Raw genomic sequence first — 119,886 nt, 5'->3', positions numbered from 1 at the left:
TTTCATCTCACCCCAATTAGAATGGCGATTATCAAGAATACAAGCAACAACAGGTGTTGGCGAGGATGTGGGGGAAAAAGGTACACTCATACATTGCTGGTGGGCTGCAAATTAGTGCAGCCACTCTGGAAAGCAGTGTGGAGATTCCTTAGAAAACTTGGAATGGAACCACCATTTGACCCAGCTATCCCACTCCTTGGCCTATACCCAAGGGACTTAAAATCAGCATACTACAGAGATGCAGCCACATCAATGTTCATAGCTGCTCAATTCACAATAGCCAGACAGCGGAACCAACATAGATGTCCTTCAATTGATGAATGGATAAAGAAACTGTGATATATATATACATATATATATACACACAATGGAATATTACTCAGCCAAAAAGAAGAATAAAAATTATGGCATTTGCAGGCAAATGGATGAAATTGGAGAATATCATGCTAAGTGAGATAAGCCAAACTCAAAAATCCAAAGGATGAATGATCTCCCTGATCAGTGGATGATGACACAGTGGGGGCAGGGGAGGTAAGAATAGAGGAAGAAGGGATTGCATAGAGAGAAAAGAGGGTTGGAGGGGTGGGGGTGAAGGAAAAAAATAACAGAATGAAGCAAACACTATTATCCTATGTAAAAGTATGACTACACAAATGGTAGGACTTTACTTCATGTACAAACAGAGAAACAGTATGTATCCCATTTGTGTACAATAAAAACAAATTTAAAAAAAGTAAACATATATTTTGATCCAGAAATTCCACCTGTGGGTACACAACCTAATGATGCTTAAGCAGTTTCTGAAGGAAACATGCAGAGGGATATTTATGCTCATGTTCCCTGCAGCCGCCTCACCTGTGCTCACTGGGAGTTGAGGATGACCTGGATGCCCACTGCTGGGAAAGTCATCAGCTAAAACTGTAGTGGAGGCAAATCTTCATATATTAAAAGTAATCATTTAGAAACAGGAGATTAAAACATGCCAAAAAATTCCTGAATTCAAGTTCTTCTCTTCCTACCTACCAACAATAATGCTTGGTCTAGACACAGGGATACTTAAAGGAAGAAACAAGGATATAATACTATGTCATTATTAGCTTTCTTAAGTACAAAAAAAGGAAATATAACCTATATCCATCCAAGAGCTGTTATGCCTACTACAGGAGATTTTTGTGGACATGGTTGCAAATGATTACCTTCTCAGATACTGGCCGTGACTTGCCAAATGCAAAGACCTATGAAGAATTTCAGCCTCCATACATGAACTCATCATCAAAAGTCTTCACAGTCTACAGGTGCTTCACACAATGGCTGAATGGTTGGTTGGCACCCATCCAGCCCTGGTAAGTCAGAATCTGGAGTTGTATACATTCTCAGGGCATTTGAATAAACATCACAGCTTAGGTTCCAGATTAAGGACTACTTTATTGGTAACTTATAAGTTACTAACACACTTTCTTCTTCTAGGACTAGATGTCCCAGATCAACGATGTCAGCAAGGAAAGTCTACATATGAAAATTAGAATAAGAAACTATTTGCAGTTAATGTCCACCTTCCCTTGTGCACCAGAGCAGTGTCAGACAGGATACATATTTAGGAATATATGCAACTCACTGTGAGTACCAAGAAGAAACTTTTATTACAATAGGCAACCTAAACTCTGACTCCCTAACACCTTTCAAACTCTTGCTGTGATCACATCTAAAATGTACCTTGATGATAGCTCACACATGGCTCACAGGTGACACTACTCATTTTGATTCTCATTCTGGGAGCCCAGTGAAATTAAGCACATTTGATATTCACAGTTTAGACAGAAGCCCACTAGAGACACAGTGCTCAGACTCAGCCCTCCTACTTTCCCTTTCCTCAGGGGATTCTGATAGCCACATCCAGTCACACAGTCGGGCATTGCTCTGAGGACCCAGTAGTGGTTATGGTGGAACTAACCCCCACATAACACCTCAACACCACATCAAGCTGAGCTCCAGAGTCTCTAACCAGGGGTGTCTTGTGAGACATGAAAATCTCTCCCTGTCTCCTGACACCACATGACATGACTACTTCCGTGGTATATGGACATTTGTATTAAAGTCAGAAACACATAACAACCTTCCTTTGAGTCAGTCAAAGGGATCTCCCCCTTAGATGCAGAGCTGACCTAGATGTCCTGGCCAGAGCAGTACTTCTAGAAAGAGCGCTGGACACAATTTCATAGAGAAACATTCACCGGGCACTCTATAGGCAATGTCTGGTGAACATTTCAATCACCCTACCTGCTTAATGCTTACATACTAAGAAGAAAAGGTGCTTAGTTACTCCCAATTAGTAAAAACAAAATAGCATCCAGTGACATGTTAAAAATGAGGCACAAGTTCCACGTCAACCTCAAAAACTTAGCAAGTCTCTAAGTAATTTGAGACCCTGTCTCAAAAAAAAATGGGGGGGGGTGGGGCTGGAGATATGCTCAGTGGTAAAGGCCCCTCTGTTTACAATTCCCAGTGTCTAAAGAGAAATAGAAAGTTGACCATTTGTGAGATAAGTGCTCTGTTTTCCTAACTCATGATACATTACCAGTGATTGTCATTAATCCATTTCTATATTCTTTCCACACTCACCAATTTATATCATATCTTCACTTTTCTCTTGACTCTCATCATAGAGTGCAGAGAATGAAATTCAGAAGCTGGCAGAAATATGGCAGAACTGATTGGAAAGAAATTAGATGACAAGGTGCTAGAAAAAGGTATCCATTCCACCACATTGGATGTTGGGAAGCAGAATCCATGTTAAACTATGCATCATGTCCTACTGGAATCATGGTCTACTTTATTCCTCTATCACAGGAAAATGTTTTCTTATCTTCTTTTGTTCAAGAGCTTATCCACAGCCAGGCATGCTGACCCTCGCCTGTAATCCCAGTGGTTCAGAAGGCAGAGGCTGGAGGATTGCAAGTTTTAAGCCAGCCTCAGCAAAAGTGAAGAGCTGAGCAACTCAGTGAGAAACTATCTCTAAATAAAGTACAAACTAGGGCTGGAGATGTGGCTCACTGATTGAGTGCCTCTGAGTTCAATTCGTGGTATGCACCCCAGCCCCAAAAATAGATTACCCAGTTACACTAGTATAAAATACTACCATCTATTTCCTCTAGGTTAAATAAAAGAAAGTAAAAAAGAAAGAAATGCAAATGCAATAGAGAATCAACCAACTCAGGAAAATGTATACACTTCTGATTTCCAGGAATGGCATCCTTTTATTACTCTACTGCAGGACTCTAATGTCTTTGGGCATACCACTTTGTGTCTGTAACATTTCAACTCGACTCCGCTAGAGACAACACTTAAAACAATCTACAATCTATATGAAGGGGAGGAAATGCTTAATTTTACAAAAATTTTAAAATAGGAGATCCCCCTGATTTTATTGTCTCAACACATAAAGGTAACTGCAATTTAGACATATAAAATTTAAAACACACAGACACACAAAACAAAACAGAGGTAAACAGAATGTAAAGTAGTGAGATTCCACCACAGTGACCAAGATGCATCTGGAGTCACTGGAAAACAACAAAAAAAGAAGGACAATATAGTATTTTAAAGTACCTCATTTTTAACCAAGATGAATATTTTCAACACAATACCTGTACATTTCCATGGAGTTCTCTGCAATAGAATCACTGGCTTCTTGGCACACATTTGAGGTCTTCTTTGGGCAATGTATCCAGCTGAAAGATGTCACCAACTTCCTCTCACATTTCCACACTGGTGCAAAAAAAAAAAAAAAAAAGTCTGATATTCTACTGAATAAACCTTGAAGTGGACCAAACACCATACTTTGTTCCATATTTCAAAATTAGCAAATGCAATTTCAACTCAAAAAGTATTCATTATTAGGGAAAAAGCAAGCATAACCTCTTACACACACTGTTGTAATCTAGGACTGACATTTCCTAGATCCTCATTTCTTTAACACATGCTACTTCACATTCCTTAGAGCTGTCAAATTCATTCTCATCCAAGCTGAATACACATCCCTGCTCACATGGCAATGTGAGCATATTTCCACCCACACCATGCATCAGCAAACATTTAGGTTTTCAATAAAAACTTAGGCTTCGCCATTTTGGAAACTGCTTAACCCCTGTGGGCTCAGTTTTCTCATCTGTAAAACAAAAAGTGCAACAGGACTATCTCATGGTTTCCTGAAGTCTAATAAAGGAACCGAGTGCACAGGCAAGCCTGAAAGGTGGCTTGCAAACAATACATTTTAGCGACAAGGCCCAGGCACTGGGAATCAGTCCATGTCATATATCGCATGGGGCCAAAGGCGATCTGATCCAACTCTCTCCCAGGGTGGAACCTGGAGCCCACAGGACCGAGCGCCTTGCTGCCTCCCTAAGTCACTGCTCTCGCCGCTGCTCCACTAGAGACACCTTCCTATGTTGCACTGCTTCACTTAATGCTTGAAACACCGGAGGGTCTCCTGGCGCTCGCTGTCAGCCAGGAGCAGGAAGAAAGCAGCAGGGGTTTCGAGGCTGGAAGTTGAGGAAGAAAGAGAGAGAGACGCGCGAGAGAAACAAGGTGGCGGGTTGCCGGTGGCCGTGAGTGGACACCGAAGTACCTGGAGGCGGCTCCTCTCCACGCGGCCTCCCTCGCCCTGGCGGAGGCTCCTCCTCCGTCGCCCTCCACTCTGCAGGGCGCCTGCTGGCGGGCATCCTCTTCACCTGGAGTCCGGGTCCCAGGCGAGGCTGCTGCGGCCACGCCGCCCTGGACAGGACCCTGGAGCCGAGACCACACCCGGCTGTGAGCGGAGTCCCCGCGGAGGACCCGCCCTCGGGAGAACCGAGGACAGCGCGGGACCGGGCGGCCTTCGGTGGGGAGGCCACCAGGCGGGCCTGAGGGACAGGCAGCCGGGAGGGAGCCTGCGAAGGCGGCGGCAGCGCCCTCCCGGGTCCCACCCCGTTCCCAGGCCTGGCGCGGGGGTCTCGGCGCCGAGTCCGTGGCCGCTCCCGCCCGCTCACCTTCCACGCTGCCCGCCGGACCTGCGAGCCGCCCGCAGACCCACCGCCTGGGCGCGACCAGGTGCCACTGCGGGTCAAAGTTCGCGCCCTGGGCTAGGCCCCGCCCCTCCCGTCTCCGTGGCGACGGCTCCCCGCGCTTCCACTTCCGCCTCTGCCTTCGGGGGCGGTTCCCCAGGGCGCCCCGCCTGCCCAACCATCAGATCAGCCGGCCGACTCAGGGTGCGGCAGGGTCGGGCCTCCTGCCTGGACACAAACTCCGTCGGGGTGAGTCCTGCGGCTGCCTCATCGTGGCCACGACCGTGTGGACACCCCGACGCTCGGGTTCCCATCGGAGCAGCTTGTCAGTCAGGGTGGTGAGATGGCTGCACGCGACAGGTGCCTGGAAGGGCGCCTGCCAATCTGCTGGCTGTGCGGGGACCGCCTCCAAGGCCTGTGGCACAGCCAGGTGCTGGGAGGGCTTTCTTGGGCATATGTTGTCAGCTCAGCCCCAGCCTCAGGTCGGAAGTGGGACCTTCCCTCAAGCAGGCACGTCTCTCTGGGTAGCACTGCCCAGCGGTGGCCCTGTACTGACAAGGATGTGGTAGAAAACGGACACCGTGCCAGGGTGCTGGCACTAAGCACCTAGAGAACCTGCACCAAGACACAGCCAGGACCCTCACTCCCCAGGCACACCATGAGATTGGCCTTGGAGCGGTCAGAGCTGCTGCTGTGCCCTGGTGGGCCTCCAGTTCCCCAGAAGCCCGCCTGCTCTACTGCTCAAGGCTTGGCTGTCACCCTGACCTCCCACTGATGTTTCCCCTTACACTCCCATCAACTAAGGGAACCCTGGAAAGACAACTCAGTTCCCTGTAGTTTGAAATGGCCCAAAGGATGCAAAGAGGCAGCACAGAGTAGGGATCAAATAAATGGTAGCTGATTCCTTTTCCAGGAAAAGGAAGTGTCAACTAAGAGAAAGGATTATTCCTGCAGAGAGATATGATGGTGCCCTCCCTGATATCGTCTTTTGTCTTCTACAGTGTGTGTTTGGCTGTTGTTGGTTCAGGGATAACACATGCTGTAAGGTATACAGACAGTGAGGTGCAGGACTTCTTTTAATGTTTTGATTTAGACATAATGTTTTTTGTCCTTTGGGTATGGTTGAAGAAACACAGCAGCTCTGATTGCACTAGCATACATTTGCCACTACAGTAGAAGACAGACTGAAGACAAAATTTCTAAGAGAAATAAGGCAGGGTAAAGCCCACCACAGAGGCGTGAAGGTGCAGTCCATGTCCATCTATGATCAGTGAGTCAATAAATTCCTTTTGGTAAGTGAGTCAATTAGCAGTGGGATTTCCTGTTACTTGGTCAGTGTATAGAACGTTGTGGGAAGAAGAGTTTTCCAACTTGGAAAACAAAGATCTCTCAATAGTGAGACTGTTTGAAAAAATGTTCACAAAGCTGCACATTCTGCAGTGTGTGAACTTTCCTGTGGGATTAGAAAAATAATCTCAAATGATTATTTAGAAAACTAAGAGCCACCAAAATTTTTCATACTTTTACGATAGTAAATACTCTTAAAATGAGTGGATAAGTGGTTTGGCATTAAGTATCAACAGTCTTACAGGAAAAGAGGAATTTCTTCTGTCTCATGTCCACAAATACATTGTGTTTAATATGAGAGGACATAATTTATGTATACATGGACACTTAATGGAATCAACTAATTAATGTAAATAAGGATAATCAGAACAGAAGTCAAGATCACTAGTCAACATTTTCCAGGTTTTGAGAAAGGTTAGAACTGAAACGTCAGGGCTATATTTCTATCTGTTCATATAAAGGACATTATGTCATTGTTTCCCTTCACTGTGGGTTTTGCCCTTTGCATTAGTCATGTCTCTTCAGGCTCCTTTACCTGGACATTTCCACAGCCTTTCTTGATCTTTTATAAAATTAACATTTTTGAAAGCTGTTGTCCTCTTCACCTTTTTTTTTTTTCCCAGTTGACCTACTGTAGATGAACTTTCCTTTTGGCTTACAGTTCTTTGAATTCCAATGTACATTGAGATGCATGCAACGAGCAGCACAATAAGGTTATAGAAAAAGTTGTTATTGCCCAAACTCCACCACAATCCAGCATTTTAGCAGTACTGCCTGTTGCTTGCATAATCCCTGGCAAACATGATTTATTCTTCTTTACAATAGTTTTGAAGAGACATTAATAAAAACAGCATGTAAACTTTTGAGATTGTTTTCTTTCACTCAGCACAGTGCCTTTAGGATTTATTCAAGATGTTGCACTTATCAGTAATTTGTTCCTTTTTATTGCTGCCTGGTACTCATATGAATGTATCACCATTTGTTTTCCCATTCAACAGTTGAAGGACTTGGGAATTTGTTTCCATTTTGGGGTGATTACGAAGACAGCCATCTGAACATTCATGTGTAGGCTTTTGTGTGAGCCTAAGTTCTTATTTGTCTAGGATAATTAGCTAGGAGTGAGATTTGTTGGTTTCAATGATGGGTATATGTTTGGTTTTATTAAGAAATTGCCAAGTGATCATCCTGATCCTTCCTCAGGCTGCAGCTGAGAGGAGATGATCTCTTTGTGGGAGGCTGCTATTAGTGACCAGCTGCTTGAGCAAGGTGCACAGACCACGAGATGACAGAGGCAATCAATAGCCTATTTGAGTTGATTTTTGAACAACTCATCAGAGTGGAGAACATCACCACAGAAGGGTATGGAGGAGGGAGGCAGAGAGAGAGAGAGAGAGAGAGAGAGAGAGAGAGAGAGAGAGAGAGAGAACTCCCCTCACCAAGACAGAATATAAACCCTAAGGGCAAAGTCCGAGGGAGCCACCTCCTCCAGCCACACCCTACCTGCCTACAGTTGCCAGCCAGTTAATCCCTATCAGTGGATTGATGCACTAGTTAGGTTAAGGTTCTCATAACTTGCACTGTCTCACACATGAACTTGCTAGCTAAACCATAACACCTGGGAAGCCACAAACATTTTGTACCTTAACTATTTCTCATATGACATTTTCCTGAACTGTCAGCCTTCAGGTCTTTTTCTAGTTTCACAGATTGGAAATCTCACTTTTAAATGGTGCATCCAACTGAACACAGTACTCCATAGGGAAATTAGGTATTTATGTTCATATATGCATTGAACAGATATATTTTGATGTCCTACTAGGTGCCAGGTACTGTTCAATATTCTAGGATACAGCACAGGTCTGGGCCTTCCCTTCCCAGAGCCGCCTATTATCTAGCTTACTTTTTTATGTGTAGCCTAAATTAAATAAGCTTTGAGGCAGGGAGGTAGGGATATGTGTGTGTGTGTGTGTGTGTGTGTGTGTGTGTGTGTATAGTATGTATGTGAAGTGTTCACAGTTCACAGATTACCTTTAACTATTGTTGGGAGAGTGAAAGGTAAGTGAAACAAACTCTTCCTCAGGGAAAAGAGGGGAAATAGGGTACATACTCAAACCTTACTAATTTTATAGGATATTTCCTATATACTGCTGTGAGGTAATATTCCATGTGTCTCTTGGTTCTACACCTCATAAAAGAAATCTGCATTTGTTCTAGAGTTTTGTTTTTTTTTTTTTTAAGAATGTGTTATGGGCAACTTCAAAGGATAATGTCTCACTTAAGAAAACAGCAGGCATGCTTAATGACCAATATAAAAAGTTGTGGGCTGGAGTTGTGGCTCAGCGGTAGAGTGCTTGCCTAGCTTGCATGAGGCAGTGGGTATGATTCTCATCACCGCACATAAATACATAAAATAAAGGTCCATTGATGACTAAAAAATACTTTTTCAAAAAAGTTGGGGATTTTTAAGCTCAGCGTCCTGTTTGTACACACAGTACAACTAACAGTTAGATTTATACCAGGCATTGTGGTGCACAGCTTTATTCCCAGTGACTTGGGATGCTGAGGCAGGAGGATCATGAGTTCAAAGACAACCTTAGCAAGTTAGTGAGGCCCTGAGCAACTTAGTGAGCCTATATCTGTAAATGAAAAACAAAAAGGCCTAGGTGGTTAAGTACCCCTGGGTTCAATCACTGATACCAATTAAAAAGAAAAAAAAAAAAGAATTAAGCTTCACATTGTTCATGGAATTGGCTTTTAGGGATATACTCTTTTTTTCTGTGTGTGTGAATTCTGATTTGTTGTACATGACAGTAGAGAGCATTTATACATTTTGAGAGTTCATACATAAATGGAGCATACTCTCTCATTGGCACATTATAGTTACACATAATGAGGGCATTTGTTGTTGCATATTTGAACATGCACATAACGTAACAATGTGATTTGAACATCACTCCCCTTCTCTCTGCCCTTCCACTCTCCTTCCACGCCCTGATCTCTCTCCTCTGCTGATCTTCCTTTGCTTTTCATGAGTCCCCTCTGCTACACACACACTTTCTTTTCCTTTTTCCTCTTTAGCTTCCACATGTGAGAGAAAACATATGACCCTTGACCTTCTAAGTTTGGCTTATTTCTGTTTACATAATGGTCTCTAGATTCATCTATGACATTGTTTCATTTTTATTTTTGGCTGGATAAAACTTCATTGCTCTTACATGCCACATTTCTTTTTTTTCTTTTTTAATTTTTTATTATATAATTTATTTTTATTGTAAACAAATGGGATACATGTTTCTGTTTGTACATGGAGTAGCAGCATACCATTTGTGTAATCACACATTTACATAGGGTAATGTCGTTTGATTCATTCTTTTATTTTTTCCTTTGCCCTCACTCCTCCCACCCCTCCTTTCTCCTCTATACAGTCCCTTTTTCCTCCATTCTTGGCCCCTCCCAACCCCCATTATGTGTCATCATTCGCTTATCAGCGAAATCATTCATCCTTTGGTTTTTGGAGATTGGCTTATCTCACTTAGCATGATATTGTACAATTTCATCCATTTGCCTGCAAATGCCACATTTTTATTCTTCTTTATAGCTGAGTTATATTCCATTGTGTGTGTGTATATATATATATATATATATATATATATATATATATATATCCACAGTTTCTTTATCCATTAATCAATTGAAGGACATCTAGGTTGATTCCACAGTCTGGCTATTGTGAATTGAGCAACTATGAACATTGATGCAGCTGCATCTCTGTAGTATGCTGATTTTAAGTCCTTTGGGTATAGGCCGAGGAGTGGGATAGCTGGGTGAAATGGTGTGTCCATTCCAAGTTTTCTAAGGAATCTCCACACTGCTTTCCAGAGTGGCTGCACTAATTTGCAACCCCACCAGCAACGTATGCGTGTACCTTTTTCCCCACATTCTTTCCAACACCTATTGTTGCTTGTATTCTTGATAATCGCCATTCTAATTGTGGTGAGATGGAATCTTAGTGTAGTTTTGATTTGCATTTCTCTTATTACTAAAAATGGTGAACATTTTTTCATACGTTTGTTGATTGCTTGTAGATCTTCTTCTGTGAAGCATCTGTTCATTTCCTTAGCCCATTTTTTGATTGGGTTACTTGCATTCTTGGTGTAGAGTTTTTTTAGTTCTTTATATATTCTGGAAATTAGTGCTCTATCTGAAGTTTGAGTGGCAAAGATTTTCCTCCTACTCTTTAGGCTCTCTCTTTGCATTGCTGATAGTTTCCTTTGCTGAGAGAAAGCTATTTAGTTTGAATCGATCCCAGTTATTGATTCTTACTTTTATTTCTTGTGCTATGGGAGTCCTGTTAAGGAAGTCTGATCCTAAGCCAAGAAGTTGAAGATTTGGACCTACTTTTTCTTCTATAAGATGCAGGGTCTCTGGTCTGATTTCAAGGTCCTTGATCCATTGTCAATTGATTTTTATGCAGGGTGAGAGATAGGGGTTTAGTTTCATTCTGTTGCATATGAATTTCCAGTTTTCCCAGCACCATTTGTTCAAGAGGCACTCTTTTCTCCATTGCATATTTTTGGCACCTTTTTCCAGTATGAGAAAATTGTATTTATTTGGGTTTGTGTCGTGTCCTTATTCTGTACCATTGATCTTCCTGTCTATTTTGGTGCCAGTACCATGCTCTTTTTGTTACTATTGCTTTGTAGTATAGTTGAAGTTCTGGTATTGTGATACCCCCAGTTTGATTCTTCCTGCTAAGGATTGCTTTAGCTATTCTGGGTTTCTTATTCTTCCAGATGAATTTCATGATTGCTTGCTCTATTTCTGTAAGGTACATCATTGGGATTTTAATTGGAATTGCATTGAATCTGTATAGCACTTTTGGTAGTATGGCCATTTTGACAATATTAATTCTGCCTATCCAAGAACATGGGAGATCTTTCCATCTTCTAAGGTCTTCCTCAATTTCTTTCTTCAATGTTTTGAAGTTTTCATTGTAGAGATCTTTTACCTCTTTGGTTAGATTGATTCCCAAGTTTTTTTTTTTTTTTTTTTTGAGTCTATTGTAATTGGAGTTGTTGTCCTCATTTCCCTTTCAGCTGTTTTGTTGCTTGCATATAAAAATGCTTTAGATTTATGTGTGATGATTTTATAGCCTGCTATTTTGCTGAATTCATTGATGAGGTCTACATGTTTTTGGAGGAGTCTTTTGGATCCTCTAAATATAGAATCAAGTCATCACCAAATAGTGACAGATTGAGTTCCTCTTTTCCTATTTTTATCCCTTTAATTTCTTTAGTCTGCCTAATTGCTTTAGCTAGAGTTTCAAGGACAATGTTGAATAGAAGTGGTGAAACAGGACATCCCTGTTTTGTTCCTGTTTTAAAGGGAATGGTTTCAGTTTTTCTCCATTAAGAATGATGTTGGCAGACTGTGGATATAGCTCAGTTCATAGAGTGCTTGCCTCGCAAGCACAAGGCCCTGGGTTCAAATCCCCAGCACCATACACACACACAAAAGGAATGATGTTGGCCATGGGCTGACCATAAATAGCCTTTACAATGTTTATGTTCCTACTATCCCTATTTTTTCTAGTGTTTTGAGCATAAAGGGGTGTTGTATTTTGTCAAACACTTTTTCTGCATCATTGAAATAACCATATGATTCTTATTCTTAAGTCTATTGACATGATGGATTATGTTTATTGATTTACGGATGTTAAACCATCCTTGCATTCCAGGGATGAACCCCACTTGATCGTGGTGCATGATTTTCTTAATGTGTTTTTGGATATGGTTTCCCAATATTTTGTTAAGGATCTTTGCATCTGTATTCATCAAGGATATTGGTCTAAAATTTTCTTTCCTTGATGTGTCTTCCCCTAGTTTTGGTATGAGGGTGATATTAGCTTCATAGAATGAGTTTGGTAGGGTAACCTCCTTTTCTATTTCCTGGAATACTTTGAGAAGTATTGGAATGAGTTCTTCTTTGATGGTCCTGTAGAACTCGGCTGAGAATCCATCTGGTCCTGGGTTTTTCTTGGATGGTAGGTTTTTAATAGTTTCTTCTGTTTCATTGCATGATATTGATCTGTTTAAATTGTGTATGTCCTCTTGGTTCAGTTTAGGAGAAGCATATGTCTCTAGAAGGGAAATACTCTTACCCTGATTACTGCTATGTTTATGGGTTAAATAATTCTTTGTCTGAAAATCTGATGTCTTCTGCTAGCATCCAAGAGACGTTGGCAGTCTTGCTTAATTTGTGAGTAGGATAAAGTCTCAAACCCTGAACTCTTGTCAAATGCAACGCAAATCCTCTCTGTCTCAATTCCTCCCCTAAGGGAGCCCCAAAGTATTGGGCAGACTTTGGCTCTCTAGGCAGGAACAACCTGATACCATGTTGCTATGCCTGTGTTGTTGTACTTCTTTCTTCCTGACCTGGGACTTCTACAATATTCCCTTGCAGCCAGAATCTGCTCAATTTGCATGCATGCACAGCTAGTATTACAGAGGAGACCAGCAGGTGGAGGCAGAGTCAAGCAGACATGGATGTTCCTGGCCCAGAATCTTAGTTCTTGCTTGAGAGGATTCCAGGCAACAGGAGACTTAGTGAAAGAAAGAAGTGTTTTAGAAGGGATAGAGCAAGAGAAAATGGGGACACCCCCCAAGAGAAAGAGTGGATCCACTTAGGAAAAGAGGTACATAGGAAAGTTTCCAGCGAGTCCCACTAAGGTCCACCTCAACTTCGGACAGACAGTAGGATTGCATCAGACTTCCTAGTCCCCACTGGACGTGGTTTGGAGAGTCCACGAGTGAGAAATGAAAAGGCTACAAAGAGGCAGCAAGTTTCCCTCTGAAAACACAAGACAGTCATGGGCTCGACAGCATAAGTTTTAAAAAGTCTTAATAACTGAAAAGCAGGGGACATGGAGGAGTCTGTGCAACTTGATAGTTTCACAAAGTGGGCCTAGAAAATGATAAAGGAATGAGTGTCCAGCATGGCCATTGAGTCAGCTTTGTTGCTGAGGGTATTCTTGGTTTTGTTTTTGTCCTCGACTTTGTGAGTTTGGCTTCCCCTATTTTTATTGGTGAATTATAATTATAAATTTGAGTGGCATTCATTGTTACATACTCTGACATGCACATGATATAACAATGTAATTTGGTACAATATTGCCTCCCTGGTATTTCCCTTTTCCCTCCCCTATCCCTCCCCTGGGCCCTGACTTCTATTCGACTAGTCTTCCTTCCTCTCTCTTGAGATCCCCTGCCCCTGTATTTTTCATTTCCTTTTTTTTTCTCTCTCTCTCTAGCTTCTACATATGAGAGAAAACATATGATCCTTTATTCTCTGAGTCTGGTTTACTTAACAAGGCTTTCAACTTCTATTCATTTTCCTGCAAGTGACACAATTTCATTCTTCTTTACTGCTAAATAAAACTCCACTGTGTATATACACCACATTTTCTTTATCTACCTATCATCGATAGATACATCAGCTTATTCCATAATTTGCTTATCATGAACTGTGCTTCTATAAACTTGGCATGTGTGTAATGACACAGTATGCTGACTTTAATTTCTTAGAATAAATAACCAAGGGGTCCTTTACCTAGGTCACATAGTGGTTTCATTCTCAGTCTTTTGAGTAAATCCCACTGATTTCCACAGCAATTATACTAATTAACATTTGCATCAAAAGATAGAAGCGTTCCTTTCCCCCACATCCTCTCCAGGATTTATTTTTGTTGGTATTCTTGATGAAATCTCATTGTGGTTTTGATTTGCAAATGGCAAATCAAATCTAATCAAATTAATTGCTAAAGATATTGAGTTTTTATATATATATTGGCCATTTGTATTTCTAATTTTGAGAAGTAGTTGTTTAGTTCATTTGCACATTTTTTGATTGGTTTATTTAATTATTTCATGGTAAATTTTGGAGTTCTTTATATATTCTGAATACTCATCCTCTGTCATATATTTCTGGATATTTATATGATAAACCATCCTTACATCATCGGAATGAAACCAATTTGGTCATGATATTCAATCTTCTTTGTATGTCATTGAATATGTTTGCTACTATTTTATTGAGAATTTTGACATCTCATTCCATCAGGACATTGATCTATAGTTTTCATTCCTTGATGTGTCCTGGAAGAATTCAACAGAAAATCCATCTAGACCTGGGTTTTTCTTTGTTAGGCTTTTATTACTGCTTCTATCTCATTGCTAGTTACTGGTTTGTTTAGGTTTTTCTATGTCCTCTTCATTGAATTTTGGCAGGTTATATATGTCTACAAATGTATTTACATCTAAGTTTTCCAACTGACTAGACTATCAATTTTCAAAGTAGTCGCTAATGATTCTCTGGATTCCTGTGATGTCTGTGGTGATTTCTTCTTTTTCATCTCTTCTTTCTTGACTGTGGTTGCTCTCTCTCTCTATCTCTGTCTCTCTGTCTCTCTGTCTCTCTCCATCTTTCTCTTAATTTGGCTAAGGATTTATAGTTTTCTGTGCAGAGAAACAACTCTGTATTTCATTTATTTCTTTACAATTTTTAAAATTCTCTATTTCATTGATTTTGGGCTCTGATTTTAATTCCATCCTTCTACTGGGTTTTTAATTGGTTTGTTGTTGTTTTCCTCGAACCTTGAGATTCTTATTGGGATCTTCAGATTTTTTTTATGTTGGCACTCATAGATATAGATTTTCCTCTTAGAACCCCCTTCCTTGGGTCCTAGAAGTTCTGGAATGTTATATCACTATTACTGTTTGATTCTAATTTTAAAAATTTTCCACTGATTTCCTCTGTTTTCCATTCACTATTCAAAGTGTATTGTTCAATCTTCATGTGTTTTTATAGCTTCTGTAGTTTTTTGGGGTGTTGATCTCTAATTTCATTGCATTATCTGATGGAATGCTAGAAATTGTATCAGTTCTTCTGTATTTACTAAGAGTTACTTTGTAGCCTAAAATATGTCTGGTTTTGGAGAGGTTTCCATGAGCATCTGAAAAGAAAGTGAATTCAGTTGTTGTTGGATAAAATATTCCATAGATATCTGTTCAGTTCATTTGAGTTATAATTTTTGAGTCTGAGTGTTCTTTCCTGAGTTTCTGTCTGAATGACCTATCTATTGAAGCAGGGCTGTGTGAAATCACTGGATACTGTAATGAGGTCTGAGTCTTCTTTAGGTTGCATAGTGTCTGCTTTATGTGTTTAAATACACCAATATTTGGGCCATAAATATTTACTATTGTTATATCTTCTTGTTGGATTTTTCCCTTTATCTTCATGAAGTGACCTTCGTTGTCTCTTCTAATTAATTTTGGCTTGAAGTCCTCCCTTTTGGATATGAGAATCAGTATTCCTGCTTCTTTGGAGGCTCCATGAGTCCTCCAAAGACCTCCAAGCTATTCCTGCTTGTTGGGGGCTCCATTTGATTGGCCTATCAATTTCCATTCTTTCACTTTGAGCCTTATGATGTTTATGCCTGTGAGGTAATTTTGTGCAAACAAAATATAGTTGGCTCTTATTTTTTAATCCATTTTGTCAATCTATGTCTCTTCATTGAAGGATTGATAACATTTATATTTATTATTAAAGAGAGAAGTTTATTAATTTGTGCCATTTTGATTATGTTTAACTTGGTCCTGTTTCTCATTTGCTTAGCTACCCTTCAAATGAGATTTGTCCATTTGTGAGCTCTGGAGTTTGGTTTTGATTTCTTCTGTGTGTACTATTTCTTCAGTATCATTCATGAATTCTTTCGGTTTCTGCTTATCTTGTAAGGTTTTATTTCATGTTCAAATCTGAAGATAGCTTTGCTAAATGTAGCAATCTTGGTCAACAGCTATTTTCTTTCAGGGCTTGAAACACATCCTTCCAAGTCCTACTGGATTTTAGAGTTTGAGATGAATAATCACAAGTGATTCTGATTGGCCTGCCAATGGAGGCACATTTGGAAGGACAAACCACAGTTCTGAGGTTAGGTAAGAAACAAAATGGAGTTGAGAATAGAAAAAGGAAAGAGATGGACACTATTGAGACTAGCAAAATCTGATAAGAGAATCTTGGTTTTGATGAAAAATATACCATTTTTGTGTGTAGTCCTAGGGATGGAACCATGGGAAGTCTACTACTCAGCTATAGACCTAGTCATTTTTATCTTTTATCCTGAGACAGGGTCTCACTGAGTTACCCATGTCAGCTGGGACCTCGGAAGCCTCAGACTCCTCTGAGTTGCTGGGATTACAGTTGTGGTCACCACACTTGATTTAAAAAATAATATTTCTTGAGCATCGTAATGTTTTCTAGGCAGTGTGCTATGAGCTCTAAGTGAATTATTTGATTTAGTATAATTATTAGAAAAAATCTAGGCAGAGTGAAACAATTAAATTTAGAGAGGTAGTGTAGCTTGCTTAAAGTCACAAAGCTTGAAAACAGAACTAGAGTTAAAACTCAGTGTGACTCCAGAAGCTATATTATTACTACTACTAATAATAACATTATATTATTATTATTATAAATGCTGTATATTCATTTCAACTTTTGGGGAAGACCTCTTGTTTTAGTCAGCTTTTGCACTACAGCAACTAAAGGATGTGGCCAGAGCAATTGTAGAGGATGAAAAGTTTATTTGAGGGTTTCAGAGGTCTTAGTCCATACAAGGTCAGCTCCATTCCTCAGGACTGTAGCTGAGGTAGAACATCATGGTAGAAGAGTATGGCAGAGAGAACCAGTTCAAGCAGAATGAGACTCCACTCGCCAAATACAAATATATAACCAAAATCGCACCCCAATTCCCACTTCCTCCAACCATACCCTACTACTTCAGGTACCACTCAGCTAATCCCTGTCAGGGATTAAATCACTGATTGAGTTAAGACTCTTACAGCCCAATCATTTCTCCTCTGAACTTTCTTGCATTGTCTCACATGTGAACTTTTGGGGGACACCTCACAGCCAAACCATAATGCTTCTGGACTTCTGCTAAGTGGTCAATCATGTACACACTCTATACAGAGTCAGGAACTTGTGATCCATCCTGATGCTTTACAAGGTTCATGACTGACATTAATACAAAACTTTAAGTAAAGTTTGTCATGCATTTCTTTTGTTCACCTGTTTTTTGTTATTGAAATGTCAGTCATAAACCTTATAAAGCATCAGGATGGATCACAAGTTGCTGACTCTGTATAGAATGTGTACATGATTGACCACTTAGCAGAAGTCGAGAAGCATTATGGTTTGGCTGTGAGGTATCCCCCAAAAGTTCACATCTGGGACAATACAAGAAAGTTCAGAGGAGAAAGACTTGTATGTACTAATGAATTGCTCTCTTTTGATTCCTATTGCTCCTAAACAACGTACCATGTGAACAGTGATTGTGTGGATGTTAGTGACCATTCATTCTTTAGTTTGTACCTAGGTAAGGGTCATTTTGATCCACTTCCCCCTCTGTCGATGATCTCATGATGTTAATGTGTAATTTCAAACCATAGCAACAGACACTTATGATTAATGTAATTTTTGGTATAAGAACCCCTACAACCCTGTGGTTGGGGTTGTTCTCCCAATAGCCATCTTTTGGGGCATTGTGTGAGACAGTCAGCCGGCCCGCTTAATAAAGACTCTCAAATTTGGACTTCTCAGTGGTGATCAGTCTGTTCTTAAGTTGCGTCCCATAACACTTTCATTATGGATATTAGGGCTCAGAAAATGAATCCCACTGTAAGCTGTGTTAGTATGCTGAGTACTTTGAAGAACAGGAAACCAGAAAGCACTCAGGAGCAAGACCTATCTGACCTCTTCACCCTCCTATCGCTACTTCCCTTCCCCACCGCAAATCAGTTATAAAATGAAAACTCCTCTTCCTCAAAATTTAGACATCCACTCTGGAAATATATTACGCTAACCTTTAGAACTTAGGTCACTTGCAATTCTCCTGGGAGTGGATTAAGTTAGATCTCCTGGTACCCTAATTTAGTTATGAGATAGCATTATTTTTTTTTTTTCTGGTGCTGGGGATTGAACCCAGGCCTTGTGCTTGCAAGGCAAGCACTCTATGGACTGAGCTATTATTCTGAAATTGAAGCTCAGTCCCTCCTGCTTCCTCTGGTTTCCTTTCTCAGTGCCTCAGCCTATGGGTTTCCTTTGTTATGTGGGACTGGGGATGGAACCCAGACCTTGCATGCATTAGGCAAGTGCTGTACCACAGAGCTGCATCCCCGGTCGGCCTCACGGTATGATTGCGCCCTCTTATGTGTGCTCCCACCATGCTGTTGCTATCCACCATGAGGACTTAACTACTGTCCAGATCTTACATGTCCCCAAAGATTTTGATGGACTCCTCACATCCAAAGCACAGTAGGTCATCATTTATGACTCACCATCCTCCTTTCCTGGGTGCTTCTCTCTTCCTGTGCTTGGGAGGATGCCAGGGCAAGTCCTTCAGTCCTCATGATCCCAAAGTTATCTCAGAATTGCCAGCCAGAGGGAGACATGTCACAGGCATGACCAGGTTGACCACTGGTATTCCCCAGAGGTGAGTATAACAGCTACTATGTACTAGATGTACACAGGACAAGTCACTAGCACATGTGGGGCCTAGGTTACCTCTGAAAGCCTCCTATGTCTCAGTGAGACACACATATCAGTGAGGAAACTGAAATGATTGGAGGTTCAGAGACTTGCTTGTGGTTGCACAAGTGGGGACCAGGGAAAGCAGAATTTTAAATTCAGTCTTTTTGAAGTCCATGTTGTTTGACTCCAGATGATGTTGTTGTTGGTGGTGGTGGTGGTGACCCTCAACTTTATTGGAAGTAATGCTAAGAGAAGCAACTGTGATTCCAGTCTGTTTCCATGCATAGACTGAAATCAACTTAAAGCATGTGTCCATGGAAAAAGTTTGGTTTGGGACTCAGAAAAGCTCAGCAGCAAATGCTGTTCTGCTGCCCCATGTGAGTTATTGGCTAGTTAACTCAACAGTTCTAAGGTGCCTGAGTTTTCTCATTTATAAAATGGGACCAATTTTGATTTCCTTCCAAGTTTATCACCAAGAAAATGAGATGTCTTTTGAAAATACAACAAGCACTGTGCTTGGTGCATAGTTCTTCTGCCTTTGGGGAATATTCCCCTAGTAACATGGGATGCCAGGAACCAGATTGATTCTTTTCTCAGTCCTAGAAATGTCTCACAGTGCCAGCCTGTTCAATGCACTCAGTGAATGATTCTTGGCTTTGCTAATCCTGAAAAACTTGTCAGCCTACTCCTGGACTGCTTGTGACTGATTTGGTGCCCACAGGATGGGAGGCACGGTGGCAGAATGTGAGAATACAGGGGGTTACTTCATGGTGAAGTGCCTTCCCTGGGGCACATGACTGTAGAGACAGGGACAGGAAGAGAACCCAGACCCTGGGACCTGGGCTTCCCTTCAGAGCTCTTAGGACATAAGGGGAAACACAAAGTGAGGATTTGGAGAAATAATAAAACTGGAAATGTGAGCAAAATTCAAGCCAACAGGAGACTTTGAAAGTTGTTTTGTAAAGAAAATCAGTCTTTTCTAAAGCATACATTACTGTAAAGTTTAAAAAGGTTAAATCAAGCTGGGCCCAGTGGCTGACAAACCTGTAATCCCAGCAAATTGGGAGACTGACAAAGGAGGATCCCAAGTCCAAAGCCAGCCTCAGAATTTAGTGAGGCCCTGGCTCAAAACAAAACAAAACAAAACAAAACAAGAAGTTAAATCAATAGAAGACTGAAAACAACTTCACTTAGCAACTCATTTGAAATGAATGGAAGCTGAAAGTCTGCAGATAAGACAAGTGGCAGTTTTCAGTAAGAACTGAAGAGCTTTACTTAGGAACAGAAATTGGAAGTGTCTTACAATTTCCTTCTTGCCTTCAGTCTACCATTCTCAGAATACTCAATTTTTCTCACCCATTTCTAGCTCCTTTTCATTTTTCCTGCTTTGTCAATGTGAAGAAGGGCAAGGGGCAGGAGATGATGTGCAGAGGGGACTGAAATGGGCAGACCTGGTTGACGGTGGGGACCTGAGCCAGGGCTGTGGGTCTAGGAGAGGGGTCCCAACCCAGTGCCACTCTTGAGTACAAGCAACATCACACAGATAGTGTTGTAGGGTACTGTCCCTCCTTTCTATGAGAAACACACTTTTCTCCTTCATTTTCATAATTAATATTTTTTCTTATTAATTTGAAAACATGTTTCCATTGTACAAATGTATACAGTAGAGTATTATAATTTGTTGCATATACACAGTTTGTAATGATCAAACCTCCTTAAACAATTTAAATCAATTTTAATGAAGAAGTAATAATTGTACATATTTATGGGATATGATATTTTAAAACAGGTGTACAGTAGTTATGGATCAAATTGAGTTAACAAGTGTAAGGTATAAAGCCACCTTTCTCTCCTGCTACAGGAACCACCTGTCAATCTGCATTACGCCCACCTCTACCATTACAGGAACGTGGCCTCCTATGCCCACCTCTCCCAATACAGGAATTTCCTGCTTACATTGCCGTAATCTTCCTGCCTCCCACATTACGTTCTAATATGTCATTGGTCCATCAGTCAGTCTGTAATAATTCTCCTCTGCAATTGGTTCCTCCCAGCCCATGAAATTTTGATAACTGAGGAGAAACCCTGCTCCATCTTCTTCTTTTCCCTGAGCACCCCTTTTCCCTGAGCGGGTGCGATTTGTCCACATAAAATAAAGTTCCTCGTGTGGGACCTGTGTCTGCGGAGCATTTTTCTGGGAGTTATTGATGAACCAAAACTGCCCCTAACATCTGGCCTAACATCTGGTGCCAAAACCCGGGATGGGTTTTTTCCACTGACTAAGCAAGCGGAATCCCATCCAATGGCTCCTGTGTCCTCAGATACAGGCTCACCTTCCATTTACCTGGATGCCCAGTTTTCTCCATACAACACCAGACTCCAAAATTGGTGAGTTCCCCTTAGGCAGGCCCCTGACCACTTAAACACATCTCGGCCACCCGCGGCTCCTGCCACAGCCCCCCCTTATTTGAGAAGCGGCCATCCCCATGGTTCCCTCCGCTGACTTGCGGCTCTTGCCGCTCGCTCGCGCTTCCTCTCACGGCCTTCCACTGCTCGCCTCACGGCTCCCTCTCGCTGCCCCGTGGCTTCCCCCTTGCAGCTCCTGCCACTCAACTGACGAGGTGTGGGGGTACCTCCTTGGCCTCCATAGTTGGTCTTAGTTGCTGGGTGGATGCCTGAATTTTATGGTGCTGAGATTCTTTCTCAGGTTTTGAAGTTCGCTCTCTTATTTCCCACTGCGTCTCGCTCAAAATCCTGGCCAGGTCTTCAGACTGTCTCTCGGCTGTTTGCCTGGTTAAACATTGGTTCCAGGTGACGACCAAACATTTGTTCTAACCTCTCATTGCCTGGCATTGTGGTTCTTGGGACGCCAAATCCACTAGCCAGGTGGGTGTCAGCTTACCATGGGATTCGGGACATCCAGCCCAGCAAACTCACCCCTGAGATGCTTATTAAATCATCTCAAATCCCTTCACCTATTCCCTGAATCAGAGCTAAATTGTCCTTTAGATAGTAAGTCAGAATGGTCTATTTATGACACCCTAAATTCTAGCTTTGTACTAGGTATAATTGTATGCCTAATTGTACTAGTTATAATTAAAAACATATGTGGGCAACCTGGTGAATGGAAAGGAACTTTTCCCCTTCGTGTTTTTTCTTTCTTTCAGGCTAAACCTAATCTCTGCTCTCCCCCAAAATCTGAACCTGTTCTCTTGGCTTCTCCCCCACCTTTTAACCCTTCTTTCCCTTCTGAGTTCAATCCAGCCAATGAGTTGTCTCCTTACAAACCTCCTACTGCAGAAGCCCTTGTCCATTCTTCTTCTTTGCCTCATTCTGTTTCTCCTTCCACTCCTCCATTCAGCCCACCAAGTCCCCCCACCACGCGGTCCTGTGCACATATCTTAGCCCCTTTATGGGAGGTGGCTGGCACGGAGGGAATAATCAAAGTTCATGTACCCTTTTCACTGTCTGATCTGCCTCAAATAGAGAAGTGGCTAGGTTCCTTCACTCCCAACCCTGCAACCTTCATTAAGGAATTTCAGTACCTTACCCAGTCTTATAACCTTACCTGGCATGACATTTACATAATCATGTCCAATACCCTAACCCCTGAGGAACGCAGGAGGGTCTGGGAACAGGCACGCAATTATGCAGATGACATTCATCAATTGACCCCAACCCATCCCTTTGGGGTTGAAGCGGTACCAAATAGAGAGCACCTATGGGACTATAATACCGAGGCTGGGTGTCTATAGCGAGATAGGTTTCAAACTTGCATCCTTGCAGGTCTACAAAAAGCTACTATTAAACCCATTAACTATGATAAACTTCAGGAAGTAATACAGGACAAAGATGAAAACCCGTTAGCATTTCTTAAGAGGCCATGCTTAAGTACGCCAACCAGGATCCCGAAACCCAGAGGGACGGCAGCTACTTATGACTTATTATTTTTCCCAAAGTTACCCTGACATAAAGATGAAATTGAGGCAGTTGGATAGGGGGCCCCTTACCCCACAGCCAGAGGTTCTAGCAGTGGCATTCAAGGTTTATAAAGGAAGGGAAGGAAAAAAACAAAAATTAAAATACCAAATGCTGGCCAAAACCTTTCAGCCAGCTAGACCTGCCCAACTGTCCACTGCTAGGGGAACCCAAGCTCCCAGAAGACCTTCAAGCTCATGCCTTAAGTGCAGGCAAGAGGGCCACTGGGCACGAGCCTGCCCCAACCCCCGGCAGCCCCCAAGTCCTTGTCCAAAATGCCACCAACCGGGACATTGGGCAATGGATTGCCCTGGTGCTCAGAGAAGTGCCAGGTCATCCTTGGCCCCTCCCTCCGGTGACTTGCTGGGATTGGCAATGGATGAATGAAGGGGCCCAGGACTTCTGCACCCGACAACCATCACGACTCAGGAGCCCCGGGTGACCCTTACGGTGGCAGGCAGGCAGATCCCTTTCCTTAAAGACACTGGAGCCACCTTCTCAGTGCTGCGGGAATTTTGGGGACCCACTTCCCCTGCCAAATCCTCTATTGTTGGGGTAGAGGGAAAACCATATAATCCCCTACAAACCCCTCCAATAAGCTGCCATATAGGACAAATTGGCTTTACTCATTCCTTTTGAATAATTCCTTCATGTCCCATTCCCCTTCTGGGAAGGGACATCCTAACCAAATTGGGTGCCTCTATTTCCTTCTCACCCACCATGCGCCTTAACCAAGACTCCTCTGCTATTCCTCTCCTTATGACTCTACAGGAATATGCAGCTCAAACAGAGTCCTCATATCCCCTTCCTCCCTCCCTGGTTGACCCCAAGGTCTGGGACACTCATATACCCTCTGTAGCTAAATGCTCACCTGTACTCATTCATCTAAAGGACCCAATATCCTACCCAGCCCAGGCCCAATATCCCCTTCCCCAAAGGAGCCTCATAGGACTTCAACCAATCATCCAGGATTTAAGGCAGAAAGGCTTCCTGTGCCCTGCCAACTCGCCTTATAACACTCCCATCCTGGCTGTTAAGAAACCTAATGGATCTTACCATCTAGTGCAAGACCTCCGCATCATTAACTCAGCAGTGGTCCCCATCTTTCCCATTATATCCAATCCTTACACCCTACTTTCTTCTATCACTTCTTCCACCACATACTTTTCAGTGCTAGATTTAAAGGATGCATTTTTTACTCTCCCATGTCACCCTGATTCACAGGATCTCTTTGCTTTTACTTGGACTGACCCTTTCACTTGAGTTTCTTCTCAGCTGACCTGGACAGTTCTCCCACAGGGTTTCCAAGACAGTCCTCATCTCTTTGGCCAAACATTATCTCAGGATCTTGCTTCTCTCACATTCATTTCCTCCTTTCTCTTACAGTATGTTGATGATCTTCTTCTATGTAGCCCCTCTCTTGAGGACTCCCAAAGGGACACAATTAACTTTTAAACTTTCTGACTGACAGGGGTTATAGAGTTTCTCCAGTAAAAGTGCAACTTTCCCAGTCTCAGGTTGTTTACTTAGGTGTCAGCCTCTCACCTGGATTTAAAGCCATCACTGTAGAGAGAAAAGCATTAATACAGGACATGCCCACTCCATCCACCAAAGAAGAAATCCTTTCCTTTTTGGGATTAGCAGGATATTTATGATCCTGGATCCCCAATTTTTCCATCCTAGCAGCTCCCCTATATGAGGCTTCAAAGGGTACTCCCACTGAACCTCTCCTCAACACAGTGAAAGCCCCTTTCCAGATGTTAAGGAAAGCCCTTCTTCAAGCCCCAACCCTACATCTCCCTGACTTAACCAAACTATTCTACCTGTTTGTCTCTGAGAAAAGTGGGTTCACCCTGGGGGTCTTAGGACACATGATTGGTCCCACTTTTGGACCAATAGCATACCTGTCAAAGAGGTTAGACCCCACTATAAGGGGCTGGGCACCATGTCTTAGAGTATTAGCAGCAGCATTTGTCTTAATTCAGGAATCAAAAAAACTCTCAGGGCTCCCACCAAAGTGCTCTCACCTCATCATCTGTCTAAGCTTCTTACTTATAAAGGTCTGCAAATGCTACCACCCTGTCGGGTGTTAACCTTACAAACCGCTCTTATTGAGGACTCTTCCATTTCCTTCAAAACATGCTCTCCTTTAAATCCAGCCACCCTCTTACCCCTACCTTCCAATATACATGCTTCTGCAACCCACAGCTGCCTTGAGACCCTGGAAGAGTTACTTCCCTACCCCTCTAACGTCCAGGAAGGAGCTCTACGCGACCCTACTTTCATATGGTTCACTGATGGAAGCTCATTTCTCCATAAAGGAATCCATGGAGCTGGATATGCCATTGTCTCTCTTAAAAAGGTAATAGAGTCAGGACCACTACCCAACAACACTACCAATCAACAGGCGGAACTAATTGCCCTTACCCGCGCATTCCTCCTCGCAAAGGGACAATCCCTCACAGTCTACACCGACTCCAAATATGCTTTTCACATTATCCTCTCTCATGCTGCTATCTGGAAAGAGAGAGGCCTTCTTACTACAAGAGGAAACTCCATCACCAACTCTAGTTACATTCTAAAACTCCTTGAGGCTGTTCACCTCCCAGCAACTATAGGCCTTGTACATTGCAGAGTCCATCGAACACATCAATCATTCATCTCTTCAGGTAATAACAAGGCAGATGAGGAGGCTAAAAGGGCTGCCCTCTCATCCAGGCCAGCCCCTATTATGGCTCTCCATGATCCTTTGCCTTCACCACTCCCCAACAGGGAAATACTTTCCTGTCTCCATCGTCTGTTTCACCCCAACCTTTCTTCACTCTTACAATTTACTAAAACTCATCTGCAACTGTCCTCCTCTGATATCTCATTTCTAAAGGAACTCTCTTCCTCATGTGAAGTCTGCCTGCGAACAAATCCTACAGCTGTCAGGCCCCCCATTTTTTCTGACTCACCAAGCCCATGGCACCATTCCAGGGGTAGACTGGCAGCTTGACTTCACTCACATGCCCACAGTAAAAAAGTCTACTTATTGGTTGATAGACACCTTCTCAGGATGGATTGAAGCCATCCCCACCTCCAAGAAAAGGGTAATAACTGTCTCTACATTCATCCCTCATGAAATCATCCCTCGCTTTGGCGTACCTACTTCCTTCCAGTCAGATAATGGACCTGAATTCATTCCCAAGTCACCCAACAACTTGCCAAGGCTCTCAGGGTCCCTTGGCATTTCCACATTCCTTTTCACCCAAAGTCATCAGGCAAAGTAGAAAGAGCAAACCGAACTCTTAAAAATGTTTTAACCAAGTTCTCTTTAGAACTTCACCTCGACTGGGTTAAACTCCTGCCCCTTGCTCTTCTGCATCTTCACTCACTCCCAAAGAAAGCAACTAATATTTCCCCTTTTGAGTTAATGTACGGTCATCCCATCCTGCCACCTGGAATAGTGCCCCTTCCTTCCCTTCTTCCTTCTCAAATATACATTCCTCTCCTAAATCACATTCGAGCATTTCTATGGGGTTATGCTGACTCCACCCTACCAAAACCTCTATCTGGCCTCCTTACCCAACCTCTTCAAATAGGAGACCAAGTTCTTATTTCTCCTCCTCAGGAAGCTACAATCCCTCTATCTCCCAAGTGGCAGGGACCCCATACAGTGATCCTAACCACGCCAACAGCTGTCAATGTACAAAATCTACCAGGATGGCTGCACATTTCTCGGGTTAAACTCTATTCTCAGTCCACTAACCCTTCTCCAGCTCCTAATCCACAGGCTTCTTCCAACCGATACTCAGCCACTCCTGTGGGACCCCTTCGTCTCAGACTGAAGATCATGAAGCCCTCCACCCTTCCTCCCATTCCAGAAATTGGGAGTCAGGCGATACCAAACAACCATGCCCAGTCATAGGACCGGAGTCCTGCTTATAATTTTCCTAACCACTGAATTTTCTTTCCAATAGAATGCCGCCGAAGAGGGGAGCCCCCTGTCTTTTACTTCCATGTCAATTAATCAACTTGTATTGCAGAAATATCAGGATCTCACAAAAAATTGGAGCCTGGCTGCAGATGTGCCTCCAGGATTGGAGCCTGGCTGCAGATGTGCCTCCAGAGAAACTATCAAGTCTCCAGTTCTTCCTGCCACAATGATACCAGCTCTACATCCACACCCAGCAGGAAGTAATTACAGAAGACTGACCTTCATCCATGTACCCAAAAGAAAAAAGAATTTTTTTTTTTTTTACAAAAAAGGAAATGGGGGAATGTAAGGTATAAAGCCACCTTTCTTTCCCACTACAGGAACCACCTGTCAATCTGCGTTACGCCCGCCTCTCCCTTTACAGGAACCCGGCCTCCTATGCCCGCCTCTCCCATTACAGGAATTTTTGGCTTACGTTGCTGTAATCTTCCTGCCTCCCACTTACGTTCTAATATGTCATTGGTCTATCAGTCAGTCTGTAATAATTCTCCTCCACAATTGGTTCCGTTCCAGCCCGCGAAATTCCGATAACTGAGGAGAAACCCTGCACCATCTTCTTCTTTTCCTTTCCCCTTTTCCCTGAGAGGGTGCGATTTGTCCACATAAAATAAAGTTCCTCATGTGGGACCTGTGTCTGTGGAGCGTTTTTCTGGGAGTTATCGATGAACCAAAACTGCCCCTAACATCTGGCCTAATAACAAGAGCTTCCATCTTTTTCTTTTTCATTTTTTTCGGTACAAGGATTGAACCCAGAGACTCTTAGCTGATGAGCCACATCCTCAACCCTCTTTTATTGCAGAGCTGGGAATTGAACCCAATACCTTGTCCTTGGGAGGTAAGCAAGCACTCTTCCAACTGAGCTATATCCCCAGCCCCTAACCCTTTTTATTCTTTTTTTGAGACAGGGTCTCACTATGTTGCTAAGGATAGCCTCAAACTTGTGATCCTCCTGCCTGAACTTCCTAACTCGCTGTGATTATGGGCAGGAGCCACCATGAGGAGCATGTTTCCATCCCTTTATCATTACTTTGTGTTTGGAGCCTTTGAGATCCTCTGAAAAGAGATTTTTGAGGATTCTCACCAAACCCATGGTCATTTCAGCTAGTCCTCACCAGCCCCGTTCATGGTCCCAGAAACCCATGGTGGTTATAAAGTTCTGGTTTTGTTTTGTTTTCTTCTGTGGTGCTGAGGATTGAACCCAGGCCCTTGCACATGTTAGACCAGTTCTTTACCACTGGGCTACATTCCCCAACACTTTTTAGTTTTTATTTTGAGATAGGGTCTCACTGAGTTGCTGAGGCTGGCCTTGAATGTACGATACTCCAGCTTCAGCCTCCTGAATAGATGTGATTGCAAGCATGTGCCATGGTTGTGAAGTTTTGAACAGTGGGGTGCTTTCATCTCTGACTGCTCATCACCGTAAAGTTAGCATGCTGTGTCCCTTGCCCCTGTGATGGTTCTCAAATGGCCATGGAGACAGATGTGTCCTAACCATGACTGCCTTTACAGATGTGCTTCACCAAGGGCTCCAGGATGAGGGACTATCATCTTTTCTTGCCACAGGTTATAAGTTCAGTGGAGCATCTGTGTCCAGGGTAGGAGGGGGAAAGTATCTTTAAAGGTCCTTTCCTTTAGACTTCTCTGTCCTTTCTCAATCTGCCAACTATAATGAAAAAATTTCAGCATCCTGCTAACCCTGTGCCCTTTTTAACTGTTTAGGTGTGATTTTAAAAGGGTTGAAAGTATGGCTGTCATTAAATACAAAACGAACATGGGGGCTGGGGAGATAGCTCAGTCAGTAGAGTGCTTGCCTTGTAAGCACAAGACCCTGGGTTCGATCCCAGCACCGAAAAAAAATAAAAACAAAGAAACTAACATGGGTGAGAGGTTTTCTCAAGTTCTTCCTTGATAAGGAAACCAGTAATATGTTCAGATGAATTCAAAGGAGAATATGAAGAACAGATATATAGGCATAAATATAGATATTAGAAGAAATTTATCATAATAATTATCTCATTTATGTAACATTATTTTATAGTGTACATAAATTTTACATATACAATCATAGTAATTTAAGAATATTAATCTTCTAATCATATCAGGGGTATCAATATGGGCCCAAGGTATTGCTATGGACAATAAACAAATCCAAAATTATGAGCTTTCTCCAAGTAGAGTTTAAAGTGCTGAGTGGTTTTCAGTGTATTCTCAGTATATTTATACCACTTTTTCCAAAATATTTTTACCACTCCAATATGTAATATATGAAATCATGGATCCCAGGTGAGTGTATGCATATTTGTAAATATCGCTAAATTCAATCTTACACTTCACCCTTCTTGGTGGAACAGTCTAGAATTCACTCCCCTACCTGATCCTCAGCTGATTCCCAATATATATATGTGGGCAAGATCCAAGTGGCTCAGGATATGATCAATTTCTCCTTCCCCATCCCCTGGCTGCCTTCAATCCTGCTGCTGGGCTCTGCTGGGAGTTCTCTTATGCTGCTCCTGGAGTCAGTGAGTTGCATCGGGGGAAGGTCTGGAGAACAGGCATTCACTGGAAGTCCCTGGTGAAGCAGCATGAGGGTTTCCTGCAATAAAGGGAAATTTCCTCCAGTGGCAAGGAGAAGCTACCATGTAGGCAAAGAAAGCTGATATTTGGCAGTCCAGCTTTGTCTGCATCTGACCAAATGGTCTCTTCACAAATCTAAGGTCCTACTTCTTCCCCATCAGGGTCCCCATCTTTGCAGAGGAACTGCTGAGGTTCAGCATGTCCCCCTTGCAACCATTTTCTGTAGGATCTGAAGAAGACCTTGTGTGTCCTGCGATGATGAAGACAAGGGATTCGTTGAATTTTGCCATATGGTGACCTTCACATGAGAATTAACAATCATGTTCACTTGTTTCTCCGTAACACTTCCACGGCACATGGGAACAGCCATCTAACTCCACAATCTTATGTGATGTTCACTGTTGCCACAGAGATCACGCTGAACAGCAGCAAGGACCCTGAGTCCTCGTCCTCCATCCACCGCTCCTCCTGCCATCAGTGCTAACAGGGTCCTCCTGCTGCTGCGAAATGGCATGGGCTACTAGCATTCCTTCTGTCCCTTACACGGGACAGACACGTGCAAAACCCAGCCAGAACGCCACATTGAGGAACTGTGGTCCCTCTTGCTATCAGCCAGTGCTGGGCAGCAAACAGAATCTTTCTCTGAATGTTGGAACTAATGTGCTGCTGAGCAGCTGTGAGCAGGATTCAGGAAGCATCTGTCTTCTTTTGCTAGGACAGCCCTATCAACGTCCCACAAACCGGGAGGTTTCAACACAGAAGCAGCATTGCAACAGGCTGGGCGTCTGAGATCCAGGTTGGTTCCTTGTGAGGGTGCTAGGCAAGAACTGCTTTCCTTTCTCTTAGCTTCTGGCACCTCTTGGCCATATCTCCAATCCGCACATGGTATTCTCCCTGTAGGTCTGGCTGTTCAAATGTCCCCTTTTTATAAGAATTCCTATCATATGGAATTAAAACCCACCCTAATAACCTCATTTTCAACTAATTACATCTGTAATGACTCTATTTCCATTAGGTCACATTCTGAGGAACTGGGGTTGAGGACTTCCACACATGGATTTTGGGGGACAAAATGCAATTATACCATCAAGGGGTGGTGAGCCCTCACAAAGGAGTGACAACAGGAAGTTGTCAGCACCCGTGCTGGATGCTCTCCATCCCCTGCTCCAGCTACCCTCTGCAACACTCTCCACCTTGCTCTGTGCTGGAAGGCTGACTTCTGAAAACTGCATCCTGGAGCATCCTGACCTCCCATGAGCTTCTGTCAGACTTGAGTAATGAGAGACATGGGCCGGAGCCTGGGGGGTGGTGGGAAGAGTCAGGCTGTACTACCCCATGCTGCTCTTCCCATCCTCTCGCAGCTAATTTTCAAATTCCTGTCTTTCCATGCTTCTTTCCTATTGAATATTTGACAGATAAAACTGAATAATATTGAAAGTATAGGTGAATGTGTATGGATTGCATCAGAAGCACATTCAGGAATATGAGCTGATGTTCATGAGCGCCTTTCCTGCAGCTCAGGTGATTCATTGGGAGAGCTTCCCAAATGTGCCTTCAAAGAAATGATGTTTGAGGTGATGGATATGCCAGTTATCCTGATAGGCTCATTACCCATCGTATAAATGTAGCGGAATGTCATTCAGTGCCCCATAAATATGGAAAAGTATGATGTGTGAATTAAAATAAATCTATAAGAAAGTGTGCTAACAAGTCCGAACATAATTGTTTTTATTTTTCATGATATTTTTGGGAGATCTCCAAAATGTTCTTTAAATCCCAAACACACTTGCTTTACTGTTTTGCATTAGTGCATTCTGTCCTTCCCAAGGTAAAGGGCTCTGGGCTGGTCAACCCGCAGCTTGGAGAGGAAGAAATCTCTTCCCCAGGTCCTTCCTCCACCTCCTGGAATGAGGCGTGTGGGGGCAGCTCCCGCCACACTCAGCTCTTTCCCAGGAGCCGCCACCGGGGGTTGGAGCCGCGCCGCTGCCCAGGCGCTCCCCGCGATCTGTGCGGACGGGAGGAAGGGGACCTGGCAGCGGGATCGGACCTCCTTCCTCCACTTGGGAACCGTGAGTCGGGTCGCTGGGATGCAGAAACTCGCCCCTTCAAGGCGCAGCGGGAGCCGGCGGGGTGGGGACCGCCTGGGGCAGGCGGCGCGAGGCTGGGCGGGATGGGGGCGGGGCGGAGCGCGGGGCAGCTCCTCCCACTGCGCTCCCGGAACTGCGAGCGCTGGGTACACGCGAGTGTGCGGTTCCCGAGCTGCCGCTGCCTCCACCTCCTACCCAGCGAACTGGGCCCGGTGCTGCTGGTGGCCGGGCGATGTCTGGCGGCTGCCCCCAGCGCAGCCGGGTCGCCGGGGATGTGGCTCAAGCCGAGGAGGTGCTGGTGAAGACCCCTGAAGCTCTGGGTGGCCCAGAGGAGCAGCGGCTACCTCTTGCCAGAGCAGCTCCAGGTAAGGCAGGGGATCGGTCACCTCACCGGTAAGGGGGTGGTGGGGGTGGGTCGGGCCTGGGGTCTCGCTGACCGTCGCGCCCGCCGCTCCCAGCCCGGGTGTGGGACCCGGAAACCCGGGAGGCTCCTGTGCAGCCTGCGGGGCTGAGAGGGGCTCTGGGCGTTGCAGACGCTGCCTGGGCACCCGCCGGTCTGCGTTTCCCGGGCTGCCGCAGCCGCCACCTCCTCTCCAGCGAGCTGGGCCACGTGCGGCCTTGGCCCCGGCGGCGTGGCGGGCACGGCGAGGGGGGCGGTGACCTCAGCGGTAAGGGGCTCGCGGGGGTGGCCGGCCGCAGCTCCCAGCCCGGGGCTGAGTGGCACGTGTCGATTTCTTGGGAGGCACGGGGTCAGGATGGTCTTGCCTCGGGTTTGTTGTCCTTTCTTCTGCATTTCTCTGGCTTGTCACTGGTGTCTACTCCCCCCGCCCAAGGTACAGCCGGCCTTTGCTGGAGTGTTGGAAATAGTCGTCATGTTATCCTTCTGCCCTGCAGCTCTGCTGTGCTTCTTAGTTCCTTAAGTTTTTCTTGATCCTCTCCTTTATTTTTCTAAAGAAAAGCATGTCGTCTTTGAACAGAGTTTTATTTCTCTTCTCTATCTGTATACCTTCTGTCTCCTCTTTTCGTCTTAGCATATTAGCTGGATCTTTCAGTGTGATGTTGAATAGGAGTGATAGGAGAAGTTGTCTTTTCCTTGTTCCTGGTTATCAGGAAAGTGTTGAGTTTCTCTGTAAGTATGATGTTCATTGTAGGGTTTGGGGGGGAGAAGGTAAATGATATTATCAAGTTAGACAAGTTGATTCCTCAAGTTTGCAGTTTTTTTCCTTTAATCATGAATGGGTGTTCCATTTTTGTCAAATGCTTTGTGTATCAATTGGAATAATTTTGTGATCCCCCCTACTTCTATATTGATGAATTTTCGAATGCTGGACCATTGTTGCATACTTGGAGCAAGTCCCACTTGGTCATGAGGTATAATTTCTTTTATATGTTGGTGAATCCTGTTTGCTGGTGGAATTTTTTGTGGTGTGAACAGTTGAAGTCAGGGAGTTGGGCATACTAGGCAAGCAGTGTGCCACTGAGCTACATCCCTAGCCCCACCCCTTTCCTTTTCCTTTGTGTGACTGTGACTTGGGTTTCTTGTGGGCCTTGGTTTTCTTTTCTTCCTTTTTTTTTTTTTTTCTTAAATCCATTCTGAAATTCCCTGAGTGATTTTGGTTGGTGTATTTAGGCCATTCACATGTAAAGTGATTGTTGGCATTGTTAGATGAATCTCTACCAGGTTGGTAACTGTTTTCTATTCCTTGTTCTGTTCTTTTTCTTTATAACCTCTTTTCCTGACTTCTTTGGCAGTTGAGTGCTTGGTGATGCCATTTATCTGTTAGCTTGCCAACAATAGGTTGAAAAGAATTTGTAGTATATATTTCTGGTTTGGAACATAATTTCCAGATTAATCTGTGTCTACCCTCAAATATTTTGCTGTTTCACATGAAATGTAGACTTTTTTTTTTTTCATGTACTGGGGATTGAACCCAGGGATGCTTAAGCACTGTGCCATATCCCCAGTCCATTTGTAGGTTTATTTTGAGACAAAGTCTCAGAGTTGCTGAGGCTGGCCTTAAATTTGTGATCCTCCTGCCTCAGCCTCTTGAGCCACTGGGATTGTAGGTGTGCACCACCATGCTTGGCCGAGATGCAGATACACTAGTATTCCCAGATCCTGTCTCATCTTTTCCAACATTGTCATCCATTTAACTTATTTACTTATTTACTCAATAAATTTTTTGTTAACCCTTCAAACATTTCTTTTAGATTTCTTAGGAATAGGAAAAATAAGAAATTTGAATCTACCCTCATTTATTTCCTGAGACACACTTCTTCTCTTTACGTAGCTCAGGGCTACTGACCTATGTGTTTTCTTTCTCTCTGACGAATTTGATGGTGAGGTCTGCTGGAAATGGATTTGCTGTTCTTTTTCAAGCAAGTCGTTCTTTTTCAATTTTGAAGGATAATTTCACTGGACACAGCCTTGCATGGTGGTCCTTGGTGGTAATCCTACCAATTTGGTAGAAGGAGGCAGCAGAATCACATCTTTGAGGTCAGCCTCAGCAATCTGTTGAATCCCTGTCTCTCAAGATATAATAAAACAACTGGGGATGTGGTTCAGTGGTAGAGCACCCCTAGGTTCAATGCCAAGTATCCCCTCCAAAAAAAAATCCTCACTTCATTTAGATTTATTGGTTTGTGATTCATTTATTTCAGCACCTTATTTCAACTCCCTTGATCACATGCTTGGAGAAGTCTGCTATAATTATCGTGTTCTTCCTAGGTTGTCTGCTTCACACTCCCTCTTCGTTAAACTCTTCTTTAAAATTTTTCTTTGTGTTTTCTGCAATTTGAATATGATATACCTCAGTGTAGATTTGTCAATATTTTTCCTTTGTTTTTTTTATAATTTTCTGCGTGGTGTTCTCTGTACTTATTGGATCTGTGATCTGGGGTATCGCGTTCCCTCTGCCCGCAGAGAGAGACACGACAAATATCTGAAGCTTTGGAAGTTTATTGTGCACAGTCTTCCTTTCTTTCCCTCTTTTCTATCCCCTTCTCTCTTTTCTTTCTCTCGCTCTCTTTCCCTCTGCTTAACTCTCGCCTGCTCCGGTCACTCCGCTTCTCCCGCTCGGCTCACACCTGCTTCGGCCGCTCTGCTTCTCCCACTCGGCTCTCGCCCTCGCTCGCACTCTTCTTCCTCGCTTCTACTCCTATTCTCAGCTTCTTCCTACTCTCAGCTTCTTTTTTACTCCCCCACCCACCAAGCTTATATACACTTCAACCAATCAGGGGAGAGCACACGAGGTAAACGCGCGGACAGCTGCAGGCATAGAATAGGTACACGAGGGGGGCATGCTCTAATCACATCGTTAACTAGCCAATCATTGGAATTCGCTGGTTGTTTACTGTATAGCTGGCCGCTTTTGGCTCAGCGCCAGGCGCCATCTTGACCGTACCCAAGGCTGGGGGTCCCGGAAACCCCGACACTGGGGTGTGTAATTAATTTGGGAAAATTCTTCGTCATTATTGCATCACATAATTGCTTTCCTCCTCTCCTTTTTTCCAGTTTGGGGTCCTTCTATCTTTGGGAATTATCCCCAGCAGCCAGATATTGTGTACTTCCTGTGTCTCTGTGTCTCTCTTGACTTTTCAGTGGGTTTGGGGATTTCTGTTGATCTGTGTTCAAGTTCACTGATTGTTTTCTTGACTGTCCCATCTACTGATGAGCCATGAAGGGCAATCTTCATTTTTATTTATTTCTATTTATTTTTTCATGACTTAGAGTTCCATCTGTCTGCTTTCATGACCTAGTCTTCCATACTTCCCTTCACCTATAAATCACACTTATTTTAAAAGTTCTCTCAAAGTACCAAGATCTGTCATATCTGTGTGTCATTCCGATGCATGCTTTTTTTTTTCTCATGTGTATTTTCTTGCCTACTAGCATCTTTATATATATATATACATATATATATATATGTATATATATATATAAATATATATAAAGAACTTATTATGGTATATAAACACCTTATTATTTATACATGTACATAAATAATAACAAGTGAGGAAATCATCTTCCGTGTGTGTTTTGCTCCTCTGCTGGGACTTGGCTCTTTGCAGTTTACTGTAGCTGAAGGTACCAGAGGCCTCACATTCCTCCATGTCCCTGGTTGGGTCTCCCCTCTGTCTCTGGGTTAAGAACCTCCCAGTCTCCCTGCTCTTTGAGCTGTCATCTGCTCTCATTTATCTTGGAGCTTTTACTGTTGGCAAGGGGGAGGGTCCTAGAATCATCATTCAATCTCAGTCATCAGTGGACGTGTGACCCTGGCCTGTGACCTTCTCAAGTGTTTTCTTTTATTTTTTTATTATAAACAAATGGCATACATGTTGTTTCTCTATATCTACAGGGCGTAAAGGCATACCATTTGTGTAATCATAAATTTACATAGGGTAATGTTGTTTGATTCATTCTGTTATTTTTTTTCCCTTCCCCCCCACCCCTCCCACCCCTCTTCCCTCTATACAGTCCTTCATTCCTTCATTCTTGCCCCACTCCCTAACCCTAACTCTAACCCTAACACTAACCCCTCCCACCCCACATTATGTGTCATCATCCACTTATTAGCGATATCATTTGTCCTTTGGTTTTTTGAGATTGGCTTATGTCACTTAGCATGATATTCTCCAGTTTCATCCATTTGCCTGCAAATGCCATAATTTTATCATTCTTTATGGCTGAGTAATATTCCATTGTATATATATATACCACATTTTCTTTATCCATTCAACAATTGAAGAACATCTAGGTTGGTTCCACAATCATTACTAATTTCTTTAGCCCATTTGTTGATTGGATTACTTGCATTCTTGGTGTAGAGTGTTTGAGTTCTTTATAGATTCTGGAAATTAGTGCTATATCTGAAGTATGATTGGCAAAGATTATCTCCCATTGTGTAGGCTCTTTTTTAGTGATTTGGGTTTCCTCTCGTCTTCTCTTTGTTAGTGTGGCTAAAGGTTTATCAATTTTGTTTATTTTTTCGAAGAATCAACTATTTATTTTGTCAATTTTTTGTATTGTTTCTTTTGTTTCAATTTCGTTGATTTCAGCTCTGAGTTTAACTATTTCCTGTCTTCTACTACTTTTGGTGTTGGTCTGTTCTTCTTTTTCTAGGACTTTGTGCTGTAGTGTTAGGTCGTTTATTTGTTGAGTTTTACTTCTTTTATTAAATGCACTCCATGAAATAAATTTTCCTCTAAGTACTGCTTTCATAGTGTCCCAGAGATTTTGATATGTTTCTTTGTTCTCATTTACCTCTAAGAATTTTTTAATTTGGGAAAGTTTCTGATATTATTTCATTGAATAGATTGTTCATTCCTTTGGTTTGTTTCTCTAAGCCTTCCTCAATCCCAATAATTCTTCATAATATCTTCTGTTATCCATTCATCATATAATAGCATATTGTTTAATCTTCAGATGTTGGAGTAGTTTCTGTTTTTTACTCTTTCATTTATTTCTAACTTCAATCCATTATGATCTGATAGAATACAAGGTAGTGTCTCTATCTTCTTGTATTTGCTGACATTAGCTTTGTGGTATAATATATGGTCTATTTTAGAGAAGGATCCATTTGCTGCTGAGAAGAAAGTGTGTTCACTCTTGGTTGGATGGTATATTCTATAAATGTCTGTTACGTCTAAATTATTGATTGGGTTATTGAGATCTATGGTTTCTTTGTTCAATTTTTGTTTGGAAGATCTGTCCAGTGGTGAGAGAGGCGTGTTAAAATCACCTAGTATTATTGTGTTATGGTCTATTTGGTTTCTAAAATTGAGAAGGATTTGTTTGACATCATGGATGAGCCACTGTTTGGGGCATAGATGTTTATGATTGTTATATCTTGCTGATTTATGCTTCCCTTAAGCAGTATGAAATGTCCTTCTTTATCCCTTCTGACTAACTTTGGCTTGAAGTCCACATTATCTGAAATGAGGATGGATACTCCAGCTTTTTTGCTGAGTCCATGTGCATGGTATGTTTTTCCCCATCCTTTCACCTTTAGTCTATGGGTATCTCTTTCTATGAGGTGAGTCTCTTGCAGGCAACATATTGTTGGATCTTTCTTTTTAATCCAATCCACCATTCTATGTCTTTTGATTGATGAATTCAGGCCATTAACATTCAGGGTTATTATTGAGATATGATTTGTCTTCCCGGTCATTTGGTTCATTCTTTAAATTTTATTTATTTATTTATTTATTTATTTTTTGACACATCTTGGTTCCTCCTTTATTTGACAGTTCCTTTAGGATAATTCCTCCCTTTCCTGATTTGCTTCTTTGTTTTTTATCTCTTCCTCATGGAATATTTTGCTAAGAATGTTCTGTAATGCCGGCTTTCTTTTTGTAAATTCTTTTAGCTTTTGTTTATCATGGAATGATTTTATTTCATCGTCAAATTTGAAGGTAAGTTTTGCTGGGTATAAGATTCTTGGTTGGCATCCATTTTCTTTCAGAGCTTGAAAAATGTTCCAGGCCCTTCTAGCTTTTAGGGTCTGGATTGAAAAATCTGCGGATATCCGTATTGGTTTCCTCCTGAATGTAATTTGGTTCTTTTCTCTCACAGCCTTTAAAATTCTGTCTTTATTTTGTATGTTTGATATTTTCATTATAATGTGCCTTGGTGTGGGTCTGTTGTAATTTTGTGTATTTGGAGTCCTATAAGCCTCTTGAACTTGATTTTCCATTTCATTCTTCAGATTTGGGAAATTTTCTGATATTATTTCATTGAATAGATTGTTCATTCCTTTGGTTTGTTTCTCTAAGCCTTCCTCAATCCCAATAATTCTCAAATTTGGCCTTTTCATGATATCCCATAGTTCTTTGGAGATTCTGTTCATGATTTCTTACCATCTTCTCTGTTTGTTCAACTTTGTTTTCAAGGTTAAATATTTTGTCTTCAATATCTGAAGTTCTGTCTTCCAGGTGTTCTATCCTATTGGTGTGCTTTCTATGGAGTTCTTAATTTGGTTTATTGTTTCCTTCATTTCTAGGATTTCTGTTTGGTTTTTTTTCAATATCTCTAACTCTTTATTGAAATGATCTTTTGCTTCCTGAATTTGCTCTGTTAACTGTCGATTGGTGCGATCATTCAATGCCTGCATTTGCTCTTTCATCTCATCATTCAATGCCTGCATTTGCTCTTTCATCTCATCCTTTGCTTCTCTGATCATTTTAATTATGTACATTCTTAACTCCCTTTCTGTCATTTCTTCTGCCATGCTGTCATTTGATTTGATTGCTGTAACATCTAGATTTATTTGGGGCATTTTCTTCTCTTGTTTTCTCTTATTGTTCAGGAATCAGTGGGTCTTTAAGATATTGCCGATTTCCTCTATCGACTTATAATGTCCCTGAAGATTGCTAGTATATTCCCTCTTATCCTTCAGTAGCCTGAAATCTTGGAGGAAGTTGATAATGCAGAGCTCCACAAAGAAGCTGCCTCTCTAGGGTTGGTGACCCTCAGGTGGCGTATATTCCCTGATAGTGGGCAGAGGTGCCTCCACTTGTTGACCAATGGTCATCCAAAGGGGAACTAGGCTGCGGGCTGAGGCAAGGCCTGTTTGTGCCTGTGTCTCTGGTTTTACTGTCCTTGTGGGAAAACCTCCCCCGGCAGGGAAGACTCACCCAGTGGGGAGGTCTCGCTCCTCAGTTCCCCTCCTAGAGGTTCCCCTCAATCTACAACCACCGCCTGGGCTGGGCTGCCTTTCTCTGCAACATTCCCAGGGGCCTGGACCTACCTCCTGGTCCTGGGAGCCTCACCCTTCGCAGACGAGTCTCCTTAGGCTGCCTCTCCTCAGAGAATCTGACCGCAGTCCTGGAAACTTCGCTCTGCCCCTAGGCGTGTCTCTGTGCGGCTCTTCCAGCACGAAGCCGCCTAGGTCCTGGGACCCTGCTCTGCACCTAATCACCTGGCTATGCAGCCCCTCCTCTGAGCAGCCACCTGGAGCCCCGTACAATAGCTCTGAGACCCAGAGACCCGCCACACACTTCCTCCTCCGGACAGCCGCCCGGTTTCCGACGCAGTCACTAGGAGTCCAAGCAACTCACTTTGCGTCTCCTCATCCCGCCAACCGCCCGTAGCCCTAGGCAGTCACTCCGAGTCCAAGTGACCCGCCCTGTTCCTCCTCCTCCTCGGGGTAGCCCCCGGGTGTTCAGGAATAGTCGTTTGGAGACCAAGTGACCCACCACGCTCCTCCTCCAGGCAGGCCACTGGTGTTCAGGAGCGTCGCTTTGAGTCCAAACAACTCACCACTCACCCCCTTCTCTGGCAACCACCTGTGGCTCTGATGCAGTCACTCCTAGACCAAGCAACCCGCCATGTTCCTCCTCTTCCTCCGGGCAGCCCCCTGGTGTTCAGAAGCAGTCGCTCTGAGTCCATACAGCTCGCCATGCTGCTCCTCCTCTGGCAACTGCCTGTAGCTCTGATGCAGTCACTCCTAGACCAAGCAACCCGCCGCGCTTCTCCTCTTCCTCCGGGCAACCCCCCGGTATTCAGAAGCGGTCGCTCTGAGTCCAAACAGCTCGCCACGCAGCTCCTCCTCAGGCAGCTGCCCGGAGCCCCAGTGGTTGCTCCGAGTCCAAGCGCTGTGCTGAGCCGCCTCCTCTACGATGATCCCAGTTGTCCGTTTACCACTCCAGTGGGGGGAGGGGCGTCTCGCTGAGCAACTCTACTTCACAAAGTTCCCTGCATTCTGGGGCTACTGCCCCATCCAGGCCGCCTCCCCAACAGGAGAGACTCACCCGGCGGCTTTCAGTTGGTCCCAAGTCTCTCACTATCTCCTCTTTTGCATCCTGCGTCCTGGAGCAACATGAAATGCAGCCGCCCTCTCGTCCACCATCTTGAAAACCCTGTGCTTTCTTTTTCTAAAGTGAAAGTCTTGCTTTGTTGCCCAGGCTGGCCCTAAAACCCTGGGATGGACATCCACCTGCCTCAGGCTTGAAGGTAGCTGGGAGGTGCACATACGCTGTGCCTGACTGTAATGTATTACCTTAGCATTTCATAGAATCTGCTTGTAGTGTCTTCTAAGCATAAAAGAGTCATGTGACACAGACTCGATGCTCAGCCCCCTTCTGTGAATGAGAAATGAATAACCCTCTTGCACACTCCTTTTTCCTCTACCTTGACGTGTGAGTGCTGTTTTTGAACATAGATTTTGTGTGATTCCGAAACTGTTGTATGAGTGTTGAAATATTCTTGAAGATGTATGCTGTTGGATTGCAAAATGATGGTCCTTGAAAGTATGCAGTAGCCAGCAACCTGGGAGATGACACGCAGTCTTTAAGAAAACCCTTGGCCCATGAGTTGGCTTTCACTAGCAGCTGTCAGGCAGTTGTGTACTCTTCCCCTGCACAGGCTTTGAGACTTTTGCATTTTAACTTAAAAGAAACAAATAGAACTTTGGATTGTTATTTACTGATGCTTGACTTTTGGCTCCCACTTTATGGGGGATGTGAATTTGCATCTTTTCTTTTTCAGTTCAACTTGTAATCCCTTGGGTTGATATCCAGAAATTGGAAAGGACATCCAACGTCTTTGTGGCGGACACTATCCGGATGACCACCCAGAATAAGGAGCGTGACTCCTCCATGTTTCTGATCCTGGATGCTGTCTTGAAGATCATGGAGCAGCTGGTAGATGTGATGCTGCAGAGGCTGCTGGATAACGAGGTCTGGAGTCAGATGTGCAAGAGCCAAGCCAGATCACCAAGAGGTAGAGCTTCAGTCCCATGGTGTCCCTCAGCTACTTGACCTTTTCATGTGCTTTGCTTAGCACTGTTTGGTTCTGAGGTCTTCGCTCTGTCCCTGGGCATTGGTTCGAGGGCCTGTGTGCATAGCAACCCACATGAATGCTCAAGTTTCTTTCATAAAATGGCATGGTATTTGTACAGAAACCTTTTTTTGGTTTTCTGGTGGTGCTGGGGTTGAACCAGGTCCTTATGCATGCTAGACCAGGGCTCTACCACCGAGCTACACCAAGTCCTCATCTTTTCATCTTAAATCACATGGTAGGAAATGTTTTGAGGGCAGCCGAACTGATTTCGATAACTTTGTCATCAATAGAGTAAGTCAGTATTTTCTATAATTTGGCCCACGGCGACACCAGTCACAGCCCTGCCAGTAGGCTTACCAGGATGCACTGTGAATCCCTCCTGCTCTAATCCTCTAGGTGGAGCTGTAGGAAGCTGCTCTCTTCTGCCTGCTTGTTGTAATGAGGTAGTAGGGAACTGCTGTTGGTGACAGTATTGATACCGGAGTCCTTGCTTTCAGTGGCCTGGGGCAGTGGTCTGGCTGCCACTGAAGAGCTGCTGCTCACAGCTGGTGGGATCGTGGGAGTCACTGAAGAAGTGGACTCCAAGAACTGTGGGGGATGGAAACATCAGCAGAGCCCAGAAACTGTCAGCCACCCCCACCTGCCAGGGTGCTCTGTGCTCATTCTAGAACATATGTCCAGGAGCTGAGGCTTTTTGTCACCCTGGTGGATGCGAAGGAGCACCAGGGATAAAGAGGGAGTAAGGTGGGTGTTTACCTCCTTTGTCTTGCTGTTGGCCCACCTCCTGGTGAGTCTTTTCCTGAGGACAAAATCAAAGTCCACGCAGGGATTGATGGCATAGAACACATTGTCATCAGCAGGGATCCTCAGCACTGGAGGGGGGGGCAGAGGTTGGAAGGTGAATGACACTCAAGGAGGACACAACAGAACACCCCCCATGACTGACAGCCTCTGTCAGTTCAGGCTTAGCTCTAGACCTGAGGGCCTTCAATCTAGATAATGTTCCACTGAAGGCATCCTCAGGGACTTTCCCTGAGGAAGGAGTATGCACGGGATCTAAACCAATCTACCAGCTTCCAACAGAAAGCACCCTGGACCCCAGGACCTTTGTGTTCAGGTAGGACCTACTACGGAGACCATGCTGGAGTTTGCATCACGATTTGCCATCAGTGGCTCCTGTGTTGGAGCTGCAGTGTTCACACATGGGCTTCAGGAAATCTTTGACCTTGGATGCTTTGATCTTGCAGTGGAATAATCCAGTCATATATGAAGACAATAATGGGAGGTGGTATAAATTGGAGGTGTGTTGCGCATGGACGGAGGAAGTCCACAGGAAGCTTGTGCCTTCAGGAACCATTTTTTTTTTATTTTTTTTTTACTTTTTCAATCAACCGATTCTTCATTTCCTCCTCATCATTCTCCTTTGCATTTAAGTTTTTTGAAAACAAACTCAATTTAAACTTATGGGAGCACAGTGTCTCAGGCAATTAGACAAATATATTTAAAACATCTGATGAGAAAAACGTGGAGCCCAATAATGCACAACAGTGTTCATAAGAGAGAAATCATGCAGTGGGAAGAATGACACAATTATTCTATCAGCACCTCTTGCTCTTGTAAACATTACTTAACACAAATCAAGAGGACTCCTCTGACAAACAACCAGAATAGCTTCTTGCTAGCATACCCTTACCCCCAAATAGTTAATTTTACAATGCAAAAGAAAGGAAACACTTGAGAAATTTTCAATTGTGATGACTTAGAACAAGTCTTCATGAGATTACTAACTACTTTGGGGCAACTGATATCAGGAAGGTGAAAGGAAAATAAAATTGTACAGATCCGGTTTGGTAATGTACAGAAGTGATAAATACAAAGTTCATACCATCAATAGAGGATCCTTCAGAGAGGAGAACAATTCATATATTCAATCTGTTTCTTGTTATATTCTTGTTCTCTTTGTGTTTCTCGATGTTGTGTTGTTGTTGTTCTTCTTCTTCTACTTAATTATGTTCTTGTTCTTCATCTTCTACTTCTGGTTGTGGTCTTCTTCATGTTCTTCTTCTTCATTTTTCCCTCTTCAACTCCTTTTCCTTTATGTTCACCTACTCCTCTTCTTCTTGCTCCTCGTCCTTCCTTTATCGCTCTCCAGTGCCCATTTGCCAAGCTGTGAAGTGTTTTATTGCTTCACACGTGTCTGCCAGACAAGACCTCTGTCCCAAAACACCTAAATGGTGTCCATTCACAGCAATGGAAAGATTGGAAGCCAGGTGCCTAAAGCAAGATTTCTTCATTCAAGAACTTTTCTCAAGTACTTGTCACTGTCCTGAAAGGCTGCCTAAATTGACAGCCAGGCGTTGCTTATCTCCTCTGCCCCTCATGGATATGAAGTTTACAACGCCTGATCAGGTCCAGGGGAGGACACTGGATAGGGAGGCCCAGGAGTCCCAGGGTGAACTGATTTACACTCCCATCATTGCACTTTGTTTCTACAAATGACCCACCACGCTCTGGTTGCTTCTCAGGCCACAGACCTCTTTCTTTGACTGGTGCATTGTCCTGAGCCCACAGGAAGTCACTTCTCCCCACCATCGGGTGGACCCACTTACTCTTATGCTCCAACACAATCTGAAGCAGCTCAAAGTCCTCTGGATCCTCCTCATTGAGCAAGTGTTCTTGTAAGGCCCTACGTATGACCGCGGGTGCCCTATCCTGGCAGGTCACCTGATCAGGGTTAGAGCAACTCATCAGAGAATGAGTTTTGGAGTAGCCACCCAGAGCACAATGGTCAAAGTCATTCAAGAGACAGCTTAGCTCTTAATACAAGGGCACCATGTGTTATCATGGTCCCTGGGGTCTTGGAGAGTTCATGTGGGATCTTCCTATGTGCTTCTAGCCCCATCCTGGTACAACAGTCAGGTTGTCCCTGCTATGTCCTTCTGATAAAAGGGTGGAAATACCTAATAGCCTCTATAGAGTCACACTTGGTGCAACAATATGGGAGCAATGGTCCAGTTTGCTCCTGTGTCCCATCTCTGCTCTGAGAATCACGATCCCTTTGTGGGTGGTCCAGGCAGGAACCCTACACCACTTAGTCCTGACAGACAGGATATAAAATACACTCAGCAACTAGAGTATGCTTGTGACTCTTTTATGACAGCCAGGAGACTGTTGGACTCCATGGCCTCATTGCTCGATGTGGTGTAATGCGGTACGGACCCCACTGAGGCAATGTTTGAACAGGGCTCCTCTGTCACTGGACACATGGAGAGTTAAGGCTTAACCCCACACCCAGAAAAATTCTGCAAAGGGAGCTGCTAGCTCCCTATTTAGGTCTGTGCAAAGTATGACACTCATGTTTTCTTGAAAAACCCCAGTTGTCTGTGACCTGCAGTAACCTAACCTCATCATGCTAAGGAGGATCCCTTCCACTCCACATATGCCTTCCAGCACACAGGAGTTATGACTGCTGCATCCTCTGCACAAACCTCCAAGGGTCCAACTCACTCTAGACACCAGGCTTCAGAGAGCAGCCTGCACCCTATGCGTTCCTCTGACCTCATCTGAGCACAGCACTTACCCCTGCACTTCCAGGCTGCACACCCCACACCCTGCAGGCCCACTCACACCTGGAGCTGGGGCACGCTGCTGCTCTCCTCCTCTCAGGTCAGCTTCTTAACACTGACCTCTGTCTTCTTCATCCTCTTCAAGCTTATTTGACCTTCCAGAAGCTCTAATTCACGAAGGCAGGCCTAGTGCAAGCTATGTTCTCTGCCTTCCCCAGCGAGGGCACCCAGGGATCCCCTGCTGAATGGCTCACCACGATGCTCTTATACTCCATTCGCCTTTGATTTTCTAGATGGACATGAATGGAGCAGCTGTCTCCCACTCACTGGTTGTACAGAGGTACCGTGGAGTTCGGAGCAGAGACCCCAGAGGAACTGGACTTGACCTTTGCCTCTGGGGATGGTGCTGCTCCTTTACTGGCCACCAGAGCAGCTCCTTGATGAGGCTCTAGCCCTGGGGTGGGCATTGGAAGTGAGCCTGTAGCTAGAGGAGAAAAGATTCCAACACGACAGCCTGGCCCCGTGAGCTTTGAAAAAACAGAAAATCCACACTGTCTGCAATGAAGATCTCAGACCCTCAACCCACACTGAACCTCTTCCCAGACAGGGGCATGGCCTGAGTGGATGAACGATTCTCCTTGTTCCCAGCCATACAGATTCCACCCTCTGGGACCAAACTCTGACCTCTCTAGACCCTTATGTACACACCCAGGGCCTCCTGGCACTCAGGCTCTGCCTCGCTGGACTTGCCATCCTCCAGCTGGGCCAGCAGGTGGTGTGCTTGGCGCTCCAGATTCAAGCCACCCATGTACAGTTGCAGGTAAGGCAGCAGCAGCTGGAGAATCATGAGACCTGGAGGCTGATGGAAAGCCTCGCTGTACTGCTCCATCCAGGCACCCGGGTTGCTGGGCACGGCACTGTGAGCAGGCAGGTGTGCAGTCAGCAGAAGCCTGGATGCTCTTACCCCACAGCCCCCACCACCAAAACTGGCTTTGGCAGCCTCTGCCTTTCCTGTCTATGCACAGGCTGGTCCACCACAGCCAAGACACGGTGGCTGTACACAGTGACAGGACAACTCTCTGGACCAAAGACTTACACCCAAAGACGTTTAGCACCATGGCGTGACCAGCTCTCCCATTCTCGGGGGAGGCCACACCCTCTTCATGGTTTGCTACATGCTCTCCAACCTGACAGGCACCACCCAGAAGGGTCTGTGCTCAGGTCCATTACTAGCAGGCCTCCAGGGACACCTCATTCCCTGGCTTGGACTGCTTTGCGTCCTCATTCTCTGAGAGCTCTCACTGAGTTCCCCTGAGAATCAAGTGATCTGTCCTTTTCAAAGAGTGAAGACTACATCTTTGTGGCCCTGGGAGAGGACAGGCAGGGAAAGTCACACTGGGATGAGGTATGGTGGGATCAATTGTCCCAGGAGATTCCTCTGAGGCTAGAGTTTCCTCTCAGTTCGTTGGGTGACCATGAGTCCACCTAGAGCTCTCTGCCTTCCTCCTCCTACAGTTGATGCCCCACACCTTTGACTGCATGCACCCAACACAATTGCAGGAAGCAGGGTTTGCTCAGCCTTCCCAAGTCCAATAACCCAGCAGCTTCCTACTCTGGAAACAGCAGCCCTCACTTTTGGCCACATTCCACCTCATGTTGACGATGGTCTCTTGGTCTACTATGTTCATTGGTGTACGACAAGATGCAGTCCTGTCTCAAGGAGGAACGGACGGTGACACATGCAGAAAGTCTCCTTCTGATACCATCAAAAGAGACAAGAGAGCAGATTTTTACCACATTTTCAACTGAATGGTCATCATGCCTTTCAACATGTCTTCCCACAGTGGGTGCTTTCTCTATGTTCATGCAAGCGGGAGCCCAAACATCTGCTTCCCACATATCTCACTGGGCATGGGAGCTGCCAGCCCCCAACTCCTGTCTGGCTGTAACTAGGAAGGGAAGTTCTGCAGCACTATGGAATCTGGAACATCCTTTCTGATGCAAAAGCACTTTCCCCAAGGCCTAAAGAAAGTCAGACCCCTAGCACAGAGCTTCTCCATGCAGGAAGGGAACAAGCAACCAGAAAGAAACCCCAGGCCTCACTGAGCCCACCTGGAATTGAGCTGAGTACACACCCTCAAACAGCAGAGCCCAATGTGTGTAGGCTGCCCCACACGCCTCTGTGGACCAGGTGGTGAGAGAGGGGGCTTTTGTCTGCCTGAGAAGGTGGGTCACTCCCACCGCCACCCACTTGGTGCTGACAGTATACTATGAGCTTGGTCCTCTGACCCCCTAGGTCTCACAAAGCATTTGGTTCTCTGAGAGAAACATGGCTTCCCCAAGACCCAAGCATGAGGTGACGGTACACTTGGTCTCGGAGGGACAGTCTTACCTTGGGAAGAGCAGCTCCAGCACCTGCTGGCTGGTGATGAAACCTGAGTAAATAGACCTGAAGGTGCTGCCCCAGTCGGGGTTCCTACCACAAAAGACAGGCACCAGCTGGTTCATGAGCTCTGCCTCTCTGTTTCCTTCAAGGGTCTCTATCCCACAGGGTTCATCCGTGTTCGCAACCAGATCATTTTCACCCTGGTTTGGGACCAAGAATGGTGGGATCAAAAATGGAAATGGTAGCAAACAGAAAAATGCTTTATCCCAATATAATGAAGTAACAGCAGAATGGGACAGTTGTCATTGGCACACACACACACACACACACACACACACACAGAGCCAGAGTGTGAGTGGTGGGCCATTCATGAGGGATCCTAAATGAGGGCCTGCTCTGCTCACCTGTCCTGTGCTGCTCAGTGTTGCTGTTGAGCTTCTCTGGGAAAATGTCCCGAGACTCTGGCGTCTAGGACGAAACCTCACCCCCTCTTCCCACACAAGGGCATGGTGGTCCCCCTGAGATTCCTGGGGACCTGAGGCTCGACATTTTTTGAAACAAGAGAACATCCCTCTCACTCCAGTGTCTCCAACAGACTGAACTGGACCGGGTTGCTCAGTGAAGTGGGTGCCTGGTTACCAGGGTTCCATGTTCCATCTGCTCCATCGTCAAGGCACTGAGGTCACGTCCTGTGTTGCCTCTACCCGAGCCTCTTATTCACACAAGACTACTCCCCAAACCGCAAGGGCTGCTGATTGCTCCCACCTCAACCCACATCAAGTGCACAACTGAACACATGTTCACCAACAACGACACCCACCAGACCCTTCCCACCTTGGCTCCCCATAGAGTTCCAGCGTGAGGATTCAAATTTGAATTCACAAGCAGACCCTCCTTCTCACCAGCTCTGTGACACTGGACCAAACTTTGTGCCTCTCTTGGGTTCCCCAAAGTCCATTCATTTCAGTGTATGGATGTAGCCTTTGATTTCTAGGATGTCATCGGATATATTTGCCCATAAACACCTGTATTATCTGTGAAAACAATAGACAGGACTTGTAGTTTATGAAGGCACCAACTTAGAAATGGTACAATCACAAGAAGGGGACAAAGGATGCACCCCAACTCAATCAGCCTTCTGTCCCACATAGGATTCTGGACAAAGTCGGTCCCTTTTGGCTGCTGTTCCCACTCTGCACCATGACAAGCTGGAGCAGATGCAGATTCAGAGGTGGACCTCTCTGGCACAGACCGCCCAAGGCCTCTCATGAGATTTCAAATTGCCCAAGTGCCTCTTCAAAGGCTGGGAGGTGGGGGCCTCACGAATACTCTGTGGTACCACAGCACCCTGCTGCCCAAATCCAGTTCACCCTTTCCTGGAGGTGGATCAGACTCTGTGTCTGGATCCATGGGACTAGAAGTGGGCAATGGTGATGGCATATCATCTCCAGGATGGAGTTCTGGGAAGCCTATGGCTTCTGTCTGGATCCCTATCTCCAGTATTGCTTCCCTGTCTCACTTTCATTCTTGATCCAGGCAATCAACATTTATCCATCATGAGCTGTCCTGTGGACACAGTCCTGTGAGAAAGACATGTCCCATCCTCCCATCAGAGAACCACTGAGGATCAGCCAAACTGGATCCTCCCAAGAACACAGGCATGAGCCTGGAGTCAGATCCTCCCAGTTGAGCCTCAAAGGAGGCTATAGTCCCAGCCTCCTGAAAATAGAGGTGTCCAGCTGAGCCACCTTGGATGCAGGTACACAGAAACTGACCTCATCAATGCCCCCAGTTGTCAGTCATGACTTAGAGGGATGGTGTTCCAGAACCATGGACATCAAGGCAGCCTCCACACTTTGGGGTGTGCAGTAGCCTATCCCTCTCTGCCTGGGCCCTCCAAGCCACATTGGCCATGAATCCAACCTCCTCCTGTGGCCAAACTCAATCCTGTTTCCCAATTGCTCTATGGCCACGCGTTCCCCAACACACTGCTGCCAAAATGAGCAGGGCTGACCCTCTCATCACATGTCATTCTGGTTCCAGAGGCAATGCCACCCCACTGAGCCCATCCCCCACACCTTGTCACACCTGATCCTATTTTGGCCTTGGCTATTACTCTTTTCTTCCATGTGCATTTGCTTTCAGATTTTGCATATCTGCAGCCACCGTAGGGTAGAACTCATGGTGGTGACTGAGTCATGTCCATGCTGACAGGACCCTTGGATGGGTAACTGCCAGATCACAGTCATGAGTGAACAGAAGATAATTCACTGGAAAGCTCTGTCTGAGTGGCTTCTTTTATCCAGAAATGCTGGTGATGGGAGGACCCATGACATGGGATGCTGTGGACAAAGCAAGACCACGGGCTCTCTTTCCTGGGTCCAATTGCTCCACTACAATGGAGAGCAGTGAAATTCCTGGTGCTAAAACCAGCCCTGTACCCCAGAAAGGACACTGTTCTCAAAACCTTGACCTGAGTGTGTGTGTCCTAAGGTAATGAGTTTTCAGGTTCCCAGGCGCAAAATTAAATCCTCTCAAATCCAGGGGCAATATCAGTCTCCACTGTCCCTCTTTCCCTCTTCAGGTCCCAGGGTGTCCTCACCCTAACAATGGTTAGTACCCTAGCCCATTCCAAAATGAGGACCATTGGGTTCCAAAAAGGACTGCCTCTGAGATACTCAGTGCACCAACGCCCTCTGCTGAACCCATGCATCTATTCCCGGGAGACCCCAAGATGATTTCTCTTCAGGAAACCCAGGAAAGGGAGAGCACCTTCTAAAGACCCAAGGACATTAGTGGGTAATGGATAGATGGATGAATGGAGAACTATGGCCACCAGAAAATTCTGGACACATGTATATCCTTGGGTCACAGGCACATGCACCTTTTTCTCCCCACCAATTTTCTTATTTTTTTTTTAAACAAAAGTGAGGCTTTCCCTTAGAATGCCCCTAAACACAAAGGGGGCCTCATACTTCAACAGGAAAAAGGTGACCGATGGATCTCCCACTGTGTCTATTTATGATCACTCTGGGGCATCTTCCTCCTGTGAAGGCTTTGGGAAGCATGGAAACACCCCAGACACCACCAGCACACCATTTCTAAACCTCAAAACCGCCCCTGCCAGAACTCTCCATTCCACTCTGTGCTTTGCCCTCCTGAGACATCTGCCTTGATTAATCCTCCGTCTCTTCTTTCTCAGTTTCTTGATTGTCCTGATGTGATTTGAACATGGATCCCAGGGTGCTTGTGGTCCACCCCAACCTGCTATGGTCAACTGTTCATGTCCCACAAAGAGATGGTGACACTGTGGAATATGTCTGGGTAGCTCTGGATGATGTGCAGCCCAACCTCCAGGGTTTGATTTTCAAGGAAATGAGTGCAGAGGGAGCCAAGAGGGTTCTGCAAGGTAGAGAAATGTGGCAACAGACTGAGCCTCAGCAAGGTGCTCAGGACTCTGGGATCAGATGGTGTGACATGGAATTGCTGGGGTCCCTGAAGAAAGCCCATTCACTCTGCAGAGACAGGGTACTCCCTCAGTGCTCATCCTGCTGCTGTGCTTCTCAGAGTCCCGGGATGCCCCAGGTGTGTGGAGGTGGGGAAGCCGCATGCCATCCCAGGCTGCTCCTCGGCAACTCCACCAGGAAAATCCAGGCATTGCTCAGACTTCTAGTGTATCATGACCCACGACACAAAACCTGGCTAGACAACAGGGTTCTCTCCACCACTGGGATGGCCCCTCCTACCACCTCAGGACTCTTCCTACAAGCACCTCCTGAACCCACCATGCACATGGCTTTGGAGCACATTGGTCGGCAAAGACCTGGAGGATGAGGGAACCCACAGGCTGGGACCCAATACCCTAGATCCTGGGGCCACAGCTGCCCACTGACATGGATACACAGCTCATGTGCACAGTCACCACTATCTGAGACCCAGACTGAGACACCTGCAGAATTGGCAGTGGACCTGATGAGTCCCTGGTGAGTGGGGGTGAGCTGTATACTTTTGAAAATGACGTTGTCCAAGAAAGACAAATTTTGTAGGATTTAACTCAGATTCCCAATAGTCTTGTTCATAAAAACATAAAGAAGATTGTTCCTTTCTTGGGCCTGCAGAAGGGACTCGAAGTCAGTCTGGCGGAAGGGAATGTCCACCTGAGATCTGGAGGGGGACGGTGTGATGTCTAGACCGCAACATGCCTATGCTTAAAGCCTCTGAATTAAAAAGGGATGTTTGGTGTATTTTACCAGAATTTAAAAATAAGGGAATTGCTGATCGACTCTCAAAGAACTGTGTGTGTTGTGATGGCAGAATACAGGACACTGGGTAATTTATACCACAAGTTTTATTTCTCAAATTCTGCGGGCTGCAAGTCAGGTACCCACATCTGAAAACCTTCTTGTGTCCTCCTGTGGCAGAAGGTAAAACAGGAACAAGGATTTCTTTGAGTAGCCCCTTCCCAAAGGAGGAGACTCCATGACCTGATCATGTCTTCAAGTTCCCACCTGGTAACACATCATATGGGAGAAAAAACAGAATGAAATCCCTGCTTCCCAGACCATCCAAACTTATTGGAATGATTCAGAATGTGTGCAAAATTTCACAAGACGTGATCTTGTTATAAAGCAAGAGATAAACTTACAACATGGGGAGAGGGCTCCTTTCTCTGCTCCTGGTCGCAGTGTGGTATGTGGTCTTTCAAGCCCTCACTGAGGTTCTGCACACCACCTCCGACTGCCCACCTACCGCATTCCCATGGGGCTGACTCACAGTGAAGCCCTGAAGGTTCTCAAGTCTGGAAATCAGAAACATCACAGGAAATACATGGGAGGTCTGTTCCAAGTGCACAGAGAACGCCACAGTCCTTACATGCTCAAGTTTCTTTTAAAAATGCCAGAGTATTTCCATATTCTACCATATTTCCATATTCTACCCGTAATGATGCTTCTGACAACAAATACAATAAAATGGCAATGTAATTCTCCATAACCCTGTATGATCTAGGAAACAATGACAAGTAACTGTCCACAGAGATACAATTTCTTTCCTGATACTTTTGATTTGCAAACTGCTGTGTCTGTGGACGGAGGAGGATGGGCACAGGGCTAACTGCATTTTCTTGCTTTGTATCCAGGGGAAGAAAAACTACCACCAAGATGAGGGTTTATAGGATCTGATATCCTTGAAGTCTACATCTGGACACATCTGGTCTTTAGGCCTGTAAACCTTCAAGGAGAGGATTCAAGCACCTGCCTACTAAAGAAACAATCCAAAATAACAACTTACTTCAAAGGGTATCAAGCATTGCGCTTTCAGGAGGGAGGGGGTCTGTCCACTTTCTAGGACACGTTGGACACGTCAGAGAGTAGCTCAAATGCAAAGCTCTGCAGAGCCCATGGGGAACACTGCAGAGTGTTGGTGTTTTCAGAAAGAGTGAATTGCCAGGTCACTAGATCCTCTCAGTCAGGAAGACGAAACCTACCATGACACCAATTAGGACAAGGGGTACCAGGAAGCCTCAGTGGAGAGAGCTCTGAAATAAGGCCAGTGTACTTGAGAGAAGAGTGTCCCCTGAAAATTCTCGTTCACCCAAAAGTGGGTGCCAGCTTGTGGGGAAACAGTCTTTGCACACTGATCAAGCTAAGGAGAGGTCACATGAAAGAACATAGTTTAAACAGGTCCCTAATCCAATGTCTGCAATTCTTGTAGAAATGGGAGTTTGGACAAAGAGACCCAGGGAGGCTCGGGTAAACAGGCTGTGTGAGGTCTGAGGCAGAGACTGGATGGCCCAGAAAAGAAAAACAGATTGTGGGCAGTAGCAGGAGAGTGGGCAAGAGCTGGGAGAGTTGGGGGGGGGACACTCCCTGAGAACCCTGTGAGGGACTGTGGCACTGGGAGAGCCCACACCTCTTGTCTGGAGCCTCTGGAACTGGACGGAAGGCCTCTCTCCTGCTGTATGGCACCTAGTTTGCAGGGTTTGTTGGAGCAGACTAGGACCTGCCTGCACCAGGCCTGCAGCATGTTGGCCATGCAGTTCAGATCTGGGCCACACACTCTAATGACTACACGGTGTCAGTCATGAGGCATGAAAAGTTCCAAGTCAGCCCACGTGGGGAAAGAGCTAGGCACACACTGCAGGGGCTGGTGCCTGTGTTACTGGGATAGAACTGTTTACCCGAGAGAACACTCTGATTGACCTGTGATGAAGCCATAGATAGGCATTGGCTGGAAAGCATTCACATCCTGAACACATTCTTCACTTCAAAACACTGAGAATGACTGACATTTATTTCTTCAGACCTTGCTCTCCAGCAAATTTTTCTTCAAAAATTCAAAGGAGCAACTCATAGAAGCACAAAGAAAGGGATATTAATTACCGGTGCTTAGTGTAAAAAATAGGACTGTTATTTGTTGTGTTTTCTATATTTTAAGTGAAATTTCTCCTGCATTACCTCCACAAACATCCAAACGGGAAAGTACCAGTGCCTCTTGGTAGTTGTTAAGATTTGGTGGTGGAGAAGAAATACAATGTTTTTTTCAGATGAGGTGTAAATCACAGAATGCATTCAAGACAAAAGAGTGGGAATTGGGCATTCGTTTAGGGAAGGGGAAGGAACAATTGTGGGGGCATAAAAAGAGGTGTCGGGGGGTGGATCTGGCCCATGGGCCACAGCTTACTGGTCAGAGTTAGAGTACCACACAAACATGACAGAGATGTTAGAAGGACAGGACTTCCCAGTTATTTGTCCCAAACCAACTCTTCATTGTGGGTGAGCCACCCATCTATTGATATAATTGGGCACACTTGTTAGTAATTTCAACCAAGTAACAGCAGATGATCCCTAGTACTCTAACCCTTGGTCATTGTGTGCTTGCTTTTAAAATACTGTTAATGTTTCCAAATAAACAACCTTTAGTTGGTATTCATATTTTACTCAGTCAGCCATGTACCCTTCTATGAAGATGGGAATACTAGGTTATAGAATGATAACCCCAGGAGAGGTATAATTCTATCTTGTAGATAATCTATATATGAATTTATAGAATTCTATACGTATGTCAGAGACTTTGTTCAAAACATTCAAGGAGTACTTGTTTATGTTCACATCAAGTACAACTACACAGAGATCTTTATAAAGCTTAAGGATCTTATGTAAAATAGATCATAGCTATAATTTAATTTCTTTAACAATTCTAGTCTGACTTTTAAATTTAATTTGTCAGATTATCTGTAGTTATAGGACCAAATTTAGGTGGGTTCAAACCAAGATGACTTTTGTGTTTAAATTGATTTAGCTTTTTGTATTCCTGAAGGAAAAAAGAAGCTGTTAGGTCACTCTTGTGGGGTTTGTTTATTAAGCATCAACTAAAGATAAGAAACTACACAGATATAGAAGCCATATGATCCAGATCAGGCACAATAAGATAAAACTTGGTCCCATATTGCCTATTCCTAAAGGACTGACAAAGAAACTGCACCTGGGTGTTCTAGCATGAGGGAGGATTTCAGACACGATGGTCATCAGGCAGTGTGGCTCTCCTGGGCTGAGTGGTACATACAAAGCAGGTGTGGACTAGGTAATCTCCACTTGTAGAGTGATAATGAGCTGCTGACACCAGTCAGTCTTGCATCTCCCAGTAACTCAGGGACTGAGTAGAACACACACAAGCGATTGCTAGTAGACTTTGAGTTGAACTAGAATAGGAAGAGAGAGGAGAAGCCATTGTGTAGCAATTTGCAGTCCAAGGGGACTACATTACAGAGTTTCCACCCTACACTTAGCATAGTGCTCATTTACTCAGGTCTCTTCAATACATATTTCCTCTCCCCGACCCAGCTGGTGTGTGTTCCTCTCATGCTCATGAGGCCTCTTCCCTGTGCCCGCCCTGCTCTCCTGCCCTCGCTTCCCTCATCCCTTTTCCTGCAGGCCTGAACTAAGCAGATCACCAGGCTCGGCTTAGGAGGCACACTTGTTTGAAATTCCTGGTCTGATAATTCCCTGTCGTCTGAGTCTGCCTTCTGATGCATGCTCGGTCTCTACAAAACTGTGATTTAGCTTCATAATATTTTTCTTGAAATCTGGGCATAATGTGCTCATTAAAAGAGTTCAGGTTAATGTGTTGGTAGGATTTTAGAGGAAGGGCATGTTCTATGGTCCTGGATTATAATTTAGTGTTTTGGTGAGCATATGCCTCTGGACTGTGATGATCCTCAGTGAAATTCACTTCCTCCTCCACCTTTCCCCTTAGGTCGTACCAGGTATTTAGAGGGGACAGGAATTGAAATTTTCTTTTCCTCCACATTGGAGGGAGCTAGAGTTCATTATTTCCCTTCCCCTACATGCCAGGATATAGCAGGCTAAAGTTGCAGTTTTCTTCTTCCCTAAGTCAGTTGGGCCCTGAGAATGAGTTGTTATTTCTCCTACACTGGATTTAAATTTCAATTAATATGACATGTACTTCTTTTTAAATTATATTTTCATTGGTTATTCACCAAAATCCATGAGATAGGCAGTCTCATGATTCCATTCATTCAAACCAAAATCAATGGAATACCAATTTATGAGTCAGGGAGACCCTGCTGCTCAGCTATCCAAATGAATGTGGGAGGGAGGACATTGTGTTAAAATAGCAAGCCAGGGGTCTTTCCTGGTCTTCTCTTTTTCCTTCTTGCACATCACAGAAGGTGCTATGAGGTGAACAAAAAGTCCTGTTACTAGAAGGTATCAAGGCATAATGTTCAGAAAGAAAAAAGGAGATCCCTCAGATTCTCCTATTGGAATCCCTGTGGCCTTTCCCAGTTTTTCATTCTTATGACCATCTAATGTACTATGTATTTTTCTTGCTTACTTTGCTTATCACTAAAATATCATGTCCATGAGGAAAGGAATTTCATGTTGTTCACTGCTTCACATTGTGCCTTCAAGTGCCAAGTACACAATGGCCCCTCACTAAGGGTTTTTGAATGAATGATTCTGATTCTTTGCTAGCATAGAGCCTTCTATAAAATGGGTTCTGTCCCCATCTGACTAAATTCTGTGTTTTTTACCTTTTCAGCCATAAGTCTAGAGGGAACTTGGACACAACTGGATGGATTTACACCCCAAACTTCACTCTCCTGTAGTGACTATTGTGCTTTGTTTCATCTGTTGTTTCCTAAATACTTCTTTGCACTGAATCATCTATTACAGATACTATTTTTCCTAGCCATAGCAAAGAAAATCTCCCAAATGCTCTGAAGTATTTGATAGTTCTTTTACGATTTTGAACAAAAGAGAATATAAAGGCCTTTTCTTGTGATGGAGGAATAAAGTGGCTCATGATTTTGGTAGGACTTGATGAATGCTTTGCCATGGATTCTGCATCACAACAGCAAATGAGGTGCGAGGGATCCTTTTCTCTAGAACTCTTTCATCTATTTTCTTTGCAGTACATTCTGCAGATTTTGAATTTCACGTCTTGGATTCTATGTTCAGACTCAAAAGAAAAGTGAAGATTTGATACCAAATGATATGGAACAAACATTGAAATGGATGAATGAAAATAATCAGTAATATGTCGTGAGTTAATTTTTTTCTTATAAATGGTCAACATTCCAGAAATGACTCATTTGCAATAGATACTTTTGTTTTCTTTTTGTAATTGGGAATTACTAAGCATTTTTTTTTTGCTCTTAGTATGTAAGCCTCAACTGGGTAGGGTCAGTGAAATGTTCACCAAAAATGACATTTCGGGGGACTTTCTCTTCTGAATATGTGCTTCCTCTGGATTGCATTGGCCCCTTCCTCTACTGGATATTATCTTCTACTGATTTGAAATTTCTTCTGTGTTCTGAATATTGATCCATTTTGGTTTTAGATATTGCTGAAAGCTTTTGTCGTTCTGTTCCATTTCCATTAACATTTTCATGTGCTCATTATTGAACAGAAAATTTTAATATTGATAATCACTTTCATTAAGTATTTCTGCCTTAGATTTTTCACTTTGTTTTGCTTTATAAAACAGTTCTGTCATGAGGTCATAGAGACAGGTTATATTCTTGGTGAACCACAAGCATGCTTACATTACAATTCTGCTTTTCAGTTAGGCTTTAGTTTTTGTGAAGTCTACCTCTATACCAGTTTTTGTTTGTTTTTTTTTTTTGTGCTGGGGATCGAACCCAGGGCCCTGTGCTTGTAAGGCAAGCACTTTACCAACTGAGCTATATCCCCAGCCCCCTCTATACCAGTTTTTAAGATAGAAATTCAGCTCTGCTTTTGCAGAGATTAAGTTACTGTCCTCGATACCACATATTTGCAATGAGTGCTTCCTCTGTTACTTTGCATTGTTGCCCTTGCTGTGCATTTAATTCCCAGCTATCTGGTCACCAGTCTCTGGCTTTTGTGTTCTCTTCCTTCAAATTGTGTGTCTATTCTGATGACTACACTAGGGCAAGCTCCCCTTCTCTAGCTTTTTCATTGTTAAGGTTATTTGTGGGCTTTTCATTCCTTCCTTTTCTTTTAGATAAATATTTCTGCAGTTTGGAGTTGTGCTGAATTTAAAATTTAATTTGATAACTGTCCTAGTTATAAATAGAAGTTCTATTTCTGATACTTTAAAAATAATTAGGTAGAATTTCTCTTTGTGTTTATTCTTAAATGGGTAGGTTTTGCTTCTCATGGGTTTTCCAACTCTGTCCTGTCCATCACTCAGTGAGCTCTTGCACTTGTATGTCTTTCTCTTTCATTTTGGTGCATCTGTCTCTATAATTTTATTGCATCTGATCAACATCCTGGGAAGAGACAGTGCATTCCCTTAGCATCAGATACAAATACTGTAATATTCACCCTTGTTCTAATCCTTTGCCCAAATTCCACATCCACATAGGATAGCTGACCCAGCCACATAGGTAGCTGAGCCAGCAGCTACCATGATACTGAGATCCATCTTGCCTCTTCAGCTGACATAGCTACAGGTAGGTCTTGTGCTGTTTGGCGTATGATGAACCACCGCGCTTATAAACAGAGAGCAAAAGTGTTTTGCAGTTGTTGGAGGAAAATCAACGACCATGTAAGTTGGCCTCACTTACCTCACATGTACCTTCTCTGGAGTATGCTGGATCGTCCATCCATTACAAGCACTAATCGGTCCTCTAGAACTTTCAAACAATTAGTAAAATTTCCTAAAAGTAAGTGAGCCCAAAAAATTAGGCTACCATTTGGAAAAGAAAAATGTTGGATTATATATTCAAATCATGAAGTTATGTTTTATTATTTACAAAATAATGAAGCAATAACATGGGTTGAGGTAAAATATATCTTTAGGATCTTAGTCTGTAATAAATCTGTATCACTTAAAGATTGGAACTGATAATCTCTGGGTAATGAAATGGAAGTAAAGTATCAAAGCGAATGATCATCAGTTTTATTTTTTGTGATTTTATTTTCTGTGATTTGCTAAAGTTGTGGTATATGTTAATTAATGGATCAAATAGGATGACCATTGTTTTAGGAAACATTTAGGTGCTATCAAACTGAAGTTATTGGCTGTGTGTCAGGTTCCTGAGGATAGTTAGGCATGTTTGGTGACATGGAGCCTTCACTGTCAGGATAGCCACCCTGGTACACCTGCACCTGGAGTGCAGTCTTGAATAGACAAAATTTCTGCCCCATTTTCCTAAACCTCAGGCTACATGTGCACATTTGAGAGTGGTTCCTAGCCATTTTCTCATCCTTTGGGTCATTCCCCTTATATATACTATGAGATATTTTACACATGAGGCTTTAAGATTAAAGGAATATTCTGTAATGAAAGCCTTCTTATTTATGTAGTATAGCATTTAATAGTTTCACTCAGAAATCAGAGGCGCTATTTTAAGTTTTTTCCACCTTAGCCCAATAAAACATATTTGTACAGATCTTGGAGAAGACAAAGTTTTTAACTTTTTATCTATAATTATCATCTATCTGTTTTTTTAAGTTCCTAAATTGGCAACCTATGGTTATCTGATTGGATGCTATTTAAAATTACCGATTTTAAACTTTAAGACATTTTTATATTAATGCTAGATTTTTGCACCTTTTTTAAAAAACACAAGTTCTGGGTCCCTGAGCCCACATACCAGTGGTTAGCTGGAACATGCTCTTCAGTTCGGCATAGCCCTCGGCATCCACTGAGACCATCTGTTCAATTAACTTCCTCACACCTGCTACCTACCTGACTTTTATAGGTACCACACACATTATTTTAATTGGAGATCCTAGGCTTACAACATTGTGTTCTCTCTGAATATCACAAGTTCCACTTTTCACTTAGTCATAACTGACATAGCCAGTAATATTTTCAAGCAAATTTTAGATTGTCAAAGATTCAATAGTATATGCTCTTTTCCAAAACAACACTAGGCAGGAATACAGCAGACATAAATGTTGAGTAAAGACCACATTTGGGAGGGGTGGTGCCAGGAATTGAACTCAGAGGCACTCAATCACTGAGCCACATCCCCAGCCTTATTTTGTATTTTATTTAGTGACAGAGTCTCACTGAGTTGCTTAGCACCTCATTTTGCTGAGACTGGTTTTGAACTCGTGATCCTCCTGCCTCAGCCTCCTGAGCCACTATGTTTACAGGCATACACCACCAGGACCACTAAAGAACACATTTTTAAATAACTAATCCAATCAAAAGTTTATACTTTGCTAATACACTTTTTATTTTTCTTTTTTTGTGTATTATTTATAGAGAATTAAAGCAGATGTGTAACAGGGAAATTAGATGTTTCCTATTCATTTTGTTCTTTTTTTCCTGATGAGTTTTATGAATAAAGATGAGATTCTTGGTGCAGATGTTTCCTTCTTCTAAGAACAGAAACTGAGTATTCTCTGCTATTTGAATGATTCTGCATATTGTGTTTGAAACTAATATTGTACTTGGTAAGTGGCAGGAAGTCAATAGTGAAGTTAGCCTCTTGTTTCTATGTTCCAGACCCTTGTGTGCCATCTTTTGCAATACATGCTCTTCTCTTCAAGTTCTTTTTTGATTTCCTGGTTATGAACATCACGGTCTTCTTCTCTTTAATAATAGCAAGCATTGTTCCACAAGTGTGGAGGATTGTCAAGTGGACGATATTCCAACCTATGTGCCTCCCCAGCGAACTCCTTTCTTCTTTGGTTTTAAGAAAGATGGCTCCTTCAAACACTTCTCTGCACTTGGGAAACCAATCATGTTTCACTTCAAGGAAGCACTAATGAATCGTTTCGAGAAGACACGAGAAGAACTGAACTTCTAGTGTAACTCAGTAATGGGTCAGAAGACAGAAGAGTTGCTTCACAAGTTTTTATCACACTTCCTCTGAAAAGTCACACACACAGGTGAGTCCCCAACATATTTAGAAACAATTTAAAACATATTTCCTTACTGAATTGAATATCAGAGCCCCTGATGATGTGGAAGAGCCATAATTAGTTTGCATGTTAATCGTGTATTTCATTCCTGAGCTCATTGCTCAATCCAGCTATCCTGCCTTGAGTACGTGAGCTTCTCCTCAAATCGCAGGTAGTGCTCTTGCTTTGTGAGAGCATCACCCTGATTCAGTGAGCCCGATGCAGGCTGCAGCCACTCAGTGTTCTTCTGAAGACCTGTTGGTGTGGCTGGTCTCTGACATCCTCGTCCAGCCCTGCTTAGAGTAGAGGGTTAAGGGTCCAGGCAGGTACCTTGTTACCCTCGACCTCCATTGCCATTGGGCCTCTCCAGTGTCCCTGGACTATAGCCTGCTCTTGTGGCCTGGGCTCAGTGAATCTGAGGTTTGGAATCCCACTGTGTGGCCAGATTCCAGGCACTCCAGCAGCCTCATAACTGGTACAACCTTTCCTAATTTTGTTTGAGTGGGAGAATTCTCCCACCCATCCTCCTTCATACTTACCACATGTTTTGTAACTTCACATCTGAGGATCTTTATTCATTGACTTAGTTCTTAGTGATGATGATTTGCTTCCCAAACACTAACACATGCTATAGTTTGAGTGCCACAATTCATGACACTGCTACTTTGACAAGATGATTTCCTCTTCTAATTGAAGCTTCAGACATACCTATTTCCTTTTGATTTGTGGAGGATATGGCAGCAAGATTTCATATAAGAAAAGACCCAATAACACTAAGCATCTGTAATTTAAATCCCCTTCTGTATGTCTATAGGAGTTGTTTCTTTGCATTCATTAAAGAGCAGTTTGCTAGAGAGCAAGGAAATAAGTAATGGATATCAATTGTATTCAAATATTCTGAAGTGAAGAATATATTCAGGATCTGAATGCTTTTCTAGCCAGTTCCTATGGTTCAGTCACTGATAGGTCAGAGAATTCTGCGGTAAACAGTTTTACCACATACCAAGTGAACTGGCCTTACCCTCTCCGGTACTGAATGCTGAGCTTGAGTGGGAGCTTGCCGTCATGTCAAACATTTCCTTAGTCTGTACCTTATCTCTATTGTCCTATAGCCAAGTGGTACCCAGCAGGAAATGAGGGCAAATATCTAAGATATGGTATTTCATTTTTTACAAGTTATTTCAATAAAATTTCTATAACACAAAGTGAAACATGTTAGTAAACTTCCTATGTTGGGGAAAAGGTTTAATTTGGCAGGGATTAGAATTTCAAAAAAAATCTTATCAGAAACTTAATTTTTTTTTCCACATAAAGGATGAAGGGCGAAAGAGCCATTCCTGCCATTCAGCCTGAAGGACCTCCAATTTCAGCCTCCACATGGCACATTTCACCAGGATGGGTGGGACCACACTGCCCTGGGTGCCACAGGATTCCCTTCTCTTTAAGGACTAGCTGTACCCAGGGATGTTGCCATTTCCTTGACTGGACCCTGCCAGAGTGGGGAGGAAGAGGAGGATGAGGAATGAGGTCACATAGGGTCCCACCTGGCAGGAGGTGGCATGGCAGGTAGTGCTGGACACCTGCACACTGAGTGGGGAAGATTCGCGCTCTAGATCCCTCTACCCTGCTGTGTGGCCTCCCTAGGCACTAGATTAGGAACAGGGGTCAGAATTGCTCCCAGTAACACAGGTAGCAGCCCCCACATTGAAAAATCCCTACTGTGAGTTCCTAGCTCTTCCCCCACCTGGCCTAAACTGGCTGTGGTCATCCCTTGTGACTGAGACTATGTGGTCATAGAGTGTGTCTGTGGCCCAGATCTGACCTGCGTGGCCAACACGCTCATACCTGGAGGCAGGTCCTAGGCTGCTCCAACCAAACCCTGCAAAACAGATGGCTTAAAGCAGAAGAAAGGCCTTCCCTCCAGTTCTAGAGCCTCAACACAATAGGTGTGGGCTCTCCCAGTGCCATACACCCTCACAGGGTTCCATGGGGGTGTCCTCTCCAACTCTCCCATCTCCGTCCACTCTCCTGCTGCTGCCCACACTCTGTTTTTTTTGCGGGGGGGATTTCCAGTCTCAGTCTCAAAGCTCACACAGCCTGTTTACCTGAGTCTCCCTGGGTCTCTGTTTCCAAATTCCCCTCTTCTCTCAAGGGCACCAGCCATTGGATTTGAAGCCAGTTTATGCTCTCTTCCTTCATGAGAGCTCTTCTTAGCTCGATCACTTGTGCAAAGGCTCTGTTTCCATACAAGGTCACACCCAGTTTTGTGTGAACAAGACATTTCAGGGGACAATATCCTACCCAATTCACTTACCTTCCTTCAAAACTCCCCACTGAGGCTTCTGGGCACTGTTTGTCCTGTCATGACATGTTCCCCTCTTATGGCTGAGAGGACCTAGTTAGCCCTGGATACATACACTCTCTGAACTCACCAATACTCATAGTGGCCACCATGGTCCCCTGCAGAGTTTTGAATTTGATCTTATCCTCTGACCTCTGTAAAATGGCTTGTAGCATTTTACAGACTCCCGCCTCCCCTTCTGAAAGTCCAGTGTTTCTTTTGAAGGAAGTCATTATTTTGGATTCTTTCCACAGTAACCAAGTCCTTGGATCCTCTCCAAGACTACAGGCCCAAAGGTCAGATGTGTCCAGATCTTGCCTTGAAGGACATCAGCTCCTATAAACCCTCACCTTGGCTACAGTTTTTCCTCCCCCACATGAAAACCATGAAGTGTGCTCCTAAACCTGTCCTTATCCAACCACGCACCCAACCAACTGCAGAGCAAAAATATTATGAAAGAAACTGTGTCTCTATGGACAGACATTTTTCTTGTCATTGTTTCCTAGATCATGTAGTATAACACAGGTTTATTAGGTGTCAGAAGTCATCTAAAGATGATTTAAACTATACAGGAAATAGATATGCATACATAATATGCAAATACCTTACCATTTTATATTAGGGACTTGAGCATGTGAGGACTGTGGTGTTCTCCATGGTCTTAGAACAAATCCCCAATGGATTTCCAGGGCTGATTGTAATTTCTGGGCTTCAGAATCTTCAGGACTCTACTGTGCCTCAGCCTCATGGAAATGTGGTAGGTGGGCAGTTGGAGCTGGTACGGAATTTCAGTAATGGCTTATGAGACCACATTCAACACCGCAACCAAGAGTAGGGAAGGGAGTCTCACCTCATTTCTTAAGCTTACCATTGTCTTATCCAAAATCATGACTTATGATGAAATTTGAAGAAATTCTGAGTCACTGCAGGAACCTTGAGTGTTCTGAGGACCAAGGGATGTCACTGTGTTTGGTCTCTACTTAGTGATAAGTTTTATACTTTCAATGTGTCTCTTGAAAGCAATGTGTTAACAGGTGGGGACGTTAAGAGGTGATTAGGCCATGGATACTCCCTCCTTGAGAATGGCAATAAGGTCCTCACACAAGAGACTTCTCAAAGTAGCCCTTGTCCCTCCCTGTTTACCTTCCACAACAGGAAGGCACAGCAAAAGGATCCTCAGAACATGGCACCTGATACTGGATTTCCAACCTCCAGAACTTTGTGCAATAAAATCTCTTCTATAAATTAGTCTCTTGTATTCTGCCATCACCACACAAACAACCCCAGGAGAGTAAACTAACAATTTCCCTAATTTTGTAATTCTGGTAAAATACACAAAACATCCATTTTGTAATTTTAGCCATTTTAAAAAATATATTTTTAGATGCTGATAGACCTTTATTGTACTGATTTTTATTAATATGTGGTGCTGAGAATTGAACCCAGTGCCTCACACATGCTAAGCAAGTACTCTACCACTGAGCCCCAGCCCCAGCCCCAGCCCCTATTTTTAGCCATTTTTAAGTGCATTCATGTTGCTTCACAGCCATCACCACCACCCAACTCCAGAACTCATGGGCTCTTACTATCAATACTGAATTCTAGTCCCCTCCTCAGGCCAAAGAAAAGAATATTCTATTTTGTTTTTATGAACCTGATTACTGGGAACACGAGATAAGTGAAATCCTAAAATTTGTCTTTTTTGTGGAAACCATCATTGTAATTGGATGCAGTTCACCCCTACTCCTGGGGATACTACATCCGCTCCAACTCTGCAGGGTCTCAATTGACTCTCAGTGACAGGCAGTGGTGACTGTGTGCAGTGAGCTGTTTGTCCATGTCAGTAGGCAGCTCCAATCACAGGATCTAGGGTCTTAGATCTCAGCCTGTGTGTTCCCTGCTCCTCCAGGTCTCTGCAGGCCAATGTACACCAAGACCCCGAGCATGCTGGGTTCCATGGATGCTGGGAGAATGTGTCCTGAGCAGTGCGCTGGGACCATCTCCGTGGTGCAGAGGACTATGATTTTGTCCATCCGTGCATTGTCTTGTGGGTCATGAAGGCTAGAGGTAGGAACACTACCTGGATTCTCCTGGGATGTGTGGGCCCAGAATTGTTGTTGCCTCCTAAAGAACAGGGACTAGAAAGTCCAGAGGGCGGGGCTAGTTCAGAGCAATCTGAACCTCAGTGTCTTTAAGCCCACCTTGTTGAAGGGGACATGGTTCTGATGATACCTGATGCATATACACATGCTCAAATCTAGGTAGAGGTGCTCAGGTGCAGCCTGGCATGGTGTGTGGACTCCCCACCTCCACATACCTGGGATCTCCCAGGGATCTGAGAAGCACGGCAGCCTGACCACACTGAGGGATTCCACTGTCTCTTTGCCTAGAGGGAAACAGGTTTTCTTAGGGACCCTAGCAATTCCACATAAAACAAACTCTGCACCGAGACCTGGGCACTTTGTTGAGGCTCAGTCAGTTCTCACTCTCTCTCTACCTGACAGAACCTTTCTGGCTCCCTCTCCTCCCATTACCTTGAAGAGGAGAACCTGAAGGGTGGGACTTTGCATCATCCAGACGTTCCCAGACATATTCCACAGTGTCACCACCTTTTCTTTAGATCTCAATGGTTGACCATAGAAACATGGGGTGGGCACAAGTCCCCTGGGTTCCATGTACTAACCATACAAGGACAATTAAGAAACTGTGGCAGATTAGAAGTAGGACACTTCAGGGCACATGACAGGAGCAGAGTCCAGAGTGGAATATGGGGTTCTCACCTGGGATATTGCACGTGAAGTGGAGAAATGCTACATTGTCGTTGGTATGTCCCCAAGGTTCCCAGGGTCAGAATGGACTGGAGATGCTCCTGACATGTTCTTGAAAGGACATATGAGATCCATTGCCCATTTGCTCCCATGGAAGAAGTATGAGACCACCGCTTAGTGTGGGGGTGCCATATGAAAGCCTCACTTCCTTTAAAAAATAAGTGAAAAAAAAAATCAATGTGCATGAGCCAGGGACTCAAAGGTCATATATGCTCCCAGTAGCTTCTGGTAGCCACAGTTCACCATCCATGAATCACTTGCCCACCATGATCCTTGGAAAATACTCTTCCCTTCCTGGGTTCTCTCAAAGCAACCCTGGGGCTTGGGGTAATATAGACCTGGGTTTGCAGAGGGTGTTGTTACACTGGGCCACTCCTCCTGGGTCCAGGGAAGGACTGTACTTTTTGGAATCTAACGATCCTTGTTTGGGTATGGGGTTAGGGTCATAGCCCTGGCTGAGGTGAGGACGACACTCTAGGTCGGGCAGAGGGAAAGAAGAAACAAGGGAGACTCTGATATCCCTTCATTTCCCCTGGAGTTTAGAGGTCTTACTGCTTTGTGCCTGGGACCCTGAGACCTCATTGCCTTGACAACACCCACACAAAGGTAAAGGTTTTGATTTGGGGTTGCCTCCCTGGGGCATAGTGCTGATGCTAGCCCCCAGGGGTTGCAGTGTTGTCCATGCTCAGTGGAGCAAGTGAAGCCAGAGAAAGGAGCCTGCGGTCATGGTATGTCCAAAGTGTCCCATGCCATGGGTCCTCCCATCATTTAGCACTCCTGTGCACAGCAGCTCACTTGCCTGGGGATACTGGAGAGAGAGGGATGTTCTATTGTTCCACAGCTTGCTGAGGCTCAGGCCTCCGGGAATCTCAGGGGTGCCCTGTTTCCCAAGTGTGGGAACACTGGTTGGGTCTTTGCCTACATGCCAGAGCCTCTGGCAATTTTCCCAGAGAAGTTCAAGAGTAACACTGAGTATACCGAAGGACAGGTTAGCTGAGGCAGGCCTTCATGTCTGATCACTCACAAATGGCCCAGGACTCTCCTTCTCCCCACCCCTACTCCCTGTGTGTGTGTGTGTGTGTGTGTGTGTGTGTACTGAGGACAAATGTTCCATAATGGTTTTACTTCACTTTATTGGAGTCACTTTTGTTTGCTACCATTTCCATCTTTGAACCCACCATTCTTGGTCCCACCCCATGGTGAAAATGCATCCACTCAGAACATGGATGGGATCTGCAGAGTAGAGAACATTGAATCAAACAGGCAGGAAGAGCTCATGAAGCAGGTCATGCCTGCCTTGTATGCAGGAGTCCAAACTTGGGCACCACTTTGTGTATAACTTCTCAAGGTTCATCACTACTCAGTAGGTACTGTTCCCAAAGTGAGCTCCCAACCTCCTAACCCAAGGAAAAAGCCACCTCCTTGTTGGAACTTGAAAATGGCCTGTTCCTCTCTAAGTCCCAATTTGCTGTGTGAAAACTGGGGAGTTTAAAGGACCACCCTTGTAGGGTGTAGTCAGGACCTTGGGATGAGTCCTGAAGTATCTGCACAGCCTTGCATCAGGGAGTGGACACCTTGTCACACTAAACCACGCTGCCTCCGGCTGGGCCACAGAAGTGTGTGGAGCAGCCTACTCACACTGGGCCTCACCCTTGATAGTGTTCCCAGCTCATTTTCAGGTGGACTCAGTGAGGGCTCTGGGTTTATCTAGTGTCACATTCCCATCCTTCAGGGGCCTCATTTAACTCAGGTTTGGGCAAAGCAATTTTGCATTCATAAAGGATGTTCCAGATTCCATAGAGAATTCCCATCCTAGTCATAGCCAGACAGGGGCCAGGAGGGCTGGCAGCACCCATGCTCAGTGAGATATGTGGAAGCAGCTGGTTGGCTCATTCTTTGAGGAGCATATAGGAAGCACCTACTGTGTGAAGACATTTTTCCGGGCACGTTGCATGATTCAGTGAAAAACGGGGAAATCTGTGCTATCTTGTACCATTTTATCAGAGTCTGCCAGAAACCTCAGATGTCAAAAGTACATATTCTACATGTGACATCAGCCTGGCCTCCAGGAGACATGGCTGCGTCTTGCCCGACTCCAGTGAAGATAGTGGACAACTGGGTCAACTAAAAGTGGAGTGGACCTGGAGGGCTGTTGTCTCCAGTGTGGGGATATACAAGGTCTTGTGGCTTGGGAAGGCCGAGAAAACACTGGTTCCACAATCCTGAGTCCTGCTTGCCGTCTAAGGTCTGGAGCTTCTACTGTAGGAGGAGGAAGGTAGACAGCTGTAGGTAGAGTCTTGGCAATCTGGTGAACTAACAGGCGACCTTGGCCTCAGAATCAGCTCCTGTGACAGTCGATCCCACAACAGCCCACCCATTCTGACGGCGCTACCCTGTCCTCCCATTGAACCACAGAGATTTGGAGACCAGTGGCACTTACCCTGGGCCTCACTTTTTTGAACAAGAGCTAGTTGCTCTTCAGGGGCACGCAGCCAGTACAGGGGGCAAGCTGTGCCCTTCAGAAGAATAGTGTCCGTGGGAAGCAAGATGCACACAGGCTCGCAGAGAACGAGGTAGTGTGGCAGCACAAGCCTGGCTATGAGGTGCATCTGGAGCCCCGATAATGATGAACAGGAGGACAGACCCTCCTGGAGGCTGCATTCCAGTTTGGAAAGCATGTAGCAAACAAAAAGAAAAGTGTCAGGCCTCCCCAGAGGCGGGGAGAGCGGGTCACACCATGGATCTGGAGCCTGTTTTGATGGAGGTTCTTTGCCTAGAGACCTGTCCTATCACAGCCTGTACAGTCAGTGGGTCCTGGCTGGGGTGGGCTGGCCTGTGGGGGAGACGGAGTCACAGGAGCCAAGGCCCACAGGGGTGCTATGGGAGGCTGGAGGAGGGAGAGGCCAGGCTTCTGCTGACCGCACACCTGCCTGTTCACAGTGCCGTGCCTTTCATCCTGGGTGCTGGGGTACACAGGATTTCCCTCAGCCTCCAGGCCTTCCGTGCCTCCAGCTGCTGCCGCCTTTCATGCAGCTCAACATGGATGGCTTGAACCTGGAGCACTGTACCCACTACCTGCTGGCCCAGCCTGAGGACATGAAGCACATCGAGACAGCCTGAGGGCGAGGAGGCCTGGGTGGGTACATAAGGGTAAATGAAGAAAGGTCACATTTTAGCCTGCAAGTCTGGTGTTGGACTGGGAACAATTACAAGCCTTTGGCCACTCAGGCAATGGCCCCTGTCTGGGAATAGGCCCCGTGTGGGCTCTGAGGATGTGGTCTTCCTTCCTGGCGGAGAGAGGTATTATCTGTTTCTGCGAAGCTCAGGGAAAGGCAGTCATTTTCTCCTGTAGCTGCAGCCTCAGTCCAATGCGAGTCTAAGATCGACTGCAGAGTAGAGCCTTCTCCAGGAGCTTCCGTGGAGCCCAGTCAAGTGGCAGCACCAGCATCAGATCCAGAGCTTGAGTCAGCTCCAGCATCTCTTTGGAAGCAAGAGGCAGTTCCAGCGTTAGATTTAGTGCCAGCTCTGGAGTCCCAAGTAGCTGCAGCTCTTGTTCCACTTCTGAATCCAGTCCTGTCCCCAACTCTAGAGCCAGTTCTATTGGTAGTCTTGCTGGCCTTATCCTGTGGCCAGAGAAAGGGCTGAGGGAGAAAAAGCCTCATGTGCTAACATTCCCTCCAGACCTGAGGGCAGAGAGCTTCATGCTGATGGATGAGGCGAGTGTCTGGGTGGCTGGGCAGAGTGGGTTGAGCTTCCGTCTGGTCTCTGTGCCTAGGCCTGCTGTTCCCTGCTCACAGCCCATGTTCCTGTCCCAACCCCAGTTCACCATTGCAGCCAGGGGTGCTGACTCCTGGGAGGTGATAAGGTCCCAAAGGAAATGTCCATGAACTCTGAGCAGGGCAGAGGGATGAGTCAGGACAGCACCAAGGGCAGTAAGCTGAAGTCCTTTCAATGTTAGTAGGGTAGGTGGCCTTTGTATATACCTTTCAGAAGAAGAAACAGGCAGAGGGAGGCAAGGTAACCAGAAGTGCAGGCAGCATTTTGGGGGATAAAGAAGCTTAGGGGCAGATCCTGTGCAAAGTCCAGGTTTCCTATTCAGTGACATACTGGGGACAATGTTGTCTCTGACTACATCCTCAATCTTTGGCTAACCCAAGGAGCCTAGAGGGCTCAGTGCACGGGTATAATTTCCAGAACCCGCAAAAGAGCACTGTGGACCTGAAGTGTCCCACAATTTCTGAGATTCTGTGGAGGTGTTGCCATCCCCACTATCCTTGGAGTCGAATTCAGAGTCCTCAGCAATGATGTCCAGCATTACTGCATCTTTGAGAAGCACCTCTTCAGTGTCGCCCAGGACCCTTCCCATGGTCATCAGAAGTAACGGGGAGTCTAGTTCCTCACTGCCACATATTCAGCTAGAGAAGCTGAGCATGGCGGAGCATGGCAGAGCATGGCGGAGTACAAGAGCACCCTGTGAGGCTGACAGCAGGATGTCTCCCGCGTGCCCACACTGGAAAAGGCAGAAAACACAGCGAACACCACGGACCAGCCCTGTCCTCTTGAATAGGAGCATCTGAATGCTCGGGAATGATAGGAATAAAGAAGAGAGAAGTCAGTGTCGAGGCCTTGACCTGAGGGAGGGAGAGGCCAGCACGCCAGCTCCAGGTGTGAGTGGGTCTGCAGGCTGTGGGCTTTGCAGCCTCAGTGCAAGAGCAAGAGCTGTGGGCAGAGGAGGCCAGGCAGGTGTCTAGGGTGGAGGCTTCACAGTGTGGACCTTGGTATTTCTGAGACAGACCCTTGGTGGTTGGAGAACAGGAGGTGGCGGTGATTGCTCCTGTGTGTGTGGGGAGGGGCTGAGGGCCTCCTTGGCATGACCAGGTCTGCACACATCTAGGAGCCATGCAGGAGGCCAGGAGTGTCAGAGTCCACATAGCCCTTGAAGGGGCTGGAGCGTCTCTTTTGAGAATGTACATGGATGTGAAGTATATGCCCCAATGTTCCAGGTGTCCAGCTGCAGAGGAGCCATGTTCAATCCCCCCCCCTGCTAGCTTAGGGGCTTGTTTTGTGCTCCGGCTTCAGGACCAAAGCCTCTAGGGCTTCTGCCTGTGCCATGTATAAAGTCACCCTTCATCCCAGAACAGAGCTGGGATATAGCACGCCCTGGCCCAGTCCTCCGATCTTGGTGGGAGTAGAGTGTTGTCTGTGCACAGGTTTTTGGTCCTTCTACTCTGAGTGACATGTGGCTCCACACAGGACAAGAGCAGGTACAGGCAGCCTGTTGTATGAGCCCATCAGAGGACCCCATATAATTAATGGAGGCCAGACTCAAGTAGCAGGATAACAAGATGGTGCCCTTGTGTTCATAGCTGAGGTGTCTCCTGAATGTCCCTGAACACTGTCCTCCCACCAGGGCACATACCCTAATGACCCATCTCCCACCCTGATCCAGGTGACCTGCCAGGATAGGGCTCCTGCTATCATACACAGAGTTTTGGACCAACACCTACTTAAGGAGGAAAGAATTTGAGCTCCTGCAAATCATCTCCAAACATCAGAATAAGTGGGATAATAAGATGGTGGGGAGAAATGATCAACGAGCAGAGTCAGGACAACTCACAGCCCAACGGAAGAATGCCTTAGCCTAGAAAAACAGCCAAAGAGTGTATGGTGGGCCTTGTGCACCAAGGAAACTGCACTGATGTGCGCCTAAAATCTGTAGATTCTCTGTGCCCCAGGGTCTGCTGGACCTCCCTAACATGTGTCCTCCCCTACAGCTGATCAGCCATTTCAGAGCTAACATCCATGAGGGGCAAAGAAGAAAGGCTCCTTCAAGCAGCAGTATGCACCATGGGTCACTGATAGGGATGATTTCAGACTAAGATGGGAAAAAATGGGCTACAAGTGAATTGGCGCTGATGTGGACTGAAGCGGCACATGTTAAAAACCTTGTGTAGGACATGAGAAGCCCTGCCTATTGGGAGGAATGTCAGTACAGTATCAACTGGGAACAGGACTCAATAACATGTACAGGTCAGGAGACAGCCTGTTTGGGTTGTCTTTTGAAAATTCTCAGTCCTTTGTGCCTGTGTGCCCATCTCCAAATGAGATCAGAACATCAGGTTATTATCCCTTCCTGTGTCAGCTAAGGGCATCCTAAGCACATAGGCCACAAAGCTGACCTGTGAATAATTCCATGGTTGTTCTCCTTCCTGTGAGCCAGACACTCAAAGCAGTCATGATCCCAGTCTGTGCACAGTGAAACACACCATCCTTATGGCTCATATGGTCAGACTAACATTTTCATAAGCCAAGTGTAAGGTTGGCAGTCTTACACACCAGAAAGGCTGAGACCAAGATTGGCTAAGATGCAGGCATGGCATTGCCTGTAATCCCAAGTCTTGGGAAAGTGAGGCAGGAGGATCACAAGTTTCAAGTCAGCCTCAGCAAAATAGTGAGACCCTGTCTAAAATGAAAAGAGCTGGGAGTATGGATCAGTCTTTAAGGACCACTGGGTTCAATCCCTGTACCCCCGCCCAAAAAAAAAAAAGAATAGGCTAAGGAAGTGGAATCAGAAGTAGACACATCCAACTCAGCATTGGTTGAGAGCAGGCTCTGGGCCATGGAGGATTGTGGGTAACAGATATCCAAAGGAAGGACTAGCTGGGTACATGGAACCCTCTGTGTGTTATGGCATATATGGATTACGGATTGCAGTGATGCCAGCCCTCTCCTAGTCTTTGGAACTCTTGTTGGCATTAGGGAAACTGTGGGGATGTGGCCTCTATTTTAGAAAGTGTGGCCCAGCTGGAGGTGGTCACCACCAAGGGCAGAAGTATGGTGCCTCTGTTAGGCATCCTTTCATGACTGCGACAAGTACCTGAGAAAAATACTTAAATGAAGAAACATTTCTTTTGCTCCTGGGTTCACCACTTTACATTCATTATGAACTGACTCCATTTTGGGGTGCTTAACTGAGGCCATACATAGGCAGAAGTGTGTGGGAGAGGAAAGCTACTCAGAGCGTGGCAAATAGGTCACAGAGAGAGAAAGGAGAAGGAGGGGGAGGGGGAGGGGGGGGGAGGAGGAGGAGGAATACAAAAAGCACAAGAAGACATAAAATAACCAGAATGAAGGATAATGACAAGGAGGAAGTGGAGCTGACCTGAAAAAAAGAGTTCCTGAGAGTACATGTCTGCTGAAGTCATCCTTCATCCATGCACAAAATACTTCCAATTTATGCCACCTCCCAGGACTGCAGTCATCTATGAATGGATTAATGCACTGAGAAGGTCAAAGCACTCACCATCAAATGCTTCCCTGAAAACCCATGTGTGAACATTGCTTCACTGGGGAGAAGAGCTTCAGCACATGAGGTGTTGGGGCAAATCCTGATGCAAACTCTAGCAGTGTCTCTTGGGCAGGTCCAACCTGAACTGAGACTTTCTGGGGTCCAAGGTGCTTTTTCACTGAAAGGTGTTAGTTTGGTTTAGTTCCTGTGCACAGTCTTTCCTCAGAGAAAAACCACTGAGGAAATCTTTGGTAGAACTGTAGCTGGATCGGAGGGCTTTCAGGTCTGTGGCTCAGGCCTGACCTGGCAGAGGTTCTCAGGTGTTGCAGGTGTCCTGTAGGGTACCCCTTGAGGGTCACCTACCACCCCTCTGCCCCTCTCTCTCCAGAGCTGAAGATCCCTGACAACGGAAATGTTTTCTATTCCATGAATCCTCGCATCAACTATGACTTCATTCTGAGAAAAAGACCCATCAGCAAGTGAGACAAGGTAAAGGGAAGGAAGGTAAACACCATCCTTATTCATTCTTTTCTCCTGGTGCCACTCCACACCCACACGAGAAAGCAAGAAGCCTCAGCTCCTGGATATATGTTCTAGAAGCCCCAAAGAGCAAATGGACAGGCTGAGGTGGCTTACAGTTTCTGGGCTTTGCTGATGTTGCCAGGTCCCACGTTCTTCGAATCAACTTTGGAATCCTCTGCAATGACATCCAGCGTCACCACAGCCTTGAGCAGCACCTCTTCTCCAAAAGCAAGACCCAGGTTCATGGCCAAAAAAATGGTTCAAGAAGGCGAGTGTCATCCGAGTCTTTACTCGTAGATCCTCAAGGCCCCTCTACAATAAGCAGGTGGGAGAGAGCTGCTTGGTTCATGCAAGCTTAGAGGAGCAGAGCAGAAAGAAGTACAAGAGTGTCCTAGTAAGCCTGGCAGCAGGGTGTCTCCTGGGCTTAGCCCAGGGCAGGGAGCGAACACATATCAAAGGCCATAGACTATTCCTGCCCTTTAGAATGGAAGTTTCTGGATGTTCAGGAAGGATAGATGAGAAAAAGAAGAGAGAGGTCAGTGTTAAGGGCTTGACCTGAAAGGAGGCATAGCACCATGTCCACACTCACATCTGAGGGAGTCTGTGTGTTGGGTGGCAATGTGCAGGCCAGAAATGCAGAGGCAGGTATTGGTGGGCTCTGATTCAATTCAGGAAAAAAGGTGTCTTAAATGGTTTCTAAACATGTCAGGGACTCACCCATGTGTGAAACTTCTCAGGAAAAATGTAATAAAATCTCATGAAGCAACTTTTGTCTCTTTGAACCCATTTGCAATGCAAGGAACCTGCATTATACCAGAAGTTCAGTTCTTTCTTCTCATGTCTTCTTCAAATGAATCATGAATGCTTCTTCAAAATGAAGCAGATGCCTGGTTTCCCATGTGCACAGACGTGTTTGAAGCCACCATCTTCCTTAAAACCAAAAGGGGAAAATCAGTTCATTGGTGAGACACACAGATTACATTATCAATGATCTGTCCTTCCTGGAAACTTCCACATAACCATCTTCCACACTCAGGAACAATACTTTGCCATTCTCAAACAGCAGAAGACCATGATGTTCCATAACCAGGAAGTCAATAAAGGACTTGAAGAGAGCAGCTTGTATTGCAGAAGGTGGCACACAGAGGATCCTGAGCACAGCTGCTAGAAAACAAGAGGTTAACATCATCACTAGTGCCAAGTACAATATGCAGACATCCGAGTAGCAGATGACACCCAGCATCCATTCAAAGAAGTGGGAAACATCTGCACTGGAATAAGTATTTATCCTTATTCATAAAAATAATGAGAAAAAGAATAAAATGGATGAAAAGCTTCTCATTTCACTACTACATATCTGCTATCATTCCCTATAAATAATGCCTCCCAAAAAATAAAAAGTATGTCAGAAATGTGTCAACTTTTCAATGGATGACATTATAAAAACTGTGTTCTTTACTTAATATTGATATATGTTATATACCTACCCAAAGCTCTTTTGGACAAGATCACTTTGAGTTTTTAAAAATCTAACATTTGCTTCTAAATATTACCAGCTATGTCACGCATGGCTAAATGAAAAGTGTGACTTGTGATATTCAGAGAATGCAATGTTGTAGCCCTGGGGTCCCTAATTCATAAACAGTAGGTGGTAACTATGGAAGCCAGGGAGGTAGCAGGAGTAGGGAAGCTGATGAAATAGATAACAACAGGGAATACTGAGGGATACACCAAACTGAAGAACACGTTCAAGCTAACCAGTGTATGTGGGCTTGTGAGCCTAGACCTTCTGTTTTGAGAAAAACTACAAAAATCCAGTATTACTATAAAAATATATAAAGTTAAAAGTGTGTAACTGTAAATGGCATCCAAATACACATCTGATAAAATGGGCTGCCAATATGTGAATTTCACTCAATCAAAAAAGCACATGTTATTCTCTAATTCCACCCATTTGTCTGCAAATGCCATAATATTATTCTTCTTTTTGGCTGAAGATAAAGAGATAAACTTTTATCTTCTGAAGGATGCCTACAATATGTTTCATTTGGCTCAGATGCAAATAACTTTAAATGGATTTCTGATTTCTGAATGAACCTATTAAATATTATACAACACAAATCACAAGGTTTTCTTTATAGAACATTCTTTTATTCTTAAAGCCTCAATATAAAATGTGAGGGGAATAGCCCAAAGGATGAGAAAATGGCTAGGAATCATTCTGAAATGTGCACAGGTAGCCTGAAGTTTAGGAAAAGGGACCGGACGTATTTCCTGTCCGAGACTGCACTCAGGCTGCAGGTGTAACAGGATGGCTATCCTGACAGTGACGGCTCCATGTCACTGAACAGGCCTAGCTTCCCTTAGAAACCTGACACGGCGCCAACAACCTCAGTTCGATGGCACCTAAATGTTCCAAAAACAATTATCAACCTATTTAGTCAACTAAGTAATACATACCACAACATTACTATTTACCCCAAATCACAGAAAATACAATTTTAAACTGATGACCATTTGCTTTGATACCTTTACCTCCATTTTGTTACCCAAAGATTACCAATTCCAATCTTTAAGTGATACAGATTTATTACAGAATGTCTAAGATCTGGAGGATATATTTTAGCTCAGCCCATGTTATTGTTTCATTATTTTGTAAATAATAAAATATAACATCTAAGATCTGTTACACATACTAACTCAGATTTTTGTGGACATTTTTGTAAAAGATAATCTACTCAGATACTTTTTATGACTCACCAAATACAAAGATCTATGAAGTATTACAGTCTCCGTAAATGAATTTATCATCAAAAGTCTTGATATTCAACAGGTGCTTCACAAAATAGCTGCATGGGCACATGGCCCCCATTGAACCCTGGTAAGGCAGAATCTGTAGTTTTATAAATTCCCAGGGGATTTCAGTAAACATCACAGTTCATATTCCAGATCAAGGAAAATTTTGATGGTGACTTTCATGTTACCAACAGTTTCTTCTTCTGGGAGTAGATGTGACAGACCAAGGATGTCAGCAAAGAAATTCTGCTTATTAGAATAAGAAAACTGTTTCCAATTAACATCCACCTACCCCTGTGCATCAGAGCAGTGTCAGACAGGATATGTGTATAGGAATGCATACAAGTCACTATATTATAAATGCCAAGAAGAAAGTTTATTACAACAGGCAATCTAAACACTGACTCCCTAAAACCTTTCAAAATATTTCTGTGATCACATTCTAGAAAGTCTCTTGAACATAGTTCACATATGGCTCACAGTTCTCAGTACTCATTGTGATCCTCATTCTGTGAGCCCAGTGAAATTAAGCACATTTGCTTTTCACGGTTTAGAGCAGAAGCCCACTGCAGACAGGTCAGGCTAAGCCCTTCTACTTTCCCTTTCCTCAGGGGATTCCCACAACCACAGGGGTGTCATGTCACAGGGTTGTGTGTGCCTCTGATAAGCAGTCAGTGGCTACACTGGAACAGACCTTCTCACACCTAACACCAGATCAAGATGAGCTCAAGAGTGGGTGCCTCATGAGACACATAAAAATCTCCCCAGCCCCTGCCACAACATGAGATGACTACTGCCATCGTCTGGGGACTTTTCTATCGAAGTCAGAAACACAAAACAACCTCCTTTGAGTAGTCTAAGGGATCCTCCCCCTTAGAGATCCAGCTGACCTAGATGCCCTGGTCAGAGCAGGACTTCTGGACAGAGCACTGGACACAATTCCATAGTGAAACATTCACCAGGCACTGTACGGCGTTGTCTGGTGAACATTTCAATGACCCAACATACTAAGAATAAAAAATGCTTAATAATTCCCAATAAAAACAAAATAGTATCCATTGCCATGTTAAAAATGACTCACAAGCTCAAGGCCAACCTCAACAACATAATGAGTCCCTAAGCAACTAGTGTGATTCTGTCTCAAAATAAAAAATAAAAAGGGTCGTAGATGAGCTCAGTGGTAAACCTCCCCTGGGATCAATCCCCAGTACCAAAAGCAAAATGAGTCATTTCAGGAAAGTTGACCATTTGTGAGATAAGTGCTCTGTTTTCCTAACTCATGATACATTACCAGTAATTGTCATTAATCCATTTCTATATTCTTTCCACACTCACCAATTTATATCACATCTTCACTTTTCTCTTAACTCTCATCATAGAGTGCAGAGCATGAAATTCAGAATCTGGCAGAAATCTGGCAGAACTGACTGGAAAGAAATTAGATGACAATGTTCTAGATTAATGTACCCATTACACCACATTGGATGTTAGGAAGCAGAATCCATGGCAAACTATTCATCATGTCCTACTGAAATCAAGGTCCACTTTCTTCTTCTATCATGGGAAAATATTTTAATATTACTTTTGGTCAAAATAATTTTAAAATAAGTGCCCATTATTTCAGAGGACTTGGGGAGTTTTCTGTGGATCAGAAAAATAATATCTTTGATGAACTATTCAGTGAAAAGGATTTAAGAAACAACTAATTAATGAAAAATGGTGTTTCATTAGCTACTTCAGGAAAGTGAAGTTAGGTGTCTGAATCCAACCACTCATCTTAATTTGCTTCCAGAGTTCTGGCTGAGAAGGCAAAAATTCGCAGACTTTACTCAGATGGAGAAAAGAAGTCACTTCACACAGGGCTCCATGTATCAAAGAGATTCATTGATTCAAAAATACTTATTACTGGGTTCTTGTGTACTTGGCAATGTTCAAGGTACAGTTTGAAGCAGTGAACAAAATGAAATTCTTTCCTTGTGAAAATTATATTCCAGTAATAAGCAAATGAACATGAATAATATATTCTGTGTTACCTGGAGGTACTAATATAACCTGGGAAAGGCAATACGGATTGCACTAAAGTGTTAAAGGAATCTCCTTTATTCTTCGTCAAAATTATACCCTCAGACTTCCTAAGGAATGGGCTTTGTTGTTCAGATGACAGGACCAACCTGTTTGATATGTAACAGGGAAACAGAAAAAGATAACAGAGGCCTCAAGCCACCTATTTTAACACAGTGGCCTCAATGTCCCATTCCCTTAGTTAGCAAGGTAGCAGGCGCTCCCTAATCACAAATCAGTATCCCATTAATTTTGGATTGGAAGAATGAAATCACGAGGTCATCTATCTCCTGGTTATTGGTAAACAAACAATGGAAACATAATTTTAAAAAGAAGTACATGTCATATTAATTGAAATTTAAATATTGTGTAAGAGAAATAAAAACTCATTCTCAGGACCCAACTGACCTAGGGAAGAGAAAAACTGCAACTTTAGCCTGCTATATCCTGGTATGTAGGGGAAGGAAATTATGAACTCCAGCTCCCTCTAACCTTCCATGTGGAGAAGAAGAAATTCTCAACTCCTAATCCCTCTAACTGCCCTATACAACCTAAGGGTAAACTGTGGAGGAGAAAGTGAATTTCACTGAAGATGAACACAGTCCAGAGGAACTTGCTCACCAAAACACTAGGTTATAATCCCAGGACCATAGAACATGCCCTTCCACTGACATCTTACCAACACATTACTCAAGGCCTATGCACCTGAATTGTTTTAATGGACACATTGTGTTCAGATTTCATTAAAAAATTATGAGGCAAAAACCCACCTTGTAGAGACCAAGCATGCATCAGAAGGCAGACTCAGATGACAGGGAATTATCAGACCAGGAATTTCAAACAAGTGTGCCTCCCAAGCCAAGCCTGGTGGTCTGCTTAGTTCTGCCTGTCCTGACTCAGGTCTGCGGGAAAAGGGATGAGGGAAGCAAGAGCAGGGTGGGCCCAGGGAAGAGGCCTCATGAACATGAGAGGAACACACACCAGCTGGGTCGGGGAGAGGAAGTACTGAAGGGATATGAGTAACTACAGATAAGTTGAGCAGAGAGGACCAGGAGACCTGTAAGTTTCAGGGTTTCGACAAATTTTGACTTGTGTATTTACTGCTCAGAAGGGAGTTAGGCAAAAGACCAGAGGCTAGTCAGTTTGTATGTTCATTACATATTCTCATATGTGTTATGTCCCATGTGAGTATGTGGCTTGATAAACATTTTTCTGATGTTCATCTGTTCCAGTGTTACAGAGGTGAAGGGATTGGATTGTGAGGACTCTCCTGGATGAACCTAAAGAGTTCATCCTAGTTGGAATGACAGGGTGGTAACAGCAGCAGGTGGGATAGCACAGAGGAGTTGGGTCACTGGGGGTGTGCCCTGGAAGGATGTATTGAATACGTGACCCCTTCCCACCTGTGTCTGCTTGCTGACCCGCCATGAGCTGAGCAGCTTTCTCCTGCTGGGTCCTTCCTCCATGGAGAGCTGCTCTACTCCAGAGAAACTGAGTCAGCCACCTAGGGACCGAGACCTCTGAAACCATGTGACCCCAATAAACTTCACCCCCTCTTAGTTGTTCTTATTGGCTGTTTTGGTCACAGTGGAGAACAGCAAATGAAAACAAAAAATCCAAGTACCAAGAGTTCCCAGAGATTTGTTAGATTATGGGTCCCCCTGCTGGAAACAAAGGATGCAATCATTCTGAATCACCAGGTCTTCCCAACCGCTTGGAGTCACCTATCTGGATAAGATCTGTTAAAGCAAAGTCCACTTGCAGAGGATGTCAAAAGAAAAGGAAAAAACCTATCCCATAGACTGGAGGCCTTTCCTGTCCCTGGAGTGTTATGGACTGGATGTTGGCTCCTTTCCACAGAGACACGCTAATTCTCAGGATCGAGAATATCCTCATTTGGATAAAACATGTCCAGAACACACATTCACCATCTCTACCTGGAGAGCATTAAGTCCCCAGAAATTTGGGCTTAAGAAATACTAAACAATGGCCGATTGACAGTTCAATAAAGTTGTTCAGGTCATGTTTACGTCTAAACAGGAAAACATCTTGATTATTCCTATTAGTGAAAAAATGCACAAGGACACAATACCAGATATGAGGGCTCCTTACTCGGCAGAACACTTTATATATAACACATAAAACAGAAAGATATAAAATACAATACCTATGTACCGACCACTTAAGATATTACAAACACAGGGAAGCCAGTGGATACCATCTCAGCCAGCACTCCTTTCCCTCCTGCCTGAGGTTTGTGGTTCTCATTCCCATGCAGTTTTTATACATGTCATACACAAGCTTACAGATTTAAATTATCATACTATGTGTATATATCCTTCCACATTTTTCTTTTTCTGTTAGACACTATGTCCGTGATATCCACCCATGTTCAAACATAGAGCCCTGGTTGAGTTCCTTTCACCGCAGTTTAACACTTCAGGATATGAGTAAAATAAAACAAATTCTATCTTGGTTTTATCACATATCATAATTCACTTAGATGTCTATTCCCCTATTGCTAGATGGTTAGGCTGCTTCTAAGACTTCGCTGTTACCATCAATGCCACTGTGATTACTGCAACCATGTCTCCTTGGGAACATCAGTTTTCCTGGGTATGAACCTAAGAACGAAATTCCTCGGTCACAGTGCTATATACCTTCAGCAGGACCAGATACTGAACAAATCCAAAGTAGATTGAACCAGTTTACACTACCACAGGTGAGAAATGTTACCCTTTTACTTCTTGACTGATCAGTGGTTTAAAGCTGCCATTAAAAATTGAATACATTTTATGATTCTGTACCCTGAGTCTGTATTCTTATTTCTCAACACTTTCCTATCTGCTCAGGTTTGCAGACATCATTTCTCACACTAAAATACTCACCTCCCTTTTTCTTTCCCCTTTTAGACCTTAACACAAAAAAGCTAGTGGAGGAGCATCACACAGACAACCACCAGTGTGCCCAGACACAAGCCCACCAACCTGCAACCTGTACACTCCAGAGTGCAAACATCAATTCATAAAGGACAAAACACAACTTTTCAAGCACAAGTTGAAGGTTTAAAAGCTCACGAGCACTGTGTGAATAAGGAAGGAAGAAAATAGGTGATGTGCAGCCAGATCCCATCTGCTGCAGAAGAAGCTGGTGCTCCTATGAAAGCAGCACAAGTTCCTCAAGACCTGGAGACCTTCAAAGACAAAATGCAGCTGAGAGGAGCAGAACGCTCCTGGGCAATATCTTTTTACACTTATTAAGTTGTCAAAAATTAAGACCTAGTGAGAAGTGAGAAACCCTATGGCTGGAGTGGATATGATCCACAGGTTCCCCAGTCGAGGTGAAACTGATTTCAAATATTTTGCCATTTGGCAATAACTCCTAAAGCTGAATTGTCATAACTTTTGATGCAGCACTTCATCCTGTTTTCTTGTGAGTATACTTTGCACATTCATAAAAACACATATTAAATTCATAGCCAAGTACTCTAATTGCGTGAACTCCAGCATGACACCAATGCCAATAAACAGTGCAGTCCAAAAATGAACTGTGTTACAGTTAAATACAACCCAATAGTCTATAGTCATCATGGTGAAGTGCAATGATACAGAGGAGCTTTGGGAAAATCTTTTTTTTTTTTTTTGGGTGGTGTCGGAAATTGAACCCAGGGCCCTGTACATACAAAGCAAGCACTCTACCAACTGAGCTATATCCTCAGCCCCAGGAAAATCTTAAGTGAAAAAAAGCCCTAATACATCTGAAACAATATGATCTTCTATTCATGAAATTAAAAACTAAGGTGAAAAATGTTTTCAATACTAATGGATGCAATGAAACTTTACACAAGGAAAAGAAATGATGAGTATGGATTTAGGATGATGGTTACCCTGGGTGTGGGAAACTAGTGGTTGGGATAGGAATGGGTGGGGACCACACAGGGAGATGCATATCATTTTTGACATCCTAGCCTTTCTTTTGCATTCACAGCTGATTCAATTACTGATATTTCAATATGATGGAATCAGAGACTGCAAAAGTAAAAGTCAACTTTTAGAAAGCAAGAATTCATTACATTGGAAAGATAGCATGTGATCTATCTTTGAAAAAGATATATAAAAGAAGAATATTTGAATGTCAAGAATGAGCTTTTTTAAATTAAACATATAAAAATCCCAAAATAGAGTGGTGGAAAAATCAGAAGTCAGTGATATTTCTTAGACAAAATGGAAATGAAAATCAAATTCTGTATAGCATCCCCAAAAGTTATGTGGCATTTTCTGTAGACTGTTTCCTTTGACCTCTAGGGTCAACTGTTTCCAACAGAAACTATACTTTTCAACAAAACAAAATCAAAGTATATGGAGAAAACTGTAGACTTCTCTATCAACTTAGAACCATACTCAAATCATAAAACAAAGGCATTTTAAAATACAAAAAAAAAAAAAAACTCAAAAATTAACCTCCCAAACACTCATTGGAAGGAAGCTACAGAAGGAAGCGTTTTACTGAAATGAGATGGACAACCCAGGAAGCAAAAGATGAGACACCATAGCAAACAGAGGTCTGATGCAGGAAAGCAGTGTAGAGTTCCCAGAAAATGGTGCAGCAGACCAAACGAGTGCATGAAAACAGAAGGTGACAGAAGGCTTCAGGAGGCAGGAGACAGCCATGCAAACAGAGAGAGAGGACGCACTGGAGGGACATACTGATGCAACCCCAGGTCTTGTGACTGATACCTGTGGAGGATAAAGGAAATAGGAAAGTCTCAAGCATCTGTAAAGTCAAAATGCACAAAAACCAGTGGTGCTGAGGACCCACTCAGAGGAGGAAGATGACAAGTGAAATGTATTAGGGGAAAAAAACCCAGGCAGCTAGATAGAATCATCATACCTGGGTGAGTAGTCACATCTGGGGATGGAGATCTACAGACAGATTACATATATCTAAGACCATGGATGGCCAGGTTTTCTGAGAGGGAAAGGGAAGAATGGGACAGAGAGTGAGGAAACAACCACAACTGGGGAGAAGATAGGATGAAGAAAACACAGAATATTCATTTCAGATAGAAAGGGATACAAAGTTCATCAGACTTTTTTTTTTTCTCTGTTAACCAATCAAGGGCAGTGAGGAAGTAGTAGACTAGAAACAGAAAGCCAATCAGTCCTGGTAAGAGAACAGCCCTCAGGGAAATTCTACTTATCAATTTACATTTCGTAAATAAAAATTAAAGCAATATTCATGACTCTTTCATTACCTTACTAATATCCATTTTCTTCAAGAACAAGTTTTGAGTTTTTCAATTTCATTCTCCAATTCTAAATCATTAAAAAAGATTCCAGTTCAGAAATGAAGAAAATAATTACTGAACTGATACATTCTAAAAAAAGACCCTCTAAAATCTAGAAGCTACAATATATTTAAGAAGCAGAGATATATTAAGTTGTCACATACAATAATATGTTTTTCCATTTTATTATGGAGTGTTCAAAAAGCAAAGAAATGAATATGATTAATCTCTACGTACACATCATCCTACTTTAGCAAATATCACATGGGCAATTTTGCTTCACCTCAAATAGTACTTACTTCCTCCTTCCCATCTTTTCTTACACATCCTTATCATTACTGTTATTATTTTAATCTTTGAGACAAGGTCTTATTCAGTTGCTCATCCTGGACTCAAACTCATGGGCTCAAGTGATCCTCCCTCCTCAGGCCTCAGAGCAGCTGGGAGTACAGGCCGGTACCAATGTGCCCCGACACCCTGATAATTTTGAAACAAATCTCAGACATCACATTATTGCAGCTGTAAATACTTTTTCCTGTATAATCTGAAATCTAAAATGAACCTCACAATAATCCTAAGTGTTAACTCAAATATTTCATCAATACAAGTCTAGCTCTGGACATGTGTAATTTATTCTTTCCAAATAAATTACTCTTAATTACAAGCACTTCCAATTTTTAAAATACAATTTCACCTTTTCTGGTAAAAAGTAAATCTTGGTTTATAGGTTAGGCAGTTAACATTTTTAAGTCATTCAAAAAATAGTCAAGAGCTTACCCACTTATACTAATAAAGAACACTAGAATATTATTTCCTTTTGGAAAAAAATAAAAAGAAGTGGAAATCGAATAGGCAACCAACCAACTCAGGCTAATATACACACTTCAGATTTCCAGGAATGGTGATCTTCTATTATGTTAATTTGAGGACTCTTGTGTCTTTGGGCTTACATCTTTGTGTCTCTAACATATCAATATAAATCCTCAAAAAAAAAAAAACACTTAAAAGAATCTACAATCCATATGAAGTAAAAAAACTGCTTAACTCTAAAAAGTTTTTAAAAATATTCCTCCCTGACTTTATTTTATCAACATAAAGTCACTGTATTTTGACATATAAAATTTAACACACACACACACACACAACAAAACAGAGGAAAACAAAGTAGTGAGATTCCACAACAATGGCAAAGAAGCATTTGGAGTCATTGGAAAACAAAAACAGGACAATGTACTATTTAAAAGCCTGTCATTTCTAACCAAGACGATTATTTTGAATCCAATACCTGTATATGTCACTTTAGCTATCTGCTGTAGAATCCTGGCTTCTTGGCAAATTTGAGGAGCTCTTCCTTAGGCAATGTTTCCAGCTCAAAGATGTCCCCAAGTTGTTCTCACATTCCCAGTATGCCACAAAAAAGAAACTATGTCTGATAAAAATAAAAACATTCTACTGAATAAATCTTGAAGTGGATTAAACACCACACTTTGTTCCATATTTTAAAAGTAGCAAATGCATCCTCAATTCAATAACTTAGTCATTAGGCAAAAAGCAACCCATAACCTCTGGCACAGACTGTTTTACACACAGACATTTCCTGGGTTCTGATTTCCTTAGCTGTACATTGAGCAGTTTGAATGAATGCTACTTAACATTCCCTAGAACTGTCAAGTTCATTCTCATCCAAGCTGAATACACATCCCTGCTCACATGGCAATGTGAGCATATTTCCACCCACACCATGCATCAGCAAACATTTAGGTTTTCAATAAAAACTTAGGCTTCACCATTTTGGAAACTGCTTAACCCCTGTGGGCTCAGTTTTCTCATCTGTAAAACAAAAAGTGCAACAGGACTATCTCATGGTTTCCTGAAGTCTAATAAAGGAACCGGGTGCTCAGGCAAGCCTGAAAGGTGGCTTGCAAACAACACATTTTAGCGACAAGGCCCAGGCACTGGGAATCAGTCCATGTCATATATCGCATGGGGCCCAAAGCGATCTGATCCAACTCTCTCCCAGGGTGCAACCTGGAGCCCACAGGACCGAGCGCCTTGCTGCCTCCCTAAGTCACTGCTCTCGCCGCTGCTCCACTAGAGACACTTCCTATGTTGCACTGCTTCACTTAATGCTGGAAACACCGGAGGGTCTCCTGGCGCTGTCAGCCAGGAGCAGGAAGAAAGCAGCAGGGGTTTCGAGGCGGGAAGTTGGGGAAGAAAGAGAGAGAGACGCGTGAGAGAAACAAGGTGGCGGGTTGCCGGTGGCCGTGAGTGGACACCAAAGTACCTGGAGGCGGCTCCTCTCCACGCGGCCTCCCTCGCCCTGGCGGAGGGTCCTCCTCCCTCGCCCTCCACTCTGCAGGGCGCCTGCTGGCCGGGCAGCCTCTTCACCTGGAGTCCGGGTCCCAGGCGAGGCTGCTGCGGCCACGCCGCCCTGGACAGGACCCTGGAGCCAAGACCACACCCGGCTGTGAGCGGAGTCCCCGCGGAGGACCCGCCCTCGGGAGAAGAGGACAGCGCGGGACCGGGCGGCCTTCGGTGGGGACAGGCGCTGATGGACAGGCACCCGGGAGGGAGACTGCGAAGGCCGCGGCAGCGCCCTCCCGGGTCCCACCCCGTCCCCAGGCCTGGCGCGGGGGTCTCGGCGCCGAGTCCGTGGTCGCTCCCGCCCGCTCACCTTCCACGATGCCCCGCAGGGACCTGCGAGCCGCCCTCACACCCACCGCCTGAGCGCAGCTACCGTCCGCGTTGGCCTGGGACGTTAACGAGACCAACGGTCGACGTCCCGCTCCGAGGGCCCCGCCCCACGGTCTTCTCGGTGACAGCTCCGCCGCGCGTCCCTTCCGCCTCTGCCTTCGGGGGCGCGTCCCACTGGTCCCTGGTGCGGCGCTGAGACACTTCCTTAGCTTATCTCGGACCTAACTTTCTCTTCTAATGCGGCGCGGGGGCTGCTTGCCGCAAACCGCCTACCACGTATTGGCGAAGGGTGGCGAAGGGACCGTGTGGACACCCCGATGCTCGGGTTCCCATCAGAGCAGCTCGTCAGTCAGTGTGGTGAGATGGCTGCACCCGACAGGTGCCTGGAAGGGCGCCTGCCAATCTGCTGGCTGTGCGGGGACCGCCTCCAAGGCCTGTGGCACAGCCAGGTGCTGGGAGGACTTTTTGGGCATATGTTGTCAGCTCAACCCCAGCCTCAGGTCGGAAGAGGGACCTTCCCTCCAGCAGCCACGTCTCTCTGGGTAGCACTGCCCAGCGGTGGCCCTGTACTGACAAGGATGTGGTAGAAAACGGACACTGTGCTGGTGTGCTGGCACTAAGCACCTAGAGAACCTGCACCAAGACACAGCCAGGACCCTCACTCCCCAGGCACACCATGAGATTGGCCTTGGAGCGGTCAGAGCTGCTGCTGTGCCCTGGTGGGCCTCCAGTTCCCCAGAAGCCCGCCTGCTCTACTGCTCAAGGCTTGGCTGTCACCCTGACCTCCCACTGATGTTCCCCTTACACTCCCATCAACTAAGGGAACCCGGAAAGACAACTCAGTTCCCTGTAGTTTGAAATGGCCCAAAGAATGCAAAGAGGCAGCACAGAGTAGGGATCAAATAAATGGTAGCTGATTCCATTAGGAAAAGGAAGTGTCAGCTAAGAAAAAGAAGGACTGCCAGAGACATTAGGGTGCCCTCTCTATCATCTACTCTTGCACTTCTTCGGTGTGTAGCATCTCTAGTGTTTGTGGTTGGTTCAAGGATAACATGCTGTAAGGCATACAGACGGTGAATTTGGGGTCTTCTCTTTACTATTTTGGTTTAATGATGATATTTATTTTTGTTTCACATGGTTGAGGAATCACCACAGCTCTGATTGCTAGTGGCAGAATTTGCCACTACAGTAGAAGTCTGCCTGAGGACAACATTGCTGAGAGGAAAAAGGCAGGACCAAGACCACCACAGAGGAGTGGAGATGGAGTCCAGGTCCATCTCTGATCAAAGAGTCAAATTAATATTTGTAAGTGAGCCAGTTAGCATTGGGATTTGCTCTGACTTGTAACAGTGTACCAAATAATTTGGAAAGTTTTCCAACTGGAAAAGAAATGATCTCTTAATAGTGAGAGAGTTTGAGAAAATGCCTATAAAACTGTACATTGTACACTGTGTAAAATGAGTAACTTTCCTAAGGGATGAGAAAAGTGATCTCAAACAATCATTTAGAAAACTAACTCCTAAGAGCCACCAGAATTTTTGATATTTTTATAAAAGCAAATACTATTAAAGGAGAGTGGATAAGTGGATTTGCAGAAAGTATTTAAATCTTAACATGAACAGAGCAATTTCTCCTGCCTTATCTCCACAAGGAAGTTGCCTTTAGTTAGCAGTTATTGCATGGACACTTAATTGAATCTATTAATTAATTGATGTAGAAAAAGATCAAAGGACAAGAAGTGAAGTTCACTAGTCAGTGTTTTCCCAGGTTTTGAGAAAGTTTAGGACTGAAACTTCAAGGATTTTTTTCCTATCTATTAATAAAAAGTGTATTATGTCATCTTCCTTTCTATTATGGGATCTTGGTATTGTTTACTTCATTCTCTTCAGGTTTCTTTATTTGGAATATTTTTCAGTCTTTCTTGGTCTTTTATAAAATTAATAGTTGAAGATTATAGTCCTCACTTTTGTTTTCATTTGACTTACAGTAAAATGAACTTTTCTTTTGGCTTAGCATTCCCTAACTAGCAGCACAATCAGGTTACAGAAAAAGTTCTGTTGTCTCTGAAAATCCCTCCACACTACTCTGCTATATCCACACTCTTGTCTCATGCCTAATGCTCGTACAAGATCTTTTCTTCATCACAATAGTTTGGAACTTTCAGGAAGTTCATATAAACAGAAACTGTATGTAAACTTTTGAGACTGGCTTCTTTCCCTCAGCATATTGCCTTGAGATTCATCTAAACTGTCGCCTTTATCAATAATTTGTTCCTTCTTGTTGCTCAGTAGTTAGTATTTATTGTATGGATGTATCACAATTCATTCATTAACGGTTATAATACATTTCAGCTTGTTTCTAGTTTTGGGTGATTATAAAAAGAACCAGCTAAATATTCATGTACAGTTTTTTGTGTGAACATAAGTTCTTAATTCTAGGATAATAGCTAAGAGTGAGACTTGCTGGGTTCTATGGTGGGTATGTGTTTGACTTTTTAAAAAACTGCCAAAATGTTTATTCTGATCATTATCCAGGATGCAACTTGGAGGAGATGATCTCTTTCTGGTACTAGGGCAGTTGCATTCTTGAATATACCATTCTCATTTCTCACATTGTCAGAGTCTGAGTGAAGCCATCCCAAAATGGGGATCTCCTCCTGCATATTCACAAGGCCCTTACAAGTCCAGTATTCATTTTGGACAAGAGCTCTAGAGCAAGCTGGAAGTTGCTTTTCCAAAGGGATGGACTTGGTATCCATGCCAGGGAGGCAATGATTGCAAACACAAGACCAGGCGGAGGCTCCCTCCCCTCACCAGAGTCCCTCATCACCCAAATCCTCAGTCATGGAAATACGTGTCTCAAAGTGTTACTGAGGAGTGTGGATGCCCAGAGTAGTGAGTAGCCAGAACTCTACCACTTCCAGTGAAGCCTGTTGGATTGTACCTCACTCCAAAGATACCAATTTATGGGGTGGCCAGTATAAACGACCAAGTGGAATCACAGATTAATCAGGTACTGCCTTCACCCCAAGAGCTTAATAGCATCTTTGAGATCACTTTTGGTGGAACTGAAGTCTTTCCTTGTCTTCCACAGTGATTAAACAGTGTACATCTGCTTAGAGTCAACAGAGCACCAAAAAACTTTGCTTGGTATCAGGTCTAGAAATTCTGCTGCAGTTTACCAGCCAGCCTCAGTGGCAGAGATGTGCTAATACTACATTCAAGGCCTTTGAAATCTTGGTTTCTGACGTGCCCATGTGCACACTGTCTCCATGGTGAATGCTTTGGACTTTTGAGGGAAGAGGCATTGGCACTGAATCCTGACTCACCCATTGGCGCCTACAGGACAAAGAAGTATAAGCTGATAACCTAGAGGTTCCTCTATAATATTCAGACACAGGAAAAATAACAAAGCAACATGGAGTCAACTGAGGGCCCTCCCACAAGGTCCCTTCAGCTTCCCTCCAGTACAAGCCATTCCTGACACTTTATGGAATTTGGGTTTTCCATTTCCAAAAGACATCAGGTATGATGGTTATTTAGAGGTCTTTCCAACAGAGTTCTGAAAATTTGAACCCTGGTTCTTCAAATTCTCTTTCAAATCCAGATTGGAGCATATGGAATTCTATTCCTCTTTCAGAAAGTCAGACCTCTGCCCCAAACCCCAATCTTTCTTTTCAAAGCAAAGGAACAGGGAACATGGAAGAGGAATGATGGATTCGTGGTGCAGAGAGAGTGACCCCATGCGGGTCTCATTCCATTTAGAGCTGAGTGGTGACTGCTTGAGGCACAATCCAGTGAACTTCTAATGTTCCCGACCTATCAAAGCTCTACTATGCTCATTGCTAGCACTGTGTATTTCAGTTGTCCAACATCCACATGAAAAGCAGAGTTCCTTTGCTTGAAAGATGATCAGAAATGTGAGAGTTCCATGAAGAATTGCTTTTAACCACTTGTATCCTGTGACCTTGCTGAACTCACCTGCTAGGCGTAGGAGGGTTTATTTTGGAGGTTTTTTTTTTTTTTCCCTAGGCTGTCTTTTTTATCATCCTACCTGGTTTCTTTGGAGGATGGAAAATCCAAATTCAACTGACAGATCAGGAAGGTTCTACCATGACCTTGTAGGAGGGCCCTTTCAGTTAACTCAGTGTCCTTTGCCTTGCTGATTTCCATGTCATCTGTGAAGAGGACAGTTGTACTTCTTCTTTATAATACCAATGCCTTTTCTTTCTTTCTCTTCTTATAGCACAGGCTGAGAAATCTGGTAGTGTGCTGAATGGGAGAGTGAGTGCACATTCTTCTCTTGAGCTGATCTGTGCAGAGAAGCAGTCTTTCACCATTGAGTAGGATGTTAGTTGTAGGTTTGTTGTGAATGCCCTTTACAAAATGCTAAGAGTTGATAAAGGGCACACCATCAAAAGACTTCTGCATGGCAAAGAAAACAATTATGAATGTGAAGAGAGAACCTGCAGAGAAAATTTTTGTTAGCTTCTTTTCTGACAGAGGATTAATATCTATAATATACAAAGAATTTTAAAAAAAACACCAAAACCCCTCAAATAGCCCAATTAATAATGAGAAATGAATTAAACACACCCTTCTCAAAAGAAGAAATATGAGTATCCATGAAATACATGAAAAAAATGTTTAACAACATTAGCAATTAGGGAAATGAAGATCAATATACCCTGAGATTTCATCTCACACCAGTCAGAATGACAGTCATCAAAAATACAATAACAAATACTGGAGAAGATGTGGAGAAAAAGGAGCACTTTTACACTTTGGTGGGATTGTACAACCACTATGGAAATTGGTATGAAAGATCCTCAAGAGACTAGGCATGGAACCACCATATGAGCCAGCTATACCACTCCTATTTATCCAAAAGTGTTAGTCATCTTACTACAGTGATGCATGCATACCCATGTTTACAGCAGCACAATTCACAATAGCCAAACAATGGAATCAGCCTAGGTGTCCATCAATAGATGAACAGATATAGAAAAAGTAATATATATATATATATACATATATATATATATACATATATATATGAAGTTTTATTTAGCCATATATAGATTGAAATTGCATCATTTACAGGAAAAAGGATGGAACTTGAATCCATTATATTAAGTGAAATAAGCCAAACTCAGGTCAAGGGTCACATATTTTCTCTCATATGTGGAAGTTACTGATGAATAAAGGAAATAAAGGTAAGGGGTGGGGATCTCATGAAAATCAAAGGGAGATCAATAGAGGAAAGAGACAAGGATGTGGGAGGATAAGGTGCTGGTGAGTGATATTGGTCAAATTATATTGCTATAGTATATTTGTGTCTGAATGTGTAACAACAAATTCCACCATTATATCCAAGTATAATGCACCAATAAAAATGTGAAAAGAAAAAAGAATATAAACAATAATTACTGGTGAGAATATGGAGAAAATGCTACATTTATACATTGTTGGTGGGACTGTAAATTAGTACAACCACTTTGGAAAGTAGTATGAAGATTCCTCAAAAGACCAGATATGCAACCATCATATATCCCAACTACCCCACTCCTTTATATTTATCCAAAAGAATTAAATTCAGCACACTATAGTGATACATGCCTTCCCATGTTTATAGCAGCACAATTCACAATAGCCAAGTTATGGAACTAACCTGGATGCCCATCAACAGATGAATGGATAAAGAAAAAATGGCATATATGCACAATAAAATTTTACTCAGTCATAAATAAGAATGAAATTATATCATTTGCTGGTTAATGGATGGAACTGGAGAATATCATGCTAAGTGAAATAAGTCAGAATCAGAAAGTCAAGGGTTGAATGTTTTCTGTCATATATGGAAGTTAGAAAAAAGGAATGAATATGGGGCTCTCATGAAAATAGAGGCAAATTAGTAGGGGACCAAGAGGGAGGGATGGAAGGGAGGGGATGAGGAAGAACTGAGGAATGAAGTTGACCAATTATGATATAAGTAAATTGCAATAAATTCCACTTTTATGTGTAACTACAATGCACAGTTTTAAAAATATATAAATAGAAGTAAGACCATTAGAAGAGAGGAAGTGCATTGAGAGAGGGAGGAGGGAAGGGAAAGGGGAACTGGAGATTAAAATGGAGCACTGTTATATGCATGTCAAAATAAATTCCACTATTATGTATAACTATAATGCACCAATAAAAGCATTTTAGAACAAAAAAGAATGGTTTCAACTAAAAAGCAGGCAAGCAAACAAACAAACCTTAAAGCAATTGGTCAGGTCAGGAAACCACAACACTGTTTACCTACTCCCCTTCCTGATATCTGAAATCCCACCAGTTAAGACTAAAGATGAATGCTAATTGAACTTTTCAAAATGCAAGCAAGCAAGAAAGAAAGCAGAGGCAGGAGGCACACAGGGTGCGGGCAACATAGCAACTTTGTTTCCAATCATTTCTCCCACTGGAGCCAGGTAGAAAGTAATTATTTCTCCCTGTAGGATGTGTGATGATATACAGGAGTACTGCCAACCAGTGAAGCTCATCCAAGTCTTGTTGTCTAGGATCTAACTAGGTGTCAGTCATGTGTATGTGTTAAATTAAACCCAGTGTGGCCTGAGAATGACTCTGTACTTGAATCCTTACATAATGAATGGCAACCTCACTTAGCATGTAGAGTAACTGAAAATTTAACTTATGTATACTTTTGCAACAAGTAACTGTGTCTCAGTCAATCACAGCAGCTGAGTTTTGGTCAATAGCAGGTGGCCAGCTGATCAGACCAGGTTCAAATAAGACAAACAGTCTTATTAGCCTGAACCAGTTAGGTTGTTTCTGTACCCTTCTTTGTTTTCTGTCTATAAATGCTTTCTGACCATGTTATAGTTTGGTGTTCTCCCAACCTTTACAGTTTTTTTAGGGCTACTATATTTTAGAGTCCTTGACCAATTAAACTCTGTTGTTAATTTGTCTGAAGTTTTTTCCGTTAACATAGGCATAGTTGGCTGTCCAAAGAGCTAATCTTAGTCTCTAGCCCTCCAACTCCCACCAGTGTTCAAGTTGATACTGAGTGGTCCAAGACCCCTTAATCATAAATTAGTTGGCATAGACTATAGGGGTGGCCTAAGGATAAGAAAGGTAGACACTCTTATCAGGAGGAACATTCCAAGGAAGGAAAATTTCAGAAATAAGCAATTCAAAGCTCACCATTCTGAGTAATACAATGCAATCTCACAGCATTCCACTCCTTCTTACCCATACTGTGCATTAGTCAACTTTTCTCTACTGTGATGAAATACTTGAGATAATCAACTTAAAAGTGGGTCAGATTTATATTTTGGCTTACAGTTTTAGAGATTTCTGTCCATCGTCTGTGTTTCCTTGCTGCCCAGAGAGGAAAGGCTTCCCTCTGCCATTCTCTTTGCCCACAATGTTCTGCCTCAACTTGAGCCCCAAGCAATTAGATTCTACTATCTATGGACTGATACCTCTGATACCATGAACCAAAATAAAATTTTCCTCCTCTAAGTTGTTCTTGTCAAATATTTTGGTCACAGTAATGCAAAATGTAGCTGAAACCTGGAGGTCTTGAGGTATAGCTCAGTGGTAGAGCCGATGCCTATCATGTACAAGTCCCTGGGTTCAATTCCCAACACCCCCCCACCCCAGAGAGAGAGAGAGAGAGAGAGAGAGAGAGAGAGAGAGAGAGAGAGAAAGCATAAAATTGTAGGGTTCAGTACAATCCCTGTGGGAGTCTTGTAACATATCCCTACTTGGGAAAGGAAGGGATACTGTAGTATGAAGTTTAGCAATTCACAGAAATGCTGATAGCCATTTATCTTTTTATATACTATATTTTTAACCAAGGTTGCAATTTACACTAATGACCTCCAAAACATGTGCAAATGCACTAGAAGGGCCCAAAATGACCCAATGAGATTTGGAGAATAAATGCTACCACTTTTCCTTATTTTTATATCATTCTTAACTTACATTTTTGTATATGTGTTATGATATATTTAAACTAGCACAATATAAATATCAGTGAATGTTTATTTTCATATTCATTTATATTCATATTAAAATATTTTTACTGATGTGATACATGACCAGAAAAAGCTTAGAAAAAACTGATTTATAAGATACCATTTTGAGATTTTTCCAGAAATTTATTTTTGACATTTGTGTTGGAGATTGGTGAGATCTCAGAGATAGAGATCCAGATGTATAAGTATGACCAGTCGTGCTTGTCTCTTTGGTTAGATGAACAAAACCTTCAGTGTATGCTTGTAGCATATCAACTAGAAAAAAAAACATAATTGATTAAATGTCAGATTCAAAGACTTAACAATATGCCCACAAATGATTTATGACTGGGCTGCTTAAACAGAAGGAAACATTAAATTATTGACATGGAATTTAATTTATAAAGAAGCTTGCCTGTTTACCTGTACATTTTTTCCCAGGAATATCAGAGAGCTCAACCCTGGGTGTATCACTTGTCTTCTCTTCTCTGAAAGGTAAGGGGCACCTACACCCTGCCTTGGGCATGTACACCTTTGCTATCCTTCAATAAATGTTTACTTCTGCCTTGCTTTTGAAGCATCCTGGAATTCTTTTAAGATAAATAAGAACCTTCCCAGGCTGAGCTGAGGCTCCATTTTCCCCTTGGAGGGACCTCCTCAGACCCCTGTCCAGTGACAGTTTTATACAAATTTATACATTGTGCATAAACATATGCAATTTTATGGTTTTATTTGGTACACATTTTTTACTGCCCAAAACCTTTTACTATTCAAATAACTTTGTGTTTTCTGATCTAATGAGTGATCGTGCACAGTTGTTTGAGTATGAAACCTCTTCCTCATTCATTCCCTGAAATCACTGGACTAGTATATTCTGTGGATATCACATTCTGTTTCTTGAATTCATCTGTCTCCCTTCATCTCTGTTGTCTCTACTCTACTGCAATGGAGGATGACTGATTTGTAGAGAAAGGAAATTATAGCTCAGGAGCCCACAAGGGAGGATAACATTATGGTTTGTGTCTGGGATGTCCCCCAAGGCTCATGTGTTGAAGGCCTGGTCCCCAGTGACCTACTTCCTCCGACCATGCCCTACCTACCTATAGTGTCCACCACCTCCCAGAAATAGATTCAACTATCAGTGGATTAATCCACCAATGTCGTTAGAGCCCTCATGATCCAATCACTTCCCAAGTGCTCCACCTCTAAACCTTGCTGCACTGGGAATCAAATCTTCAATGGCTGAGTCTTTGTGGGGCTGTTCCAGATCCAAGCCATTTCCTCCTATGGCTTGGATCCCCTTCCGACCCTTCCCCACCATTTGGGATATAAGTGGAGAGGTGGTGTTCCATATTTGATTATAGGTCCTTCCGTTGGACCTTTGGCTATAGAGCCAGCACCAAAGTTTTCACACTTTTCAGCTTTCTTCTTTGCCACCATAATGGGGTGAGATTTAAGAGTTGCCAGAAAATAATATCTACTGGACTGGATGCAGTTTTAAGCCTCCTGATGATCCTATGATTTGTCTTACTGCTACTCTGTGCATCCAGAGAATCTGAAATCTAAATTTATATCATTCTGCTCAGACAGAGCATGTTCTTTGTACTTCAAAAATAAGTGAAGGCCAAGTTGGGCAACATTGCTCAAAAAAAAAAAAAAAAAGGAAGGAAAGAACAGGAGGAAGGAAGAAAGGAGAACTAAATTTTAATATAGAAGTTTAAGCATCTTATTTTTTTGTAATAAAATTAAGCTAATACTGTCATCTCTAATTTGAATAATAGTGAAAATGTTCTTTGAAAAACAAAAGCTTTAACTTTTTAAAGCACTGTTTTTATTAAGTGTTTAATGAATCATGATATACTTTTTCACTTGCTGTATCTATTTTTATGTATGAGGTATTTTTTGTACAATTTTAAATACTCATTACTCAAGTAAGTTTAAACTACAACCTATCAGGTAAAGAGGTTCTTTAAGTGGACATAACAGAATGCTCATGTGGGTATCTGTCATCATCATTTCTGCCATTAAAAATTATTAGAGATTATGTATTTTTCCATTTAAATTTTATTCCTGCCAGTTTTATTTTTTCCTTTAAAAGAATTTCATTCTCAGCATACTGTGTGTCCTAACAGTGTGTTCAAGATTCAACTAAAAGATATTTTGTTAAGAAAGAAAGAGAAAAAAGAAAGGAAGGAAGGAAAGGAAAAAAGAAATAAGGGAGAAAGAAAAGAAGAATGGGAGGGAGGGAGGAAGTGAGAGGGCTCAGAACAGGAAAACAGCAAAAGGAATTCCCAGGAAAAGCCACCAACCAGTCCTAGAGAGTCCACAATGCACAGTGGAACTCCACAGGGGTGGGGCTGTGATGGGTACAGACTGTCACTCATTTGACATACCTGGGTCATGGAGAAAATTGGACAGATCTACTGGAACACATGGGCAAATATTAGTGAGAAACACAGAGTAAGCAGCAAATTTAAAAATGGCACAATTATGAACTCTAGGAAAAATACAGGATACAGGGGGTGGAGAGAGAAAAAAAGATAATTATGGCATATCCTCTGACTTGGCAGTTTCAATAATTTATACAATAATACTATGTAATCACTGGTTATTGACTTAAAAGTTGTGATAGAACTTTAATAAGGGAAAGTTAAGAGGGAGGGATCGTGTAAAGGAACACAAATTCCAACAACCAAAAACAAAATTCATAGATAATACTGAAAGTAACAAATCACAGAATGGCAGGGTAAACATTTTGGGGGAAGGAATCAAGTTCAGTAATACAGGGCATTCGTTTTGTTTTGGTGCTAGGAATTGAACCCAAGGCTTCAAGCATGCTGAGCACACGTTTGGCCGCTGAGCCACACCTCAGCCCCATAATCTGTTTTGATTCCTGGTGATTATAATAAATGTCCCTAGAAATTTCCATTCTTCTGGTGTGATTCCAACACATCAAGTTCCTTGAATTCTTTTAATTTACAGGAATTTTATATAAATTACTTCTTTCATAAGCAATTCTGGGTTTATGGTGTAGTATGTGCTAGAAGAGTGGTGAAAAGAAGCATGGAAGGTCTGGTGGGTGTGGAGAACACCTCACGATCAGAATGACCTGAACTTTGCATAGACAGGAGAATGAATCCATGAGCGCTTAACAAAGTAGAGTAGGAAAATCTAAATAAAGATCATATTTTGAATGAAACAGCTAGATGGAAATACAATAGAGCAAGGTCTATTTGGCAAGGATCCCAGAGTTTTTGGGCCCTCTCCAGTCACTTCCACATGTTCAGCAATTCAGAAGCTCCTAATCATGTTATTTAGATAATGTAGAGGTTACTGCATGCCAGAAGAAACAGCTAGAAGAGTTGAGAATTGTTATCTTTGGGAAGAGGGTCAATGTCTAGAGAGGAATAGGCCAGGGAACCACTGTTTCCTCATTATAAACCTGTTAGAAATAGTTGATCTCTTTTTTGCAAGTATTCGTTCGGTAAAATTAATACCTTAATAAATTAAAAAGAGAATGATGAACTAGGTGTAGTGGCTACTCGAGGATGAGGCAGGAGAATCATGAGTTCAAAGCCAGAATGGGCAACTTAGCCAGACCCTGTCTCAAAATAAAACTTTCAAAAGGGCTGAGAATGTAGCTAAGTGATAGAGCACTTACCTAGCATGCAGAAGTCCCTGGATTCAATACCCAGAACTTCAAGGAAGAAAAGGGGGGGTGGTAAAAACTTATTAATGTTTTAAAAATTATAAATTATGATAAAAATCACAATTTAAAAATATTAGAGAAGATGAAAGATAGTAACCACAAAATGTTCTAGGGTGTAAAAGATGATAAATGAACACAAACAGTACTTGTTTCTTTTTAAAATTATTAATATTTTTACTTGTTCTTTTTAGCTATACATGACAGTAGAATGTATTTTGACATATCATACATACATGGAGTGTAACTTCCCATTCTTATATGTTATGAAATTTCTGTTTCTGAGTGCAGTTTTTAAAGTTATTTTTATGGGCCTGGAAAAACCACATATTAAGGGTTTCCCTGGGTTCATTTATAATACCAGTCACTTTTTGCAAAAGGCAGTGAGTTTCAACTTGTATTTTTTAGGGTTAGGAAGTTACAGAGGCCTTTCCAGGTCACCTGGAAGATTTAGGAAGTGGGGCTCCTGCAAGTTGATTTGTCTGTTCTTCAGAGGATTTTTCATGAAAGGGGGCCTCTGCCACTAAAAGAAAGTATGAAAACCATTACTAGTGTTAAGTCCTGCTGTGACCTGGGATTGTACACTTAAATCCAGAAGTATTTCCAGTTACAGCACCCCAGCCACGGAGAGTTTGATGTGAACAGGTTGGAGGGGGGGACAGAGACCTGGTCCACTCAGCCCTGGCTCAGCAGGGACAACAGCAGGTCTTGGGTTCGAAGTTGTCATTCCTGTGGTCTCCTGTGTTAGCAAGTTCAAATCAAGCTCATAATAATATGGATTTTTCAGAGTGTGAGGGCTTCTTGGTTCTGTGGAGCCTCCTGGTACTTCGGGACTCTCCTGCATTCTTCATCAGCAAAACTTTACTGAGCTCCCCAGAGGGTAAGAGTTGTAGCTCCAGCAGCAAAGATGGGCCTGTAACTGACTTCGTACTGAGCAGGCTGGTTGGGGACACAGTCTGGTCCACAGGAAATGGCAGGACTCTAGAGCCACAGACATTCCATCTGCCTCACCTTTAGCCCCTCTTGCTCTATACCCTACCTTCAACTGTGGGAGGCTGACCTTCATGGATCCTATTGACAGACTCCCTAGGCCTCTGACTTCCGATGGGGTTTATCAGCAGGAAATCTGAGTGGGCAGGAGAAGCAGTGTAGGGTATTTATTTCCCTAGCATAAATGAAGTCCACTGATCTCACATGCTGTGGTTCAAATATGATTTGTACCCTTCAAAATCATGCTAAAATTTAATCACCACTGTGAAATGTCAAGAGTTGGGAACTGGTGGGACCTTTAAAAAGTGATTAGGGCTTTGCTCTTAGGAATGCGCTCATTCATTTATGTAGTTAATGGGTCATCTCAAGAGTGGATCTGCTGGGCTGAGGATGTAGCTCAGTGGTAGAGTGTGTGGTCAGCGTGCTCCTGGCCCTGACTTTGATCCCCCACACTGCCAAACAAAAGTGGATCTGCTATAAAAACCAGTTTGGCTACATCTCTGGTACTACCTGACTCTTGCAATGTGATGGCCTGTGCCACTTTGGGACTACAGCAAGAAAATCACCACCAGATGTGGCCCTTTGACCTTGGACCAGAATAATGAGCCAAATAAGCCTTTTCTTTATAAATTACCCATTTCTGTGGTATTGTGTTATTTGCGATAGAACACAGAGTAAGATCCTTTGTGATTCTTTTCTTGTGGATTCTAGCAACCCTTCCCTCCCTCTAGGCTCAGAGGTGGTATCGGTTTCACTGCCAACAGTCCTGGGTCCTTCCAGTACTCCTAATGATACCCACATGCCCACCCACACTCCCCTTGAGTTATGCAACTTGAATACCTCACCTGTTTCCTTTTGGGACAGGGGCACGTCAGCACAGGCATAGAGCCCAGCACTGTCTAGGATACGTCTTGTAGTGAGAGGGATGGGAAGAGGTTGTGTGAGATGGGAGTGGTAGGATGGTAGGATACACTTTGTTAGGCCCTGATTTGAAAGGCTGAAACAACAGTTCCAAAGTCCACAGTTGGCTTGAACTGTAAAGCAGAAGTTGGTGAATGAGTGCCTGGGTCAAAACTTCCTCTTTTTGCAAGTTTTATTGAAATCATACCCGACGTGTTAATTAAGGCTGCTTTTGTATTACAACAAAAGATTATATGGCTCCAAAGCCTAAAACAGTTCTGTGTACCTCTTTATGGTAAAAAGTTGCTGATACCTGCTCTAAGGCAGCAGTTCTCAAAGTGTCGTCCATGGAACCTGGTGGGAGAACAGTGCTCAATCCCCTTTCAGAGAATCTGGAAGGTCAAAATTATTTTCACTATAAAGGTAATATATCTTATATTATTTTCCTTTTTGTTTTGTCTTAGTTTGTTTTGTTTTGTTTTGTTTTTCAGTACTGGGAATTTAACCCAAGGGTGCTTTACCACTGAACTACCACCTCAGTCCTTTTTTATTTTGAGACAGGGTCTGGCTAAGTTGCTCAGGTTGGCCTGGAACTTTCAGTCCTTCTGCCGCCATCTGCCAAATCCCTATAATCACAGGGATGCACCACCATGACTAGGACCCTTTTTTTTTTAACTATTGCCAATTGCACTGATGGTGCAAGAGCTATGATCAATAAAATCGCTAGTACTTTAACATGAATCAAGGCAGCAGCATCGAATTGTTCTAGCAATCATACTCTTCACTACCACACATTAATGTTTTTTAAAAATTCACTTTCACTGAAGAATGTCCTTGTTGAAGAAGGCATTAATCTCTAAGATATATAAAAAACTCAAAAACCTTAACACCAAAAAATCCCCAAATAACCCAATCAATAAATGGGCAAAGGAACTGAACAGACACTTCACAGAAGAAGATATATAATCTATCAACAAATATATGAAAAAATGTTCAACATCTCTAGCAATTAGAGAAATGCAAATTTAAACTACTCTAAGATTTCACCTCACTCCAATCAGAATGGCAATTACTAAGAATACAAGCAACAATAAATGTTGGTGAAGATGTGGGGAAAAAGGTACATTCATACATGCTGGTGGAAATGCAAATTGGTGCAATCATTATGGAAAGTAGTATGGAGATTCCTCAGAAAACTTGGAATGGAACCACCATTTGACCTAGTTATCCCACTCCTCGGTTTATACCCAAAGGACTTAAAATCAATATACTACAATGACACAGCCACATCAATGTTTATAACAGCTCAATTCACCATAGCTAAACTATGAAACCAGCCTAGATGCCCTTCAACAGATGAATGGATAAAGAAAATGTGATACACACACACACACATACATACACACACACATACACATACACATATATACACACATATATACTCATGCACACACACACACATATATATGGTGGAATATTACTCAGCTTTAAAGAAGAATGAAATTCTGGCATTTGCTGGTAAATGGACGAGTTAAAGAATATCATGCTAAGTGAAATAAGTCAAAACTCCAAAACTGAAGACCGAATGTTTTCTCTTATATGTGGATGCTAATTCACAATAAGGTGGGGTGATAGGGAAGAATAGAGTTACTTTATATTAGGTACAGGGGAATGAAGGGAGGGGGGGGAGGGGGGGGAGGGGGGAGGGGAAGGAATGATAATAGAGTGAGACATTATTACCTCATGTGTATGTATGACTGCATGACTGATGTGATCCTGCAATATGTATAATCAGAAAAATGAGAGATTACACTCCATTTATGTATGATCTATTAAAATGTATAAATGCATTCTACTGTCATGTACAACTAATTAGAACAATAAAATAAAAAATAAAAATTGTTAATTTTATTAAATCTCTTCCCTTGAGCAAATGCCTTCTAATACTCTTAGTGATGAAATGGGAAATATGCATATATCACTCTGCATTCATGGTTGTCTCAGAGAAAAGCACTTTGGAATTTGTGAACTGAATTATTCCCTTTTCTTCATAGAACACCAGTTTTACTTGTAAGGATAATTAGCAGAGGAAATATACCTATTCAGTTTCTGGTTCTTAACATTTTCTTGAAAAAGAATGAAGTGATCCTGTAACTTTAAGGAAAAACACTGGTAGTGTTCATTCCCAATGATAAAACTTGAGCATTCATGTGAAAATTAGAATTTGGGGGACTGGGGATATACAGTTCAGTGATAAAGCACCTGCCTATGTGTGAGACCCTGGGTTAGATCCCAAGCACCGGAAAAAAAAGATGCAGAAAACATTTATCTAGTACTGTGAGCTTAACCATCTAACAATACTTAAAGTATATTTTCTGGTAAGATATGTAATTATAATAATAAATGTTACATTTAAATAATATATAATGAAATGTATCAACATTTGGAAAATCTGCTCACAGTTTATATATGGTAAAAGATTGTCACGTTGGGCAAGAAAGACAACTGGATTTTAGTGTAACAGGCTATGAAAATTTATTTTCCACATTATAAAATATCTTTTGGAAACTACCATGTTATGGTTTACATATGAGTCGTGACCTCAAAGTTCATGTGTGAGAGAATGCAAGAATTTTCAGAATTGGAATGATTAGATTATGAAAGGTGTAACCTAATTGGTGGAAGATCCACAGATATGGATTAACTGGGCAGTAAAAGTATGCAGGTAGGGTGTAGCTAAGGAAATAGATCACTGCAAGTGTGCTTTGGCATTTATAACCTGTCCCTGTTGAAGAAGCTGTCTCTGCTTGCTGACTGTCATGTTCTGAGCTTCTTTCCCCCATCATGCTCTGCTGCCATGATGTTCTGCCTCTTCTTGGGTCTAGACCTATGAGTTAGCTGATCATGGACTGAACTCTGAAACTGTGAGCCAAAAATAAACTTTTCCCTCATTTTTTTTCTTATCAGACATTTTGGTCACAGTGATGAAAGTTAACATACCACTCATTGAGTTTCACTGTTGTAACAGAAGACTATCCATAATTACATAAAAAGACTATTAAATATTCCTACCTTTTTCATGACTTATCTGAGTGAGGCTGGATTTTAATCATATACATCAGCCTGAAAAACATATTCCAGTAGATTAAATACAGAAGCAGGTATGAGAATTCAACTATCTTTTATTGCCAAACATTAAAGACATTTGCAAAAAAAAGTATAGCAATGCTACTCTTCTTTAAAGTATGCTTTGTTTGGAAAAACATGGCTATTTTCATTGTTATTTTTGTTTGCTTCCTGTTAGTTTTATGGTACTGGGGATCAAAACTATGCTAGCCAAATACTCTACCTACCTAGAGCTACATCTTTGGCCCTCATTGCTATTTTTAAATGAATAAAATTTTTTAAGATTTTATCAGGTTTAGTTATTTTATTTTGTTCTATTCATTTATGTGGTGCTGGGGATTGAGTCCAGGGCCTTGTGCATGCTAAGCACATGGTTTATCACTGAGTTACACATTTAGCCCTTATCAGTTTTAATTTTAAAATGGTAAAGCTCAATAGTTATAACGGATGTAAAACAAAAGTTCTTTAGGCGCCTCAATCATTTTTAAGAGTGTAAAGGTTTCCTAAGACTAATTCACTTGAGAACTCCTGATCTAATTTAGGAAACTGGAAGTCTTTGGAAATTCAGGAGGCAACTGGTAGACGGAGAACTGGATAGTCCACAAACTCTGAGTCTGGGCATGATTTTGAACATCACGAAGGCCAGGATTCTGTGTGCAAGGCATTGTGTCAAGCCTCTTGTTCACTATCTTATTTCTAATGATCATCTGAAGTTGGTTTATTAAGCCTGCCCCTTAACAGTGATGAAATTGAGACTCAGATCTCAGTTCATACAACTAGAAACTGGAGCAGGGACTCAGATTCAGCCAACCAGCATCAGCTCCCAGTTCTCAGTTGCAACCCCATGCCACCCAGGACACATGTTCATTTTCCTTATGGTCCTTGCCCAGTACATCCAGATGTCTCATTAATTATTTTTTATTTTTTGCCATTCTGGGTATTGAACCAGGGCCTTTCACATGCTAAACAAGGGCTGTATCACAGAGTTACACCACAAGACCCTCCCTCATTATTCATCACCCTACAAATACCATAGGACTTGCGCTGTAGCTCTTATTCAATTATCTGTGATTTTGCTAAATGAATTCCCACACAAGATAGAGTTCAAAATTACCTCCAACAGAGAAATGAAAACAATAACCACCTAGGTCTTTGTTTCTTCGTTATGAGTTGACAACTTGCAATTTACCATCTATAGCTGTTTTTAGTTCTGTTATTTAGTTTACTAAATAGCACTCCCAGTTATCTGCAGTAGGATCTTTTACCACTGCTTAAGTGGAAGGGGTGTTCACAAATATCAATATTCACAGGTTTTGTCTTTTTCTTTTTTTTTTCTTTTTTTTTTATTATTGTACACAAATGGGATACATGTTGTTTCTCTATTTGTACATGGCGTAAAGGCATACCATTTGTGTAATCATAAATTTACATAGAGTAATGTTGTTTGATTCATTCTGTTATTTTTTTTCCCTTCCCCCCACCCCTCCCACCCCTCTTTTCCCTCTATACAGTCCTTCCTTCCTCCATTCTTGCCCCCCTCCCTAAACCTAACTCTAACCCTAACACTAACTCTTCCCACCCCCCATTATGTGTCCTCATCCACTTATTAGTGATATCATTCTTGCTTTGTTTTTTTGAGATTGGCTTATCTCACTTAGCATGATATTCTCCAGTTTCATCCATTTGCCTGCAAATGCCATAATTTTATCATTCTTTATGGCAGAGTAACATTCCATTGTATATATATACCACAGTTTCTTTATCCATTCATCAATTGAAGGACATCTAGGTTGGTTCCACAATCTGGCTATTGTGAACTGAGCAGCTATGAACATTGATGTGGCTGTATCTCTGTAATATGCTGATTTTAAATCCTTTGGGTATAGGCCAAGGAGTGGGATAGCTGGGTCAAATGGTGGTTCCATTCCAAGTTTTCTAAGGAGTCTCCCTCCATACTGCTTTCCAGAGTGGCTGCACTAAGTTGCAGCCCCACCAGCAATGTATGAGTGTACCTTTCTCCCCACATCCTCGCCAACACCTATTGTTGCTTGTATTCTTGATAATCGCCATTCTAATTGGGGTGAGATGGAATCTTAGGGTGGTTTTGATTTGCATTTCCCTTATTACTAGAGATGTTGAACATTTTTCCATATGTTTGTTGATTGCTTGAACATCTTCTTCTGTGAAGTGTCTATTCATTTCCTTAGCCCATTTGTCGATTGGATTACTTGCATTCTTGGTGTAGAGTTTTTTGAGTTCTTTATAGATTCTGGAGATTAGTGCTCTATCTGAAGTATGATTGGCAAAGATTTTCTCCCACTCTGTAGGCTCTTTCTTCGCATTGCTGATAGTTTCCTTTGCTGAGAGAAAGCTTTTTAGTTTGAATCTATCCCAGTTATTAATTCTTGCTTTTATTTCTTGTGCTATTGGAGTCCTGTTGAGGAAGTCTGGTCCTAAGCCGACATGTTGAAGCTCTGGACCTACTTTTTCTTCTATAAGATGCAAGGTCTCTGGTCTGATTCCGAGATCCTTAATCCATTTTGAGTTTAGTTTTGTGCATGGTGAGAGATATGGGTTTAGTTTCATTCTGTTGCATATGGATTTCCAATTCTCCCAGCACCATTTGTTGAAGAGGCTATCTTTTCTCCATTGCATATTTTTGGCCCCTTTGTCTAGTATGAGAAAATTGTATTTATTTGGGTTTGTGTCCGTGTCCTCTATTCTGTACCATTGATCCACCTTTCTATTTTGGTACCAATACCATGCCGTTTTTGTTACTATTGCTTTGTAGTAGAGTTGAAGATCTGGTATTGCGATACCCCCTGCTTCACTCTTTCTGCCAAGGATTGCTTTAGCTATTCTGGGTTTTTTATTCTTCCAGATGAATTTCATAATTTCTTGCTCTATTTCTGTAAGGTACATCATTGGGATTTTAATTGGAATTGCATTAAATCTGTATAGCACTTTTGGTAGTATGGCCATTTTGACAATATTAATTCTTCATATCCAAAAACATGGGAGATCTTTCCATCTTCTGAGGTTTTCTTTAATTTCTTTCTTTAGTGTTCTGTAGTTCTCATTGTAGAGGTCTTTCACCTCTTTTGTGAGATTGATTCCCAAGTATTTTATTTTTTTCGAAGCTATTGTGAATGGGGTAGTTTTCCTAATTTCTCTTTCTGAAGATTCATCACTTATGTATAGAAATGCCTTAGATTTATGTGCATTGATCTTATATCCCGCTACTTTACTGAATTCACTTATGAGATCTAACAGTTTTCTGGTGGAATTGCTGGTTCCTCTAAGTATACAATTATATCATCAGCAAATAGGGATAGTTTGAGTTCTTCTTTTCCTATTCGTATCCCTTTAATTTCTTTGGACTGTCTGATTGCTCTGGCTAGAGTTTCAAGGACGATATTGAATAGAAGTGGTGAAAAAGGGCATCCCTGCCTTGTTCCAGTTTTTAGAGGGAATGCTTTCAGTTTTTCACCATTTAGAATAATATTAGCCATGGGCTTAGCGTAGATGGCCTTTATAATGTTAAGGAATGTTCCCACTATCCCAATTTTTTCTAGTGTTTTGAGCATGAAGGGGTGCTGTATTTTATCAAATGCTTTTTCTGCATCTATCAAAATAATCATGTGATTCTTGACTTTAAGTCTATTGATATGGTGAATTACATTTATTGATTTCCTGATGTTGAACCAACCTTGCATCCCTGGGATGAAACCCACTTGATCATGGTGCACTATCTTTTTAATATGTTTTGTATGTGATTTGCTAAAATTTTGTTGAGAATTTTTGCGTCGATGTTCATTAAGGATATTGGTCTGAAATTTTCTTTCCTCGATGTGTCTCTGTCTGGTTTAGGTATCAGGGTAATATTGGCTTCATAGAATGAGTTCGGGAGGCTTCCCTCCTCTTCTATTTTATGGAATACTTTGAGAAGTATTGGAATGAGCTCTTCTTTAAAGGTTTTGTAGAACTTGGCTGAGAACCCATCTGGTCCTGGACTTTTCTTTGTTGGTAGGCTTTTGATGACTTCTTCTATTTCATTACTTGAAATTGGTCTATTTAAATTGTGTATGTCCTCCTTGTTCAGTTTAGGCAATTCATATGTCTCTAGAAACCTGTTGATGTCTTCGAAATTTTCTATTTTGTTGGAGTATAGATTTTCAAAATAGCTTCTAATTATGTTTTGTATTTCAGTTGTGTCTGTTGTGATATTTCCTTGTTCATTCCGAATTTTAGTGATTTGGGTTTCCTCTCGTCTTTGTTAGTGTGGCTAAAGGTTTATCAATTTTGTTTATTTTTTCGAAGAATCAACTATTTATTTTGTCAATTTTTTGTATTGTTTCTTTTGTTTCAATTTCGTTGATTTCAGCTCTGAGTTTTACTATTTCCTGTCTTCTACTACTTTTGGTGTTGGTCTGTTCTTCTTTTTCTAGGGCTTTGAGCTGTACTGTTAGGTTGTTTATTTGTTGAGTTTTACTTCTTTTATTAAATGCGCTCCATGAAATAAATCTTCCTCTAAGTACTGCTTTCATAGTGTCCCAGAGATTTTGATATGATGTTTCTTTGTTCTCATTTACCTCTAAGAATTTTTTAATTTCCTTCCTAATATCTTCTGTTATCCATTCATCATATAATAGCGTATTGTTTAATCTCCAGGTGTTGGAGTAGTTTCTGTTTTTTACTCTTTCATTTATTTCTAACTTCAATCCATTATGATCTGATAGAATACAAGGTAGTGTCTCTATCTTCTTGAATTTGCTGACATTAGCTTTGTGGCATAATATATGGTCTATTTTAGAGAAGGATCCATGTGCTGCTGAGAAGAAAGTGTATTCGCTCTTGGTTGGATGGTATATTCTATAAATGTCTGTTAAGTCTAAATTATTGATTGTGTTATTGAGATCTATGGTTTCTTTGTTCAATTTTTGTTTGGAAGATCTGTCCAGTGGTGAGAGAGGCGTGTTAAAATCACCTAGTATTATTGTGTTACGGTCTATTTGGTTTCTAAAATTGAGAAGGATTTGTTTGACATACATGGATGAGCCACTGTTTGGGGCATAGATGTTTATGATTGTTATATCTTGCTGATTTATGCTTCCCTTAAGCAGTATGAAATGTCCTTCTTTATCCCTTCTGACTAACCTTGGCTTGAAGTCCACATTATCTGAAATGAAGATGGATACTCCAGCTTTTTTGCTGAGTCCATGTGCATGGTATGTTTTTCCCCATCCTTTCACCTTTAGTCTATGGGTATCTCTTTCTATGAGGTGAGCCTCTTGCAGGCAACATATTGTTGGATCTTTCTTTTAATCCAATCTGCCAGTCTATGTCTTTTGATTGATGAATTCAGGCCATTAACATTCAGGGTTATTATTGAGATATGATTTGTCTTCCCGGTCATTTGGTTCATATTTAAAATTTTATTTATTTATTTATTTATTTTTTGACACATCTTGGTTCCTCCTTTATTTGACAGTTCCTTTAGGATAATTCCTCCCTTTGCTGATTTGCTTCTTTGTTTTTTATTTCTTCCTCATGAAATATTTTGCCGAGAATGTTCTGTAATGCTGGCTTTCTTTTTGTAAATTCTTTTAGCTTTTGTTTATCATGGAATGATTTTATTTCATCGTCAAATTTGAAGGTAAGCTTTGCTGGGTATAAGATTCTTGGTTGGCATTCATTTTCTTTCAGAGCTTGAAAGATGTTGTTCCAGGCCCTTCTAGCTTTTAGGGTCTGGATTGAAAAATCTGCTGATATCCGTATTGGTTTCCCCCTGAATGTAACTTGGTTCTTTTCTCTCACAGCATTTAAAATTCTGTCTTTATTTTGTATGTTCGGTATTTTCATTATAATGTGCCTTGGTGTGGGTCTGTTGTAATTTTGTGTATTTGGAGTCCTATAAGCCTCTTGAACTTGATTTTCCATTTCATTCTTCAGATTTGGGAAATTTTCTGATATTATTTCATTGAATAGATTGTTCATTCCTTTGGTTTGTTTCTCTAAGCCTTCCTCAATCCCAATAATTCTCAAATTTGGCCTTTTCATGATATCCCATAGTTCTTGCACATTCTGTTCCTGATTTCTTACCATCTTCTCTGTTTGTTCAACTTTGTTTTCGAGGCTAAATATTTTGTCTTCGATATCTGAAGTTCTGTCTTCCAGGTGTTCTATTGGTTATGCTTTCTATGGAGTTCTTAATTTGGTTTATTGTTTCCTTCATTTCAAGGATTTCTGTTTGGTTTTTTTTTCAATATCTCTAACTCTTTATTGAAATGATCTTTTGCTTCCTGAATTTGCTCTGTTAACTGTCGATTGGTGCGATCATTCAATGCCTGCATTTGCTCTTTCATCTCATCATTCAATGCCTGCATTTGCTCTTTCATCTCATCCTTTGCTTCCCTAATCATTTTAATTATGTACATTCTGAACTCCCTTTCTGTCATTTCTTCTGCCATGCTGTCATTGGATTCTATTGATGTAACATCTAGATTTGTTTGGGGCATTTTCTTCCCTTGTTTTCTCATATTGTTCAGGAATCAGTGGGTCATTAAGATATTGCAGATTTCCTCTATCGACTTATAATGTCCCTGAAGATTGCTGGTATATCCCCTCTTATCCTTCAGTAGCCTGAAGTCTTGGAGGAAGTTGATAATGCGGTGCTCCACGAAGAAGCTGCCTCTCTAGGGTGGTGACCCTCAGGTGGCGTATATTCCCTGCTAGTGGTCAGAGGTGTCTCCACTTGTTGACCAATGGTCATCCAACGGGGAACTAGGCTGTGGATTGAGGCAAGTCCTGTTTGTGCCTGTGTCTCTGGTTTTACCGTCCCTGTGGGAAAACCTCTCCCGGTAGGGAAGACTCACTCGGTGGGAACGTCTCGCTGGTCAGTTCCACTCCTAGAGGTTCCCCTCAATCTACAACTACCGCCTGGGCTGGGCTGTCTTCCTCTGCAATGTTCCCAGAGGCCCGGACCTACCTCCTGGGCCTGGGAGCCTCACCCTCCGCAGGTGAGTCTCCTTAGGCTGCCTCTCCTCAGAGAATCTGCCCGCAGTCCTGGAAACTTCGCTCCGCCCTTAGGCATGTCTCTGTGCGGCTCTTCCAGCAAGAAGCCACCTAGCTCCTGGGACCCTACTCTGCACCTAATCGCCTGGCTATGCGGCCCCTCCTCTGAGCCACCACCTGGAGCCCCGTACAATAGCTCCGATACCCAGAGACCCTCCACACACCTCCTCCTCCGGACAGTGGCCGGGTTTCCGACGCAGTCACTAGGAGCCCAAGCAACTCACTTCTCGTCTCCTCCTCCCGCCAACCTCCCGTAGCCCTAGGCAGTCACTCCAAGTCCAAGTGACCCGCCCTGTTCCTCCTCCTCCTCCTCGGGGTAGCCCCCGGGTGTTCAGTGGCGGTGGCTCCGAGACCAAGTGACCCACCACGCTCCTCCTCCGGGCAGGCCACCGGTGTTCAGGAGCGGTAGCTTTGAGTGCAATCAACTCACCACTCGCCTCCTCCTCTGGCAACCGCCTGTGGCTCTGATGCAGTCACTCCTAGACCAAGCGACCCGCCGCGCTTCTCCTCTTCCTCCGGGCAACCCCCCGGTGTTCAGAAGCGATTACTCTGAGTCTACACAGCTCGCCACGCAGCTCCTCCTCAGGCAGCCGCCCGGAGCCCCAGTGGTTGCTCCGAGTCCAAGCGCTGTGCTGAGCCGACTCCTCTACGATGATCCCAGTTGTCCGTGTTTACCGCTCCAGTGGGGGGAGGGGCGTCTCGCCGAGCAACTCTACTTCACAAAGTTCCCTGCATTCCGGGGCTACCGCCCCATCTGGGATGCCTCCCCAGTGGGAGAGACTCACCCGGCGGCTTTGAGTTGGTCCCAAGTCTCTCACTATCTCCTCTTTTGAATCCCGCGTCCTGGAGCAACGTGAAATGCAGCCGCCCTCTAGGCCGCCATCTTGAAACCTCCGGTTTTGTCTTTTTCGTTGGAAGGATTTAGAAATGCTTGAAACTAATTTCATGTTAGAAATGTTCTGTCAAAGTAATCCAGGTAAACCAGACTCCTAGATCAGAGAACCTACTCTGGGGGTTTCAACAAACCTGGTCTTAGTGGTTGCCCCAAAATCAAACAGAAAAGATAATGGTGAAAAGCAGGAAAATAACTTTTAATCAGTGTAGCTACCCAGGAAGAAAAGAAGACCCATATCCTTAGGCCTATCTTTGGGGTACTGCCATACAATGCAGGTTTAAACAGAGGAATAAGTGGAGTCAGGGAGGCAGGCACACTTCAGTAGTCTTGGTCAAACTCTGATCCACTTGGTCACTCTCTAAGTTCTGGTTCTGTAAGGTAACTCTGGACAATTATCACTTGAAGGAGCAATTTCTTCTAGTTGCTCAGGATATCTATTTCTCAGACCTGTGATCCTAGAAGAAGGTAATTTAGTTCCTTCGAGATGATTGATCCTGTTTATGAGGAATTTTTATCCTGGAGGTGATCCGTCTACAAGACTTGGGCTGTTCCTGGAAGGTCTAGGACAATGACTGAGGACTTTTAGGTGCCCCTTTAGTGATCTGGAACAGGATGCTGTAAATGTTCCTGCAAACCTTGCTTCAGTCTTACATGGGAATGAGGTAGGTTGGGTAAATTGAGGGACAAGAAACCTTATATTACTAGTTTCTGTATGCACAGTCCTTAAATGATTAACATGCCTATGTGCTGGCAGGTAATGAAGGAGTCAGACACAGACTGAAGGCAGAGATACCAAGGTTTATCCTGCTTTCAGTGACCTACTGGATATCTGTAGACCTAAGAGTTGCTGCTTTTAACAAAGGCTGCCAAAGTTCATGTTAAAATTTACAAGTTCTATGGAAGAAGGTGAAAGGTAGAGACAGTTTTATGCTTAAGAATCTAAAAACGATTAATCCTTTATTTTTTAATGTACCCCATTCTTAATATAGGTAGAAAGAGGTGGGAGAGCCCAAAAAAGAGACTGTCTTCCATATGTCATCAATCCAACACCCACCGGAATACCCAGGCAAGGAAATTGAAACTCAGAGGGGTCAGAAACTTGCCCCAAATAACAAAGGTGCCAAAACTCTGAGCTTCCACCTAAAGGCTTGACAAGGTTTCCTTAACTTTGTGTCCTCAGATCTACCATGACCCAAGAGGGCTTGCTTGGTAGGCACTTGTGATCAACAGCATGGATCAGGGCTCCCAACCAGGTGAGTGTCACCCTGAAGCCCTGCTTTCCTTCCTGGCTTACTCCTGTGTGACAGGGTTGGTCAAACAGTATGAATGCCTTGATTGGGGAAGTTAAAGAAATCCCAAATTATTGATGACTGTGTGTGGAATACAGAAGGCCTTTGGGGAGAAAGGTGAAATGGAAGGAGCTGACGGTAGCATACTCACAGGCGCTACTATTCATCTCATGGGCACAAAATTCAAGGTTTCAAAGGAAGTTGACTTTTTCTTTTTTGGCCTCTCCTACTTTTTCTGAAAGAACCACTTGGGAGGCATAAGAAACAAACCGATCACAAGACAGCACCTTGGAGAGGGTTAGATGTTCTACCTCACACACTGCATTTCATAGTGTTCCCCATGGAAAGTGGATTGAAGTGGCCACCAACAACCCAGAAGGGAGCAGGTTAGAGTCTCCGGAGGAAAAACACCTGGCACTCCTTCCAGTTTGAAAATGTTGAAAATGGGGACCAGAAAGAACACATATACCATCAATCAACAAATATATGAAAAAATGTTCAGCATCTCTCACAGTTAGAGAAATGCAAATCAAAACTAAGATTTCATCTTGCTCCCATCAGAATGGCAATTATCAAGAATACAAGCAACAATAAATGTTGGTGAAGATGTGGGGGAATAGGTCCACTCATACATTGCTGGTGGGACTGCAAATTGGTGCAATCACTCTGGAAAGCAGTATGGAGATTCCTCAGAAAACTTGGAATGCAACCACCATTTGACCCATTCATCTCACTTCTCCATAATACCTAAAGGGCTTAAAAAGCAACATACTACAGTGACACAGCCACATCAATGTTTATAGCTAAGCTATGGAACCAAACTAAGTGCCCTTCAATAGATGAATGGATAAAGAAAATGTGGTATATATACACAATGAAATATTACTCAGACATAAAAAATAAGGAAGTTATGGCATTTGCCAGTAAATGGATGGATCTGGAGACTATCATGCTAAGTGAAATAAGCCAATTCCAAAAAAACAGAGGCCAAATATTCTCTCTAAATGTGGATGCTAACACACAATAAGGGTGGGGGGAGGGAAGAACAGAAGTTCACTGGATTAGACAAAGGGGAATGAAGGGAAGGTAGAGGGAATGGGAACAGGAAAGACAGTAGAATGAATCAGACATAACTTTTATGTTCATGAATGAACACATGACTAGTGAAACTTCACATCATGTACAACCATAAGAATGGGAACTTATATGTCATGTATGTATAGAATGTCAAAATACACTCTACTATCATGTGTATCTAAAAAGAGCAAATTAAAAAAAGGAAAAGACTCTCATGTCACCTCCTTGTTATCCCCTAGGGTGCTGTAGCCAGGAGCTACCTTGAGAGGGGAGTTCTGTCAGAATTTGGACTGCTTTAAGAGTCAAAGATCTCTGCAAAATCCCATTTCTAGGACCCCAACAACATCCCACTGCACTGCTTCAGCCTGTTGCTGCCTTGCAAACTAAACCTGTCCCAGCAGAGGGACTCTGACTCAAACCTGCTGGGTGACCTACATGGCAGGAGAAAGCTGTTGCCACACGCTGAGGAGCAGAGGACACTGGCCTTGTGACCCAGGAGATCTGGGAGTCTGACTTCTGAGACCGGGGTGGCCAGCCACATGTGGCTTTGGGCCAGTGGCAGGACTGAAGGCAGTTCTCGCCACCCCCCCAGCTCCAGCTCACAGACAACTGCTACTGCCAGGGCAGGAGGAGAACACTGGGTTCCTTGGCCGTGCCACCCACAGGGTGTGCGCGATGACCTTGAGCAGTGCTGGCTCCGGTGGTCACCCCACTCAGGGTGCAGGTCAAAGGAGGTCTGGAGAGAAAATTTACTCTGTTCTTGCAGCATCCTGTTTCCACTTGCTCTCAGGTGGGCACTTCAGATGAAAGAATCGGGAAGGGAAAAGGCACATTCATCACCCTGTCCTGGTTAGACATGGCCAAAGGGGCCCCTGAGGGAACCTCCCACACACTGCCTACCCCATGCTCGCTCCTGGGTGGCACTGGGACTTAAAGCCTCTGTGTGTTGGAGGGACCTGGACCATCATCCTCTCTTCAAGAGTACACATCTTGGGCAGGCTTAGGTACCACTCCTGAGTGGGCACTCCTACAGCAGCAGAAAAAAGGAGCACCAGTTCCTGCTGCCACCACACCTTCCAGTTCCCAGGCAGGTCAACCCCACACCTTATCTGATCATGGCTGCTGTCAAGACTTGCTGTGAGCACCACAGAGGGAGTGCTGTGGTTCTCACCTCTGCCTTTACCCTTGAAGTACTGGGGCCTGGCAGACGACAAGGGCCTCAGGCCCCTCTCCACTGCTGGTGCCGCCCATGCCACCTGTGCCATAGGCCCTTGCTAATAACAGCCAACACCAGCAGCGCCTGATGAAACGCCACCACTCAACTCCAACTCTCGTTGTAGGAGCAGCTACACAGGGTGTACCCATATCTACTGCTGTCTACTTCGTACCTGTCTGAAATGCTAATGTCCCCATTCTTGTGTGGACAGCTGAGACAGTGGGGTCTCTCCAATTCTGACAAGCTACATACTGTGCCCAAACTCAGTAATTACAGCCAAAGAAACTACAGTATCTACATTACTGTTCCCAGCTGGAAATAAAGCCAATATTGCATAACAAACCAACACCCTAAGACACCTCTTCAGGAAAAAGCTGCTTACTAAGAATGTCAACTCATAAAAGTGGCAGAGGTGGCTGACTCACCAGATACACAAAACTCAATATAAGATCACCAAAAATATGTAAGACGAGATAAGATAATATGACACCTCCAAAAGATCATAATTCTCTAGTAATAGATTTCAAAGAAATAAAAAATGGATGAAATGCCTAATAAAGAACTTTAAAAAGTTCAATGATAACCAAGAGAATACAGATAAACAGTTAAATGAAATTAGGAAGACAATACAGGATATGAATGAAAAACTCAGCAAGGGGACTTTGAAAAAGAACCAAACACAAATCTTGGCAATGAAGAGTTCAATAAATCACATAAAAATTCAGCTAAATCCTTGACAATAAACTAGATCAAGGGGAAGTTCCTTTTTTGTTTTGTTTTTGTCTTTTTTGGAACTGGGGGGTTGAACCCAGGGTTTTGCGAATGTGAGGCACTTTGCCACTGAGCTACATCCCACCCCAAGAAAGAATATCTGAACTTGAAGATAGATCATTTGAAATATCCTATTCTGAGAAAGAATTAATTAATGCATTCATTCATTAATTCAAGATCTTTGGACAGCATTAAACCAATAAACATATGTATCTTTGGAAAACCTAAAGGCAAAGAGGTAAAGGTTAAGGGCACAGGAAACCTATTTAATAAAATAATAGCAGAAAAATTCCCTAACAATGGGAAAGACATGGTCATCCCCAATAGACATGACCAGAAAGAATTTCACCATGACATATTATCATCAAACTGTCAAAAGGACAAAACAAAGGAAGAATTTTTAAGTGTGCAAAAGAAAATCACCAAGTCACATTTAAGAGTATCCCCACTAGGCTAACAGCAGATTTTTCATCAGAAATCCTATAGACCAGGAAGGAATGCTATGATATAGTCCATTTCTGCAAGAAATTACTATACCCAACAAAGTTATCCTTCCAAAACAAAGAAGAAATATCTTCCAAGGTAAGCAAAAATTGAGGGAATTAATGACATCAGATCAGCCTCACAAAAGATGCTTAAGGGAGCACTACACTCTGAAGTGGAAGAAAGATAACTAGCATCAAGATAGCATGTGAAAGTATAAATCCCACCAGAAGAGTAGGTACAGAAATGAGAAGTAGAAAGTTATTAAACTGCTTTGTGCTCATTGATAGCACACCGTAAAAACAGCGGTTCAAGTACCACTAGGCACTGTCCCTGGGCCGCAAAAAGTGGGCCAGGTTGACTCCTGAGGAGGAAGAAATTTTAAACAAAAAGCAATCAAAGAAAATTCAAAAGCAATAGGATGAAAGGAAGAAGAAACCAGCACTCTCCTGGAGGAGCGGTTCCAGCAGGGCAAGCGTCTTGCCTGCACCACATCAAGACCAGGACAGTGTGGCCCAGCAGATGGCTCCGTGCTGGCAGGCAAGGAGTTGGAGTTCTATCTGAGGAAAATCAAAGCCCCTAAAGGCAAAGGAGTCCTCCTCCCTCCTGTCTTAGCTCATGTAATAAAAGTGTTATTGTTCTATGAAAAAAAAATCATACCATCATCATTTGGATGCAGGAAAAGCATTTGATGAGATTCAACATCCCTCCATGAACAAAGTGCCAAATAAATTAAATATAAAGGGATCATACTTCATCATACTAATGCCAATATATGACAAACCCACAGCCAAAATCACAATGAATGGGAAAAGGTGAAAGAAAGCTTTTCCTCTAAGATTAAATAACAAGACAAGATGCCCAATCTTGTCGCTTGAATTCAAAAAATTACTAGAAGTTTTAGCTAGAGCAATTAGATAAAAGAAAGAAATAAAGGGTATAACAATAAGAAGGGAGAAAATAAAATTATCCCCATTTGTAGATAAGATGATTCTATACACAGAAAAAAACCAAAGACTCCATTAAAAGAGCTTAAGAACCAATAAATCGGATAGAGTAGTAGGATATAACATCAACATACAAAAATCAGTAGTTTCTTTATATGCCAATAACAAATTTGCTGAGAAATAAATCATGAACATAATCCCAACCACAATAGCCACACAAAAATAAAACAAAAATAGACTTAACTAAGGGAGTGAAAGACTCTCTAATTAAATACAAAACACTGACAAAGGAAATTGAAGAAAAGACTAAAAGATGGGAAAACGCCCCACTTTTCATGGATTAGAAGAATTAATATCATTAACATGTCCATACTACCCAAAGTGGTCTGTAGACTTGATGCAGTAAAAATATAAATGACATTCTTTTTAGAATTTGAAAAAGCAAGCCTCAAATTCATGTGTACGAAAGACCCTAAACAGTTTAAAACGATCTTGAGCCAAAAGAACAAAGCTAGACGCATCACAATACCTGATTTTAGTTTGCTACAGAGGCATGGTATCGCCATAAAAATAGACACGTGCACCAGCGTATCACGGTGGAGATACCAGAAATAAACTCATGCATCCACAACCAGCTGATTCCTGACAAAGGTGTGAGAAACACACATTAGGGAAAGGAAGCCTCATCAACACACGTGCTGGAAAAGTAGATATCCATGTGCAGAAGAGGGAAACTTGACCCTTATCTTTCATCTTGGACAGAATCAACACAAAATGGATCAAAGACCTAAATGTAAGACTTAAAACTGAAACTACTAGAAGAAAACAAGGGAAAGACTTCAAGACATTGATAACGGGCATGATTTTCTGGATAGGAGACCTAAAGCACAGAAAACCAAAGTAAAAATTGTCAAATGGGATTACATAAAACTAAAAACCTGCACAGCAAAGAAAAGCATCGGCAGAGAGAAGAGAATGTACAAAATGGGAGAAAATGTTTGCCACCTATACATGTGACAAAGGGATGATATCCAGAATATTAAAAGGACTCAGAAAAACTTAATAAGTATTCAATTAAAAAGTGGACAAATGATCTGAATAGATACTTCTCAAAAGAAAAAAATACATTAATTTTTTTTAATTAAAAAGTACAGCTGGGTGTGGAGGTCCACACCTGTAATCCCAGTGGCTCGGGAGGCTGAGGCAGGAGGATCATGAGTTCAAAGCCAGTCTCAGCAAAAGCGAGGCACTAAGCAACTTAGTGAGACCCTGTCTCTTAATAAAACACAAAAGAGATCTGGGGAGGTGGCTCAGTGGTCGAGTGTTCCTGAGTTCAATCCCCAGTACCAAAAAAAAAAAAAAAAAAAAGCACAAATGGACAATAAATATGAACAGATGCTACTGAAGTCATCAGATAAATGCAAATCAAAACTACAAGGTACCATCTTACCCAGTTAGAATAGCTATTATAAAAAATAAATAAACAACAAACAATAACAAATGCTGGATGGGATGTGGCGAAAAAGGAACTCTTACATACTGTTGGCAGAAGTATAAATTAATACAACCATTTTGGAGAACAGTATGGAAGTTCCTCAAAAAATTAAAAATTAGAACTACCGTATGATAAAGCTATCTCACTCCTCTATATATGACCAAAGGAAATGAAATCATCACATCAAAGAGATACCAGTATTCTCATGTTTATTGAAAGTCCCAGAAAAAGATGAATAAATAAAACATATGTGCTACATACATGCGATGGAATAGTATTTAGCCATAGAGAAGAATGAAATCCTGTATTTGCAGCAAAATGAAAGGAACTGGAGACATTATGTTAAGTCAAGTAAGCTAGACACAGACAAGCACTGCATGTTCTCACTCAGATTTGGGAAAGAAAAAAAGTGAACCTGAAAAGAAAACAGAAATTACAGAAAACAGAAAACAGAAAAGAAAACAGAAAACAGAAAAGGGAAAGGTGTGGGGTAGGAAAGATGGATGAAGTACTGTTGAAATGATCAATACACACTTTATGCATGTACGGAAATATCATACTGAACCCCATTAACATGCACAATTAATATGTTAGCATAAAAGAGTAGCAAAGGTCAAAACTGACTCTACTGTCATCTATAACTGAAAAGAACCAATAAAAAATAAAATTGAATAGAACTTTAAAAAATATATGAAAAATGGGAAACTCAGGTAAAAAAAAAGTTACATAAATGGAATCATATAACATGTGATCTTATGAAATTGGTTTTTTCACTTAACAAAATTCCTTGGAAATTCATCTAAGTTGTTACATATATCAATAGTTTATTCCTTTTTTATTGCTGTAGTATTCCATAATAAGAACTTACTATATTTATTTATTTTGTTGCAGTGCTAGATTGAACCTAGGGCCTTACCATGCAAGGAAAGTGGCCTACCAATAAGTTGCTTTCCCAGTCCACTGTATTTATGTTAAGTTGCTGAGGTTGGCTTTAAACTCATGATCCTCCTGTCTCAGCCTGGGATTACAGGCATGTAGCACTGAACCCGGTCTCATATCTATTTTAAATGGTTAGTAAACAATATTTCTTGCAGTACTGGGGATTTTACCATGCTAGGAGAGTACTCTGCCACTGAGCTACACCCCAGCTCAGTAAACAACATTTTTAACAACTCCATAATATTCCCATGGGTGAAAATGCCATGAATTTCCTAATTATTCCTTTATGGCCAAATTTGTAGGATGTTGCTAGTAAAAATAAATGTACTGAATATCTTGTACACAAAGGGTTTCCTGATTCTGATTTCTTTAAGACAGATTTTAAGTAATGGAATAACTCAGACAAAAGCTATCACCAGTTTTCAGACTCCAATATATGTTACCAAATTACTTTT

General features: G+C 42.9%; 2 protein-coding genes across 2 annotated transcripts; one reads left to right on the top strand and one right to left on the bottom strand.

Moving 5' to 3' along the window:
- Positions 1 to 3,287: 3,287 nt before the first annotated feature.
- On the bottom strand, positions 3,288 to 5,353 carry LOC124963543 (uncharacterized). Its single transcript, XM_047523285.1, has 3 exons — positions 5,219 to 5,353; positions 4,625 to 5,117; positions 3,288 to 3,765 (listed from the first exon to the last, which is right to left on the bottom strand). The coding sequence occupies exons 1-3, from the start codon at positions 5,351 to 5,353 to the stop codon at positions 3,614 to 3,616; spliced, it is 780 nt and encodes a 259-aa protein (XP_047379241.1). The 3' UTR covers positions 3,288 to 3,613.
- A 25,640-nt stretch (positions 5,354 to 30,993) lies between these two features.
- Positions 30,994 to 81,683, top strand: LOC124963542 (uncharacterized). Its single transcript, XM_047523284.1, has 5 exons — positions 30,994 to 31,023; positions 31,331 to 31,571; positions 31,613 to 31,954; positions 41,077 to 41,310; positions 81,435 to 81,683. The coding sequence occupies exons 1-5, from the start codon at positions 30,994 to 30,996 to the stop codon at positions 81,548 to 81,550; spliced, it is 963 nt and encodes a 320-aa protein (XP_047379240.1). The 3' UTR covers positions 81,551 to 81,683.
- The last annotated feature ends 38,203 nt before the right edge of the window (positions 81,684 to 119,886 follow it).

Source organism: Sciurus carolinensis, chromosome 13, assembly GCF_902686445.1.
Source record: "Sciurus carolinensis chromosome 13, mSciCar1.2, whole genome shotgun sequence".
Lineage (NCBI taxonomy): Eukaryota > Metazoa > Chordata > Mammalia > Rodentia > Sciuridae > Sciurus > Sciurus carolinensis.
Note: the sequence above shows the minus strand (reverse complement) of the source record. Positions and strands in the feature narration are given on the sequence as shown.

What these genes read in the sequence shown, in the direction of transcription:
- LOC124963543 (XM_047523285.1), bottom strand. Translation starts at nt 5,353, where the DNA reads ATGGGAACCCGAGCGTCGGGGTGTCCACACGGTCGTGGCCACGATGAG. An exon ending in GTCGGCCGGCTGATCTGATG is followed by an intron (nt 5,118 to 5,218) that starts GTTGGGCAGGCG and finishes GGCGGGGCCTAG; the next exon opens with CCCAGGGCGCGAACTTTGAC. An exon ending in TGGAGAGGAGCCGCCTCCAG is followed by an intron (nt 3,766 to 4,624) that starts GTACTTCGGTGT and finishes TTTTTGCACCAG; the next exon opens with TGTGGAAATGTGAGAGGAAG.
- LOC124963542 (XM_047523284.1), top strand. Translation starts at nt 30,994, where the DNA reads ATGTTCATGAGCGCCTTTCCTGCAGCTCAG. An exon ending in TCTTGCCAGAGCAGCTCCAG is followed by an intron (nt 31,955 to 41,076) that starts GTAAGGCAGGGG and finishes TTTCTTTTTCAG; the next exon opens with TTCAACTTGTAATCCCTTGG. An exon ending in CCAAGCCAGATCACCAAGAG is followed by an intron (nt 41,311 to 81,434) that starts GTAGAGCTTCAG and finishes TTCCCCTTTTAG; the next exon opens with ACCTTAACACAAAAAAGCTA.